This window comes from Symsagittifera roscoffensis, chromosome 9, assembly GCF_963678635.1.
Source record: "Symsagittifera roscoffensis chromosome 9, txSymRosc1.1, whole genome shotgun sequence".
NCBI lineage: Eukaryota > Metazoa > Xenacoelomorpha > Acoela > Convolutidae > Symsagittifera > Symsagittifera roscoffensis.
Genome location: NC_087070.1, coordinates 22,915,620 through 23,059,798, shown reverse-complemented (window position 1 = coordinate 23,059,798; position 144,179 = coordinate 22,915,620). Strand labels below are relative to the sequence as shown.

The 144,179-nt window shown below is 36.4% G+C and overlaps 6 protein-coding genes across 8 annotated transcripts; all 6 read right to left on the bottom strand.

Annotated features, from left to right (window-relative positions):
- Positions 1–23,837: 23,837 nt before the first annotated feature.
- On the bottom strand, positions 23,838–31,211 carry LOC134854767 (carnosine N-methyltransferase-like). The gene is made up of 10 exons (XM_063871124.1): positions 31,088–31,211; positions 30,468–30,597; positions 29,985–30,151; positions 27,643–27,867; positions 26,720–26,890; positions 26,376–26,438; positions 25,796–25,989; positions 25,286–25,393; positions 24,730–24,910; positions 23,838–24,010 (listed from the first exon to the last, which is right to left on the bottom strand). Exons 1-10 carry the CDS (start codon positions 31,209–31,211, stop codon positions 23,838–23,840), a joined length of 1,536 nt encoding a protein of 511 aa, XP_063727194.1.
- A 6,030-nt stretch (positions 31,212–37,241) lies between these two features.
- Positions 37,242–47,308, bottom strand: LOC134853864 (solute carrier family 12 member 8-like). The gene is made up of 8 exons (XM_063869812.1): positions 46,062–47,308; positions 45,678–45,845; positions 45,244–45,397; positions 42,913–43,068; positions 42,348–42,500; positions 40,037–40,168; positions 39,590–39,778; positions 37,242–39,202 (listed from the first exon to the last, which is right to left on the bottom strand). The coding sequence occupies exons 1-8, from the start codon at positions 46,587–46,589 to the stop codon at positions 38,079–38,081; spliced, it is 2,604 nt and encodes an 867-aa protein (XP_063725882.1). The 5' UTR covers positions 46,590–47,308; the 3' UTR covers positions 37,242–38,078.
- A 17,273-nt stretch (positions 47,309–64,581) lies between these two features.
- On the bottom strand, positions 64,582–99,926 carry LOC134854766 (coiled-coil domain-containing protein 22 homolog). The gene is made up of 13 exons (XM_063871123.1): positions 99,915–99,926; positions 86,507–86,693; positions 84,656–84,797; positions 83,913–84,288; positions 78,396–78,558; positions 77,749–77,906; positions 77,219–77,390; positions 76,648–76,788; positions 76,064–76,206; positions 75,590–75,646; positions 70,583–70,714; positions 69,175–69,289; positions 64,582–65,900 (listed from the first exon to the last, which is right to left on the bottom strand). The coding sequence occupies exons 2-13, from the start codon at positions 86,658–86,660 to the stop codon at positions 65,755–65,757; spliced, it is 1,899 nt and encodes a 632-aa protein (XP_063727193.1). The 5' UTR covers positions 86,661–86,693; positions 99,915–99,926; the 3' UTR covers positions 64,582–65,754.
- Positions 86,871–100,988, bottom strand: LOC134853913 (trafficking protein particle complex subunit 8-like). Its single transcript, XM_063869879.1, has 4 exons — positions 100,653–100,988; positions 89,446–91,767; positions 88,776–88,977; positions 86,871–88,537 (listed from the first exon to the last, which is right to left on the bottom strand). Exons 1-4 carry the CDS (start codon positions 100,845–100,847, stop codon positions 87,183–87,185), a joined length of 4,074 nt encoding a protein of 1,357 aa, XP_063725949.1. The 5' UTR covers positions 100,848–100,988; the 3' UTR covers positions 86,871–87,182.
- Positions 100,989–102,134: 1,146 nt separating this feature from the next.
- LOC134854182 (uncharacterized) lies at positions 102,135–104,434 on the bottom strand. Its single transcript, XM_063870331.1, has 2 exons — positions 104,155–104,434; positions 102,135–103,557 (listed from the first exon to the last, which is right to left on the bottom strand). Exons 1-2 carry the CDS (start codon positions 104,426–104,428, stop codon positions 102,155–102,157), a joined length of 1,677 nt encoding a protein of 558 aa, XP_063726401.1. The 5' UTR covers positions 104,429–104,434; the 3' UTR covers positions 102,135–102,154.
- A 6,553-nt stretch (positions 104,435–110,987) lies between these two features.
- LOC134854096 (uncharacterized) lies at positions 110,988–124,492 on the bottom strand. 3 transcript variants are annotated; one of them, XM_063870200.1, is made up of 13 exons: positions 124,423–124,492; positions 124,269–124,289; positions 123,818–124,100; positions 119,721–119,802; positions 119,538–119,638; positions 119,165–119,302; positions 118,744–118,963; positions 118,390–118,577; positions 116,115–116,238; positions 114,867–115,131; positions 113,259–113,429; positions 112,811–112,994; positions 110,988–111,333 (listed from the first exon to the last, which is right to left on the bottom strand). In XM_063870200.1, exons 1-13 carry the CDS (start codon positions 124,464–124,466, stop codon positions 111,226–111,228), a joined length of 1,929 nt encoding a protein of 642 aa, XP_063726270.1. In that variant the 5' UTR covers positions 124,467–124,492; the 3' UTR covers positions 110,988–111,225. The 3 variants fall into 3 exon arrangements, with proteins under 3 accessions (XP_063726270.1, XP_063726271.1, XP_063726272.1); XM_063870201.1 differs by lacking the exon at positions 124,269–124,289 and adding an exon at positions 124,309–124,329 and having other exon boundaries at positions 124,423–124,485; XM_063870202.1 differs by lacking the exon at positions 124,269–124,289 and having other exon boundaries at positions 124,423–124,485.
- Between the last annotated feature and the right edge of the window lie 19,687 nt (positions 124,493–144,179).

Genomic DNA, 144,179 nt, shown 5'->3' with positions numbered 1-144,179 from the left:
TCAACACAGATCCGCATAACATCATTAAAAAGGAAAATAAATTTTTTTATCAGAAAGCTAAGTGTTATCAATTCTTTAGTCCGTTTTTACAGCCAAAAAAAATCTTATAAGAAGAAATTCCAAGTAAGCAAATAAATTCCGAAGAAAAATCAGCTGTTTGAAAAAAAAAAAAAACTGAGATTGAGAAAATCAGAAGGCTAGATTTTATCATACTTCAACACAGGTCTGTTTTTCTTCAGCTGAAAGAAATCAAGCAAATTCTAAACAATATTCGGCTTCATGAAAAGGAAGATTATGATTGAGAAACTCAGAAGGCTAGATTTTATCATCGGTCAACACAGGTCTGATTTTCATCAGCTGAAACAAATCAAGTAAGAGAAGTTTGACATCGATACGATTAAATGAACTTTACAGGCCGATACAGCTTCGCTTAGCATCAATAAAAACGACAATGACAAAAAATATTTTCAGAACGCTCAGTATTATCGGGAGCAAATCACGTCTGTTTTTATCAGCAATAAGAATTCTAAGACATTAAATTCTAAGAACACAACGAAAATAATCAAAAGAAATAATCAGATGGCTAGATTTTATCATCGGTCAACACAGGTCTGTTGTTCATCAGCTGAAACAAATCAAGCAAGAGCAATTTGACATCGATACGATTAAATATATTTCCTAGGTCAACAGAGATCCGCATAGCATTAAAAATGACGAGGAAACTTTTTTATCAGAATGCTAAGTCTTATCAGTGATCAACACAGGTCTGTTTTTCATCAGCTGTAAGAAATCAAGCAAGAGTAGTTTAACATCGATACGATTAAATGAACTTTATAGTCCGATACAGCTTCGTTTAGCATCAATAAAATTGATAATGGAAAAAATATTTTCAGAAGGCTAAGTATTATCGTGAGCAAAAAAGGTCTGTTTTTATCAGCAATAAGAATTCTAGGACATTAAAGTCCAAGAATACAATAAAAAATTTCTAAAGAAACATCAGATGGCTAGAATTTATCATGGGTCAACACAGGTCTGTTGTTCATCAGCTGAAAGAAATCAAGCAAGAGCAGTTTGACATCGATACGATTGAATAAACTTCCTAGGTCAACACAGATCCGCATAGCATCATTACAAACGACGAGGAAAATTTTTTTATCAGAATGCTAAGTCTTATCAGTGATCAACACAGGTCTTGTTTTTCATCAGTTGTAAGAAATCAAGCAAGAGCAGTTTAACATTGATACGATTAAATGAACTTTATAGTCCGATACAGCTTCGCTTAGCATCAATAAAAACGACAATGACAAAAAATAATTTCAGAAGGCTAAGTATTATCGGGAGCAAATCACGTCTGTTTTCATCAGCTGAAACAAATCAAGCAAGAGCAGTTTGACATCGACATGATTAAGTTAATTTCGTAGGTAAACACAGATCCGAAATAATCAAAACAAACGATAGGAAAAAAAGACTTTCAGTAGGCTCTGTATTATCCGGAGCAAGCACATGTCTGTTTTCTTCAGCCATAAGAATTCTCAGACATTAAATTCCAAAAATACGATGAAAAATTTCTAACGAAACATGAGATGGCTAGGTTTTATCATGGGTCAACACAGGTCTGTTGTTCATCAGCTCACAGAAATCAAGCAAGAGCAGTTTGATATCGATACGATGGAATAAATTTCCTAGGTCAACACAGATCCGCATAACATCATTAAAAAGGAAAATAAATTTTTTTATCAGAAAGCTAAGTGTTATCAATTCTTTAGTCCGTTTTTACAGCCAAAAAAAATCTTATAAGAAGAAATTCCAAGTAAGCAAATAAATTCCGAAGAAAAATCAGCTGTTTGAAAAAAAAAAAAACTGAGATTGAGAAAATCAGAAGGCTAGATTTTATCATACTTCAACACAGGTCTGTTTTTCATCAGCTGAAAGAAATCAAGCAAATTCTAAACAATATTCGGCTTCATGAAAAGGAAGATTATGATTGAGAAACTCAGAAGGCTAGATTTTATCATCGGTCAACACAGGTCTGATTTTCATCAGCTGAAACAAATCAAGTAAGAGAAGTTTGACATCGATACGATTAAATGAACTTTACAGGCCGATACAGCTTCGCTTAGCATCAATAAAAACGACAATGACAAAAAATATTTTCAGAACGCTCAGTATTATCGGGAGCAAATCACGTCTGTTTTTATCAGCAATAAGAATTCTAAGACATTAAATTCTAAGAACACAACGAAAATAATCAAAAGAAATAATCAGATGGCTAGATTTTATCATCGGTCAACACAGGTCTGTTGTTCATCAGCTGAAACAAATCAAGCAAGAGCAATTTGACATCGATACGATTAAATATATTTCCTAGGTCAACAGAGATCCGCATAGCATTAAAAATGACGAGGAAACTTTTTTATCAGAATGCTAAGTCTTATCAGTGATCAACACAGGTCTGTTTTTCATCAGCTGTAAGAAATCAAGCAAGAGTAGTTTAACATCGATACGATTAAATGAACTTTATAGTCCGATACAGCTTCGTTTAGCATCAATAAAATTGATAATGGAAAAAATATTTTCAGAAGGCTAAGTATTATCGTGAGCAAAAAAGGTCTGTTTTTATCAGCAATAAGAATTCTAGGACATTAAAGTCCAAGAATACAATAAAAAATTTCTAAAGAAACATCAGATGGCTAGAATTTATCATGGGTCAACACAGGTCTGTTGTTCATCAGCTGAAAGAAATCAAGCAAGAGCAGTTTGACATCGATACGATTGAATAAACTTCCTAGGTCAACACAGATCCGCATAGCATCATTACAAACGACGAGGAAAATTTTTTTATCAGAATGCTAAGTCTTATCAGTGATCAACACAGGTCTTGTTTTTCATCAGTTGTAAGAAATCAAGCAAGAGCAGTTTAACATTGATACGATTAAATGAACTTTATAGTCCGATACAGCTTCGCTTAGCATCAATGAAAACAATAATGGAAAAACATTTTCAGAAGGTATTATCGGGAGCAAAACTGGTCTAATTAAACAGCCATAAGAATCTATGCCATTAAATTCCAAGAACACAATGAAAAATTTCTAAAGAAACATGAGATGGCTAGATTTTATCATGGGTCAACACAGGTCTGTTGTTCATCAGCTGAAAGAAATCAAGCAAGAGCAGTTTGACATCGATACGATTGAATAAATTTCCTAGGTCAACACAGATCCGCATAGCATCATTGCAAACGAGGAAATTTTTTTATCAGAATGCTAAGTCTTATCAGTGATCAACACAGGTCTGTTTTTCATCAGCTGTAAGAAAACAAGCAGGAGCAGTTTAACATCGATAAGCTTAAATGAGTTTTATAGTCCGATACAGCTTCGCTTAGCATCAATAAAATTGATAATTGAAAATTATTTTCAGAAGGCCCTGTATTATCAGGAGCAAAACATGTCTATTTTAACAGCCATCAGAGTTCTAAGACATTAAAATCCAAGAACGCAGTGAAAAATTTCCAAAGAAACATCAGAAGGCTAGGTTTTATCATACTTCAACACAGGTCTGCTTTTCATCAGCTGAAAGAAATCAAGCAAATTCTAAACAATACTCGGCTGTATGAAAATGAAGAAAATAATTGAGAAATTCAGAAGGCTGGATTTCATCTTGGGTCAACACAGGTCTGATTTTCATCAGCTGAAACAAATCAAGCAAGAGAAGTTTGACATCGATACGATTAAATGAATTTCTTAGGTCAACACAGATCCGCATAACATCATTAAAAACGAAAAGAAATTTTTTTATCAGAAGGCTCAGTGTTATCAATTCTTTAGTCCCTTTTCACAGCCAAAAAAAAACTTATCAGAAGATATTCCATGAAAGCAAATAAATTTTGAAGAAAAACCGGCTGTTTGAAAAAAAAATGATTGAGATTGAGAAAATCAGAAGGCTAGATTTTATCATACTTCAACACAGGTCTGTTTTTCATCAGCTGAAAGTAATCAAGCAAGAGAAGTTTGACATCGATACGATTAAATGGGTTTACAGGCCAATACAGCTTCGCTTAGCATCAATAAAAACGACAATGACAAAAAAATATTTTCAGAAGGCTTAGTGTTATCGGGAGCAAAACACGTCTGTTTTTATCAGCAATAGGAATTCTAAGACATTAAATTCTAAGAACACAACGAACATAATCTAACGAAACATCAGATGGCTGGATTCTATCATGGGTCAGCACAGGTCTGTTGTTCATCAGCTGAAAGAAATCAGGCAAGAGCAATTTGACATCGATACGATTGAATATATTTCCTAGGTCAACACAGATCCGCATAGCAATAAAAACGACGAGGAAATTTTTTAAATCAGAATGCTAAGTCTTATCAGTGATCAACACAGGTCTGTTTTTCATCAGCTGTAAGAAATCAGGCAAGAGAAGTTTGACATCGATACGATTAAATGAGTTTACAGGCCAATACAGCTTCGCTTAGCATCAATAAAAACGACAATGACAAAAAAAAAATTTCAGAAGGCTAAGTATTATCGGGAGCAAAACACGTCTGTTTTTATCAGCAATAAGAATTCTAAGACATTAAATTCTAAGAACACAACGAAATTATTCTAAAGAAACATCAGATGGCTAGATTTTATCATCGGTCAACACAGGTCTGTTGTTCATCAGCTGAAAGAAATCAGGCAAGAGCAATTTGACATCGATACGATTGAATATATTTCCTAGGTCAACACAGATCCGCATAGCAATAAAAACGACGAGGAAATTTTTTAAATCAGAATGCTAAGTCTTATCAGTGATCAACACAGGTCTGTTTTTCATCAGCTGTAAGAAATCAGGCAAGAGAAGTTTGACATCGATACGATTAAATGAGTTTACAGGCCAATACAGCTTCGCTTAGCATCAATAAAAACGACAATGACAAAAAAATATTTTCAGAAGGCTAAGTATTATCGGGAGCAAAACACGTCTGTTTTTATCAGCAATAAGAATTCTAAGACATTAAATTCTAAGAACACAACGAAATTATTCTAAAGAAACATCAGATGGCTAGATTTTATCATCGGTCAACACAGGTCTGTTGTTCATCAGCTGAAAGAAATCAGGCAAGAGCAATTTGACATCGATACGATTGAATATATTTCCTAGGTCAACACAGATCCGCATAGCAATAAAAACGACGAGGAAATTTTTTTTTATCAGAATGCTAAGTCTTATCGGTGATCAACACAGGTCTGTTTTTTCATCAGCTGTAAGAAATCAGGCAAGAGTAGTTTAACATCGATACGATTAAATGAACTTTATAGTCCGATACAGCTTCGCTTAGCATCAATAAAATTGATAATGGAAAAATATTCTCAGAAGGCTAAGTATTATCGTGAGCAAAATTCGGCTTTATGAAAAGGAAGATTATAATTGAGAAATTCAGAAGGCTAGATTTCATCAAGGATCAACACAGGTCTGATTTTCATCAGCTGAAACAAATCAAGTAAGAGAAGTTTGACATCGATACGATTAAATGAACTTTACAGACCGATACAGCTTCGCTTAGCATCAATAAAAACGACAATGACAAAAAATATTGTGAGAACGCAAAGTTTTATCGAGAGCAAATCACCTCTAACTTTACCAGCAATAAGAATTCAAAAACATTAAATTCTAAGAACACAACGAAAAAAATTCTAAAGAAACATCAGATGGCTAGATTTTATCATCGGTCAACACAGGTCTGTTGTTCATCAGCTGAAAGAAATCAAGCAAGAGTAGTTTGACATCATGGGTCAACACAGGTCTGATTTTCATCAGCTGAAACAAATCAAGTAAGAGAAGTTTGACATCGATACGATTAAATGAACTTTACAGGCCGATACAGCTTCGCTTAGCATCAATAAAAACGACAATGACATAAAATATTTTCAGAACGCTAAGTATTATCGGGAGCAAATCACGTCTGTTTTTATCAGCAATAAGAATTCTAGGACATTAAATTCTAAGAACACAACGAAAATATTCTAAAGAAACATCAGAAGGCTAGATTTCATCATGGGTCAACACAGGTCTGATTTTTATCAGCTGAAACAAATCAAGTAAGCGAAGTTTGACATCGATACGATTAAATGAACTTTACAGGCCGATACAGCTTCGCTTAGCATCAACAAAAACGACCATGACGAAAAATATTTTCAGAACGCTAAGTATTATCGGGAGCAAATCACGTCTGTATTTATCAGCAATAAGAATTCTAAGACATTAAATTCTAAGAACACAACGAAAACAATCTAAAGAAATAATCAGATGGCTAGATTTTATCATCGGTCAACACAGGTCTGTTGTTCATCAGCTGAAAGAAATCAAGCAAGAGCAATTTGACATCGATACGATTGAATATATTTCCTAGGTCAACACAGATCCGCATAGCATTAAAAACGACGAGGAAATTTTTTTATCAGAATGCTAAGTCTTATCAGTGATCAACACAGGTCTGTTTTTCATCAACTGTAAGAAATCAGGCAAGAGTAGTTTAACATCGATACGATTAAATGAACTTTATAGTCCGATACAGCTTCGCTTAGCATCAATAAAATTGAAAATGGAAAAATATTTTCAGAAGGCTAAGTATTATCGTGAGCAAAACAGGTATGTTTTTATCAGCAATAAGAATTCTAGGACATTAAAGTCCAAGAATACAATAAAAAATTTCTAAAGAAACATCAGATGGCTAGAATTTATCATGGGTCAACACAGGTCTGTTGTTCATCAGCTGAAAGAAATCAAGCAAGAGCAGTTTGACATCGATACGATTGAATATATTTCCTAGGTCAACACAGATCCGCATAGCATCATTAAAAACGACGAGGAAATTTTTTTTATCAGAAGGCTAAGTATTATCGGGAGCAAAACACGTCTGTTTTTATCAGCAATAAGAATTCTAAGACAATAAATTTTAAGAACACAACGAAAATATTCTAAAGAAACATCAGATGGCTAGAATTTATCATGGGTCAACACAGGTCTGTTTTTCATCAGCTGTAAGAAAACAAGCAGGAGCAGTTTAACATCGATACGCTTAAATGAGCTTTATAGTCCGATACAGCTTCGCTTAGCATCAATAAAATTGATAATTGAAAATTATTTTCAGAAGGCCCTGTATTATCAGGAGCAAAACATGTCTATTTTAACAGCCATCAGAGTTCTAAGACATTAAAATCCAAGAACGCAGTTAAAAATTTCCAAAGAAACATCAGAAGGCTAGGTTTTATCATACTTCAACACAGGTCTGCTTTTCATCAGCTGAAAGAAATCGAGCAAATTCTAAACAATACTCGGCTGTATGAAAATGAAGAAAATAATTGAGAAATTCAGAAGACTGGATTTCATCTTGGGTCAACACAGGTCTGATTTTCATCAGCTGAAACAAATCAAGCAAGAGAAGTTTGACATTGATACGATTAAATGAATTTCTTAGGTCAACACAGATCCGCATAACATCATTAAAAACGAAAAGAAATTTTTTTATCAGAAGGCTAAGTGTTATCAATTCTTTAGTCCCTTTTCACAGCCAAAAAAACTTATCAGAAGAAATTCCATGTGAACAAATAAATTCTGAAGAAAAACCGGCTGTTTGAAAAAAAAATGATTGAGATTGAGAAAATAAGAAGGCTAGATTTTATCATACTTCAACACAGGTCTGTTTTTCATCAGCTGAAAGTAATCAAGCAAGAGAAGTTTGACATCGATACGATTAAATGAGTTTACAGGCCAATACAGCTTCGCTTAGCATCAATAAAAACGACAATGAAAAATTTCTAAAGAAACATGAGATGGCTAGATTTTATCATGGGTCAACACAGGTCTGTTGTTCATCAGCTGAAAGAAATCAAGCAAGAGCAGTTTGACATCGATACGATTGAATAAATTTCCTAGGTCAACACAGATCCGCATGGCATCATTGCAAACGACGAGGAATTTTTTTTATCAGAATGCTAAGTCTTATCAGTGATCAACACAGGTCTGTTTTTCATCAGCTGTAAGAAAACAAGCATGAGCAGTTTAACATCGATACGCTTAAATGAGCTTTATAGTCCGATACAGCTTCGCTTAGCATCAATAAAAATGATAATTGAAAATTATTTTCAGAAGGCCCTGTATTATCAGGAGCAAAACATGTCTATTTTAACAGCCATCAGAGTTCTAAGACATTAAAATCCAAGAACGCAGTTAAAAATTTCCAAAGAAACATCAGAAGGCTAGGTTTTATCATACTTCAACACAGGTCTGCTTTTCATCAGCTGGAAGAAATCGATCAAATTCTAAACAATACTCGGCTGTATGAAAATGAAGAAAATAATTGAGAAATTCAGAAGACTGGATTTCATCTTGGGTCAACACAGGTCTGATTTTCATCAGCTGAAACAAATCAAGCAAGAGAAGTTTGACATTGATACGATTAAATGAATTTCTTAGGTCAACACAGATCCGCATAACATCATTAAAAACGAAAAGAAATTTTTTTATCAGAAGGCTAAGTGTTATCAATTCTTTAGTCCCTTTTCACAGCCAAAAAAACTTATCAGAAGAAATTCCATGTGAACAAATAAATTCTGAAGAAAAACCGGCTGTTTGAAAAAAAAATGATTGAGATTGAGAAAATAAGAAGGCTAGATTTTATCATACTTCAACACAGGTCTGTTTTTCATCAGCTGAAAGAAATCAAGCAAGAGAAGTTTGACATCGATACGATTAAATGAGTTTACAGGCCAATACAGCTTCGCTTAGCATCAATAAAAACGACAATGACAAAAAAAGATTTTCAGAAGGCTAAGTATTATCGGGAGCAAAACACGTCTGTTTTTATCAGCAATAGGAATTCTAAGACATTAAATTCTAAGAACACAACGAAAATATTCTAAAGAAACATCAGATGGCTAGATTCTATCATGGGTCAACACAGGTCTGTTGTTCATCAGCTGAAAGAAATCAGGCAAGAGCAGTTTGACATCGATACGATTGAATATATTTCCTAGGTCAACACAGATCCGCAAAGCATCATTACAAACGACGAGGAATTTTTTTTTATCAGAATGCTAAGTCTTATCAGTGATCAACACAGGTCTGTTTTTCATCAGCTGTAAGAAATCAAGCAAGAGTAGTTTAACATCGATACGATTAAATGAACTTTATAGTCCGATACAGCTTCGCTTATCATCAATAAAAACGACAATGGAAAAACATTTTCAGAAGGCTAAGTTTTATCGGGAGCAAAACAGGTCTGGTTTTATCAGCAATAAGAATTCTAGGACATTAAAGTCCAAGAACACAAAAAAAATTTCTAAAGACACATCAGATGGCTAGAATTTATCATGGGTCAACACAGGTCTGTTGTTCATTAGCTGAAAGAAACCAGGCAGAGCAGTTTGACATCGATACGATTATATAAATTTCCTAGGTCAAGACAGATCCGCATCACATCATTGCAAACGAACAGGAATTTTTTTTAATCAGAAGGCTAAGTCTTATCAATTTTTCAGTCCGTTTTTATCACCAAAAAAACGTAAAAGAAGAAACTCCAGGTTATAAAAAATCTGAAGAATAATCGGCTGTTTGAAAAAAATGATTGTGATTGAGAAAATCAGAAGGCTAAGTTTTATCATACTTCAACACAGGTCTGTTTTTCATCAGCTGAAAGAAATCAATCAAGAGCAGTTTGACATCGACATGATTAGATTAATTTCGTGGGTCAACACAGATCCGCATTACATCAAAACAAACGAAAAGAAAAAATATTTTCAGTGGGCTATGTATTATCCGGAGCAAACACAGGTCTGTTTTTATCAGCCATAAGAAATCAAGCGAAATCTAAACAATACTCGGCTGTATGAAAATGAAGAAAATAATTGAAAAATTCAGAAGGCTGGATTTTATCTTGGGTCAACACAGGTCTGATTTTCATCAGCTGAAACAAATCAAGCAAGAGAAGTTCGACATCGATACGATTAAATGAATTTCTTAGGTCAACACAGATCCGCATAACATCATTAAAAACGAAAAGAATTTTTTTTATCAGAAGGCTAAGTGTTATCAATTCTTTAGTCCCTTTTCACAGCCAAAAAAAACTTATCAGAAGAAATTCCATGTAAGCAAATAAATTCTGAAGAAAAACCGGCTGTTTGAAAAAAAATGATTGAGATTGAGAAAATCAGAAGGCTAGATTTTATCATACTTCAACACAGGTCTGTTTTTCATCAGCTGAAAGAAATCAAGCAAGAGAAGTTTGACATCGATACGATTAAATGAGTTTACAGGCCAATACAGCTTCGCTTAGCATCAATAAAAACGACAATGACAAAAAAATATTTTCAGAAGGCTAAGTATTATCGGGAGCAAAACCCGTCTGTTTTTATCAGCAATAGGAATTCTAAGACATTAAATTCAAAGAACACAACGAAAATATTCTAAAGAAACATCAGATGGCTAGATTCTATCATGGGTCAACACAGGTCTGTTGTTCATCAGCTGAAAGAAATCAGGCAAGAGCAGTTTGACATCGATACGATTAAATATATTTCCTAGGTCAACACAGATCCGCAAAGCATCATTACAAACGACGAGGAATTTTTTTTTATCAGAATGCTAAGTCTTATCAGTGATCAACACAGGTCTGTTTTTCATCAGCTGAAAGAAACCAGGCAGAGCAGTTTGACATCGATACGATTATATAAATTTCCTAGGTCAAGACAGATCCGCATAACATCATTGCAAACGAACAGGAACTTTTTTAATCAGAAGGCTAAGTCTTATCAATTTTTCAGTCCGTTTTTATCAGCCAAAAAAAAACGTAAAAGAAGAAACCCCAGGTTATAAAAAATCTGAAGAATAATCGGCTGTTTGAAAAAAAAGATTGTGATTGAGAAAATCAGAAGGCTAAATTTTATCATACTTCAACACAGGTCTGTTTTTCATCAGCTGAAAGAAATCAATCAAGAGCAGTTTGACATCGACATGATTAGATTAATTTCGTGGGTCAACACAGATCCGCATTACATCAAAACAAACGAAAAGAAAAAATATTTTCAGTCGGCTATGTATTATCCGGAGCAAACACAGGTCTGTTTTTATCAGCCATAAGAAATCTAAGCAATTAAATTCTAAGAACACAACGAACATAATCTAACGAAACATCAAATGGCTGGATTCTATCATGGGTCAACACAGGTCTGTTGTTCATCAGCTGAAAGGAATCAGGCAAGAGCAGTTTGACATCGATACGATTGAATATATTTCCTAGGTCAACACAGATCCGCAAATCATTAAAAACGACGAGGAAATTTTTTAAATCAGAATGCTAAGTCTTATCAGTGATCAACACAGGTCTGTTTTTCATCAGCTGTAAGAAATCAGGCAAGAGTAGTTTAACATCGATACGATTAAATGAACTTTATAGTCCGATACAGCTTCGTTTAGCATCAATAAAATTGATAATGGAAAAAATATTTTCAGAAGGCTAAGTATTATCGTGAGCAAAACAGGTCTGTTTTTATCAGCAATAAGAATTCTAGGACATTAAAGTCCAAGAACACAATAAAAAATTTCTAAAGAAACATCAGATGGCTAGATTTCATCATGGATCAACACAGGTCTGATTTTCATCAGCTGAAACAAATCAAGTAAGAGAAGTTTGACATCGATACAATTAAATGAATTTACAGGCCAATAACGCTTCGCTTAGCATCAATAAAAACGACAATGACAAAAAATATTTTCAGAAGGCTAAGTATTATCGGGAGAAAAACACGTCTGTTTTTATCAGCAATAAGAATTCTAAGACAATAAATTTTAAGAACACAACGAAAATAATCTAAAGAAACATCAGATTGCTGGATTCTATCATGGGTCAACACAGGTCTGTTGTTCATCAGCTGAAAGAAATCAAGCAAGAGCAGTTTGACATCGATACGATTGAATATATTTCCTAGGTCAACACAGATCCGCATAGCATCATTAAAAACGACGAGGAAATTTTTTTTATCAGAATGCTAAGTCTTATCAGTTATCAACACAGGTCTGTTTTTCATCAGCTGTAAAAAGTCAAGCAAGAGAAGTTTAACATCGATACGATTGAATGAACTTTATAGTCCGATACAGCTTCGCTTATCATCAATAAAAACGATAATGGAAAAATATTTTCAGAAGCTAAGTATTATCGGGAGCAAAACAGGTCTGTTTTTATCAGCCATAAGAATTCTAGGACATTAAAGTCCAAGAACACAAAAAAAATTTCTAAAGAAACATCAGATGGCTAGAATTTATCATGGGTCAACACAGGTCTGTTGTTCATCAGCTGAAAGAAAACAAGCACGAGCAGCTTGACATCGATACGATTATATAAATTTTCTAGGTCAAGACAGATCCGCATAACATCATTGCAAACGAAAAGGAATTTTTTTAATCAAAAGGCTCAGTCTTATCAATTGTTAGTCCGTTTTTATCAGCCAAAAAAAAACGTAAAAGAAGAAACTCCAGGTTAAAAAAAATCTGAAAATAATCGGCTGTTTGAAAAAAAAAATGATTGTGATTGAGAAAATCAGAAGGCTAAATTTTATCATACTTCAACACAGGTCTGTTTTTCATCAGCTGAAAGAAATCAATCAAGAGCAGTTTGACATCGATACGATTAAATGAATTTACAGGCCAATAAAGCTTCGCTTAGCATCAATAAAAACGACAATGACAAAAAATATTTTCAGAAGGCAAAGTATTATCGGGAGCAAAACACGTCTGTTTTCATCAGCAATAAGAATTCTAAGACAATAAATTTTAAGAAAACAACGAAAATATTCTAAAGAAACATCAGATGGCTGGATTCTATCATGGGTCAACACAGGTCTGTTGTTCATCAGCTGAAAGAAATCAAGCAAGAGCAGTTTGACATCGATACGATTGAATATATTTCCTAGGTCAACACAGATCCGCATAGCATCATTACAAACGACGAGGAAAATTTTTTTTATCAGAATGCTAAGTCTTATCAGTGATCAACACAGGTCTGTTTTTCATCAGCTGTAAGAAATCAAGCAAGAGCAGTTTAATATTGATACGATTAAATGAACTTTATAGTCCGACACAGCTTCGCTTAGCATCAATGAAAACAAAAATGGGAAAATATTTTCAGAAGGCTAAGTATTATCGGGAGCAAAACTGTTCTATTTAAACAGCAAAAAGAATCTATGCCATTAAATTCCAAGAACACAATGAGAAATTTCAAAAGAAACATCAGATGGCTAAATTTTATCATACTTCAACACAGGTCTGTTTTTCATCAGCTGAAAGAAATCAATCAAGAGCAGTTTGACATCGACATGATTCAATTAATTTCGTGGGTCAACACAGATCCGCATTACATCAAAACAAACGATAGGAAAAAATATTTTCAGTGGGCTATGTATTATCCGGAGCAAACACAGGTCTGTTTTTATCAGCCATAAGAAATCTAAGATATTAAATTCCAGGAACACAATGAAAAATTTCTGAAGTAACGTCAGATGGCTAGATTTCATCATGGATCAACACAGGTCTGATTTTCATCAGCTGAAACAAATCAAGTAAGAGAAGTTTGACATCGATACGATTAAATGAACTTACAGGCCAATAACGCTTCGCTTAGCATCAATAAAAACGACAATGACAAAAAATATTTTCAGAAGGCTAAGTATTATCGGGAGCAAAACACGTCTGTTTTTATCAGCAATAAGAATTCTAAGACAATAAACTTTAAGAAAACAACGAAAATATTCTAAAGAAACATCAGATGGCTGGATTCTATCATGGGTCAACACAGGTCTGTTGTTCATCAGCTGAAAGAAATCAAGCAAGAGCAGTTTGACATCGATACGATTGAATATATTTCCTAGGTCAACACAGATCCGCATAGCATCATTACAAACGACGAGGAAATTTTTTTATCAGAATGCTAAGTCTTATCAGTGATCAACACAGGTCAGTTTTCATCAGCTGTAAGAAATCAAGCAAGAGCAGTTTAATATTGATACGATTAAATGAACTTTATAGTCCGACACAGCTTCGCTTAGCATCAATGAAAACAAAAAAGGGAAAATATTTTCAGAAGGCTAAGTATTATCGGGAGCAAAACTGTTCTATTTAAACAGCAAAAAGAATCTATGCCATTAAATTCCAAGAACACAATGAGAAATTTCAAAAGAAACGTCAGATGGCTAGATTTTATCATGGGTCAACACAGGTCTGTTGTTCATCAGCTGAAAGAAACCAAGCAAGAGCAGTTTGACATCGATACGATTATATAAACTTCCTAGGTCAACATAGATCCGCATAACATCATTACAAACGAAAAGGAATTTTTTTATCAGAAGGCTAAGTCTTATCAATTCTTTAGTCCGTTTTTATCAACCGAAAAAAAACGTAAAAGAAGAAACTCCAGGTTAAAAAAAAATCTGAAGAATAATCGGCTGTTTGAAAAAAAAAATGGTTGTGATTGAGAAAATCAGAAGGCTAAATTTTATCATACTTCAATACAGGTCTGTTTTTCATCAGCTGAAAGAAATCAATCAAGAGCAGTTTGACATCCACATGATTAGATTAATTTCGTGGGTCAACACAGATCCGCATTACATCAAAACCAACGAAAGGAAAAAATATTTTCAGTGGGCTATGTATTATCCGGAGCCAACACAGGTCTGTTTTTATCAGCCATAAGAAATCTAAGCAATTAAATTCGAAGAACACAATGAAAAATTTCTAAAGAAACATCAGATGGCTAGATTTCAATATGAATCAACACAGGTCTGATTTTCATCAGCTGAAACAAATCAAGCAAGAGAAGTTTCACATCGATACGATTAAATGAATTTACCGGCCAATAACGCTTCGCTTAGCATCAGTAAAAACGACAATGACAAAAAAAATTTCAGAAGGCTAAGTATTATCGGGAGCAAAACACGTCTGTTTTTATCAGCAATAAGAATTCTAAGACTTTAAATTCTATGAACACAACGAAAATATTCTAAAGAAACATCAGATGGCTAGATTCTATCATGGGTCAACATAGGTCTGTTGTTCATCAGCTGAAAGAAATCAAGCAAGAACAGTTTGACATCGACACGATTGAATATATTTACTAGGTCAACACAGATCCGCATAGCATCATTACAAACGACGAGGAAAATTTTTTTATCAGAATGCTAATTCTTATCAGTGATCAACACAGGTCTTTTTTTCATCAGCTGTGAGAAATCAAGCAAGAGCAGTTTAACATTGATACGATTAAATGAACTTTATAGTCCGATACAGCTTCGCTTATCATCAATAAAAACGATAATGGAAAAAAATTTTCAGAAGGCTAAGTATTATCGGGAGCAAAACAGGTCTGTTTTTATCAGCAATAAGAATTCTAGGACATTAAAGTCCAAGAACACAAAAAAAATCTCTAAAGAAACATCAGATGGCTAGATTTCATCATGGATCAACACAGGTCTGTTTTTCATCAGCTGAAAGAAATCAAGCAAGACAAGTTTGACATCGATACGATTATATAAATTTCCTAGGTCAACACAGATCCGCATAGCATCATTACAAACGAAAAAAAAATTTTAATCAGAAGGCTAAGTCTTATTATCAATACTTTAGTCCGTTTTTATCAACCAAAAAAAACTTAAACGATAAAGTTCCATGTAAGCAAAAAAAATTCCTGAACAATAATCGGCAGTTTGAAAAAAAAGATTATGATTGAGAAAATCAGAAAGCTAGATTTCATCATACTTCAACACAGGTCTGTTTTTCATCAGCTGAAAGAAATCGGGCAAGAGAAGATTGACTATGATAAGATTGAGAAAAACTCATAGGTCAACACAGATGCACATATCATCTATACAAACGATAAGGAAAAATTGTTCTTCAGAAGGCTAGGTCTTATCAGTGATCAGTTTTTTTGTCCCTTCTATCATCTTTTGTCCGTTATATTTTTTGATTATTGATCAATATAAGTCTGTTTTTCACCAGCCGAAACAGCTGAGGGCTAGGATGGATTCACTAGTATTCTCCTAGTAAAGGTTTGTTTGACACCAAAAAAATGGAATGAGAAAAAGTCAATATCGAAAGCCAGTAGTTTTTATGATTTGTGAAACATAAATGAGTCAGGTGAAAAAAATAAGTATTGCTATTACTCAACACAAGCCTGCATGTCATCAGAAAAGATCGAACAATTATCAGGAGGCTAGTAGTAGCATTGGTCAGCACAACTTTTGTTATTCTCGTTTAAAAAATTCACATACTCAGACTTTAAGTGAGAAATGTTAGAAAATTCAGAGGCTCAACGGTTTTGAATATCAGCGAAATTTACAGAAAAAACAAAAAAAAAACATTCTATTGGTTAATACAGATATATATGTCTTCAGCAAAGATCGTCATAATCCAGAAAATTTATCTGTTTAGCCCTCATCCAATTAACTCACGTGTTCATGAAATTGGCCCTGTTCTTCAATCGTTTTGAGGTACTTTTCATTCGCTTCCCACTAGTGGGCATGTTGACAGCACTAGGATTTAATTTCTCGGGAGGCGACGTCAAAGCGGTATTGTCAGGCATGCTATCGTCCGTATGCCCAGCCTAAGGGCACAAATGATGAGCATCAAACATGATTGCTTACACCAGAAAAAAAGCTAGCAGAAACAAATTTTTCGAAGCTTTGGTCATGTTTGATTGCAGATATTTCCGATTTATTTCATATTACAAAACTTCAGGGTTAAAACTTCGCTACATAACTGAGACGCTCAGAAAAATAAACTTGAAAAAATTTGAGTGAAATTTATGACTTGAATTAAATCGTTACCTGGCGGTCAACTTTCGTGGGCGAAGGGGAGGATGCATCCTGGATCTCCCGACTTCTGAACACTGCCTCCATATTGGGAACCTCATTGTAGGTGTCATCACTGAACCGCCTTCTTTTGATGGCACGTGTGGGCCGCTTAATAGAATCGGACATTTTGAAAATCTGAATGAATTTTTGAAATGGCTCAGAGTTTTAGCATACCAAAGATGAAAAATTACAAATTACCTTTTGTCTTTTATTTATACATTGGAGGACAACATTTCAATAGAAATTAATTTTTTTTTGAAGGATCATTGTAAAGCAAGCCACTGGAAATACTTTTATATTCCTATTTACATACTTTATGCTTAGTTTAATACCGGTCTTCGATTGGCTAAACAAAAGCTTTCTCAATGACCCTTAAACGAACCTCAAGAGTCTGCAGAAAGAAGAATTTATTTCTCATCGTAGCAAATTACATTACTAACATATTAACAGTAAATCGAAACTCAGAGTGACAACTGACAAACCCTACAAGACCATTTGATGCTGGCCTATTATTGAAGCGCATGAATCAGTAAAATAAGTATAAGTTTTACCGAGGAAAAAAGACAAAAAGAGAGCAAAAAAACAAAACTTTCATGCCATTTTGCTTGATTTTTCATGATTTATTTTTAATTTTCTTGCCATTTCTCTTCCAAAAATGTTGCCCAGTTTACATATTTCATCATGACTGTCGTCGAGTATGCTTAAGTTGTAGTTTTTTATTCAGATCCTTCTATCACACCACACAGAAAAAACTCACTGATTTAAAAAAAAACATGTGCATTTTCTAAAACTATGGTCGGAACATTTTTTCGGGCTATCCTTGTTCATAGCAAGCGATTTTCTGACATTTCAGGTAGATCCTAGCACCAAGTAGGAATTATGGGGAGTTATTTCTCCGAGCATTGAAGATGAGGAATTTTGCATTCGGGTGCGTTTTAGTTGTTTTTCTTTTCTATTTTTTTTTGCTTTCTACGCAAAATCAGGTTACACAAAATATAATCGAACAGGGTCCAATGATATATCATATTAAACCCTTTTAGTCGTGATTTGAACATTTAAAAACTTTTTTCTCAGTGTCGACAAAAACCCGTTAGAAACTCTTGATTTTGGTCTAATTTAGAGCGGATAAGGCGAGCGAGCAGGCTTAAAATAGTTTATTTATGCTTAATTTACGCCGTGAAAACTTAGTTTTACCCAAGTAAAGTTAGTTTTTGTTAATTGTTTGCGCCATTTCGGGAATCAAAAGCTTAAAAGAAATTTTTCGAATTTCAAAAAATTCTGCTAAAAATTTTTTACGATTTTTTTTTTTCGTTTTTCGATTCAATTTTCTACAAAAACAGTTTTCCAATTTGCCTACACAAATTAAACTGTCGAATATGCCTAAATTCTAGAAACAAAACGTTATTTTGTAATCTTTAAGACTATGGTCGGAACATTCTGTGCTACTTGCACAATAACAAGCGATCCTTGTTTCTTTTCAATTGGTTGAATTAGGTTAACCAATTGAAGATAAATTTATTGCTCAGATAAATTCATTGCTACAAAAACGGTTTTGGATGTTGAAACTCTAAAAATTCGCTAGGCGTAGCGCCTACTGGCCGGTTCAAAGAAAAAAACTTGGACTTAAAGGGGAAATACCTCTACTGACTGTAAAATTTGGAGAGTGTAATTTTAGCTCCTTTTCAAATTTATCTTCGAATTTTTCAGTTAAATGAAAAAGAGTTCATGAACGCAAGTGAACAAAAAATACTGGTTTCTTTTTTCTAAAAAAATCTCAACTTTCGATAGAAAAAATTATGTCCTTAAGGCTCTTGGAATTTCTAGAACAATTTATGATTGACACTTTTTTGATAAATTAACCCAATGGATGACTGGATCAAATTAAATAGGTGACTGGATCAAATCGCTAGAAAATTGATAATTTAATTCCATTCACGAAGTTAGAGGTCGATCACATTTTTTGTGACCTGTACACTACTTTCACTGTTCGATAGTGGAGTTTTCCTTCCTTTAACAAGGGAAATATACTGAACTCAAAAAAATCAGATGCCAAACCGCGAAAATTAAATTCGAGCCTTAACAAATTTTTAAAACTTTTTCTGCAAAAAAAACAAAAAAAAACAAGGATGGCCGGTTACTGTGATGCGAAAGAAGCACAGAATGTTCACACCATAGTCTAAAAAAATTACAAAAATATTTTTAAAAATCATTCTGGTTTCTTGTTTTGGCGAGGTGTGATAAAAGCTGAACAAAACAAATTGAAGATTAGGTACATTTGACAGCCATAATACAATAGGCAAATTGAAAAACAATTTTTCTAGAAAAATTACAAGAAAAACGAAAAAAAATCAAAAAATATTGAAACGCAATTTTTTGCCTGTTTAAAAATTTTGATTCCAATAAGGCGCTAAATTATTCAAGGTAAACCAACGTTACCCAAGTAAAACTAAACTTAAACATTTTAAATTAAGCTATTGTAATCTTTTAAGCAATTAAAATAAGACTGCTCGCTCGCTTTATTCGCTCGAAATAAAACGAAAAATCAAAAATGTCAAACCACGTTTTCGCGAAACTGGTTAAACTTTATATGAGAACTTTTCAGGTGGTTCGAAACACGATTGTAAGGGCTTAAATATGATTTATCACTCAATGCAGTCCGATCATTATCTGTGGTACCTGATTTTTTGTGCAAAACATAATAAAACTATAATACCCGGATACCAAGTTCCTTCCCATTTTCAGTGGGCGGAATAACAATTACCACAGATAATGATCTATATAATAGAGCGCATTACGCTCATCGACTCTCAAACAAATCTGACAAGTTGGTAACCAAGATGCACAAAATCTGAGTGTAAGTGAATCATCAATTGAAAGATTCCAGGAGTACCGAGAAATACTGAAGCAACGCCGAATATAATTTGCAATTAGAGTTATAAAACAAAAGAAACTCAGAGCTTCCATTTTCCTCATTTTCCACCTCAAAATAAAAACAGAATCGAGACTGATCTCACCATTTGCGATAAAATCAAAAAATGCACATGTCAAATAGGGGTTAAAAAAGACCATGACTTAAGTTCTTAAAACGTTGACGAGAAATTAAACGAGTATTCATGGCAACACCTTGCTTATATAAAGGTATAAATATTAAACCTACCAAAATATGAACAAAAAAATATCGATGTGATTAAGTTTTAATATGTTGCAACCGCGAAATTACGTCAAAAATTAGCATTAAAACGCCAGATAACCGAAATACCCCTCCGCAAAGTAAACAAGCCATGACAAAAAAATTCCACGTCAAGGGGGATCGAAACTCGGTTCACTTCGACCAAAACGCAAATTAGTCATCTAAACTAATAAGTTCTATTAACTACTGTTTTTACATGCTTTGCTTGTGAATACACCGACTGTATTGTAGATTTCGAGAAAAGCTAGATTTACCAAACTTTTTAAACTTTTACTCAATTTGTCTTCCATCAAGTTCACTTTGAAAAAATCAAGCCAAACAAGACAATTGAATGTTAAATTTGGATCGAAGCAAAATTTATGGAGCGGTAACAAAGTCGAAATTTTTGAGCAGACACCCGTTGAGCCAAAACATTTGTTTTCATGAAAATAAAACTTTTCGTAATTACAAAATTATCACCTCAAAAGACTCACGCACATAGGAAACGTGTTTTGTCCTCCAACAACCCAATACGATACCACGAAGCCGATTATGTATAAAAGGAATCATTTTTAAGCCGATTAAAAAAAACGAACGAAAACTGAAACTATACCAAACCGGAGTTGGTAAATTTGAAACCAACATTAAAGAACAAAAACTGAACAAAGCGGGTATTTGAATAGAACGGGTATTTGAATAGAACGGGTATTTGAATAGAACGGATATTTGAATAGAACCGTTTTATCGCAATGCAGAACCAAGCTGAGACCCAAAAAAATGATTCGGAAAACCACGTTAAGCCGATACAAACTTAAAAATACACCTCCACCTACACTTCTATGATCATCAAAATTTTCCGCAATTACGTTCTCTATTCTGCTACAAATAGCTGCAAATCCAATATAGCCCGAAGATTTTATGCAAAACACCAAGTGAATTGATCTATATGGCTCAAAACTCCGCTTCACATCAAAAACGAAATGCAGAGGAAAGGGTAGTACTACTGCGCCATGTTTGTTAGACAAAACATAGCAACAGAAAAATTTCAATGAACAAGGAAAAAGTTATGTTTGTTAGACAAAACATGTTTGTTAGACAAAACATGTTTGTTAGACAAAACATAGCAACAGAAAAATTTCAATGAACAAGGAAATAATAAATTAATATCAACTTTCGAAAGGGAGAGAAAATTACATCACGGCAAAGCTCTGAAATTCGGATTCCGAATCATTTATGATGAACACTTTATCATGAATAAGTGCAGCGCAGCTTTGCACCCCTTGCGCTGCGAAAAAAATTGACAGTTTTATAAAATCTATAAAACAGGCATAGAAAAATTAACTTTAAAGAAACGCCACATCTAACAGTAACGATCCAGCCATTCTCTAGAACACTTATGACTCATAAAAGTTCATCGAACAAAAACAAACCAAGCTGAAGAATCAGTTGCGGAAGAAAAGGGAAACCGTTTTTTTTCAACATTAGGGACTTTTTTAAATAAATATCGCATAAAAAAATATTTCGAAAAACCACTAAAAATGATTATTCATTGCTGTTGTTATTGGATTAGAGGATCAGTCAAAATAAAAAAATAATAAAAAACCTTCCTTAAGTTGCGTATGAAAAAAACTTGAGCTAAACTTCTTGGAACCTAATTACCTGCACCATTACCGGAATTCCTCGAAAAACACTTTAATTAATCGTTAAAAATGCGTATATCAAGTTACAAAAAAATCTTGTTCTAGCAACTAAACTGGCAGAAAAAAGCAGACAAATGTTAATCTGACAATAATTTTTTCAATTTCATATCATTTGCTTATCGGAAGCGTAATTAAACGAATCCAATTATGGAAAATTGGGTCAAAATACTTCCGTAACGAATTCTAAAAAAATTTAGAATCCATTTAAAAAAACCACTCTTTCTTAAACAAAGCCAACAGACAGTTGGAAAAGAGTAAATGAACGCGAGGAAACAACAAAAAACTGACTGGTTATATGAACAATTTTCAACTTTCGAATTTCAAAGTTGAAAAAATATGAAATTAAAGCTCTTTGAATTTCAACAAAAATTTAAGACGACTTTTTTTAAGTAACTCATTTTGAGAAAACTGGATCAATAGGTAAAATCATCTGATGAAATTCGAAGTCGATCAAGTTTTCCGTGAACTCTACAATTTCGTTGGCCGATAGAATTTGCCTTCCAAACAAAAGAAGTGAACTGAATTTAAAAAAAAGAGAAGTCGAACCGCCAAAAATCAAATTTGAGCGGGAACAAAATTAAAGATTTTTCCTTAAAAAACCATCGCAGCCTTCAAAAAAGTCTCCACCGATACATATCAGAGAGCATACTTGCCTTCCTTTTAGCGTATGAATTCGAATTCATGATCAAATTTCAAGACTTTCACCTGTAAAAAGCCGCAAGAAAACCACGAGATATAAAAAACTTACACATCACCGTGTTCACTATTTAAAAAAATAAAATTTTCATGAACAAGCAGACAACAAAAAATGATTCAGAAAAGTCAAGTTTTACCGGTTCGAAATAAAATTACGAGAAAAAAACTTTAGAAAGGCCTTGGCATAACGAGCCAATTTTCATATCAATTGCGACATTTCGCTTTGCTAGCTCAAGAAGTTATCACAAACATTAAGCTCAAGTACCAGCTAGCAATGGACGCTTTTTCAAAAAGTGGATAAAACAAGATATTCTACCTTTAATTATAATTTGGTAGCACACTGATACTGAAATGGAACAATATTCTGCGAGTCAGGCTGGAAAAAAAACGAAACAAAGAAGTAAAGTGCAAAATCAACATAGCACGAAACTTCCAAATTGTACTGGATAAATAGTTGCTTCGCAGTATACAAAACCCAACGTTTCTTGTCAGCAAAAAATGTGTACTGAACTCGACTCTCTGTGAAGTTACAATGGGCTACCTGCTGATTCCCGTGGAAGAAAAAACCTCAAACACAAACTCATATGGCTTTTTTCGCACTAAAACTGCGCGAAAAATTGTCCTCGCAAAAATTTTCAACAGGAAATAATTAATTTAAATAGTAAATCCAAATCATCAGATTAAAACCTCAGCTTTTGAAAAAATCTTTGGCTGACAAAATTAGCACAAGCAAATATAAGTGTAAGTAAACATCGTGACATACCAAAGATATATTCATTATACAAATTTCAAGAAAGAAACATCAACTGAGTTCAAGTGACACAAATTGCAACATTGAGATCGAATTTGAGTTTAAGATACTTTCAGAATTACAGCGCTTCAATCCATTATGTTTCACCGTAATCTGATCCTAGGAGCACAATTATTTCATGTTCGGGGTTTCTCTTTTCGCATGACACTCACAAACTAGCTGCTATGTTTTAACTCTCGTCTATTTGTCGCTCCCTTTTAGGCTATCAGTTTCTTCCAAGTTTCAAGGGTGACCATTTAAACTCTTCACTTATCAATCTAACTATTTTAAACCTTGAAGAACCCATAGCACCATTATTTAGCTTTTTTTAACTCCCGGGTCGAGGTTCCAGTTTTTTTTCTTGTGTACCTAAATTAGATATAACTAATTACTATTTTGTTTTTCAAAATAAATATGCTTCTAAATTGCAGTGTACAGACTATGTGCAGAATTATCTTACGGCCTGAACATCTGATTTTTTTTATACAAGTGTGATAGGAAAATTCTGAGCTATTAACACACAGCAACCGGTTCTTTTTTGTTTAAATGGTCAGCACTTGTAGTTGTTGTAGTTGAGCTCGGTCTCTGATTCGTGCTATAGCTGTGGCGTGGTGCCTGGTTTGAGTGCTACTAGGAGGGGTGTCTTGTAGTTGTAAGATAGGAGGTTGTTCTGGTTGTCCAAATAGGGCGACTCCAGACTGTAGTCCACTTTCTCGATCTCAAACCCCACTTTCTTCATTACCAGCACCAACTCGTCATACGTCAGCTCTACAGTCAATATCCATTACGTAATTTGCAAGAAATTATCATGACGCAACCGTAACTAAGAATAGCGAGTACTTTACAAGGAAGGCTTTTACAACTGAAAAACGCTACCAAGAGGATTGCTGATGACTTAGAAGCAATGGATCAAAAAAGCTGGTGCTTAAAGCGTTTTTTCAATCGCGGTGATAAAAAAAATCCATCTATGAGCCGTTACACCCCATGCAAAATAGGATTCTAGGGGATAAAAAATCCCAGTGTAGTATGCGGATTCGAGTAAAATATGCGGATTCTGGAAGGGCCTACTGGCCAAAGGTAACAAATTCATTTGCGAATAGCTCATTTGATCAATAGCGAAGCAGTCACGCTTTGGTTTTGTCTATGTTAGTTACTTGGTGCGCATACTTTTACTTTATTTGCAGGCAGAGCAATTGTTGTTATAGAAACAATGATAAGTGGTTGAGATATCCGCGTCTCAGACGAAAGGTCGCCTAATCGAGGCCGAGCACGATCTGCGCTCGTTAACTGCGAGTGAGGCAACAGTTCTCGACCCAGAGAAAAAGTTACCAAACAAAAAATAGCATGTTGTTCTTAAGCAGAGGAACAACAGCAGTTCTACCTAGCGCTGAACATCAGGCATGCTTGTCCTTTTCCTCTGGAACTAATTGGTCTTAATCTCAACCTTTGAAGGCCTAGGAGCAAATACATGAACCCTGTCTTCTCACCAATGGACAGTTCTCCGGGCATGTCGGTGTAGTGGTACAAAAGGGGGCCTAGATTGATGAGACAGCCTCCTGGCTTGAGCATCTTGTACATTAGTTCCAGGTACTCTATTACATTCCTGGCAGTGTCCAGGAAGAAGCAGGAGGCCACACAGTCCCACTGGCAGCTGTGGTTGCCATACACCTAAGATAGCCACACCAATACATGCTCATGTGAAATAACAATTGATTTATTCTGCTAAGTGGAAAAAAAACGAGGAGATACCATCATGGGACACATGAAGCTGAGGTGGACTACTAGTGCCATGCTATGGATTTTCAGATCACAAATTAGCTATAAAGTACTTTTAGCCTCTCCAGAATCGAAAATTGTCCAGTAGTCCATTTCGCGGTCTTCACTTTTCCCCTTTAAATTCACTTGTGAACATACGCTGTTCAAATGTTTTGAAGCTTAACATTCCCACTGAATTTCAAACTTACTGATCAAAAAAAATTTTTAGCAATCACTGAAAAATATCTAAACGACACTATTTTGAGTAAACTTATCATAATCCCTGACCTCCAGGAAGTCGCCGGCACTCATGGAAAAGGCAGGTGTGGCCCCATTGGCCAGCTCAGACTCACGGAAGGCCAGAGCATCACGTGGATTCACGTCTGGAATCTGAACCTGCAAATGAGAACATCCAAATGTTTTTGAAAACAGAAACAAGAAAATTCTGAGCTCATTACAAAATTTGATAACACCAAGACAATACTGATAATAGTACATTTGAATAACTTGTTAACTTTAAGCAATCAATTGGATAACAATTACTACCATGAACTGTAAAAAGCCCTTATTTCATTATTTTTCCAGAAGTTTTCATCTTTAACTCCAAGTAACCAACTGACAAAGGACACTCAGAAAAAACTGCAATCACAAAAAGGAACTTAAAATTTAAGGGTGGACTTCCGTTTTAAAAGACGCCTGAGTGGGGACCAACTTGAGGCGGGACCGCCAGATTTTGGTTAAGATGATACACTCGATTTTGTCATTCCAAAATCAACTTTTATCTCCACTGCTACTCACAGCTCTGCACTGTTTCTCCTGGCTGAACTGATTACAGGGCTGTGTGGCCCAGGGGTATATGGTGTACTGTTTGGGTCTCAGAGTGTGGTTGAGGATGAAGGAGGAGGCATAGAGCATGAACACACTCCACTCGCTGCCCTGACATGTGTAGCCCAGTGTGGCCACTTCGAATGCCAGTCGACCAAGACCAGCACCTGAAAAGTCCAACAGGAGAGTTATTTTCAGCTTATCCACAGTTTGTGCAAAACCGTCTAGTTAATAAGAACGCCTGGATTTAACCCATTTTCGATATGTTATTTTTGTAATATACATTTTTAAAACCTTTTCATAATTTGCGCTTGTTTTGCGCTATATAATTTCCGATATTTTGCGCTTGGCATGTGCATCAATTGTCCAACCAAACCGTCGTACGATATTGACGGACTTTGGATTAAGTGTTTTGTTTTCACTTCACGCAAAATCAACGAGTTCGGACCATTATGTAGATCTTCCTCAACAACTCGTTCTTTGAGTTTTCTGATACGTAATGGAAAAAATACACGATCAGTTGATTTTCTCTTATGTTCAACTAGTAACTGACCTGGTACTAAGACTTCCACTGTGCGTTTGTCCTCAATTTTTCCATATCTCTTGCCAATCTCTTCTGAAAACAAAAAGAAGCAAATGCACAAAAATACAGGACATAAGGTAAACACACTCAATAAAACTAACAACTAACAGATTAAACTCATCTACAACATTTTCAGTTTTGGCGCAGGAGTTCTAAGACCGAGCTTCATCATATCATTGTCTGTCATAAAGAGCTAAGACGCCAACGAGTTAACAATAGACAAACCAGACCTAATTTCAGGCCAAACACTCCAGAGGTCCCAAAGAAGTGATGAGACAAACCAATGATGATGATGATTCTACACGATAGTTTACCGAGAATGGGTGCGTAGCTCCTCTTCCTCTCCTCCTCCCCCTCCTGGGCCCAGTCCCTCACAAACTGACGGAGGGTCGTGCGCATCTTCTCATGGTCAGTCATGCAGGGCAGGGCCTGATGCGTCGAGTGGGAGAAGAGGTACTTGAAGAACCCGTCGCCACCCGAGTCCACTGAAACACAGACATGATACACATTCATATAATTATCGAAACGTTTTTACATTCAGAAGCTCAAATATGAAAACAGAGGCGAAGCTGTGTTTCGCAAACACTAGCAAGAATTGACAAAAAGCAGCACGTAAAGTGAAATAAGAAAAGGTAGAATTAGGCTCAAATTAGAATTTAAAAAATTCGACAACGAGTCGGATTCTATCCCGCGACCTAGAACTTATCAATCTCAAGCACTAACCACTTAGCCACGGAACCATCGCAAATTACTAACACTAGCCACAAATAGAGCAGACAACAGATGCTACGAAATTTTTAATGCTACAGATTGAGATTATAGCAGAAGTGCCACCAAGTGAGCACTTTCAGTTGCGAGTTGAGTTGGAAAAAAAAAAAAGGTTCACACTAATACACAGTCCGAAACTTAATTTTGCTGCTAGTGAAAAACAACATAATGGACCCAACTGATAGGTCAGATTTGCTTTACGCTTTTGTCAGGTCAGATTTGCCTTATCGATTTCTGCGTCTGTTTTTTTTTTCTTATAACATATGAAGTTAAATTTTAACTATGATTGAGCTGGATAAGCAGATGTTGTTGTTCTTGTCTGAAACAACAAACAGGAAAAAAAACTGTTCAACCAATTTTGTTGATTTAGAAAAACACGAGTAGGGCAGCGAAGTTACTGGAGGCATGGCGTGGATACTGCCATAGAGGGTTTAGAAATTCGATGGTTGGTAGACGTCGGGTTACTCACTGTCTGTGACAGCGTCTTTGAGTGGGTTGTTGTCCTGGAACATGTGCATCACATCCCGTATCACTTCATTCAGGAACTGCTGGTTCAGTCTGATACACTCTTCTATCTTCGCATGTCTAGAGAAGAACCCGATCTCTTCTAGAATCTTCCGGTGACGTTCGTTCACGCCCTTGTCCACCTGCTGGAAGTTCGTAGACCCATTCCTCACTCCCATTTGGGATCCAGCTGTAACACGAAACGAATAACTTAAGCTTTAACAGCCCCCCCCCCCCCATCCTACGGTACCTAGTAAATAATAGTAACCCTTTTAAACAACTCACCCAATGGTTAAACAAATGCGCTATAATTCCACCTTTTGCGACCAGTGAAAAAAATAAAAAAAATACCACGAAGCAGTATTAAATTGAAAAAATGATCCAATTCTAACAATAAATTAACATTTTATTTCGTACAAATTGTTTTGCAATTACTTTTTCGACCAAGTTAATTGACACAAAACGCTCATTTCACATCCAAAATCAATCTTTAAATCATTTCAAAGCCTCAACAGAATGTCAAAAAATCTTACCTTATTGACCAATTGAACAACTTGATGTTACCGATAAAGAAAGTTTACCGACAATTTTGCTACGACACATTGAGGTCCGTTTCACTTCAAGATATAAAAGCCCTTAAAGTTTTTCAAATTTCAAGACTTTTTTATGATCGAAACATTGTTGAATAAAATTAACCATATGTGAGAAAATTTGATCAATAGTTTTTTATTCAGCTGAGAAACCCGGAAATTAAAATTCACTTTCGAAACAAGAAGACGTTCACACTTTTTGCGATCTTAACACTTAACGCTGTTCGATAGCAGAAATTTCGCCTTCTTTCTATCGAAGAAAATGAGAGCTGAATTTAAAAAATGAATAAGAAGTTGAACTTCGAAAATCTCAATTCAAGTGTGAACAAGTAAAAAACTTCATCAAAAAATAACAAAAAAAAACTTAATACTACTTATATACGTGGCTTCACTACGTTCATTGACACTTGGTTATAGAAAAAACCCAAAAATAGGCCTTAAAAATTGAAACCAGAGCCGTAATAAAACCACCCAATTTGAGCTCAATAGTCTCACATCCTGGCCTATTCACCAAGAACTCTGGATTTTATCCAAGCACTAGCTAGCCACCAATAAGGCGGATAAAGCATGCTATTAAATTGCGGTTGCTTATTCTATGCAGCAAATTTTGCCTTAAAACAGAACTTTTGTTTGCAAGTAGAATTGGAAAAAAAGTGGAGTCGTATTATAATCTAACGCTCGTAAGCTCGCAGGTGAAAATAAAAAAAAAACAGAATTCTACCTGAACTTGTTTTTATCTTTGGACAAATCAGAAATAACGATTTTTGATAGACAATATGGATATTGTAAAATATGTTTTCGATATAATGGTTCTACTCTGCACGCGTTGCTGGCGGTTTTAAGGATCTGTTTTGTAAACAAACAGCCAGATAATAAAATTGAGTCGAAAAAATTGAGCTTTACAAAGAAAATTACCTGGTCAGAAGTTTTTTTCACTCAAGTATGCTGTTTGTGCTAATAACTGGCGTGCTGTTTGTGCTAATAGCCGTACGGTAGACCTCTTTTCGGCATACTTTTAGAAAAAGTTCAAAAGTTCTAACATCAATTAGGTTTTATTGAAAAAATTCTTGAGTTAATTGAAAATTTTCGGAAAAAAAATATTTAAAACTGCCATATATCTCAAAACTTAAAAAGAGAAGTTCCAATAGAAGCCAAAATTGCAACCCCTAAGAGCACCCTGACAGCACCACAATATAGGGTTGAAAATTCAAGTTAAGTTAGTTTTTTAAACCTAGGTTCTTAGAAGTCATAAAAAACGCCATATCTCTGAGATCAAAAGGAATTGAACAGTCATATTTGGAGGCCAGATTTGCCAACCCTGAGTGTACCCTGACAGCACCACACCATATGGTTGAGAATTTAAAATTCATCAATTAAACACTAAAACGAAAAGCTTGAAAAAGTTTGCATTCCCAAAGAAGGAAAAACACTGTTGTACAGTTATACAATTCTCGCTTCAACGGATGTATGGTTGAAATCGTTGATGGTCGTGGAAATTTAAAACATTGAAATCCATGAAAAATATCAAACGTTGCAATATATTGTCATTTTATTTAAAATGTCAACATAGACTTCTTAGACACATGTGAGGTGAAGAAAAGCCAATTAAATAATAGATACATAGACAGAAGAAATAGATAGATAGATTTCTTTGCATTAACATTTAGCGTTATATATCTATGTTTATCGAAAAAATTTCTGTATAAAAAAGATGTACGATGACCTCGTGCAGTATAATTCAAAGCGATTATATCAACAACACCTGAAGTGGAGTTTGATGCGGTAGATTCTTTGCTGACGTCATTGAGTCTCTTCTCGACGAAGCGTCCGATGTGTTCCTTAGAGTAGGCCGCATACGTCCGCGCAATCTTCAAGAAATGAAGACTGAAACACATAAGATACGCCCTTGCTCAGATTGTAAAATCTGAAATTCTAAAATACTCAGACCAGTTTTTCTGGACACTGAGACAATTTATATAATTTTTTGAATCCAAATCACGGGGTTTTTGGGCAGTCAAAATTCGGTGGAAAAACACACTTTACGTCATATTTCCTTCCAACTTCGTGTAGTAATTCATTAATTCACTGACAGCATGGTTTAGAAGGCAGTTATCTTCTTAATCTTCATTAGTTTTGTTCTACTACTCATGTTATTAATAGATGAAAAGAATGATTGACTTTAAAATGAACCATGACTGACCGTTCGGCTTCTTCGTCTTCGTCCGGCTGAATTGGTCTCTTCGGGGGGTTTCCTATCGCCTGATGATTCAATTCATTTTGCACTGCCCCTCCTCCCCCATGAGAGTGTGAATTGTGTCCGCCTTGGTCCCCTTGAAAGGAATCAGTCAAGATTGCACGTTGAAAAATCAGAAGAAAAGAAACCTTTTGGAAAAAAGTCCTGATATCAAAAAATCATATTTTCGAAATATACGCGACCACGATTTCCGGGTATTCGCGAAATTGGTTTCCAATTAAATTGGCATGACTCAGAAATTAAATTCGGCTGACGAAAACAGTAGATCAATTTATTCAGCGCTAAAGATACCTTGCATAATGCAAAAATAGTTCAGTGATATCCAGTCAATTGGAAGCGTCGCTTGCTGTCATAATTTCACGAGATTGGTATTTTCTTTTTGAAATATTTTTTTGCTGTTTTTTTAAACTATTTTGTAGATTTTTATATCGAAGAGATAGAGAGAGCAGAAGTGGCGGTATGGTGGGGGTTATGAAACCCGAATTTTTTTTAATCATGAAAAAATTAATCTGAAAAAAGGTTTAAAACCTGATGCAATGAACAATTATAGCAAACGCCATGCCAACCTTGGTGTGAATGATGATTGTGTTGCTCGTATGGACGAATGAACTGTTCCGGTTCTGCATTGTGGTTCAATGAGTGGTTCATACCCTGGTTGGAATTATGAATGAACTGGTTAGGCTCGGCCATAACTTATTACAATAATAATATATAGAACTAATTATTAATAAATTATTATGTATCCTGATTGTGATGACCGATTAAGATATATAATAATTTTACTGCAGCGTTTGGCGCCTTCTTGAATTTCGCCGTGACTCAAACCGATTTTACAGATCAATCTGAAAAAAAGAATATCTAGCAGGGTTAAATTGCATTCTTCTAGAAAAGATAAAAACAAATCCAAATATACTCAAGTATACTCAAAGAAAAAACTCGACCGAAAACTAACTAGACAAGCGAATTCAACAACTTATGAAAATGGAATCCAATTTTTGCCTGACCAAAATAGAAGAAGTTTTTGCCTAATGATTACCATGTCTGTTTACTCAAACATGCCACTGAAACCATCAAAATTAAGGCGATAACATGATTTCATTAGTTCACATTTTTAGAAAAAACTTTTAAAATTGCATGTAGTTCTGAAGCAGGGGCACAACAGCTGTTCTCCGTGAAGATCTGAACAGCTCGTATGTTGGTCCTTTCCCTTGTGCATAAATCGTCTTAGAACTCACCACAATTCATGATTATGTGGGCTCTTTCCCTCACCTGGGCTCTTTCACTCAAAAACCCGTTCCATTATCTAGAGGTCATCACTCAATAATGAAAGTTCTGCAACATAGATTTAATTGACATGCTAAAATTAACTTTACAGTTAATATTTAAGATTCAAAATTATTTGTTCAATGCTTCATAAATATACAATACATTGGCTGATATTCTCTTTTTTGATAAATTAATTACACCAAATTCTATTTACGAATAACGATTTCAATTAAATTTCGACTTCGAACCGAATTTTACAAAAATATTAGCCGCAACAAGTAAAGGATAGACTTTGCTTCGAGACTGTCACACTTTTATAAATTCATGATAAAACATAGAAAAGGTTGCCATTTTATTCAAAGCCACTTCCTGTTTTCTATTCTGAACTTTTATGAACCAGCCCAATTTATAGCAAAAGGGACAGAACTCTTCAACGATAGGAGACGAATGAGATCATAATTTCGCAAACTGGTCCGGAAAATTGCAAAATGATCATTTAGCAAATTGATCACCAATTTCTCGTATTTTGTAGAATGGGTTAACTTTCTAAATGAAGATGAGCGAGTCGAAATCCCAGGAAAAAGAGCCAAAAGAGTTAAAATTTGACAAGGCGCTAAACACTTGTACGTAAAATAAACTCAGTACTATCACAGTCCCTTGAATCATCCAAAGTTTACAGAATTATGTCACTTTCTTGCTTTTGATATAGACGCAGAGTTCTAAAGAACCACGCATTTTTGACAATAACATATTTTTGCCAAAAAAGTTCAATCTAAACGACCAGCCAGTCATGTTGCTAACATTAGATAAAAACTTTCGAGTTAAAACCACATCTAGAAGTAATTATGATAGTGCATGTTCAATTTATCGAACCTGGATTTTATGAAGAACTAAATATGTATTCTACTTCAAGGTTTTGGCCTTTCTTTGTCTATAGTCGATCACCCTGAATCATGCCCAACAAATATTGAATGTGATCACCTGATAATAAAATAGAAGTCCTATTACAAATAACTGATTTTTAAGCCAATTTTCTTGATTTATTTTGAAGATTTATACAACGATGCGCTTCAAAAATTATAATTAAACCTACAAACAAAAATTGGCATCTCACCCTCAGCATACATCGAGATTTTAAAAAAAAGTTCGTTGTGATCTAGATCAAATCCAATAGCTAAAATTGGCAACATAACGCACCATCTGATTGAAAAGTAGTAGCAAAGTGAAAAAATTCCTTCCAAATGTTTCTTCCAAACCTACCAATTTAATTTGTGTGAATTTCTTTTAAAACTCTTAAGAAGTAACAGCACAAACACCATTTGAGAAGATTCCGTGCCCATTAGGTAGGCAAATTATTCAAATATTAAATCAAACAGAACACGACCTCTGTAACATTTGCAAGACAAACGTAACGGTGAAGTATTATACTTAAAATCCCTTGCATAACATTTGCCGTATATGATAAGCAGATATGTGCCCAATTTTTTTTTTACCAAACAGTAAATTTCATTAAATTATGGACCAAAAAAAACTTTAAACGAAACAACATCGACTATCTTAGTTAATAAAAACTCTTTTTCTGGTGATGTATTTAGTATTAGTTCTGGAATATAACATCCCAATTGATGTCGATGACTACGAAGCTCCCACAAATCGAATTTACATCCACCTTGACTCGATATGTTTTGTCAAACTTATGGTCCTGGTTTTCATGCCAAAAAGATCACCATCCAAAATAACATTTCCTACTATCTCAGGATTAATAATGCCTTCGAAAATCACGTTGATATCAATTACAAAACCCTTTCATCGAAAAACTTGATGAATTTTGTTTTTCCAAAAAAGTCATGGATACCTCACTTTTATTTCTCTACCAAGGTATATCTCAGTTATTTCTTAATACAAATTTCACTTATCATTACCATATTATTGCCATATTCTCACCAAGCGCCGGTTCGTAACTTAACTCAAGAATGTCAAATTTGCTATCAAGAAAAACAAAGTTAAAAAGCAGCAAAAAAGGAACCCCATCATACCCCCACTTCATCTGTATAGATTACCAGGAGTAATTACTAGCTCATTTCTCCTAATACGAATAAACCTTTGCCCTATTTGCCAGGTCCATAATTCAACCCGACCTTACTCCCATTACTCCCCTGCAGCTGATGTAATCGAATGAAAAAGTATGAACCGAGGAAACACTCCAATTCGCTTAATGACAAGTTAGCGCCCCCTGGCTGATTGCCATTCAGGTATCAAACTATGTAAAAAATGCCTCCCTTTTTCAACAGCGAATCGCCCAATACATCACATCCCTTACGGTCTTTCTGACCCTTGGGAATACTTTTTTAGTCTGAAAGAAGCAAAGCATAGGAAAAAGTTTTGAAGTTCCGAGTCGTTCTCAGAAATGAAAGTTATAAAGTAGGAAAAATGAAAATTTGGGCCTTATTGGTGCTTAATGTTCAACTAATTTTTTTTTAAAAATACACTTAAGCTATGATAAAAGTATAGACAAAAGCAGGTTTTAGGAAGCTTTAGTAACCTTACCATCTCTTTTTTGGAGTGAAATTGTAAAATAAAGTGATGAATTATGTTAATGGAGGAAAGAAAGTGATGAATTAAGTTAAAGAAGGAAAGTTAGAAAAAAATTTCAACTTAATTCATAGCTGTATTTTACAATTTCACTCCAAAGAAGAAGAAATGATCTGGTTACTAAAGCGTCATAAAACCTGCTTTTGTCTATATATTTATCTTAATTTAAGTATATTTTCAAAATTTATATAGTTGAACATAAGGCACAACAATTTCGATACACATTAAAAAAATTGTTGGAGTAATTAAGCTTGTATTGGTTAGGGTTAAAGACACTCCCTCAACAGTTTTTTCTAATCACTTCTCCCGAAAAAAAAAGATCCGTGGTAAAACTGTAGATGACCCTAGATGGACTGCTAATCAGGATAAGGTGTTAAATATTGCCCAAATTTTCATTTTTTCTACATGTTAACTTTCATTTCCAAACACTTCGGGACTTCGGGTTTTTTATAGTTGAAATGTATCCTGAAATCTAAGAACGTATCTTTAATAATGATGTTTCATACTCTGATTGTTTAAAACAGAAGAATATTATTCTTATGTAGTAAGTGGTTTGTTTCAAAATGTTAAGTACTACAACAGAGCAGTTTGAACTAGTAATCAACTTGAGAGTTGAGAATTTTACTAACAAGAGAGCAAACGAAAACTATCAAGCAAGTAAATACTCGCCCCTGAAAATAGCAAAGGAAACTACAGTTCAACCCCCGTGCCCAAAGCAGAAGCGAAGGAAAGCATTCCAGTCAGAAGAACTACTGGACATCAAAGATAGCTTGATTAAAAAGCAGCCAGATTTCCTCGCCTTAAGGAGGGAATAGAATTACAAAAAAACCGGAAATGCTGTTGAATCAACAGAATCTTAAATACTTAACAAGCCCAAAGAACTCCATGAAACCAGAGTACAACAAGTTAACACCGCGTAAAACAGTCAGCCTGACAAACAGCCATGAAAGAAAAAATCAAAATTCTCTTTAAAATGTTTGTCAGAGAAGACTGTTCGTTAGCAAACAAGGACATGTGGAACATTAAACAACGAACAAAAAAGGTACAAGATTCTTAAGACTTTCTAAGTTATTATCTTGTTACTCCCCTCCTTTTGTGACCGTAACATCTCATCTAACTTAATTTTTCCTCCATTGCCTATTGTCTTGTGATATAGCAGTTTCATTGAATTAACAGCAGCTTTGTATAGACCTCTGAAACTTGGAGCAATGTATACTACTCCATACAATGGTATAGAACTCCTTTTGATACCTAGTCTCAAAAATGATCAGGGAGGCTGTTTATCTCGTGTTTGACCTGTAAGAGTCTCTTCACTTGAATTAGCTCGTTTAGTGATCCAATGAAAATTGTTCCTTATCGGTGAAAATCTGCTTTAGGAAACCTCGTCGAGCAATGAACCTTCTGATAATCTTCAAGCATTCTTCAGCGTCCAAGGCTGTTGAAATACCCATGAGGATTACTGTAGTAGAAAAGCAAATGTAACACTTTGCTAGTTGATCGGTTTCTTTGTAGTAGATTGGTCCGGCTAAATCGATACCAACGTACGAGAATGGTGGCGATGGATTGGCTCTCTCACTAGACTTATCTAACGTTAGCTGACTCATTGATCTGCTGAAACCTGAAGCAATTATGCAGTTGCCTATCATTGCTCGCGTCATCGACTCGAAACGTATGATTCAGAACAACTGTCGAGTATGAGCAACAATGACATTCAGTTCACAGTGCAGTTGAACAAGGTGGCTATTGTGAATCATAGTTCCCGAGAAATGAGTGTTCGGCGGCAAGACCATCTAAAAAAATTTTTTCTCGCTTAGGCAATCAGCTGCTGCGAGTCGTCAACTAACTTTTAGCAAACCATCATCGTCAACTTGTTGAGTTGACGATGGACAGGTTATTTTCGAGTTTACGAATAATCCGGGCTGATATTCAGCTTGTCATAGTATTACCTCAAAAAATTCTAAACTCGTTAAAAACCAGTGATTTTTATTGCATCTACTTTACTTTTATTCCTTTTCCGTTTCTCTTTGTAAAACTAGGCGAGGAGACTTATAAACATTGACATAACATTTCCCACCAACAATAATTGGGACCACTTCATTCATGGTTTAATAACTAATCAAGTCCAGAGTAAAGAAAATGAAGACCTAGCCGAATTGATGGAAGGAAGAAACGGCCACACTCAATCCACTTTAGCAATCAATTTAGACGAACTGGGCAAAAAAAATAATTTAGACGAACTGGGCAAAAAAAGATAAAAAGAAAAATTTAGAATCTTTAATATCTCACCTAAATGGTTATTCTCTAATAAATAAATTTTGCTACCAACTATAACCTTAAAATCTTTAACAACAACTCAGATCGATAACGCTCTAAAGCATAGGCGGTGAGGTGAGACTTAGGACGTTAAAATAGATTACTTAAGAGGGGAAAATGAGCTGTAACATTGAGCTCATCTTGTTTTTTTTAGCAGAGAAAGAGAAAGTAAAGATACGGTGAGAAAATAGCACTAATTTATGCGACTTGGATGAGAAAAATATAGATTCGTGTGATAACACAATTTTTCCCGTGTAATATATTTCTACTCAAACCCATTCTAATCAAAATTAACAAGTTGTTTTAGACATCTCTTATACAAGTGTGAAATTTACTTTTTTGTTCCGACCATTGGAAATGGAGAGGAACTTTGTATCGATGTGTGTTATGGTTTTCTTAATTTATATATTTGGTTTCGTAAATATCTTTAAGTTATCTCAGATCGATGACAATCTAAAATGACATCCAGCTGATACTTATTATATTCAGATACACTACGAAATACAAGACAAGCTATACGATCGATCGAGTCGTGAAAATACTGTTCGAGATTATTATTCTTCTAAAAATCATGGCAACCTTCTTTGGAACATTCAATGTTATGACATCGTCTGAACTCAACAACTCAGATTGACATTTTCTATCAGCATGCTAGAGGATATCTAAATAAATTGAATCTATTTTCAAATTAAATAGAATTTCAAATAGAAAGCACCAAAATTCACATCTTAAATAACTGGATGAAGACTTATTCTCATTTCATCGAATTGCTAAATTTATATACAAACGGACGAGCACAGTTAGGTAGTTCACACATTCAGCAACTTTTCATGATATAATCATTTAACTAATCATTCAATGAACAAAAAGCCAAAAAGTTCCACAGCAACATTTACCCTTTATGATTGCATGGAGTTATTCCAAGAAATTTCTTCTAAGTTTAAAGTTGGTTCAAAACACTGAAAGCATCAAAATCTTGGCTATTTTGCTTTGAAAAATCTTAAATTGATGTGACCAATTTTATGGGAAGGCAAAGCATCTTTAAAAGCATGCATCAAGATTATTATAATTATTGCAAGTCATTTAATATAACCAAAATATACATTAAATCTTAATAGCAACGCTCATTTGTCCCTGATAGTGCAGAATCGGTATTGTTAGTGACGTCACTTTGTCGGATACGCAGAGCCCTCGATTCAATTATTTCGGATGCAGAAAAATAGAGAATGGCAGCTTTTATCTGATTTGTAAAGACTCACTTCTATGAATATTCTAAGTCATGCAGTTGATCTGATTTTCTAGACTCAATTCTAAAATAGTTACATCGATGTCCAAAATAACCCATCGTGCATAAACACTTTCTGCCAGTTAATCTATCGGCTAATTTCAATACTGTCCAAAAGATTCCGATGTTTCGTTTTTGATTTTGGTCGACTGGTGATACTTGCCCCTCGATGAGAAATCATCATTTTCCTCTGTCAATTGACTCGTAGCAAAATCCGGCTTCTCCATTGGCGGTGAAATGACCATCTGGTCGTATTCATCTTTGTTGCTTTTGAATCCGAAACAAGAAGCTACTACTGAATGCAGCCAGTGGAAAAAGTGGAAATTTGAGACCCCTGGATACACTCCTGGATTCGCTTGGCCGATGTACACGTAGATTAGGAGAGTGATAGTGATCATGATGAGAGCCAAAAGCCAGTTGGTTAAGAACATCAGAAATAGACAAACTCCACAGTTGAATAGAGATAGCCATCTATTGCACAGATACATGTACCACCTTTTGTGTTTCTTTCTAGGCGGCATATCTACTGTTGCTGATATATAAGTCGATTCATCGTCCAAATTACTTTTCCGGCTAATATTGCTCAGGTATTTTGCTGGCGAATCCGGACAAGAGTCGTCCTTTTTCTCCCCGTCCAAAACAGACCCGTATGCAGGTGGCGCGTCGTGAGCATTGCCCCCGTGTTGATAAGGGGGAGGGGTTTTGGACCGGATATCTGTCGGCGTCTGTGTACCACTACGTGTCGATAAGGGTGCTGTTTCTCCTGGATACTTCTCGTCTCCATCCCTGTATTTTGAGATCTTCATCATTTTGTCGTATGACATTGCGATTGAGAAATATGCGAAGTTGATATACGCATAAGTCAGCAAAAATGGTAGAGTGACTACAGTTCCTAGAAAATTTATTTGGCCAACTAGGATGAAAATAAGAGAGATCAGCCCTATGAAGAGGGTCGCGTAGAAGGGTTCCCGGTTGGGACCCCTTCCCATCGCCAGGAATGACAGAATCGGGAAGTTCTTCTCTACTGTAATACATTGGAGGATCCTAGGAGCTCCGTACAGTCCTCCGAGGGAACTCGACAGTGATGAGATGAAGAGTCCCATTACCCAAACGAAACCGATCAGTGCCACTTTTTCCTGGATGAGACTGTCGGTTCGGAGGGAGTCCCGCAAGCATGTGTAGCCGAGGATGAAAGCGTGTGTCAAGTAGAGAAAAGTGCTAACGCCTGAAAACACAAAAACATCAAGTTTTATGAAACACGGTTTATGAGGCAAAATTAACAAAAAAAAAGAAATAAGCGGTCGAAAAGAAAATTTTAAAACTTTTAACAGCATTTTTCTAGAATAGTTTTTTAATAATTCAACAAATACCGACATATTTACACCAACAAGTTGATACTCTTCGATGCAAATCAGGATACTTCATTGAGTTGAAACGCAGCAACTCACACAATTAAAACTGAGTTATTAAATTCTGAAGCTTTGTGTTGAATTTTGAAAAAGCAATACATCGCTCACTGAGAAAGCTTATAAACAATAGATCCGGGATCAACTCCGCCAAGACCCATGAGAAATGTTTAGCCAATCAAAAGGGTCATTGAATCATTCCTAACCTATAGCCGAGAAGGTTCCGTCGGGAATATTCTCGCTCGGGTTTCTCAGATCGCCCGACATGTTAATGCCCGCCATCACTCCCGTCACAGTGGAGAAGAACACTCCAAATACTGTGAAGAACCCGTAGTCCTCATCGAAAGCTGGCTTGAAGTTCTCCCCCAGCAACCCCACGTGATATCCCACAACTCCTAAAATGATTGTTTCTTACTTGCAGAGCGCCCAAAAAATAATAACACCAGAAAAACTCATTGATAATTTGCGATGTTTTATTACTAAAGTTGTAAAAGCTAAAGCTCCCCGAGTTGTGAAAAAAACTTACGATACCCTAAAAAACGATGCATATTATCTTAAGCAACTAGAATGGTTTGAAAACGGTTATGTCAGTTGTTTCGTAATTATGTTTAAAAATGTAGAAAACGATTCCGTGTATATCGGGTGATATTGACCTTCATCTTCATCTGTGGATAGAAATGAGCCGACGATGAAATCCATGGCGGACACTGCGAGGATGAGGAGAAGGAGCAACTGCACCTTCACCACCCACTTCACTCCTGCCACGTTGATTGCAATTAGAATGACTGAAAAACAATAAAGATGGTAATAATAGTTGACATTGCAACCACTATTTCCATAGTCAGTGCTGCCCACTTGAACGTTTCTTCAAGCAGATCTCTTTCATATAACTTTTTTAAAATTAAGTTTTTAAAAACCAATAGTTCCAAAAATTCTTTCAGAAATTATCAATCTGGTTCTAATCAACCGAACTCTCATTCAAAGGATGACACCTATAGTTGATATCATTTATTGCTCGTGGCTTTCATTTTCCACGGCGCATTTAACCATTCAAGTTTACTTTTTCAAATAAGTCCATAATCGTATTCTTTGAATATGTTGACCATGCATCAGAAACACTTGTCTAATCCAAGTACTCGAAGCCTTTGCTTGATAACACTAAGCACTATTCAGACTCCCTTCCAAATTCGGAGGATAGAATTTTCACTATCTCTGAAACTTAAGCTTACACAGAAGCTAAACTGCACTTCGCAAACACCAGTGAGAACACGACAAAAAGCAGCTCTATAAAGTGCAATAGGAAAAAGTAGAAAAGCTTCGAATTAGTAAAAGTTCGGCTGTGTCTCGGGTTCGATCTACGACCGAGAGAATACGAGTCTCACGCACTTACAACGCAGTCACTGAGCTTTACAAATTGCAAACACTAGCCACAAATAGAGCAGAGATACAGAGGTCAAGCAGCACCTCGAAAATTTGCGAGAACACGACCAAAAAGCAGCTCTATCGTGTGAAATAAAAAAAAGTAGAAACAAGCCTCAAATTGGCAAAAAAAACTCGGCCTGGGCCACGTGTAGGATCCGAATCTGCGACCTACTGCAATGAAGACATTTTGAGTCTCACGCACTATCCACTCAGTCAAACAAGCTTAACAACCGACAAACACTAGTCACGAATGAAGCAGGTACATATACTAAAAACGTGTCAATTTGATTCAGCAGATGTGGCACCAAATACAAATAGATTCAATTTAGCATATAAATATTTGGAATATAACAAACTGAAGACATCCACACTAACTTTCACACAGAGGCGAACTTGCACTTCGCATACACAAGCAAAATTATGGTCGATAAAGCTACTGGGAAAAACTGAACGAGTAAAACTTTGAGTCTACAAATTTTCTTAAGTGACGAACGCCAATTATCAGTCACATAATTGCTAAGGCATGCAAGCTAATTATGACGCATAAGCAGTACATGTCAATTTGAAGAAAAGAAATTTGCCAACTAACAAGCCTCAATTTATAGAGCGGACGCATTTTAGTTAGTATACGAAAAAGTTCACTAAAATCTCCCCCTAAATGACCAACCGTAGAACTTCCCACCAAGCCGCGTATTAAATTTGAAAATTAATTCTGTATAATATATGCATTTCGAAAAAACACGCACATAAAATTAGTTGTCACAATTTTTTGATGTGGGATTGCATTTGAATGCTGTTAATAACCTAAACAAACATAATTTTAATCAATTTTCTCTAAATAAACATAATTTTCTATAAATCTAAGGTATACTCAAAAGTTATTTCCTGAAAAATCCATATTCCCCCCCCCCCCCCTAAATCAATTTGGGATGGGAAGGGCGGAAATTGTACTGATCCATCAGTGTTAATATCCTAAGTATTGGCTGTACTGAACTTTCAAACTGATCAAACTAAACTTTCAAAATGAACACATTTTGTCGCAACATTTGCGTCGCAACAATATTTGCAACTTAGGTTGGAAAAAAAGAAAAGATACTTATATACAAGCTTTGTCATAAACATTAAACACAAGCTTTAAGAAGTCATACTTAAAAATGCATCAACTGCGTTAACTTAGTACTATTCGAATGTCGAAGCACATGCTATGAAAAAGCTGTAAAGGTGCCCCATAAGTGGCACCAATATTTGCGACAATATTTCGCAAGTGTAAAGCCAACAAAATGTCAAAGAATCATCTTGTTCTAGCTATTTCTTCTTTCAAAACCGATGATATCGGACTTCATGAACATCACCCCAAACTAACGAAGTGAACTATCATCCCTCTAAAATTAAATAGCAAAATTAAACAATAAATCAACAAGCGAAATGCTTGAGATCCGAATGAATGAAAAAGAATGTGTTCAACCAACTGAACAACATCTCCCTGAGTTTGTTTACGAAGAAGATCGTTCACTCGGGTCATTATATGGCATATCTGTTTACCTAGAGTGACGATTGCGATTAGTTTCATCAGCCACTGGTTCGTGATGACCAGAAAGAGGGCGATGGACTCTGCGAAGCCAGTGCAGTAGAGAGCCACGCCCACTGCCTGTGCGAATGCATACACTATACCAATAGTCGAACCCAGTTTGGCACCTGCAACACATCAACTCAAATTTTGAAACGGGCAAAGAAGAAAGAGATCACGTTTTTTTAACAGATAAATTCATTTTGCTATTTCTCCCGACACAACTAAATATCACACAACTAAATATCACACATTTTCTAAGCTGCAAATCTATTTTCGGTCAAATTCAGTAATAGTTTGACAAAGGCCTTGCGTTTTTTAAGCTCATGCATATCTATGGTTCGGTATTTATTGGATTTTTAAGAACATCTATATTGTATATTGTTTGGTCTAAAATGGCTACCAGAAAACAGCACCAAATAAGGACGCTTTGAATGAAGAGAGAGTTAACTCAAACAGGATGTTGGTCAGAATAACTCAAATGCAATGTAGTGTATTTTGTGTTTGTAGTACAGTGTAGTGTAGTGTAGTGTAGTGTACCTAGGATGTGAGATAGTAGGAAGTAGATGCCGCCTGCGTCTAGATGGAGTCTCTCACACACTCCCACGGCGGAGAGGAGGGTGATGGTGGCCACACTCACAGCTATCAGGATGATCAGAAACGACAGACCCACGCCCGCATTCGCCACCATCCAACCTACAATACACAAAAAATTACAAATAACGCTAGGTAAAATCAAGTTTGTGTGCTTTTAAGAGTCAATTTCAATTTTTACTAAAAAGATTGGATAGAAGCATCTAAACGGAAAACGTTAAAAGTTTTTCAGACTTTTTCGCCCATTTTTTTCCCACATGCTATGTTAAAAAATCTTTCTCGACTAGAAACGCATTGATCCGACCACTTAACTTGCCTCAACTCAACTTTGAATGATTTCAGAGCCAGGTTAATTCAACTAGTACGCGTTATCCGAACGAAATGTACTAAGCTCCATCATCTAATTATGCAATTTTCAAAACCCATTAATTAAAAAAAAAACTATTGCATATATGTTTAACTTTTTTGACTAAATAGAAAATTTGACTGTGCATCTATAAAACTAACCCAATTAGAAAAAAAACTTGGTCAGCTGGTAAACTTTTTCATTCGTCTGGGAAAACTTAAATTTAGAACAATTTCGAAACTAAAATTCATTCAAAATTTTTCGTGCAATTTGCAAATTCGTTTTTGAAGAAAGTAATTTGCATTCCTTAAAAATTACTATTGATTATCCTTATCGCTGGGGTTAAACTAAATGGGATAAGTAATCGCGCAAAACCAATGACAACCAAACACTGTTTGCCTCTCTTAAGAATTAACTTGGTATATTTATTTAAAAACTATAAAAACAATATTTCTTTATTTTTTTTCTATATTAATTTTGTTTGTTATCATTATGTATTCGGGTAGACTCTCGGCAGTGTGTTCGTTTAGACTCATTATGTGCTCGGGTAGACTCTCACTCTTTAGTCTATCCTCTTCATTCTGGTATTTTGTACAATAGTTTATTTAAAAATCCTTAAAAAAATTTAAAAATAACTGTTGTATCTGTACTTATATGATTATGGAGACATAAATTCTTTCTTTCTTGAGCTGAATTTGAGAATGGATCAAAATTCAAACCTCGAAAAATCTAATTTGAGCCTGAAAAACAAACATTTCTCGGAAAAGAGCGAAAACGACCACTAAATAAGTCTGCATTTCGTTCAGTGACCCTTGATAGCCTATATTAACATCCTCAGCGTCCATTGCACTTCAGCGCTAGGTTATATGCATAGACTGAAATACCAGTGAACACAGAAGTTGATTCTAAAACAATAGCCAAAAGACAGTTGGAAAATAGTCAATGAACGCAAGAGACAGAAAAATACGAAAACTTTGAAAAATATGATCTTTTTGAAAATATTTCAACTTTTGAATTTCAAAGAAAAAAATTGCTTTAAAAATGCATGACATTTTAGAACAATTTATGATTGACATTTCTGTGATAAAATTAACCCAATTTGAAAAAACTGGATCAATAGATAAAATTTTCATTTGACTGGGAAATTCGATAATCAAATCGATTACTAGAAATTGATTACGTTTTTGTGCACTTTACCTCTCACTGTTTGATAGTGAGCACACTAAGAGCAAGTAAACAGAAACAAAAACCGAGTTGAAAAATCGCAACTTTCGAAATTTAAACTAAAATATATATGGCCTTAACCCTCTTTGAATTTCAAGACGAATGTATGATTGACACTGTAGTAATAAATTCAACTAAATTTGGGAATACTGGATCAATATGATAAAATTTATTTCGCTGGGAAACTCGATAGCTAGTTTCCACTTTCGAAACTAGAAGTCGATCACGTTTTTTTGGTGACCTTTTCAACTTTCGCAGTTAGATAGTGAGTTTGCCTTCTTTTTATCAAAGGAAATGAACTTTAAAAAAATCAGAAGTCAAACCGCGAAAAATCAAATTTGAGCCTGAACATATTTTAAGACTTTTTCTTAAAAGAAAAAACTAAAAGAAAACAATTATCGCGACCTATATAAGAGCCTCAACTACGTTCATCGACTCTTAAAAATGTGGGACTTAGGTGGGAAAAACCGATTTCGTAGTATATCATACTCGTTTCACATGCTTTATTCCGTGCGTATAAATGCTAACAAATCAAACAGAAGCTATCATTTTTCAAGAATGGACCTCACGGTAAGGCATGATTAATTTTCAGAATTATTTAGGATTTTATGTTCTATGGTTCGCTTTTTTTATGCTGCAAAAATTCGAGTATCCCTTTAAAGACAAAACGAACAGATGAGAAAAACTGAGAACAAATTTCTTCTCACCTGTTCTGAGAAAGACGATCACTCCGAATATGTTCATCATAGTGGACGTGAACACTCCATCCCACGTTCCGAATAGCACAGGCTCCGTGATGAAGAAGTTAGCTTTCCACCAGGGCTTGCTGTACGTCTGGTCATCCTGCTCGTGGAACAACTCCTAGGAAACAACTAACTTATTAAATGAGAATTCAGTTATCAAATGACCAAATATAGCCAACAGACAGTTGGAAAAGATAGTTGAGTTTTCCTTATTTAATCAAAGGAAATGAACTGAAATTTAAAAATAAAAGGTCAAAACGCGAAAATGTAAATTTGAGCTTGAACAAATTTAAAGCCTTTTTCTAATACAAAGCGAATAAAAAAAAGATTATCACAACCTATATCAGAGTGTGCACTACGTTCATCGACTCTTAAGAAAAATAACCGAAAAAAATTACTTTAACATTAGATGTTCCTGAGCTGACGTTGGGACTACTTTCATCTGGTGCCGTTGTCGAGGGCGACTTGTTTCCGCCTAGGAGTCTCTGAGATGATGGCGTGCTGGTTTTCTCACCCAGGCCAAACTTTGACCACTCTAAGTTTTGTTTACGGGAAGATCCATTGGGCTAAAACCGTAAGTAGTAAAACCTGAAAACTAAGTAAATTCTCGGTTAAATTCATTTGATGAAATATTATCGCGGCTAAAATTTGTTTATTTGATGGATGAGTATGAATTCTTAAGCAACAAATGAAAACCCATCAAATTATTGTGATTGTACGGGATATTAAGCTAACAATAGCTTAATTGGGAACAACTCAGACGAATTTAAACAGCTGCTAACCGTTGATTTGGAATCCATCATCGAAGGAGATGAATTTTCCGACATTTTAGATTTACTATGTTTGCCTCTTCTATCCGAAGATACTAGACGTTTCCAGGTACCTCCAGTCGCGGTCAGAAACTTCGATGTCTCGCCACGATTCCAAGGAGGTACAAACTGATCTGAACTACTTGTGTTCCCTGAACCATTCAATTGCGAAGATTCTAAATTTTTGGCACCTATACGATTCCCGCTATCCGATACCCTGTTGGCACCTTGACTTGGACTACCAGGGTTTGGAATCTGGTCGTCACCACGTGGGAACCGAAAGAAATCGGCAAAGCTAGCCGACACGCTACCGGTGTAACTTCTCCGCCTCGGTTCGTTCACAACTCCGTTATGTTGACCTTGATTTGAAATTAAAGGTTGAGAATCGTCAGATTTATTGAAATCGACGGAGCTATGATATGAGGTTGATTTATTGCTAGACTTCTGATCGTCGACCAGTAATAATTTCACGTCCTCCAAATTATCATCGTCCCATTTCATCTGTTGAGACTCATTGAATCGCAAAAATATAAGTAGATAAAATGGAATCAAGCTTTTCGGTTATTGCATCGATGTCACGGGTTAAACTTGAAGAATGAAATAATAACGAGACTATTAAGGAACACGTGGGATGCTCTTGGGATCCATTGCATAACCTGAAAAAAAATGTATAGACTGAGTTACAATTGTGACCATATTTCATCTAATAGGGATAATAAGGATCCTTTTGAGAATGGTTTTTAATTTTTTTAAAAAACAAAAGAAAGAATATACTTTCAATTTCATCTAATCTAATTCACAAATAGTCTATTTGAGAATATAAATTAAAAGGAAATGATATGAAAAGCACGACACGATAAGTTTTCTGAACACCTCAAAAATGGTGATAAAACTATGTAAAAGTTGAGTTAACAAGTAAAATACATCGAAGTAGTTTCATCATATTTGACGCTAACTGAGAACCGGACGAAAAAGCGAAGTAAATGTAAATAGAGCAACAAATGTTTTCATTCCCAGTACAGTTCGCATGGGAGAATACTAATTTTTATAGCTGAACCGTTAGGCTATTGGAAGGCATCTATAGTGGTGGTATAGTAACGTCATACATCTCCAAGCAAGCAAAAATAGCCTTTTCACATTGAAAACTGAGACTTCCAAATCAAATGGAATAAATGAAGTACTCTCAAGATGTACTCTATTTTCAGTTATGACCGGAAGCAGATCTGATTAACAAAAATAATTTTAAAAAATAGGAAAAAAGTAGCAAAAACTCAAGAAATAAGCTAAATATATACCTTGCTAAGATTAACTAGGTATATTTTTAGCTTATTTCTCTAGTAAGCGCTATAAAATTCATGGTTTGGCCAAAAAATAGAAACACTGTTTTAGTAATTCAATGATATTTTTTGTTCAAAGACAGACGTCACAGCGGCCCAGGAAATTAAGAACAAACACTTCCTTTTGTGAATTAAAATGTTTCACTCTGTTTGACATTTTAATTTGATGTTGCGGCACTAAATTCTATAGTAATTCTTTTAAACCAACGCTTATAAAATGAGTTACCGTAATTTTGTCGTCTTCAAAATGTAAAAAAAGATAGGTACCTTCAGGAGGAGACTGCGTTTGTAATATATTCCATGTTATATGAAAGATTTGCGTTTGTAATATATTCCATGTTATATGAAAGATTTTACTAAGATCCGCCCACCAGGTCTGTGATTTTAGCGACAACTGGCAGAAAAAAAATTGAATTGAATGGTTTAGTTGGACAATTTCAGTAGTAAGCTAGCATGCAGATTTCTGAAACATATTAACTTCGAAAGACTGAAGTGTTTTCCATCACAAGGGCAAAAATCGATTTTTTTTCGAAGGGCGATCTAAAAAACCATAGCAAAAATTGCTTTGCAAAAAAAGGTTCTCTTAAGTAAACTCATCAAGCGATGAAACTTGGGACAATTTCTAGTAATTTCATAGAGTGAATCGATTTGCAAAATTTTCCAATATATTTATAGAGCGGTTTGCAAAAAATCGAGCTATTCGAAAAGTTTTTAAGCCCGCTCATCAATGGATGGAAAATTGATGAGATTTTTGACAGCCGAATCAGTTTTCAAAAAAAAATCGAAGTTTTGTTCAGCATGCTCATCAAACGATCGAGCATTAAAATGAAAATTAAAGTTTTGAGCTTTTTAAGCAATCTCATCTAACCATGAAAGTTGAGCTACTTTTAATAGCTCAAATTGCTGCGCACAAATTGGAGTTTTAATCAATTTCACAATACGATCTATCTTCTTCTTCAACATTTTTCTTCGAAAATACGAAACAAAGCAAACAGACAAATGGAAAGTGACAAAGAACATTGACACAAAAAAAAGGATTAAAAATTTTTGAACAGTTTCAAATTTTGTTGAGTGTATCAAGCTGAAGATTTTGATTTTCAAATACTGTTTATGATTGGACTTTGCTCGTTTTGTGTCCCCATTCAGAGGAAACTGGATCAACAGTCAACGTTGTATTCCATTGGGAATTTAGAAAACTGGAATTGTGATGGCGCTATTTTTAATATATTTCCTAGGAATATTGGACAATGCTTTACTATAAAATTCAAACTTTCGATGGCGAGCTTTTACTTTACTTCGCAGCAGGGCCGACAGTATCTGATCTCACTCTTAGATAGTAAAAGTAGTTAGTTATTTTAATACTGAATTTCGTCTTACTGTTCGTCAGGTTTCAATCTCATCGCGCTCAGTGTTATAATTTTCACACTGGTTCTATTCAATAGTTCAAATATAATCATATCTACTTGCGCCGGCACGCGCCAGATGAAAGACAATAACAAAATTAGCGGCACTTAATAAGGCAATAGTTTAGAGTATTTTATACGGCAAGTTATAACCGGAGCAGGATGGAGTAATTATGTTCTCAGATAGGGAAACAGATAGATACTTTTTCCGGTTTATGAGTGGTTTTAGCAAATACAAGAATTGTTTGTGGTGCTTCGTGTTTGAGCAAGTGATTTTACATTCTTATGATGGTATACAAGTTCAAGCTCCATATATGGTAATAAGGAAATATGGATGATTATAGCACTCTTAATATAACGGACTTTTCTAGGACGTTACACAACCGTTCTTTGATAAAATTTATGTATTTAAATTTAAATGTGGTTACTAGTTTTTTTTGTAGGTTTTGATAAGGTGCCACCCTTAAGTTGTCGATTGTGTTGTCGCGTTGTTCACCGGTGATTGTTGTTGCTGGAGAGTCTGAACTGGGAATGTTTGAGGAGACCGAAAGTAGATTGGGTTTTGGTCTGTTTGTTGTGTTTCGTGCGGGATTTCACGGGCATGTACTGAATGCCGTGACTGCGATTGGAGACTTCTGCGGGATGAACTGAGGGATTGGGTTTGTATAGCGTCTCTTTGGTTTTCCTCTTGTATCAGATGCTTGTGGTTTTCATCCACAAGGTTCTCGATTTTGTTTTATCGAAGGAGTATGTCTTGTATTAATTCTTCATCCGTTGTAGATTCATTAATGAAAGTTATCTTCCTTTTGAGCTTATGATCCATCCATTGTACCAGTGGGAATTGGTCCTTAGTTACTGACATGACTTGTTTTACTGGAATTTTTGTATCGGTTGATTTCATAAATTTTGGCGTTAAGTTTCGAATGAACTTGAATTTATGATAAAGGTACATGACTAGGATGTGTAAAAGAAGATTTCCGATAAAAACAAAGATTGTGAGGGATAGAGAGACTTTTATAGGGACGTAGGAATCGAGTTTATCAATTAATGTTGGTTTCAAAAGTTGCATTTTGTGGGCTAAGGGTTTAGCAATTTTGTCATAATCGTTTTGTTGAAGATTATCTACTGACATCATTGTCAATTCTAGTTTCATTTGCTGAAATAGGGCAATATTTGCGTCCGCTTTAGACTTGTAATAGGGTAATTGGTCTAGCTCGGGGACCGTTGAAATAAGCTTCTGAAGAGGGTCGTCTAATTTGACGTCAATTTGTACTGCTGGAATTTTTGCGCAGCTTGACAGGTCTGACCGTATTTTAATATGCTTGCTTATAAGTTGCTCTCCACAATTAAGAGTTATAAGGCAAATTTTACATCCATCCTTATTCACGTTTGATGTTGTTTCTTGTCCACTTACTATGTGTTGTCTCCATTTAAATTGTCTTGCGCTCGTTATTAACCAAATTCCAAATCCGAGGTTGGTCGCTTTTTCCGGGATGGGTAGTAGGATTTTTCTGGTTTCACAGACAGCTAAGGCAACTATCGGTTCCTGATAGTAAAGTGTCGCAAGACATGAGGATTGTGCTAAGTGTGTTTCCATTGTTTCATCGCAAATTCTGTATGTTGATGATCCAATGCAGTTGTCCAATTGTTTTTGTGTAAGAGCTGTCGTTTCCATTGAATCCTGTGAAATTGCTAGGTATGGGCTTTCGATGACCCATTCTAAAGCTTCAGAGGGGTTGTGTTGTGGCATTGGTACTAAATGTGCACTGTAAACTGTAAAGGTTGTGTTTCTTGATGATAGAGGTATCGCCAATGTCAGAAGTAATCCTTGTTTTACTGTTGAAATTTCTGTTAGTAATTTCGCATCGTAATAGGACATTAGATCTTGCATTGGAATTGCCAATGACAGTTTATCCGTGGAGTATTTTTGTGCATCATGTACTGAGTCGAGTACAGCATTTAAAGATTCTCGTGGAACTAGGGACATTGGAAGTCTTTCTTTTTCTAGTAGAATTGGGATTGAGTTGAGCAAATTTATGCTATAGGCGTATAAAGCTGAACGGTAACTTTTGACGTCTGCATACCAAACGTTCAACAATGAAGCGGCTGTTTCGAAATTGAAATTTAGCTGTTGGTGCGAAAACAGCATTTGAGTACAATCTCGTAAAACATGAAAGTTGTTTTGAAAGTTTTCAAATTGCTGCTGTACAATTTTCCAATTTTTGTTCTGGTTTTCTTGCAATTCCTTTTGGATTTTCGCTATTTCGTTGGAAATCAAGAAGAATTTCTCGTTGCTGGCTTGTTCAATTTCTAAAACGTACTCTGTAAGTTGGCTAGCGTATTGGCTTAGTCGGTCGATGTTCTCTGCATTTTTCTTTCCTGTGTTTTGGCATTTACCGAAAACTCCAAGAAATCCACAGTCACTTGATCCTCCCATTGATATTCCAAGGGATCCGAACAGCGCTATTCCTGCTACAGCAGCGGCTGCTACTACAGGTGCACCGCGTTTTTCACGATTTAGGATTCCTTGTGAATTTTGTTGTTTGTTTTGATTTTCTTCCTCGTTTTCATCGTTCGATAGAAATTTTGCTGTTACGTTGCGCATGTGTTCAACTTCCTGCTGTGCTGCATTTGTTTCGTTTTGTATTTTGGCCAGCATCCAATTCAAATGAAAGGGTTTGTGCGAGGAATTGAAAGGTTGCGAAAAATCTAGTGGACATTCGGCCGAAGGCTGACTCCACATTTCGGCTAATTTTGCTAACATTGTTTCTTCTTGTTTCTGCATCGTGAAATTGTATTTCGGGAATGGCACAAGAAATTGAACGTTAACAAATTTTTCCGCAAGTAATATTTGGGACTCTTTGTGGAATAAAATTCCTCTTGTAAGCGCTTCATATTCTGAAGGAAATGTATCGCAATTTCCACTTAAGACGAAAGTAAGGAGTAAAATAATTCTTGGCCTCATTTTTGGGCTGGACTTTATAAACTGATTCAATGAAAGAGTAAGAGTGAGAATAACCGATTGAGTTAATTTTCTCGAATATAAATATTCGTATGTTTGTCAGAGGATGTTTTTCTGTTGGTTTATTGTCGTCTTTACTTATTTGGAAATGTTTATTTACTATAGTTTCGGTGGTTCGGATTTTTGTTGGATCTAATTGATGATGAAGTAAAAATGGATGTTTATATATGGTAAAAATCGTTTTGTTCAAGGAAAATGGAGAAACGTGTAGTAAAGGGTTGTTGAGTGTTTCAGAAGCGAAATGTGTTGGAATGTGACATTCTTTAACTCCATTATTACATGCTGTAAGAATGGATCATTCATCGTGGGTCAGAACATTTGGTCAGTTCGAAGGTCACGTATTTGTGATCAAGGCCAAGCCAATAATTCGTTTCATGGTCCTTCAATTGCGGGCATTGCTGATGACGGGGGTCACGATGAGTCGTACTTTGCTATGCTCATTGTTACTTTTATCCTTCTCGCTTGCTGTGTGTGGGTGGCAGTTGTGTATACCTCGCGAAGATATCGTTAGGACATGTATTTAGAGGACAGCCGGTCAGACAGTTTTTAGAGGGGATTAGCAGGTCTTGTCTGTTTAGAGTCGTGTGCTTTCGTTTTGTATAGCTTGTAGTGTGGAAACAATTTTTGAAGATGCAAATTTTCATTTCAGATTTTGTTTGAAGTTAAATGCAAGTCCCCCTTCCTTTTCATGTTTGTTTAGAGCGTATTTAATCGACCGTAGCCTGTTCTCAATGTGCGCCTTTTGTGTTCTTGTAGTGCATGTTTGCACATTTTTCAGCATGTATGATTTGAGGTTGATTTGTGTTTTCAGCATGAGCTTTTTCAGATTATTATGAGTTCGAAAGTTACTAAAACACTTTCTTTCGTTCAGCCTGCTGACATTATTCAAATGGCACGTGAGAAAAAACTCGAAAAGTTTGGTTTTGCGCCATTTCCTCAACAGACCGAGTGTGTTTTCGGTGAAAGTTTTCCGACAGAAAGTTTCTTCTTACCTGGAGCTGCGGCGAAAGTTGTTTACCAATGGAGACCGGAATTGATGGAATTCTATAACGATGGTGACTGCCTAGTCGAAGATTTGATAAAGAAGTACAACTGCGGAGGTCTCATGACAAACGATGGGAATGACTTTGATTTACCGGGCTCGCGTACTTTATCTTTCGAGTTTCCCGCCGGATCCAGTAATGTTATTTTTCCCAAACATCCGAATTTGGCTATTACGAGTGTGGCGAGCATAGCGAAGCTTGGAGAGTGGTGTACTGTTGGACACATCGAATGGGGGGGTGGGGTGTCCATCGCGAAGGTGATTGGTGGCACTCAAATGTGGATCATTTGCAACAACATCGAGGCCGGCGTGGACCTGTTCAAGCAGGAAACCTTTTCGAAGCTGCGGGATTTTGTTGTCAATGGCTTCAGTAGTAATCCGCCTGGCTCGAGTGGTTTGAAGAGAAAACCAAAGGTGCACTACTTTTATCATATCGCGGAGCCGGAGGATGTAATCGTTCAGCCCAGCTGTGCGGTTCATGCTGTCTTGACTGAGCCGAGATACAACCGTAAAGGCGAGCTGTTGTGGTCGCTTGTCACCGGATATGAGGCATTGGGGACTGTTTTTGCTCCAGAGTTAGGAAGGCATGTCGTTAACAAGTAATCAACTGGAATCGAGAAAGGATTGGTAATTAAAGAGATCCAATTGCATGGTTGACCGTACTTTCTGCGGCTTCTTCTTGTCCGTGATTATCGAAAGTCCGTTAAAGACTGCCCTAACGGGTTCCCCGTCACTGTCAGAGAGGCCAACATTACGACTCACGTCAAAACATTCCACACATGCGGTTATGACTTGGCACAAAGTTTAAGTTCTGCGAAAAGGCCCCTTTCTCGGAAGGAGAAAATGCAGTTAAAACCTGCAGTATTGCGAATTTTCCGACTTCCGTTTGACCATTAATGGTTATTGGGTGCTCCGTAATGTTAAGTGCGGAGATAAACAAAACATTATTTTTATCAATTGTACTCAGGGAGGATGTTAGGGCTATTTCGGTGGCTTTTTCCAAGATTTCGTTAGGAATGACTAGTCCACTTTGGTTTTCACAATTCTGGGCGTCTTTGAGAAGGGAGAATTCCAAAATAATTGTTTGTTGGTAGGGCTGGACTGTCTGCTTTTTATTTGTAAGATCGAAATTTTCTTGTGGCGAAAAGTTCGGCGTTTTTCATCTACTGGCTTTATTTCATTTATTTGGACTGTAAGGTCGGGAAATTGAATTGTTCCTCGATTGGGACTGACCGTAATGTCGTGTTTTATGAAGAAAGCGTTCCCCAAAATGACTGGGTTGGTTGAGGTTAGCACTAGGAAACTTTCGGTGAATTTCCTGTGGGCTAGTTGAAATGTTATTTTGGCTTGTTTTTCAACTTTAACGAGCTGACCGCTAGCCATTTTTACTAAATCCCATTTGGGTTTTTCGAATTCGATTGGCTCAGGGGATTTTTGGCTAATCTCTTCGAAGAGTTTCTTGTTGATGACGTTTGAACATGCGCCTGTGTCGATAAGCGCTCGTCTACAGAGATTGTTTTCAAATTTAATCTTGACTTATTGCAAAACTGTTGGTTTCGGCTCGTTGGTGATGGAATTCAGTTGAAGGATTTTTGGTTTTAGGGTTGTTTTTTGAATTTTGTGACTTAAGGGTGGCTTTATTAGTTTTTTGGAAACCGTGTGAACGGAAATTGTGTTCCTCTGTTATTCGGGCGTCCTCGTTGCTGAGAGCACTGGCTGGATTTGTGGTTTGGGTACCCACAAGTGTAGCAGAAGGTTCCACTAGCTCGGGTAACTGGCATGTATGGTCCTCTTGGCATTCTGGGTTGATATCCACCTCTTGGATAGAATGGTTGCGGGCTTGGGTTAGTGAATGTTGGTCTCTTGTTAGAGCTTCCTCGGTTTGCATAAAATCGGCCTCGGGTGTTCTGGTTGGTTCTCCAAGTAGCTTCTAACCTTTCGGTATTCGTTGAAATTAGGTGGTGCATGGAAAGCTGAAGCGAATTTTTCTTGTTCATGTGCAAGATGTTGATGGTCTGGAACTCCAGTTAGTTCGGCTCTTGAGTATGTGTGACTCGTTGTTTGTGTGTCTTTTGGGGCGGCTTCAGCTGTGTTTATTTTGTTATCCAAGCTTTCTAGTTTTTTTTCAAGTGCGTCCTGGTTTTGGTTGATCTTACTTAACGCATTGATCAGATTTTCAGAGATCGTGTCGTTAATTTCGTTGAAGCCATCTTCGGGATAATCATCCTTTCTACACATGTCTCGAATTGTCATTTGTCTCCTTGCTAACGTGCAGAGATCTTCGACCGGTGTAGCAGGCGGTTGTGCCATAATTTTCGACCTTAACCAACCAGGCATAGCTTTAATAAAAATGCGTTTCACTTGTTCGTTTTTGTTGTCTTCGGCCGCTTGAAGTCGCGTTGCTCGTGCAGCTGTTTCTCCATCAAATCGAGTTTGTTCAGCGGCATCGCCTGCTCCTCCGTCTCCTGGTAATGCTAGGGTGGCGACTGGTGGTAAATCTGGCGTTGGGTACGCTCGTTGCGCTTTTGTTTGCAGGTTAACAAGAAAATTTTCCGGTGTGTCAGTCTTGTTATCGAATCGCAATTGTTCGAGTTTTAATACGTGAACTTAATGTAAATCTTGATGGCAGAAATGATCTCACAATGCAGTTAAGCTGAGATTAACGTCAGCTCTAGTCCCTGCTGGTAACGTTTGAAAAAATCGCAACGCAGCATCTCGAAGATGTAGTTGCAAGAAATTTGCTTGTTGATTCGGGGCGATTCCTGCGACTCCGATAAAACCACGGAAGAGTTGTTCGAATTGGCGGAAGCTCTCCTTTTCTGCTCCGCTGTATGGTTTGACTGTGATTTGTGCGTTAGCGGCCATGTTAGTAGTTATGGATTGTGAAATTTGCGAAAATTGAGTCGAGTAGTTTATGTATAGTTTATTTGTTCAACCTACTTGTTTTTTTTTGCTCACTTTCTGTGATGATCACTGTCTTCATTCTCTGCCCGTTGTGTTGAGTTTGTTAATGGTGAACTTGATCTCGAGCTCGAATTCTGAATCCGTAGCCAAGCAATAAATCGTGATTAACACGAGAGAAAAAAGTAAATAAAAATGATCGCACAAGTAATGTCAAAGGAAATATCATACTTGCTATGTGCCATTGAAAATGAAATTTATTGAGATAATTATGAGAAGGTTGAAAGATCATTTATTAAAATGAATTGAATTGTTTATCCGTGAAGAACGAAAACAACGTTGCCTACTAAATTAATGTATGCATTGTTTTCTATTTTCTGCTGCTCACTGAAAACTCATGTGGTCCATACTGTGCGATAACGAAAGCTCGGGAATTATCATGCAATCTACCAAAAACAAATATCGTGCATAACGTGTCGTAATAATAGATTATCTCGGGGTTTATTGATGTCCCATGCCAAAAACGACAATATCAGGTTCATTAGGTAACTATAAAAAAGGCCTGAATCCTGGCAGTTATCATAAATTGCGTTATAATGACTTGGGTTGGCAGTAAGATAAGGCATAACTAAGTGAGAGCATATTAAAAAAACAAACGATATCACTGAGAAAATTTAAGATAATATCAAAGCTATAGGTATGAACGTGTAATGAATTTTGGAAACGAAACAAAAGGGTGAGTTACTGTCTTCACTCTTGTCACCATGTGATGGCGCTATTTTTAATATATTTCCTAGGAATATTGGACAATGCTTTACTATAAAATTCAAACTTTCGATGGCGAGCTTTTACTTTACTTCGGAGCAGGGCAGACAGTATCTGATCTCACTCTTAGATAATAAAAGTAGTTAGTTATTTTAATACTGAATTTCGTCTTACTGTTCGTCAGGTTTCAATCTCATCGCGCTCAGTGTTATAATTTTCACACTGGTTCTATTCAATAGTTCAAAAATAATCATATCTACTTGCGCCGGCACGCGCCAAATGAAAGACAATAACAAAATTAGCGGCACTTAATAAGGCAAGAGTTTACAGTTTTTTATACGGCAAGTTATAACCGGAGCAGGATGGAGTAATTATGTTCTCAGATAGGGAAACAGATAGATACTTTTTCCGGTTTATGAGTGGTTTTAGCAAATACAAGAATTGTTTGTGGTGTTTCGTGTTTGAGCAAGTGATTTTACATTCTTATGATGGTATACAAGTTCAAGCTCCATATATGGTAATAAGGAAATATGGATGATTATAGCACTCTTATTATAACAGACTTTTCTAGGACGTTACAGGAATCTATTTTTGAAGCTAGAAGTCAAGTCACGTAATTTTGACCTTTTCATTTTTGCTGCTTGATAGTAGAGTTTGAGTTCTTTCAACAAAGGAAATGCAGTTTATATTAAAAAAAATCAGAAGAGAAACAGCGAAAAATCAAAATTGAGCGTCAACATTGGTTGAAAAAAGATCATGGATATATTTACGCAATTTTTGTAATATTTGTTGATCCGACGATATTTTCGAAAACACGTTGGGTTGAAATGAAGGTTTCACTTCAGTTTCACATTTGCTGTTTGGTAGTAGAGTTTGACTTCCTTTCAACAAAAGAAATGCAGTAAATATTTTTTAAAAATCAGAAGTCAAACCAAGAAACATCAAAATTGAGCGTCAACATTGTTTAAAGAAAAAAATCATGAAGAACTAATGTTGCAGCGCAAATGTAAATATTAGTTCAGCGCGCTATTTCTGTATATAAGAACTAATGGCCATGCGGCCAAGAGAATAGTCCCTCACGCCGGTCAACCGGGTTCGAGTCCCCCATACCCAGACCGTAATAAATGTAAACTCGAGGGGCTATATTCGCATTTGACCGCTTTCAACAGTTTTTTCGCTCTAATTTGGTTCAGAGCAATTTAACTCAAGGACAATCACCGGTTGTTTTGGCTAGCTTGCGCCACTTTGACATTCAAAACTTGAACCGAAAAAGTTTATGTTATGAATACGATTTATAGCAGATTTTTTTTATAGATTATGACACGAATCGTTTGTATTACCGAAAATGCAAATAAAATGTTTTAGTCCGAATCAATTTAACTCGATTAAGGGAGATTGAGCGCACATTTGTGCGCCCAACATGGGACATGATTTTTGTGAAAGAGCACCACTGCCCCTTCTCACACCGATTTTAAGACAATGGATCTCTATTGGGATCCTCGGTCTCATTGCAAAATAGTCTTTTTTTAGGTAAAAATTCAGGATCGCGAAAATTACCTTTTCGCACTTATCGATTGTAACTATTTTATCAATCAATGGTGAAATTGGATCATTCGGTAACATCGGATCATTCGCAGTTCACGGTGACATATTGGATCATTCGCTGAAGACCAACTAACGATTGAGACCAATTTACTAACATTTTGAGATCCCAAGTCAATAAAAAAAAGTGGAACTGTCGTACTGCTACCCTTTAGAAGGGAAGGTTTGTGCACGACCGAACGTCTCTCCTAAGCATAATTATGCTAAAAAAATTACGTACGATATTTTGTATGTCAGTTTTGTTGACGCAACCTGGCTCCCGGGAATTTTTCTCGCAACTCAAAACTTTTGGATAGTTCTGTTGAACTGAAAATCATTAAAATCGGTACCTAGACAAACAACCAGACATTTTTTCTCGACACTAAAAATTTTTAGGGGCATAGGTTTTTAGGACTTGTTATTCCGTTTTTTCGGGGCATAGACAACAGGTATTGCACCAGTTTTTTTTGGATTGGTGTATGACTTGAGCTCACTGACCAAATTTTACAAAAAATTTGTGAAAAATTGTCAAAATATCCTCAAAAATTTTTCAGAACCTTGCGAAACTGTGCTTAGAGATGAAACCCACCTAAAGTTAAGTGGTCTGGTAGTAAAAAAAATCAGGCAAGTTAAGTAATGTTTTTTCAGTGTTGCTGGAATTTAACCAATTTGCCAGATCACCCACACTTCGGTAAAATTGGAAGCGTTTCAAGTGTATCATAGCCGTTTTCGTCCGTCCGAATTTTGACTTCGCTGCATGACAGTAATGTTAAGTGGTCAAGTACGGTGTTATTAAGTAGGTTAAGTTGAACTTTTTCAACCTCAGGTTTCTTCCCGTGTGTTGTGTGGAGTTCAACAGATCGACTGAATTTCAATCCCTATAGGTAAATTAGAGTCAATCTTTCAACCCGTATACGTTCCGTAGGCGTATGGTGTTCATACTAGGAGGTAGTTCTTTACATCACGCACTTCGCAAACTTCCTGCTCCGTCGCAACAGCGCGTTGACGAGACTTGTTTCACTCAACCAGGATTGAGTTTAAACTTTAACGCTGGGGACCCATAAAAAACAATTCAAAACTACCTGCATCACCTGCGCCAACCTCAATACCTTGAAAACCAGTAAAAAGCGTAACCGTTTATCTCCGAAAACCACAGTCATAAAAAATGGGCTAATAGCTGAAGCTTTAAGGCGACAAGTGAATCCCTCTTGTAAACTACTGTCATATTAATGATGATTTGATTATCCATTATTAAAAGTTTTCCCTTTTTGTTTTGTTTCAAATTTTGTATTATTCTCCAATGATTATCCATTAATAAAGGTTTTCCTTTTTTGTTTTGTTTCAGATTTTGTAATATTTAGTGAATCATATAAGCATGGCTGAAACGTTTCAAAAGAAGACTGCCAAGTTGTTTGAGAAACGTATTAAGCTCAAAAATGAGCTTTATAAATGTCATGATGTTATCTTAGAGTACGTTGAAAGCCAGAGTCAATTCTCAAAAATTGACACTTATATTGCAAAATGTCAGAGCTTCACAGAGGAAGCGGTTGAGATGATTCAGGAACTGATAACTGTAGCCGGTAAAAGTAAAAACTCTTAAGTTAATACCTGGACACGATATGTGGCTCCATGAGTTGATTCAGACCGACGATAAGATTTTGTAGGAAGCTACATCTTACAAAGCAAGCGTCAATGTCGCACCCGAGAAGCATGAGATAGATAACGCCTCTAGGACTTCGCACCAGCCAAAAAACACTGAAAAAACCGAGTCACCTGTATCACACAGCCAATCGAAGTTGTCAGAGCAGAGCAGTCGACATGAAAAATAAGGGTCGTATATATCTGTTCGCTATACGGACGCTCCATCAAAAACCTCATGTGACAAAAAACGGGAGTTGCTAATTATAAAGAAAAGGCAGGAAGAACTTGCGTGGCAGGCCAAAGTTTCAATAAGATTGAAAGAACAGCAGAAGAGAACGAAGATTGACTACTTAGAACAGCAGAGTAATCTAGAGTCAAAGGAGGTGGCTGAAGAACATAGAAAGAAGAGGCCAGACATTAAGTTGGAAGGCTTTGAGTTCGAGGAAGAGCTGTCGATATGAGTGAGAAAACTGACAAGAGTAGTTTAACGCAAGTCAGTCCGCAACTTGTTGTCAAAGATAAACACAGTATCCGGAACTGGGTTGATTTTGTTGTTGAAACTAAATCGGATCCTCCTGCCGTTTCGAGTCAGCGCCGGAAGTAAATCTGGTCCCAGATCAAAATCAATCTGCAAATACCTATTCTTTCATAGCAACGAATTTTCCGAATTGTGTGAATACTGGCCACACTGCGGCCAGTGACAGGGAATGTTTTTTGGTGGACCCGCTGAGTTAGGTCCTCTAAATCTAAGCACAGTCATTCAAGTTTTCCCAGGTAGTTACTCAACACCAATAACATCCGTCAACTTGCACAAGCCAGTGTTATCTATCATGGTTTTTCATCTAGTTACCCAGCAACCAATCCTGACATATTTTCTGGCGCGTCATTTGAGCGTCTACCATCGGCAAGAGAATTCACAGAAGTACTTATGCAAAGCCGTAAGGATCATATTTACTTCTCTTCGCTGGCACAATTTAAGTCGTTAGAAAGAAAATAAACAAAGATGCACTCAGTGAAAAATATGCAGAAAACACTAGAGATGATATTCAAAAGAGATATGTCATTAGTTTTCGCCAACATGATCCCAGTTCACGAACCGACCGCGAATGGTATATCCCGCATCAACCGGTGTTGAACCCGAACAAACCCAGCAAGGTGCGCCGCGTCCTAAATGGGGCATAAAAGTTCAATAGAACTTCATGAAAAAAAACCTCTCATGGTTGGCCCGGATCTTCTGCAAAATCTCATTTTTGTACTTTTACGTTTCCGAAAATATAAATATGCCGTTTCAGCCGACATTGAAGGGATGTTCTTATAAGTTGGAGTTCTTGAGCGAGATCAACATTGTCTCCGTTTTTATGGCGGGAGGACCCCACATCAAATGTGGTTATTTACCAAAACACACATCAAATTTTTGGCGCTCATGATTCGCCAACATATACGATTATGCATTGCAGAAGACTGCGTCTGACTTTCAAGATGCATACCCCGAAGCTGCTTTAGCTGTCTTTCGCAATTTCTACATGGATGACTACCTAGACTCTTCCCAAAACATTGAACAAGCACTGAAAATAAGCAGGGATTAAGTATCACTATTTAAACTAGGTGGTTTTAATTTGACAAAATTTATCAATCAGCAATGACCTCTCAATAGCAAGTTGATTACTTCGGCCCGTTCTTAGTTCCGATACGCAAAAGTACTGAGAAAAGATGGCGTTTTTTATTCATTTGCCTCACGACTAGAGCGGTACATATCGAAGTGGTCCCATCTCTCGACACAAGCTCCTGCGTTACGGGCGTCGATTGATTCATTGCAAGGCGCGGCACTCCCTTAACTGTTCTTTCCAACACGGCAAAAATTTCGTGGGTGCTCAGAAAGAACTTGTTGCTACCATCGAAAATTGGAACATTTTGCTCCAGCAATTTTTGCCCATAAAAAAAAATTAATCCACCGTGCGCCGTTCCACGGCGGGGTTTAGCAGCGGTTAGTGAGAAATGTGAAGCGGGTACTCAATGATATTCTAGGCAACAGAATAGTGACCAAACTTTGGAGAGGTTTTAGGAACCACACTTTGCCTGGTCAAGAAAACATTGAACGCGAGACCAATCACAGCCGTTAGCACTTTGAGGCTTTGACACCCAATCACTTCAGACTTAACCAACACACAGCTTGAAGAAAACTTTGACCAAAAGGAGCGTTATGCTAAGGCACAATCATACGCTAACGCCATTTGGTCACGCTGGTTGCACGAACATGTACATTCCCTCAATAAAAGATCAAAGTAGCAGAACAATTCGGACGTCACGTTGAAAACAGGGAACTTGGTTTGGTTCGTTGAGCCCAACATTCCACGTGGGCACTACCCACTCGCCCATGTTATCAAAGTGCACTATGGCAAGGAGAGCTGCGCTCGATCCGCCGACATAAAGACCTTTACGAGCTACCTGACCCGCCCGACAGTAAAGCTCGCTCCTGTTCTTCCGCAAATGCAGATAATAACTTAGCGTGCTATTTCTAAATACCAAAACACACATCAAATTTTTGGCGCTCATGATTCGCCAACATATACGATTATGCATGGCAGAAGACTGCATCTGACTTTCAAGACGCATACCCCGAAGCTGCTTTAGCTGTCTTTCGCAATTTCTACATGGATGACTACCTAGACTCTTCCGAAAACAATGAACAAGCACTGAAAATAAGCAGGGATTAAGTATCACTATATAAACTAGGTGGTTTTAATTTGACAAAAATTATCAATCAGCAATGACCTCTCAATAGCAACCCTCCTCAACCCGGACACCCGCGAGTCAAACTCATCGGTGAAATATATTTGCTTGAGTCCAGAACAGTCATCGCATGTCGTCGGTCTCAAGTGGGATCATAGTGAAGATACTTTAGTAGTCAGTGGAGATGTTGATCGACCATAGACAAAGCAATAACCTAGCAAACTGTAGTTAGTTTTGTAACCTCGGTTATCGAACCCATTGGAATAGTAGCCCCACATACCGTGCTGGCTGGTCAGCTATCAAAAGACTTATGGTGAATCAACGGCCAAGAATAGGACGATGATCTCCAGAGAATATGAAACAGCAGCTCCTTGAGTAGCACTCAGGCTTTCCATTGTTAGGCACTCGGATAATAAAATGTAATTATTTCACAGAGCGTTTCGACCATATCTAACTCCACATGTTCGGTGATTAATGTGTTCTGCGCCGTCTCCTTTCTTCGTGCTCGATTTATGAGTTCGCATAAGGACGAATTAACCTTCGTGTTTGGCAAAGCCCGCGTAGCATTTATGAAAGCGCTTTTGATCTGCTATGAAAGCCTAACTCGTGCAAAAAACTACCTGTGTTTGTTGGCAATCGCACTGGTGAGATTCTGGAGTCTACCGCAATAGATCAATGGCATCATATACTAAGTGGTGATAACACAGCTGATGTAGGTCCACGAGGGACTTCTTCGGAAGCCCTCAAGGAAAGCAGTTGGGTTAATGACCCGAGTATAATAAGAACTACTGATTGGCCTTTCAAACCGGACACAAGAGTTATCAGTAAAATCCGACTGGAAGGTCCCACATGTAACATTGACACCTTTCTTGAGCGTGCATCTACTTTCGGTATCGAATTTGACAATTGGGACAAATTAAACTCAATTGTGAAACACAAACGTGCAGTGGCGTTTTTGTTGCGTCTGCTGCCCTCGCACAGACACTTTTGCTGAAACACTATCAAAATAATAGATCCCGCTGAGATCGATTTAGCGGAACAAAAACTGATCTATCTTGCACAGTCTGAGTCGTTCCCCATCGAAATGAGATTGCTTAATAGTGGTAAAACCATTACAAAAAAACAGCAGAATTGCCAAATATTCAGCAATCATTCGCTCAACTGGGCGCATCAGTCGTTTGATTGATACCGAAAATGATAGTAAGCATCCAATAATAATAGATGCATGCCACCCTTTGGTTCGGTTGATGATGAGACAATTGCATCTTAAGCATTTCCATCAGGGTTTGGACTATATGCGTGCGATAGTAAATTTGAAATTCACAGTTCTGAAGCTTCGTTGGTTGCTCTGAAACATTGAAACATGCCGATAGCGAAAAGCCAAAACCGTCTGCCCGATTATGTCTGATCTGCCAGTTGAAACGTTGGGTTACAATCAAGCCCCTTTCTGTAATACGGGCGTTGATTACTTCGGTCCGTTCTTAGTTCCGATACGCAAAAGCACTGAGAAAAGATGGCGTTTTTTATTCATTTGCCTCACGACTAGAGCGGTACATATCGAAGTGGTCCCATCTCTCAACACAAGCTCCTGCGTTACGGGCGTCGATTGATTCATTGCAAGGCGCGGCACTCCCTTAACTGTTCTTTCCAACACGGCAAAAAATTCGTGGGTGCTCAAAAGAACTTCTTGCTACCATCGAAAATTGGAACATTTTGCTCCAGCAATTTTTGCCCATAAAAAAATTTAATCCACCGTGCGCCGTTCCACGGCGGGGTTTAGGAGCGGTTAATGAGAAGTGTCAAGCGGGTACTCAATGATATTCTAGGCAACAGAATAGTGACCAAACTTTGGAGAGGTTTTAGGAACCACACTTTGCCTGGTCAAGAAAACATTGAACGCGAGACCAATCACAGCCGTTAGCACTTTGAGGCTTTGACACCCAATCACTTCATACTTAGCCAACACACAGCTTGAAGAAAACTTTGACCAAAAGGAGCGTTATGCTAAGGCACAATCATACGCTAACGCCATTTGGTCACGCTGGTTGCACGAACATGTACATTCCCTCAATAAAAGATCAAAGTAGCAGAACAATTCGGACGTCACGTTGAAAACAGGGGACTTGGTTTGGTTCGTTGAGCCCAACATTCCACGTGGGCACTACCCACTCGCCCATGTTATCAAAGTGCACTATGGCAAGGACAGCTGCGCTCGATCCGCCGACATAAAGACCTTTACGAGCGACCTGACCCGCCCGACAGTAAAGCTGGCTCCTGTTCTTCCGCAAATGCAAATAATAATTTAGCGTGCTATTTCTAATTATAAGAACTAATGGTCGTGCGGCCAAGAGACTTGTCTCTCACGCCGGTCAACCGGGTTCGAATCCCCCATACCCAGACCGTAATATATGTAAACTCGAGGGGCTAGATTCGCATTTGACCGCTTTCAACAGTTTTTTCGCTCTAATTTGGTTTAGAGCAATTTGTCTCAAGGACAATCACCGGTTTTTTTGGCTAATTTGCGCCAATTCATCATTCAAAATTTGTACCGAAAAAGTTAATGTTATGAATGCGATTTATAGCAGATTTTTTTACGGATTACGACACGAATGGTTTGTATAGCCGAAAATGCTAATAAAATGTTATGGCCCGAATCATTTTAACTCGATTAAAGAAGATTGACCGCACAACTATTTACTCAATTTTTGTAACATTTGAAATATTCGATGATCCGACGGTGTTCTCGAGAACACCTTGAGTTGAAATGAACGTTTCACTTTAGTTTCAGTTAAATTTCTAAGTTATGCGTGTTTATAACTCAATCTGTCATTAAATTTATTTTGACATTAGTTTGGCAATCTGTCATTAAAACGAGTTGAGGCTATAGTTGATACGTGACATATTTAGATAAAACAAAAAACAACCCACAAATACAACACAAGTTAACGCCTGCTGGGCCCAACCTTACTATCTTCGTCGCGCTACAAAAAACATAATATGAAGAATTTTAAGGTGTGAAAAGACTTCTAATTTCTGCTCCGTTTCTAATTTCAAGATCATTTCACTGTTAAGGTTTTCAGGAAATTTATAAATTATGACGAACCTCTAATTGGCTTTCCCAATTTCAAGACACAAACATTATTTTGCTAGACTAACGGTCGTATCTTTTAACATTATATCAAACAAACTCGAAGAACATAAAAACAAATTTAGCACCAAATATAGATTGAGATTTGTTTTTCAATCAGGAAAGAGCATCAAGAGGATGAACAAAGCGGGGTGCAGCTACAGGTTCGTGTTGTATATGGGGCTCAGTCTCATTGTCGTTTTCTGTGTTGGCATGTAGTGGTTCTTTGGACCCCCTATCGTCACCTGCTTTTCCAACACCACCTAAACAAACAGCTATTATATAAACTTTGACACTGATTTACTCTGCGCATCGAGTTGTCAACCCCTCCCACTCAAGTACCAAGACGATGAAACAAACAGAGCATATAAAGGTGAACAGGGCTCAACCACCAACAGTTCAAAGAGAACAAAAATTTCTCAGTGCAAGCTATTAACATTGAGAACTATTTTTAACAGGGAAACACTTTCTCGAGTTTAGTGGCACCAAATAACATTCAAAAAATCGAAAACACGTGCGGGCGAATATTCACGCAGGGGCACCGGAACAGGAACTTCACGGGAAAAGGGGCAACCACTTGAAACAGAACACGAGCAGCCTCCTGAATGCCAGCGGAGTGGAAAGGGCCCAGCCGACCCTAAACCTCCTTCAAAAACCGAAGGCAATGGCCTCCCCAAGCCAGGGAAAAAAGTGCAAAGCATTTGCTGTATGGCAAAACTAACAACTAGAATCATTATCAAAATGTCGTGGAAAGAAAGAGAAAACTCTCCTGTACTGGTGGAAACTAATGAGAGAAGCAGAGATCGACAGGCTGACACAAGACACGAAACGATGGAGGCGAAAGGTCAAGGAGCGAATGGAACACCTGTAGGAATGGGAAAAAAGAAGCAAAAAGTTCTAGAGACGATAGCATAGAAAGAAATACCTACGACCCAAATGTAATAACCGACCCTTCTGAATTAAGCAGGAAACTATGTCAATACCAAGAAGGCCTTCGAATCCACATAAAACGGATGTATAAAAGGCCCGAGTGATATTCGCAATGTGAAACTTAAAATTCACACAAAAGACATTCAAAAAATTTGCAGACGGAGAGAGCGTACGTTAGTGATGGTGAGTGGCTACGGCGACGACGACTCGTCTGAGTTAATAGCCTTCACTAGTTTGTTCAGAAGTGGCGAGTAAATTAACTTATAAAAAACTGGAGACTTCTCATAAAAACGTCTATTAAGTCCACGAGAGTCAATAAAAGCGAGTACACAAAAAAAATTAACCCAATTTGTTAAGGCTTACATATGTGTATGGCATCCAATCAGTGCAAATGGGAACGCACGGGTGCGAGCAGAGCGGCCAAACATACACAAGGACCGTTGCAAAAGGAATGCTTGTTCCATGGAAATATCTCGGACACAACCTCGCAACAGTCGACGGAGCGGCAAAGGACCATATAACCCAAGCACCTCCTCAAAACAAATCAGAGACCAAAACCTCCCCAATGTCAATCAGGCGAAACAATGTCCATGCGGATTTTTGTCCGGCGGATCAGGTAAACCAGCTTACTTGATCCGCCTAATACTGAAAGCTGGAGACAGAGTTGAACCCGTGTTCCACCACTCCGGGGTATGCAAAAAGAGAGAAATTTCAAACAGTATACAAAGCACTTGGTGCCTTAGGTGGATTCCCCAGAAATGCAGTAGGCTCCAAAAGAAAAACTACGGGACCTCTGCAAAGCAACTAGATTTGCTTTCGAGTGCAAAAATGTCAACCAGCTGTCAGTGCTCACCTCGCACGGGAGTATCAAGCGGTGACTACTCATGGGGAACAAAACCAGTTCCACGCCGCCTGGATACCAAGCGATACAACGGCAAACGAACAGGAGAGAACGGATCTCCCACCCGTGTCAGCCTCGCACATGAGCAAAAGGAAGTGTCAACGAGGGGAACACTACCCCTGATCAACCCCGCCCGGAAACTTCCTTCTGCTAGGGCCGCAAACCGAAGAGCATTTTATGCCTTCCGTGAAAGCTTACCACGGAGACCTCACATCATGAATCTGAGGGAACGAAATGCTTGTGTCGAACCTACACAAGGTCCTGAATATTAAAAGTCAAAAAGCGAAGAGGAAAAATCAGAAGGCCTGACGAGATTCACAAGGAAAATCGCAGGCAACGACGAACGGAAATCGCAAAGCAAAGCAACACATCAACTAAAACAGGATAAAATACACATCACAACGTGGAACCTAAAAGAGGTAACTGTAAGAGAAAGAAACAGCAAGACTGAGAAAGACCGCGACAAGGATGCTGAAAATATCCTAGAATGTGGTTCTAGTCTCTGAAATGAGGGCTGACTGCCAGCATCATATGGCGATGAGAGGGAAAGAAAGAAAAAGCTTTTATACACTTCCAAAAATGTGGCATTATTTGAGGACAACCTTGTTGCTCATCAAAACGTCTACGAAGTCCATGGGAGTCAATGAAAACAAGTAAACAAAAATATACTGACTTCAGTTTTTTTGAAAAAAATTGCCGCAGTTTTCGATTTTCAACGAAACAAATGATGTGATGCTCTTAAAAATCCTCAATTTTTGCAAACAATTTATCAATACTATTTTTTTTGACAGAGGCGAAGCTGCGCTTCGAAAACACTTGCGAGAGCACGACCAAAAACCAGCTCTATCAAGTCAAATAAGAAAAATTAGAAATAAGCCTCAAATTAGCAAAAATTCGGCTACGTGTCGGATTCGAATCATCGACCTATCAAATTTGAGTCTCACGCACTAACCACTCAGCCACGGATGCTTAAAATCCTCAAAAACTAGCCACCAATAACGCAGCTACATATGCTAATAAATTGCCAATTCGATGCAGCAAAAGTAGCACCAAATACAAAAAGACACAATTTTGCATGTAATAAAATGGAAAAAAGCCAAATTATGCATAAATTATGCATTTCAAAAACAAATTCGAGATACAAAGAATTGGAAAATTTCTAAAATTGAGCTTTTTGTTCATTGTACTGCTGTTTGAAACTAATAGTTTTTTTCGGTTCATTTGATGAATTAAAAACGCATCAACTATGTTAACTTATTACTGTCAAACCAATGTTAACTTAATACTGCCAAACGATTTATAACGAATATCAAAGCACATACTATGAAAAAGATGTAAAGGTGCCCCAAAAGTAGCACCAAATTTGTGACTTAGGTTGGAAAAAAAGGTTCGTACTAATACACTCGCTTCGCAAGTGTAATGAAAGCTCCAATGCTACACATCGTGATAACACCAAACGTTCCACCAAATAGGTGAACACTCTCCACCTTCAATGAACACTTTTATTTGCGAGTTATGTCAGCGAAAAAGAAGGTTTGTACTAAAACACTTCTTTGATAGATTCACTATTTCAACTCAACTTGAAAAAGGCTAACACGACTTGAAAATTTCAATCAAATCATGACGTATTTTTTGGCTGTTTTGTACCTTTCGACCAATTTAGCTCAGCACAAATTAAACCAATTTTCCACACTCGATAGTAATACCTGAAGATGAACTGCGACCGTTCTCGTTCTCTTCCCTCTGACTACCCGTGGACATGTATGCGTTTCTCTGCATCTGTCTTTGTTTCTCCAACTTATCTTTCTTCTCCTGCCTCACCTGCACAACAAAAACAAATGTTTACAAATTAAACAAATCAGCTTTAAATCAACTTCAGAATACCCCTGGATGCATTAGAAAACAGTTCTTTTCCTATCTGAAATATGAGTTCAAAATGTTTCTACAGTTGAGTAATAAGTAAGCAAGCTAATTTTTTAATGTAATGGGGACGCTCAGTTTTCATTTAAAAAGTAGATCTCATTTCAAGTATATTAGTATCATTATTGCGACAACTGAAAATGGAGAGGAACTTTGTAATCGGGTGTATTTTAGTTTTTTTTATTCTTTTTCCTTATAAAAAACCAGGTACCACAAATAATCAACGGAATGGGTTGCTAGGTATATCATAGTAAAGTCCTCTCAGTCTAGATTCGAACAACATTTGAAACACTTTAAAAAGCTGTTCCAGTGTGAGAAAAACTGGTAGGAAATTTTTGAGATGTGGTCTAATTTCGAGCAAGTAACGCGATCTAGTAAAGTTCGTTATATAAAATTAATAGCAAATGACCAAATAAGCTAAAAACTTGATTTTAAAAAGGATGAAAATTATAGAAGCCTCATTTAGCGCTACTGTTGCTATAAAAAATTTCTAAAATATTCAAAACATTGTGAAAAAAAAAATTAAAACTTCTAGAATTTTTTTGATGTTTTTGTTGTTTTTCATTTTTTGAAGATAACTGTTAACAATTATGCCTAATTCGCTAACTTTACAGGCATTTGTATAGTTCTCTCGTCACAACACCCACAAAAACGACACTAAATTGAAGAAATAGAAAAACTTCAACTTTTTATGACAGCTTTTTTATGGACACATTTATATGTGTTCGGAACATTCTGTGCTACATGCACAGCAACCGGCTATCCTTGCTTATATTCGTTGTTTATTTTATCTCGTTTGCTTTGATACTGTAGGATATCTTAAAAAATAATCCATTTTTCTGCCATCTCTCAGTACCATTAACTTGAACTTGAAGCTCGCCAAACATTAAAACTTCGAGGACTACAAAGTTCGCTAATTTTTATTTTTTCATGGACAAAATTTCATTCTGAAGGAGACCATAATACTCAACAGAATATTTTACTTGAACTTCAAGATTTTCCTTCCACTTTTTCTTAAGTTCTTCCCGAAAGTAATTATGTCAGTAAATCATAATTCAATCTTCAAATATTCAAAAAAGCGCTTGAAAGTTTAGTGAAATTTGAATTTTAGAGACTTTTCGCTTTTCGCATCTGTCTGTCATTCTGTTATGACGATGTACCCTTTCTTCCTTCAACCTCCCTCTCGCGTTTTACCTGTTCCAAGTCCTGTTTCATCTTCTCCAGGTTCTTTACAGTCTTCTTCTTGCTCTCCAGGTCTATCTGGTCCTCCAGTTCCCTGACCTCTCTATTCAGAGAGGCTGTCTCATCAATACCCGACAGCAGAGCCTTAACACATTTAAAAGCTGAAATCAATCCCTACAAACAAGTAGGATAAAAGAAGTAGTGTTTATCAAGGACCAGTATCGTCGGCAAAATTACTAAGACAACACTATTGATTCATTTCAGTTTTTTGGCATCGGACTCGTAGAGAACTGGCGGCAAACTATAAAGGTCAAAACTACTCCTTCAAAACAAAAAAGAAACATTCAAGTTCAAAGAAAAATGGATATGACTTTATAAAAGCTTTTCGAATTTAAAGAATCACACAGTAGCGAAGCTGAGCTTTGCAACACTTTAAATAAAAATGAAACTCGCATCACTGGAAAAAATGGAACATGTATTGATCATATAATAGCATGCAATATTCGCAATCCATCTATAAGAACCCTAGAAAATGAATGCTTTTCGGATCATTGCCCAATCGTCCTTCAATTTAGTTTGACAGAAAATGAATTATTATCTTCAACGTATCGTGACATGTCCTTTTTAAAAAAGGAGAAATCCCTGAATGACTTTATAATTCTTATAAAAGAAATGCTAGAACAATCTCATGTAGTCAATGAACCCGACATAAATGTTGCTTATGATGCATTTAGTGAATGTTTGCTTTCAAGCATTAATATATTTACACCGATAAGAAATTCAAAAGTCAAACGTACAAATGTTAACGCGCCGTGGTTTTGTAAAGAATTGAAAAATGCAATTTTAAAAAGAAACAAACTACACAAAATTTGGAAACTTGATGTTAGCAATATTGAAAATGAAAACAATTTCCACAATAAAAGGAAAAACGTTGAATTAATGATAAGAAAACTAAAAAAAGAGTATTACTTTAAAAGATTTAACAATTGTATCGGAGACTCGAGACAGGTATTTAAGTTGTTAAATGAAATAAACGGTAAACAAAAAGGAAGTTCAAAGGTACCCACCATACAGTTAGAAGGGACTAATGTTTCTGATCCGCACACCATATCCAATGCTTTCAACGACTACTTTGCTACAATTGGATTAAAGCTTGCCAAAAACAAAATTGCCTGTGGCAATAAAGTCGTCCCAACTGAAAGTGTGACTCATTCTATGTACCTTTTTGAATGCTCGTTTGTCGAGATTTTAAACACTATTAATAGCCTGAAACCGACAAATTCTTGTGGCATGGATGAAATAAGTAACATGTTCCTCATTAAAACCTGTTTTGTTCTAGCTCCCTACTTAACTTATCTAATTAACTTATCATTTAGAAGTGGCACCTTTCCTCAGGCGCTGAAATATGCCAAAGTTATGCCTCTGCATAAATCTGAAAGCAAATTGGATATTAGCAATTACCGTCCAATAGCACTCTTAAATAGCTGTGGCAAAATCTTCGAGAAAATCATGCACTCTAGGTTGTATAATTACCTTGAAAAATTTAATATTATTTACGAAGGACAATTTGGTTTCCGGCAAAAGTTTGCAACCATTGATGCGTTAGCTGAATTAACTGAAAGATTAAGAATGTGTAAAGACAAGAAAATTAAATGCAGCCTATTTGTTGACTTGAAGAAAGCATTTGACACTCTGGATATGAAAATTCTTTCGAGTAAATTGGAAAATTATGGTATCCGGGGTAATTGTCTCGCTTGGTTTAACAGTTACTTAAACAACAGATTTCAATGTGTTCAAATAAATGACTATTCGTCGGATTGGTTGCCAGTGACCACCGGTGTTCCCCAGGGATCTGTTTTAGGTCCCCTTCTCTTTTTGGTGTATATAAATGGTTTGCACCTTGCTGCATCTAGCTCAAAAGTTTTTCTGTTTGCGGATGATACCAACATAGCCAGTAATAGCGCAAGGTTTGAATGTTTCCAAGAGGATGTCACAAAGATATCAGAATGGATGAATTTAAATAAACTAACAATTAATTCAGATAAAACCACCTTAATTAGTTTTGATAATGGAAGTGCTTCTAACCTTAAAATTGAAATTGATAATATTGCGTATAATCCTCAGTCAGCATGTAAGTATTTAGGAGTAATAGTTGATTGTAAGTTAACATTCACTCAGCACATTGAAAAATTGAAAATTAAACTAGGTAGACATTGTGGTGTTGTTTCAAAAATGAGGTATTTGGTTCCAAAATTTGTTTTGTTGAAATATTATAATGCTAACATTAAACCAATTATACAATATGGCTTGCTCGTATATGGCGGAACTAGCTTTGCAGCGCTCAATCAAATTCATTTGTTTCAAAGAAAAATCATAAGAATGATTTTTTTCAAAAGAAAATATGACAGCATTACCAGTACTTTTTATGATAATAAAATATTAACAGTACATGAACTGTATATTTATGATCTACTGAAGTTCTGTTTGAGATCTGCTCATAATAGAAATCCAAATCCATATCTTAATTCGTTGTTTACACTGAAAAACTTTGCATACAATACTAGAAAATCGAGTTCTATTACCTTTTGTCCTCCTTTTTGCAAGAATAAAACTAAATTACAGTCATTAACATACAGAGGTTCAAAACTCTTAAATATTTTGGGTGAGAATAGCTTGTTGCCGAAGAACTTCGGCCTTATGGAAAGAAATGGTGAAATTCTATTTGTTCATAAGTTTAGAGATAACTACATTCTTGGTAATTATGAATTAGTACAAAATGTGTTTAAATAATTTCCCGTTTCTGTTTAATGCTAAATATTTAACCCTTGAGTTGGGTGCTATCAGAAACCCTTTTAAGCTTCGGATTCTAATGCGATAATAAGAGCATCTAAAACTTGCTAGTTTTCGAGATATCGACATTTTTATAAAAATTTATATTTTCTCATGTACTTAGACGGATTTGAGAGAGAATTTTTTATTTTTTTTCTCATTACGTCTGTCACTGGATGCTGTCAGAACCTCATATGAGGCTCTGAATACTGGCTGAAAAGATGATGAGCTTCTAAGACTTTAGAAATTTCGAGATACCAGGGTTTTTGAAGAACATAACAAAGGCACAATTGTAACACCATAACACAAAAGGTAACACTTAAATTTAGGCTCTTCTAATTTTATTTCTTCAGTTCTTGTTTGTTATTATACTCAGGGTAGACACCCAGTGGTCATATCTTTGACCTTTGTCTATCCTCTTCAGATGATTAATTGATGCTTTGTAGAGTTTGTTCGCATGTTTGATTGTTAAATGTTTTTGTATGCATCATATCTGAAGAAATAAATTCTTTCTTTCTTTCTTTCTTTCTTTACTTCCGATGCAAAGTAAAAAGCCAAAGATCAGAACATAAATAAGTCTACTGAATAAATCGTAGGATATAAGATCAAGGACAATTTTATATGAATTCTTACAGAAATCAATAACCCCAAAAATAATGAGTATGCGAGCTACTCAAACATCAGTTATTTCTTTCTATGACGAAACTAATCGATCGTATGACTAAACTAATACCCAAACTAATAGATCGTTGGGATAAGATATAATAGAAACTAAGAAACAATTTTCTATCCAAAAATCGATATTCAAAAAATTCGAACATGCACCCAAAAACTTTGCTATAAATCTTTCAATCAAACAATCTGCTATAAAACATCAAAATAAAAAAATTAACAAATGAAATTTAAATAACTTAAATACAAAATTCCACAAAAAATAACTTGCAGAAAACCTACAAACTCTGGAAACCTACAAAAATAACCCAATTGCATCAAATTTATCAAATCTGAAGTTAATAGGCAACCATAAGAGAGCTGGCTCGCAACAAAAATAGATTACGATGAAAAAAGGCGCCCATCAAGAAAAACGAAAATGCTCAAACCTAAATCACACCTAAGTAATTACAACAAAAACTGATTTCAGGTACTTCAGAACAAAAATAAATAAAAATTATGCATAAAAAAAACTAAAAATTTCTCTTCCAACAGAAAAGTTAAGCATATATCAAAAAACCCCGTGAACTGTATTTATTCGCTTGAAACTGTAGAAAAGAAAATTGGAAAAAAAATCAAAAATCTTACTTACTTACTTATCGAGTAAAAAAAGCCGACAAAAAATTGGTTCCTACAACTCTCAACAAAACTGACAAAAAAAATCAGCAACGCTGACAAAAGAAATCAGTAAAGCTGGCAAAACAAAATCAGTTTATATCTAAAAGGTATTTCAGCTGAACCATGTTTTTAACAAAATAAAATTAAAAAGCATCAAAACGTTATATCTCGGCTCTTAAAAGGTTTTAAGCAATCACAATTAGAGGCCATATGTGCAATCCCAGAGTGTACCCTGAAAGCACACCTCCATTGTGTTGAGAGTTCCAAGTTCTGTTAATTTTTTAATCTAAGTTCTTCGGGAAAAAATCATAAAAAACCGCTTTATCTCGAAACCCAGAAGGAATGAACAGTAATATTTGGAGGCCAGCTTTGTAACTCCAAGTAGGTCAAACGCCAGTTAAACACAGATGCGAAGCTGCGTTTCACAAACACTATCGAGAACACGACAAAAGGCAACTTTATAAAATGAAATACGAAAAAGTAGAAATAAGCATCGAATTACTTAAAATTTGCTGTGTATCGGATTCGAACCTTGGACATATGCTTATAGATTGCCGATGCGATGCAGCAAAAGCGACCCCAAATACTAATAGACACAATTTAGCGTGTAATAATTTGGAATACAACAAACTGAAGGCATCCACGCATGTAATAAATTCGGAAGCACAATGCCAAACTAATCCAATGATAAAGCACATGCTATCAAAAAAGCTGCAAAGAGGCCCAAAAGTCGCATCAACATTTGCGACTGAGGTTAGAAGAAAAAAATCAGTCGTACTATTACCCTCTCTAAATTTAGATAGTGTAATAATGTTTAAACAGATTGCCGGGAAAAGCAAGTCAGAGGTTTCTGTTTATTACCTGGCAGTTCTCATGCAATGTTGCCAATAGCTTGTAGCATTTCTTCGCTGTCTCGTCCTAAAATTGAAGAAACTTGTAGTTACCATGTAGTTAGCGTCAACCTTCACCGTGAATCTTTTGAAATCACTTTGTAAACTGATAGCAGAATAAAAAACTAATATTCCTGAATTTCACTCTAAAATCATAAAATTAACCTTAAATGAATGGGCAGATGATCTGACATTTCATCGGATCTTCAAAACAAATTCAATAACGATATAATAACAGGGTTCGTATGTTCACGGGTTCCAATTAGGACGGGTTTCGGTAGGGCAACTAAATACCTATTTACCGAAACAATTTAGGTATTGTTGATAGAGGGCTAGTAAAAGAAAAAATCTCGATAAAAATCAACAAAGCCGAACCAAGTCTGAAATAGATTTTCCTCACTCGGTCTGTGATTTTTAAATTTTACTCACTAGACACACAACTCACCCTCGTTGCGTCGTTGAATATGATTTCATCTGTGACGTGGAATGCTCTGTCTAGTTTCCCATTGAGGGACACCACATCTCTCATCAGGTCATAGTTCTCCACTTTGATCTTGTCAATCTCCAACTTCTGCTTGTGAATCTGACCTGCAAAAAAATAACACATATATCCATTACAAAAATTAAACTTACAAAATTAGGACAAAAATCATATTGCTTGAAAACAATTCAAATGGGGATGTTCTCATGACAGAAGGACCAAACCAACCACTCAAAAGCCTTAACATTATCCAAAAAAAAAACTAAATTGAATAGATTTGAATCAGATTGGGTATCTCAATATTCTACCATTCGGCCATAAAGAATTTGCCCGATGAAATAAGCCCGCTGAGCAATAAGTTTTCAAAACAAGGAGTTTTATGTTTATATAAATGCTCGAAAAGGTAACATATAATAGCAAAACTCCTATACCATAATTAGCAACTATGAGCATATCAAATAACCATTCAATAAAATGACTCAACAGGGGACTACCTATAATGACGGTCCAAACCGATATTCGGAATTTTCAGCTCATAAATTACTTGCCGATGATGTCGAATATCTTGTCGGTGAAGACCTGTCTGGATCTCGTCTGATCGACGCTCTTCGTCTCCGAGGACAACATCCGAATGGCCTCTTCTTTCTCCTTATTCACACTGGACAATTGCTGTAACTTAGCCTCTAATTCTGAAACATATTAAGCATAATCAATTCAAGTTTCAAGAATCCCAATTAACTCGAATCAAATCAACACTTCGTACTTTTCTTATTGTTCCGACTTACACCATACAGACAGCAAAGGAACTCTCGGCTACTGTTTTTTTTTTCTGAAAATCAGGTACCCCAACGAAAGTTCCGATAACGTCGGATGCTGTTCATACTCAATTCCTTCATTCAAGATTATAATGCAATTTTAGAGGGAGCCACTAATTTCAGCTTATTTAGAGAGAGCCGCTAATTGATGATTTAGAGAAAATTTATTCTTAATTACGAACTAAAAATCGAGCTTACAATAATTTGGTACAATAAGAAAAAACGGAAAGAAGCTTCGGGAATTCGAAGTTATGTCTCCTTAAAAACCCATTGCCCAATTGCTACAACACAAAACTCAACTGACCATTGACCTCTCTCTGCATCTTCTGCGCAGGTGTGACTTCCTTCTCCAGCTGCTGCTTCAACTGGTCTCTCTCTTTCTGTAGTGGCAAGTAGTGTGCTTCGAACTGACTCTGCAGACTAGTCATCCTCTCCTCTGCCGACTGCAGAAACGACTCAAGTCTCTCGATGCTCTCCTAAATCAGAGATGAATCAGATCTCATACGAAGAGATTCGTTATGTAGTTCTAACAACAATAACAAATAAGCCACAATGAAGTCACAATTTGAAAAAAAAAACAAATAAGACACAATGAAGTCACAATGCGCATTGAATCTGAAAAACTGTTTTCAGATTCAATGCGAACGCTCCTCGTTTCAATATATCAAGGGGACTCATTTAATGGTGATTGTAGTACTAATGAGCTATTCATTACTTAAAAACAAAACTGTAGCGAGTAAGAAGGAATAACCAAATTAACAGCAATAAGTTTCCGCTTCAAGCTTATTTACAGACGCACTTGCAAACGTGTTAGCAAGAATGCTTATTGCTCACCTGAGCAGTGGGTAGGAGGTCGAATGTCTTCTTCATGGACTTGTACATGGCTTCCTTGCTTTTCAGGTCTCCACTCAGCTCTTCTATTCGGTCAACTGCCGCCTTGGTCTTAGCGATACAGGACTCTATTTTGCGCAACGCCTCTCCGTACTTGTCAGCTGAAAAAAACGCATATTATAAAAAAGGTAAAATAATTAATTCACCAAGCAAACTCTTCAAAATACAACTATAAATTTATAAATTATAACTTTCCCCAGAGGAACTGGCAATGTCTATTAAACTGCCAATGCTTGGAAAAATTCCAAAAATGCCACCAAATGTCCCTTTTTATTTGCTAGTTGGGTCGGAAAAAAATTATTTGTCAAATAACACTGCTAGCTAGTTTTCTTGCGTAAATGGTATAGATTTTCCAAATTCAAAGTTGCCTTTCGCTCTTCATTATTGCAATATGCCGACAACATTTTCTTGTAAGAAGAACTTAAGCATTCACAGAACATATTTTGCTTTCTTTTCCAAATATAGATATCTAATGATGGCATTAACTTTTTGCCATGATTTTTTGATAAATCAGTTCCTATATCTTGTCATGATCCATTTATTTGTTTAATTTTCAAGGTTATTTGAGCAGGGTCAGTATTATCTCTTACTGAGTTGGGTGGATTGCGTCTGCAGTTCATTCAACTCAGTCTGTCTCTCCATCTCTCCCTCTGCTGTCTCATCCACTCCTCTGGGTGTCTTCAGGAGACCATCCTCATTCATCGACTGAATTCTACTCATCGCACTCAACAACTTCTCCTGCTCCCTCTCTTTCTACAAAACAACAATGACAAAGGAGCCAAAACTTTTTCAGCAATCAATTAAAAGAGTTTCTGGAGGCCGACGGCAATTTTCCATCAATCAAATAAGTTTATAGCCTAATTGTTGTGATAAACTTATTAAATAGAGAGTGATGAAACACTAGTTGCCATTCTTTGGGCACTGACTACTAACTTCAGCATATTATCCTTGACACCAACAGCACCATTATTCCTGGCATTTTCCTGGCTTCACACAATGTCAACACCAATGCTTCTGATGCTGCCCGACGACTTCACGAAACTCAATCCCGAACAAAAAGATAAGTACTACGTTCAAATATATAACCTTGTCAATGTACTAGCAACATCCAGTAATCCTCCAAACAGTAATCAAAACGCAAAAGGACTCAGAGCACCTATTGATTTTGCTGCCAAAGTAATCCCCACTGATACTCAAAACTTGATTATTGGTTCGAGTTTTTTAGCGGAGTTTGACACGAAGGAGCTGCCCAAAGACGTGGCCGTTCATTCTTACCGCGGGTCATTTTGCAGCGAGAAACAATCAGTTGTGAAAAAGTACGACGATACTGAGCTGAAATCAGTAACCTTCCAGGACGGCACCAATTCACTCACAAGGGAACTACACAAACCTGTAGATGATATATTTGAAACTTTTTGCGCCACCATTAGTGAAATTGAGACAAAGTTTTCACCTACAATAATCAATATATGCCAAGTCCCGCCTGTGAAATCGGGACCCGATTCTGTAAGTGGTAAACGTATAACTGAATTCAACAGCCTTATTGCTCATAAATTTAAGAAAAAAAAGTATCAAATTGTTCCTATCTACGATAAAATTGTCAGCATAAACGACTATCAGTCAATCTTCTTTGATGAAGTACATTTGATGCGTTCTGTTAGTACTTTAAAAAATGCAATCATGGAAAAGGTGCTACCATTATCCAGCTTATCACCTCGAGTTGTTTCTCCGAATACTTCCAACTCTAGGGGCCCAGCGCACCCTCAGAGGAATCGTATGAAACCTGGTTCAAGCCAAGTCTCGTGGGGCCCCGAGCACCCAAAGAGTCTTGCGAGCCATGGTTTCAGCAACAATCAAACCTACAATTATATGAATACCAATCGTAGTAATTATGACTTACGCCATAATAGATACTATCCATACTAATGCTGTTTTAGTAGTCTATTACCCAATGATCTGGATCTATCAAATTTATGTTTAGCCAATGGCTTTTAAAGACTCTCCTTATTTTCTCCCTTTTAACTAGCATTCCCATTAAGTACAATGAACCCAACAGCACCGCACTACTCAAAACTAGAAACATGACGTCTAACCGCCACTTTAGATTCACAGCTGGCATCTATTGCGCAGTTGTGATACTAACCTTTCAGATTGGAATATTGGAAATCCTGCTTCTTCAATGTGGGGACATCGAAGTCAATCCAGGTCCCGCACTTTCATATGGAATCCTGGCAAACAAAGCAAAGGAACACCACAACTTCCTCAAATATATAACTCTAAATTGTAGAAGTATAAAGAACAAACACATGGAAATGCGTTTCTTGTCAGAAATAGTTGACTCAAACACAATTATCGGTCTTACGGAAACCTGGCTTGACGAAACATGCGATCATCAAACTTATTCATTCTGCAGAACAACCCATGAAATTTTTAGATGCGACCGTAACAAAAAATGCACTGGTCAACACGCAGGTGGTGGTACTCTTCTTCTTATTCCAAAAAAATTTAACCTTAAGATTCGAGAAGATTTAAATTATCTACGTCCCTCCCATTTTGAAGGACTCTGGGTGGAATATAGCCCAATCATCTCAAAAAAATCAAAAAGACAGATAATTGCTATTGCCTACAACCCACACAAACAATTCAAGGAAATTTTTATAGAAGATACACTAAAGGTATCGATTACGCTGCCTCCGAAGCGCGAGATGTTACGATTTTGGGAGATTTCAATATTAACTACTTGAATAAACATGAAGCTAAATTTCTCAGCGATTCTATTAAACCATACAATTTGTCAATAACCAATAAGTCGATACCGACATACAACTCTAAAAACAGCCAATCCATTTTAGATAACATTAAAGCAACCAAATCTCTTTGAAAAGAAACTATTGTAGCAGAACCACCTATAAACACGGACCATTTAATAACAATGTGTATTAGCAAACTAAAACGATTCGAAAAAGCCATTCCAATTCGAACTTTTCGCTTCAACAAAACCAATTATTGTAAAAATAGGTTCTGCGAGGAACTTAAACAGAGTCCATGGTTTCTCGTCTACCAAGAAAACGATATCTCTAAAATGTTAATAAAATTTGAAGATATTTTCTCGCATGCCCTAAACGCTCACGCACCACTAGAGCAGAAGTATATCCGAAATAAACCGCAGCTACAGCTGTCTGGTAAAGTACTTAACTCAGTCAATAGACCTTTAAAACAGGAAAAAGAAAATCTTCTAAAGGCATATCAATTATCAAGAACAGATGCCAATTTTGAAAACTATAAACGAATAAGAAATAAATACAACAATCATCTAAAACATTTATACAAGAAAGAGAAAACAGCTCAATTCAAAATGCTTGACTGTCCAAAAAAACAATGGAATTTCATAAACTCTATCAGGAACACCATGAAACAGTCAACGCAAATAGGTGATCTACGGAATTCGTTTGGCGACACTATAATTGAAAATAAGAAGAAAGCAAATTTCCTTAACTACAGGTTCTCAACATTAGGAGAATACAAAAACGCAGATCCTCCCATAGATGTACCAACTGAGTACAGTGTACACAGCAAAACAAATAGGCACTTTCAATTCAAGTTCATAACTCACAAAGAAATGAAAGATGCAATTTTATTACTTCCCTTAAACAAGCCATTAGGACCAAGCAAAATCCCTGCTTGGGCTCTAAAAGACAGCATTAATACTGTAAACCCAATTCTTACGATGATTATCAATGAATGCATCTCGAAATCCGTATTCCCATATACCTTAAAAAAGGCACACGTTTTTCCCATATTCAAAAAAGGCGACTCGACAGATCCAGTAAATTATCGTCCAATTTCTATTACACCCACTCTATCGAAGTTGTTTGAAAAAATTTTTTCATCCCAAATTCACGAATTCTTAGCAAATTCCAATATTCTAAATCCAAAACAATTTGGCTTTCGTCCAGGTTATTCAACTAATGATGCTCTTTTATACACAACAGAAAAAATCAGATTCCATCTCGATAAAAATAACATAGCAGCGGCTGCATTTCTTGATTTATCTAAAGCATTTGATTCACTCTCTCATTCAGTCCTTGAAAGGAAACTAAGTCACATTGGCTTTGAACAGTCAGCAACAACTCTTATTAAGTCATTTCTAGAAAACAGACAGCAATTGACAATAGTAAACGGCGAACACTCAGATTGGCTTAAATTAGAGCAAGGTGTTCCCCAAGGTACTGTACTAGGACCACTGCTGTTCAACTTGTATGTAAATGACTTACCACAAACAATAGACAAATCATGTACGCTAGTACAATATGCCGACGACACGACTCTGCTTAGTTTTCATTCAGATCCCGAAACAGCAACAAAGAGCATTGAAAACAATTTCAATAAAATTCTCTTGTATATTCACTTAAATCGATTAATGATTAATGTAGACAAAACTCAGTTCATTGTATTTTCTGCACCGTCGAAAAAGAAACTAACTGAAAATCTTTCATTGAAAGTTGGAAACTATCAAGTTAATTTAACAGAGACAGTTAAATTTCTCGGCGTCAATATTGACATAAGCTTAACATTCGACAAAGAAATTAACAAAATTTTACAAAAAATGGCTACAGCAATCCAAACGATAAAATGCATCCGTGACGAAATCCCTCTGCGTACTAGAATTCTCCTGTTAAATACTCTTGTACTGAGCCATTTGCACTATCCATGCATGCTCTTAAACGGATGTACGCAAGATAATATTGAGAAACTCGAAAAACAAATAAAATGGGGAATCAGGATAATAATGAATATAAGCAAACGAGATTCCGTTACACTTCTAAGGAAACAGCACAAAATTCCTACTGCTCGGAATATTATCGAGTACCGATCAGCACACTACCTTCACAGGTTATGCCGAAACGATGCCCCAGCTTTCACGCATATAAGATTCCCAAATTCTGAATTCCGCTATAACCATCGAACTGGAACATTACTGTTCCCTTTAACATGTAAAACTGATTTCCTTCGTAAGTCTTTCTTATTTACATCAATCAGGAACCTTAACACAATAATCCGAACCTTGTTTAATCGAAAACTGCCGTACACATTAACAAAAACTCTGATTAAAAATTTCATCATAGGAAAAAATGACACCCTGTTACCCAATAAGGAGAGTCTTTCCGTATCCAAGGACATTTATTTTGTTAAATCAATTATTTGATTCAACCTCGTAGTAATTTATGTTTTTTCTTGTTATGTTATATAACCATTGCGTAATATTGTACACTAGATTCTTATACAATCAGTTCTGCAACTGCATAAGTATATTGAAACAATAAAGTGTCCCCTCTCTCTCTCTCTCTCTCTCTCTCAAAAAAAAAACGCAAAACTTTCAAAGTATAAATGAGTTTTAAAAAACGAATTCAAAACTGAAGTTAATACGCGCTAGAATTAATTCCATCAAGATAAGGACATACACAACACAGTAGCGAAGCTGCGCTTCGCACCTACTAGCAAAAAAGACACAAAAAGCATCTCTATAAATTGAAGTAAAAAAAAATTAGAAATAAATCACAAATTAGTAAAACTTCTGGCTCTTTTCCAGTTCCCCTTATTTTTTTCTGAAAATCAATATATGACAGTCTACTTAAAATGACTTTCCATGTTATAAACTGCAATAAAACGTTTCAGCGTGAACAGGCGAACAAAGTTTTACAACATTTGTCACATAGAAAATGCCGTATGAACACACTTTTTGAACAGCTTTATTTTGTTATTTTACGAGGGGTGGCAAACTGGAAAAGATCCGAAGTTCTGATACACAGCGGATTTGATCTCGCTATCTCGAGATTAAGAATATTACGTCCTTTCCACTTGGCCAAGGAGGCTTAGCAACCGCCAAACTCTAGCCACAACACAAACAGAAAAAATGCTATGAGATTACCAATGCTACAGATCGTGATTATAGCAAAAGTAACACCCACTTTGCGAGTTAGATTGGGAAAAAGTAGCTTCATAATAATACGCTATGACGTCAAGGTTAAACAGACACCAAAAATTTCAAAATTTTAAGGGCCAATTTCTAAATAGACAAGATGTGATGCAGCAGTTATCAAAATTACCATTTCATTCTCTAACTCTTCAATCTTTGCTCGCATGGCGTCAGAATCCACTTTAGTCACACTTCTTCTACCTTCTCTCTCACTCCACACACTATTGAGCTCCACTAACTCAGGCACCAACCCCTTTTTAGAAACATCTCCTATTTCCAGCTCCTCCTTGGAACACATGTCACAATGGGTTCTGAACACTCGCTGCGCTTGTTTGTTCTTGGGGCCTAAGTAGTGGGGTTTCCAGGGTTCCTGTATTTGCTTCTGGAGTACAGAGGCCAGTTGCAGTTTGAGTCGTGTCGTAGGGTCCAGAAATTCTGAAGCAGAGGTAGCCGAAGTATCCAGTTGGTCACGTGGAAGGTTCTCAACCAGGAACATGAACAGACGCCTAGAAAGAACTGTTCAAATTAATAATTCATTATATTTCAAATAAAATTTGAAGATATTATATGAAGATTTATCTCATCCAAGTTGGTTGGAACAGAAATAACACTTTCTAGAAAGAATAAGAAATAAAGAAAATCGTTTCTCCAAATCATTTCAAAGTAAGATGAGAAACTAGAACCAACGTGCTGAAGAAGAAAAACTAAGAAAACTTATTCTCGTCAGCCCTTTTTGCTTGGTTTCGTTCATTTTTTGAGAATTATTCGGATCAAGTATTCCGCGCCAGAGACAACGTCGTTTAGTTAGTGATTTTAGTTATTTACATTAGTTAGTTATAAAGCATATTTCTTTAAAACCCCCAGCCAACTCACCTGAGCTCTGTTTCGTTTGGATATAGAAGGGTCTGATAACCTATGTCCGACTTGTACCCGAGATGTTTGATCTTCTCAGCTATCTCCGAACACATCCTGAATCGCAGCGACATACTCTCGGGTAATCTAGTCGGGTACTTGCCTAAATAAAGTTGTTAAGTTGCAGCTTCGCACCATTTACCATACAAAAGATATGTTTAAAAGCAAATAAAATTAAATAGAAACCCTATCTTTCATATCAAACACTTGAAACCTGAGACAAGTGAATCATTCGTAATACTTTATCTAGCAAAAAAAAACTTTATATAAGAAACTAGTAAGGCCACAAAACAAAAATTGAAGATATATATATTTTTTTGGTTCAAGGGATTAGAGTTGCTGATTTTAAAAGCTTTCATCCATGGCTAGGCTAACTGAAAACTGAAGCAGGTAAAAACTAGAAAAATTTGGAAAGAGGCGATTACCAAGAATTGCATTATTCGTTTATTTCTATTTTTTCTAAAAATTACTGCGATCAGAATTGCTGTGCTACTTTTACTCCAACCGGAAATTCTTCATAAAAACCATTTACGTGATGATATGCCACATAAAGAATATTTTCAACCCACACCTTTAAATTGCAAATAAAAAACAAGGATGGCCGGTTACTGTGCAAATAGCCCAGAATGTTACGACCATACTCAAAAAAATTAAGAAAAGGTTTTTCAAATTAATACTTTTTTCTACGTGATGTGATAAAAGGATCTGAACGAAAAATTACAATTTGAGCAATTTCGTCAGTCATAGTAGATCAGGCTAATTGGGCGACAGTTTTGCTAGAAAAATTATTAGAAAAAAAAATCGTTAAAATAAAAAAAATCGACAAATTTTTTCAATTGTTTTGCAGCATTTTTTGAAATTTTTGATTCACAAAAAAAAATTCAAATAATACTTTTACTCGACTAAAACTAAGTTTTTGCGGCTTAAATTAAGCATAAATAAGCTATTTTAAGCCTGCTAGCTTGCCTTTATTCGATAGAAATAAGACCAAAAATCAAAATTTCAAACCGGTGTTTCTCGACACTAGAAAAAATGTTGGGAATTGTTACATATGGTTTGAATCACGATTGAAAAAGCTTCAATATGATATATCACTCAATCCAGTCCGATGATTATTTTTGGCACCTGCTGTTGCGTTGAAAACGAGAAAAAAAAACTAAAACACACCCGAATATCAAGTTCCTCCACATTTTCAATGGTCGGGAAAACAAGGATAGCCGGTTGCTGTGCACAGTAGCACAGAATAGAATGTTCGGACCACTTTCTCGGAACTTTTTTTTTCAAAATAGTGTTTTTTTCTTCAAGGTCGTGTGATGGAGCTATACAAACTAGTATAAATTCAGTGAATTAAGCATGAACGACTATAATTGTCTTCAAAAAAACTAAATAAACAAAAAAAATTTAATTTTTTTTCCAATTTTTTGCACTAAAAATTTCAAAATATTTTCAAAAGAATTTACTTTGCCAAAGAAGCGCAATAAAAGGCATCCAAAACTAGATTTTCTTTTAGTATAATGATCAATTTTTAGCCTAAATTGGTAATTTTTATACATGAAGAACGTTACTCGATCGCTTTACTCCTCGAAAATGGACGAAAAATCTCAAACCGATTTTTCTCGACAGAAAAAAATTCTGGAATTGTTACAGAAGGTTCAAATCACGACTGAAATGGCTTTAATATGATGTATTACTCAACCCAGTCCGATGACTATTTGTGGCTCAATGAAGCTATCAGCATCGTATTTTAGTTTACCTTAATTGGCCTGACGGTATTAGCTGTAAATTTTCATATTTAGCAGCTGAAATACTTGCCCTCGCATTCGGGGTCAATTGCGTTCACACACATGACCACTGCGTGCACTATCGTGTCCGAGTCCAGTTGCTGGATCTTGCTGACTGAGTCGTCTGCAAATGGCACCCCTAGGCGACGCAGAGACATCAGAATTATCTCGTCCACTTGATCCATTTTAGGATACTACTACACTGCTTCAAAGAATATCTGAAAAAAATCATTCCTGAAGAATATTCACCAGCTTCGATACTCAAGTTTAGGAAGCATTACAGAAACAACCACAAATCCGTTCGTTCAAATTTAGTAACTTATGTTGTCCAGTTCCGTTGTTTTTTCGATTGGATTTGTTTGCTAATTCCCTTAATTTGGTTTCAAAAGAGGAAATGAAAAAATATTCTCCCAATTTATATAAGTATCGTATGTATCACATGTCAAATCATTATACTCAATTTTAATTAACTACTCAATTTACAATTTAAACAAAGAATAATCATCCTTCGAGCCAAATGGACTAAAATTGAAATCTATCCAAAGAAATTAGGCAAAGCTACATAATATAAGTGAACACATGTTACCATGAATTGTTTTGTGGCAAAAGGAAAAAGAATTTGAAAAAATTAACACAATTAAATTACATATATTGAATGTATTCCAGGAACCCAATCTGTCAAACTCATTTGAGCAATTTTTGTTATTTCACGGCAGTTCGGGATTCAAACTCGGTTTTATTGTGATAAACGTCGCCGACATGCAATCTTGTTCCACAAATTTGTAAACCGTCGAGTTAAATGAGGCTAACACTGACACGTTATTCAGATTATACGTTCCTGGTTTGAAAAAACAAGCCTTCAGTTTGATTTCTTTTCGCCCCAAGGCGGGCAATGAGAGCACCCAAGTTGACTTACAGACCCACCAAAACGAAAAACTCTCTCTCAAACCCAATTTATCCAGACTGAAAACCGAGGAGGGTGTTGGGCTTTCGGGCAAAAACAATTTGACCTCGACCAGTTGCTCGCTGCAGTTGTAAAACTGAACTGAAACGTCAACTTTCGCAAACGATTTTTCGATTCGGTATTCCAAATTTGAGTCGTATTTCATTTCGTATCTCACAAGGTAGGGCAAATTTGCATTTTGCGACAAAGCAACATCAGGTATAGGCGAATCCGATTTCTCATAGTCAATTTCATCCAAAGTGTAATAATGCATACCTGAAGTTTGCACTTTCTTCTCTGGAGTTTCGATATTGACTTTCCATTCAAAAATGAAGGTGACATCAACGCTTGCTTTAATTGCTGTTTTCACCGAGCTTCCAGCGTAGCTTAACGGATGGACTTTAGATTCTCCACTTTTCTTCGGACTTTGAATCGTCGTTTTGATCTCTGGAAACATTACCGAGTTTCGGACAAGGAATTCATTAAACGGAATTAGTTTCACTTCGCTCGGAGTTTCACTCGAGATTATCGATATGACGTTATCTTCCTCGCCGACAATTCTGTCTAATCTGACCTCAAAATTCAGCTGCTCTTGTTCGTTGATCTTACTTGTATCGACCACAATGCCATTTTGTGACCTATTAATTATCCACTTTTTACTCACACATATTAAGGTAGCTAGAGTAAACGAAGATAAACATTGACTGTTTAAGTTTTGTAAGAGATTATGCAGGGAGAAAACAAGTTGAAAGGACTGGTCGAAATTTCTGTTTTTGATGCAGTTGGCCGATAGCGATTGTCGCGCTTCAATCTCAAAAGACTTCTTCACAATTCTATGCGGCATAGCTGAGTCTGAGGTTTTGTTCTTGTACAGAAACAACAACGATATAGAATATCGACCAGCATTAGTCATTCCTCGGATCCAAAAGGACATGGTGATTCCCTGACCAGGTAGTAAAACTCCCTCCGGTAAGGTAAGTTCGAAAACTTCTGCCACTGAGTTTGGTGAGAACTGAGCACCGTTTTGAACACTACCTAACATGTTTGGGTCCGCGTGTCCGAAGGCAAAGTAACCGACATCTTTGGAAGAGACGACGAGGGAATTTATAGGGATCTGACCTGAAAGCAGAACTTAGTTCTCAAAAACAGCTATTTCAAGATTTGCAATATAATTCAAATCAATTGCAAAAAAGCACATGAAATAAATTCAAATCCCTAGCCCTGAAAGTGAGAAAGACTTCGAACGATGGCAAGGACATGAAGTTCCAAAATCTAAGCTGATATCGTAGAAAATCACCCGCAGACGGACTTGTTCACCTTCAGAGCCAACTTTAACTCATTTTGTTGGTTATTTTACCTCGATTGTGGAATGTCACCCTAGCAGTGTGTAGCTCTCCGCACAGTATTTCAGAGGGGAGGGGTGAGAATTGGACTTCCAGGAGTGGCTGGGGGGACACTACTGTGAATTGCAGCCTGAAGTCTGGACCCCTGGCATTGGCTAGCCTGTCATCCCGAGTCGAGTTCAGTTTGGGACCTACTACATTCAGATTCTGTTTCACCTACAAACAGACATGGTCTGTGACATCACTCGGGCAAAAAAACTACGTTCAGACCAGTTTTTCTCGAAACTGAGACATTTATTGCATTCGAATCACGACTAACAGCGTTTTAAAATCATACCTCACCTGATAATCTGTGAACTTTCGTGGCGGTACCTAAAATGTAGTCGCAAAAACTAAAATATCTGCATCTATAACTCAAACGCAAAAATTGACCGTGTGGAACCTCATCAATGTATTAAATCCAAATCTTAGTTTAGGGTAACGTATATGAACAAAGAAACCAACGCCGATTCATGCCTCGAACACCAACGAAAATCTGAACCGATGTACAAAGAGGATATGATAATGATGATGATCAAGAAAGAGTGGGATAAATGAAACAGTTTAGGAAATAGCACCGAATCTCTTCTCACTTAGTCCCAGCGACTCTTAAAAACCCGAAGAGCGAATTCAACTTAAACTCACCCTGACAGTTTTCCGGTTGAAAGTCGTATCTGCAGCACCAGAACAGAGATTGTAAGCCACGCCCACAATATTAACATCGCCCTCGACACACGGAATAATGCCCAAACTCACACTTTTGATCTCCAAGTTATCAAAAGACAACTCGTTTATAACCTCCGTCTTAATGTATTTATTCCCCTCTAATATATCACTTTCGTTTTCTATCAAATCTTCACAATCTGTTCGTTTTAGATTCCAAAGAAGGTGAATTTTCTCCAGATAAAGATGAAACTTCATCGTATTTTCAAGTTGTAACTTAATTTTAACCGGTTCGTTTCTGGCTGTTCTTGGCTTGATATTATTCACTGTCGTCTGGCTTAGTACCTGGATGGAAGGTTTCCAAGTAATCGGAATAGTTTTGGCTTTCGTTACAAACAAGGTCGCAGCTTTTTCTAAACTGACCCAATGTGAACTTTGTATGAAATGTGCTTCGAAATTTGAATCCCGCTGCAAGGCTCCGTAAGTTACCACCACAGCCTGAGAATTAATATAAGGCAACATTACTTCAGACAATTTTGCCGAACTCGAATCTCGCTTAAACTCTATGTACTCTTTAAAGCAAGTTATGAAATCCTGGAAAAAATTTGCCTGTTGGTTAGATTTGTCCATTGAATTTTTTGTCAGCAGGTGCAAATAAGACTGTGTTGCTATATCTAACTTTCCGACAATATGCGAGTGCTTAGCAATAGTCAAATTAATATTGTCTTCCGCATGCGACCAAGTTGAATTTTTGAAAACTTGCTGAGCCAACTCATAAGTTCTCAAAAGATGATGTTTCTGATCCGCTTTGTTGTATCTGTAACCCGCTAATATCATGTAAAACGCAAACTTTCTAGGCTTCGGGAACCCTCTTGCATTGATATAGCAAAATGCAACTTGCTCCAACAACAGAGCGCTTTTTAAATCCGATTCTTCACTAGTGAGTTTCAGAAAATTTGTGCTGGCTTCTAGAAAAACTGACTTGCAGAGCAAAATTTCACTACAAAGCAAACAGCATCTCAACGCATAGTTGTAATTTCTACATTGGTAAAGATAAGCTGAAACTGCAGTGTCAATATAACTTGTCGTCAATGATTTCCCAAGCATGAACTGACAAAAAACTGTCATTTCTAAACTTCCGGCATAAAATAGATGTGCGCCGTCGCTTGAGAAATCGCCCTTACACTGATAATAGATGTTATAGGCAATGTCGTACATTTGGAATAGAAACGCTAAGTCTCCCAGTTTCCGAAGCTGCACCTCCGAAGCTTCTGGAGGGTAGAAGTTCGAGCTCTCCGCGGATCCGAAATGCATCGGGTAGTTCGCCGTTCTGCCACTTGCAAACCACTTTTTGGTAGCAGAGAAAAACGATTTCGAGATCGCCTTCTTCGCCACAAGTTGATCATACAAACTTCTGATCTGCTTTTCGTAGTGAGGCAAAAGTGCACGTCTTATAAACTCATCAACAAAGGATCTTATTACCTCCTGGTCGGCTGATGTCAAATACAAACCGTGATATGAATTTTCTCCGGTAATCGGTGCGAAACTATCAGGCGAAGAGTCTGGGTCTGAAACTCCGTTTGGACTTTGAGGCATATCAAGTGGATGTCTAATCTGTGAAGATTCTGTACTGCCATTCGACGCATCCAGATTCGATCCCCGGTCAGCACTTTTACTTTTGATCGCTTTTTGAGTAGGTTGTTTGAGGTTATCGAATAGAAAGCGTTTCCACGGATCCACCATTTTGGGCCCGTATTTGTTATTGCTTTTTACTATTTCTTGTACTTCAAATACCCTGCGACTGTTTATAGAAAGCAGGTAGCTTAAATGAGGTCCACGGCCGATTTCATTTTTAAGTTCCTGAATTAACTCCGAGGCCGCTTTCTCGTCTCCTTCCGCAACGTCGTGAATCAAAACACGGCAGCACAAAATATCCGATGTAAACCAACGCTGCGATCCAAATTCGGCTAGATTTTCTCTGAATTGCTTTTCTAGGTTAGCAAACTGAGTTTTTGGATCGGGTTCTGATGAGGAGACGACTAGAAGACATGCCACGAAATGCCTTGTGAACTCGTGTTGGGATACTGGCAACGTACGCATAAAATGGTTTCGGAATGATTCGAACCAGGGCGCTGATGAATGCATGTTTAAGTTGTAGGAACCATATTTGGAGTTAACCTTGGCTCCATTGATCTTTGAGAGGGAATCTGAAACTACGGCGTTGAGAAGCTGGGTGACAGTTGAAGAGTCTGGCACGAGGTCGTTGCTCTCCATCAGTTCAAATTTTAACTTCAGGTTTCTGACCTAGAAAAAACTATCCTTGATATGTGATGTTACATTTCAAACCAACATTTAATGATTATCGACAAGAAGCTCCTACTTAACTTCAGTTAGAATCATCGATCTTTGCGTTTGTCTTTCCAAAAATATAAATCAGAAAAAGTCAAGCTGAGGAATTAGCTCCTTTAAAATTCAGAGAAATTAACTCCGAGGAATTATTGTTCTGACTTTCGATACGAAAGTAACGGAATATTTGTGCTCGGGGTGGGTTTTTTTTTTCTTCAGACAAATTTAGACTTTTTAACTAGCCACTTTTGATGAAATTTTTAAATATCGATCGAAAGGTATTGGTGTCTTGAGCTCAAATTTGAAAAAATATATATATTTCACCTGTGATCATTTTTTGTAAAGTTATGGGGGTTTAAAGATTGCCATTTTTGGCCAATTTGGGACAAGTAACGCGCGATATATTTCGCGCTATTAACGCGTAAGCGGAGAGTTAATCCGTCTTAGAAATCGTTCCAAATTGGTTGAAAGAAGCTTTTTGCCATAATTGATTTGTTACAAGGAGCGAAGTTTGTAGCGAAGTTACAAGGAGCGAAGTTTGAAATCGTTCCAAATTGGTTGAAAGAAGCTTTTTGCCATAATTGATTTGTTACAAGATGTTCATTTTGTTTTATTACATTTGATTTTTTAATGTTATTACTGCCCCATAAACCTTAAAAGGCAGCCGGAGCATTCAGGGCTTCGCCCTGATACGAGCAGTCTTGTCTTTCGTACAAATAACTCCTGTCTCAATTTTTTTTACAGTCACGAGACTTAGAAGTGCAACTTTTCGAATTCAACGAGCAGATAATCGATTTTTCCCCACAAATTTTGTCGTTTTGTCTGCAATTATTTAAGAACATAGCCAACTAACAGTTGGAAAAGAGTAATGAACGCAAGCAAACTAAAAAAAACTGACTTGTTTTTTCAAGAGACTTAGATTTTTGAACTTCGAAGAAAAAAATAGATGGCCTTAACGCTCTATGAATCATAAATTGTTCTATATTATGTTCTTAAATATAGAACAATTTATGATGCGTTTTAAAGATAGCCTTGCAGTGGAAACATCCTTGCAAAAAAAGGATTTCGAACGTTTGGGCTGATATGAGTTTGATATAGTTTGATGTATTTATATAGCGGAAAAACGACAGATAAAAATTGAAAGACTTTCTTGGTCCGGCCGGCACAAAACAAACGGTCATAACTGTTTAGATGATTGACATTAAAATGTCTTGGGCGCGCATACCAAAAAAAATTGGACGAATTTTTTCGAAAAATTTGCTGAAACGGTTTTTTTTTTGCTTTTTTTACTCATCAGCGCGAAATTACATATAATATGGCCGTTTTTTGACGGCCGATCAAGTAACTCTTTCAATTTTTTGTCTGTGGTTTTTCCGCTGCATAAAGAGTAAGTCAAACTTGTCAGCTTTCCAAAGTAATGATTTGACCCCAAACCAAATTTCTTGGGTTGCTTGCGAGGATATTTTCACAGCAAGAATTCTCTGCAAAAAATTACGATATAATGGCTAATTTACGCCTTCGAAACAACATTTCTCAAATTTTGATCGAACTAGCTCCTGAAAAATAGTTTCATCTAGCAGTTGTCGGAAGTTTAAACCTGTATCCTAAATTAGCAGCAGAGAAAACTGCAAGAACGTTAATAAAGTTCGTCCAATTGCTTACTGAATTTTTTTTTTCATGACTGTTTATTTGCCTTGGCGATCTTAGAAGCCAGAATTTAAAGCAGTCTTCCCTTTGTTCATTAGCCCAAGGCCTGTACTTTTTTCAGCTCTGACCACGCAAATGAAATAAACTAAAATGAACTATGGCGTAAAGTCCGCTTTTTTCCCGTGAGGCCGGTTTCTTCTACACAGGCGAAGCTATGCTTCGCAAACACTGGCGAGAACATGAGAAAAAAGCAGCTGTATGAATAGAAATGAGAAGTAGAAATAAGCCTCGATTTAGTAAAACTTTGCTACGTATCGGATTCGAATCTGCTACCTTTATATTTTGAGACTAACGCAATGCACTCACGGCCACGGACGCTTAACTGTCGGCAAACACTAGTCACAAAGAAAGCAGCTACATCCGCTTACAAACTGCCAATGCCATGCAGCGAAAGTGGCACCAAATTCAAATAGAAACAACTATTGTTGTAATAGGGTTGAGAATTTCAAATTCGGTTACTATATTTTATATCTAATTTTAAAAAAAACAAAAATTATTGAAAAACTCATAAAAAACGACTTATCTCAAAAACCAAAAGGATTTGAACCGTCAAACTTAGTCACCAGATAAAAAACCCCTGAGTGTACCTTGACAGCCCCCCACTATAGGGTTGAGCAACTTCGGTTACTTTATTTTATATTTAAATTTTGTTTTGAAAAAAAAATTGAAAAAATAATAAAAAACTCCATATCTCGATAACCAAAAAGATTTAAGCCGTTATACTTGGACGCCAGATATGAAAACCCTGGGTGTACCCAGACAGCACCCACTATGAGGTTTAGAAGTTAATTTAAAGTTCAATATTTGGTGATACAAAAATTGGTAATTTTACGTTGCGAATATAGAAAAAACGTGGAGTTGAAGCGTTCGCCCTACAACAGATTTTATAAGGTCGACTTGAGTAAAGATTTCAATTCTTTCAAAAATTTGTCCATAGAACAGACCAACATAGCAACTTCTTAAAAATGTGCCAAGTGAAATTTCTTAAGCAATACAATGTACGAAATGGCTTAAGCGTGCAAAAATCTTTCGTTAAACATGCAAAAAATATTACGTTCAAAAAGGTTAAATATTTTAACAAAGAGACTTCTTAAATATGCCCTACATAGGTAATTCTTAAAGATGTCTCAAGTGAAAGACCAATTAAATAACGTATGGACAACAAAATGAAGGCATCCCACACTTTGCAGGTAATAAATTGGAAAGCATAAAGCCAATTTATGCATTTTAAAAAAGTTGCGAGATATAGTGTGGGAAAATGTCTCAAATTGAGATTTTACAGAGGTGAAGCTGCGCATTGCACACACTAGCGAGAACACGACCAAAAAGCAGCTCTATCAAGTTAAATAAGAGAAAATAGAAATAAGCCTCGAATTAGCAAAAGCTCAGCTAAGTAAAGGATTCGAATCTGCGACCTACTGCAATCAAGAGAACTGAAAACCACTAGTCACGAATACCGCAGCTACATATGTTAACAAAATGCTAATGCAATTCAGCACCAAATAAAAATAGTCCCAAATTTGCAATTAATTATCTGTAATATAACAAACTGAAGTCATCCACACTAACCTTGCATGTAACAAATCGCAAAGCCTTAAACCACATTATGAAAAAATTATGCATTTCAAAAAAATGCGAGATCTATTGAGTTAGAAAATTTCTGAAATCGAGTTTTTATTAGTGTAATGTTGTTTAAAAAATCACTTTTTTCGGTTCATTTGATTAATTAAAAATGCATCCAATGTGTTAATTTATTGTCAAAGCACATGCTTTCAAAAAGCTGTAAAGGTGTCCTACTATTATTGGGGTGCCTCACCAATATTTGCGACTTAGGTTGGAAAAAAAGAAGGTTCGCTATAATACATCAGTTTCGCAAGTGTAACACAGAGGCGAAGTTGGACTTCGCATACACAAACAATAATATGACCGATAATGCTACTGGGAAAAACTGATTGAGTAAAACTTCGATTCTAAAAAATTTCTCAAGTGACGCACGCCAATTTTGAGTCTACATAGTTGCTAAGTGACTCAAGCCAACTATGACGCATTAGAAGTACCAGTCAATAAAAAAAAACCTACCAACTAACATGCCTCAACTTATAGAGCGGACGCATTTTAACTAATATACGAAAAAATTCATTAAAAACATCCGACCCTGCCCAGGTTCGAACCCTCTTATTTTGTTGCTGGTCTCCTTCCCTACCTCTACGCTACATATCCATGATATTATTATTATTATTATGAATTTACAGTAAAACAATACTGAAGGGTGTATAAGACCCCGAAACGAAAATCAAACGCTAAAAGTTAGTTTGGCGACAATTTGCACAAAGGCAAAGAACGCGCCAAGTACAAGAAGAAGAAGAGTTGTAGACATCATTGAAATAGCACCAGTAAGTTTTCAACAGTCTTGCTTTGAGGCCGTTAGAATTGAGGAAATCTATTCTGTTGTTCAATAGGTTTGCGAGTCTCTGTGTGCGATACCAAAAATTTCCTTTCAGCTGTTCTTTGCTGACGTAAGGCAGGTCAAAAAGGTTGTTTCTCCGGGAAGAAAAGTTCACAAAGGGATGCCAGTTGAAGTCGAAACGATTGTTTATGACTTTGGATAACGTCAAAATGTCGTTCAGCTCGATGTACAAAGAAAGAGGCAAGAGATTCAACGTAGACAATCTGTCAGTATAGCAATTCTCCGAATAGTTTGTTGCCCAGTTCGCAGCTTTCTTCTGAATGTTTTCGAGTTTTGTGAGGTCCGTTTTCGAAGAATACCAAACTGAGCTCCCGTAGCATATGATAGGTAAAACCATCGACTTGTAGAGATTAACTTTTGTTGATGCTTGAAGTTGCTTCGCCGAGGATCGCTTTAAAAGGAATAGGACTTTGATCGCTTTGGCAGATGCGAACTTTATGTGTTCGCTCCACTTTAGAGAACTTGAAACCTTCACTCCGAGATCTTTTTCACAACTTGATGTTTTCAATTCGTTGCACCCAAGGTAGAAAGGTCCACAGTTTTTAGTTTTGAAGTGCATAACGCAACACTTATCTATGTTGAAAGACATTTGATGTGAGGTACACCAATTCCATAGGCGGTCGAGGTCGAACTGTAGATCGCAGGGCTCATTGTGCTTGTGTAGTGATAGGAGTTTAGAATCGTCGGCAAAGCTGAAAACCTCTGATGATAGATCGTTGGGAAGATCAATCAAATATATTAGAAAAAGCAGCGGTCCCAGAATTGATCCCTGGGGGACGCCACTTGAGACCGATAGGTATTCTGAGGCGCGTCCTTCGATGTCCACAAATTGTTGCCTGTTTTTCAGATAACTTTGCAGAACTTTGAGCATGTTTCCTCGGACACCAATTTTGGAGTTTTGACAGGAGAATATTGTGGTCAATTTTGTCGAAGGCTTTCGAGAAGTCTAAGTACACTGCGTCTACTACTTGTTCACTGATATCAACGTTGGAGTAGATTTCGCCTAAATACACAAGAAGTTGGGTTATTGTAGACTTTTTCTTTTGGAAACCGAATTGAGTTGTAGGAATAAGATTTGCAACATGTTCGTAAAGTGGGTCGAAAATGCACTTCTCGTAGACTTTAGAAATTATACTCAACAGCGTGATTGGTCGATAGTTCTCTACGTTTGCTTTGTTGTCTTTCTTGTGCAGTGGTTTCACCATTCCAACTTTCCAGTCAGATGGAAAAATTGATGTGTGTTTGATTGACTTGAAAAGACTTGCGATAGACTTGTTCAACGCTTTGCAGTTCCTAAACAAAGCCGCTGGGAGTCTGTCGGGCCCAGTTGATTTGCTTACGTCAAGAGACGAAGTCACTTTGGTTATTTTGGAAAGTGAAACATCGTAGTCGCTTATCTGAATCTGAGTATCGGATGGTTGGAAAATAGATGATGGAGTCGTGAATACCGACCGAAAGAATCTGTTGAATAACGTCGCTTTATCGAGATTTGATGTCGCTCGAGAGTGTTTCCAAAATACAGATGGAGGAAGAACTTGGGGATTTTTGATTGACTTGTAGTATTTGAACAGAGCGCGTGTGTCACGAGCATTCGCAAGTAAAGATTCGTAGTTTGATTGGTCTACTTCGAGCTCATGCTCACATATCCGCAGTTGTGCGTTCACTTTGTCTTCCATTGCGGGACTTGTTTTCTGGTTCCTCAGAGTGTTCAGACGCTTGAGCTTGTCTGAGGTAGCAGACGAAACCCACGGGGCGAGACTGCTTCTGTGTTTTGTGCGAACGGGAACAGCGCTTGACAGAATATCCAATAGCCAGCTGTGCCATTGGCTCAGAAGTGCGTTTGGGTTTGTCCAGCAAATTCCTTTGAATGGTTTGTTCAGAATGATACTGTTCAGTTGATCGTAGTCTGCACGGCAGAAGCTCAAACGTTTAACAGGTTTGGGTTGAGTTTTCGTGTACTGTAGTGGAATGTTAATCTTGAATGCTTTATGGTTGGAGGCTGCACGATTCGAGAGCCAGTAGTGCTCGTTCAGCTCACGGTCTAAATTAATGGATATGATAAAATCAGAGTTGCACAGGGCAACATCGAGTGTACCACTAGCGCATGTGTCAAAAGTGACGAACTGACTCAAGTTTAATTTCTCGAAAAGGAACAAAACTTCGCTTTCGTATTCGTTTGTTGAGGAAAGGAGTTGCCAGTCGGTGTTTATAAAATTGATATCGCCCATGATGATGAGATGTGCGCTTCTGAAGGTGCTCCATTCCATTAGAATATCGGACCATTTGTTCAAGGACCATCTGTAGGGACTGCCTTCAGGAGGATTGTATAAGCAAACTAGGAGAATAGTTTCCAAATTACTCCCCAGTAGACAAGCTACAGCGTCCTCATGCCCTTTGAAAAGTTCGATTGGAGTATGAGGAACATCACTTCTGATTGCAATCAATACACCGCCGTGCTTGCGGTGTGTGTCTTTGTTTTGCGCTCTGATCTGTATAACAAAAAGTTGCTAAATCCATTTTCGCCGTCGTGTATATCGCTTGTTAGCCATGTCTCTGTTAAGGCAAAAACTGATGAAGTTGAGAGAATTGAGGCTTTTATGAACGCATTTCTTCTTGTTTTGGTTAAAATACTGCACACGTTTAGACAACTGATTTCTAGAGTTTTCATTCTAAGTAGTCATTCGTTGTTGGTAGTATTAATTTCGATTAGGTTTTCTTCGTGATAAAGTTTCAAAGAACGTATACGAAGTTTGAATGCTTCTATTCCTGAAATGATCATCTCACGCCGCTTCTTGAGCAGCTCATTCTCAATGATGAGTTCTTAGGTTGACAAAGATTTTGAGATATATATCTTGTGGTCCAAGTCTTTTAAACTTTTGGCACGAGATAAAATCAACCGCACATCCCATGCTTGTTGCAATGTAACTAGAAGTGTTCTTGGTCGTTTGGTTTCCTTGCGGAATTTTCCAATTCTTTCAATATTCGATATGGTTGGATTTACTTTCAAATGTTTCAGGATGTCAATTACTTTCGAATTTTCTTCTTCTGTGTTTTCGGCTCTTGTTTTCTCGGTGTCTTCAAATATTCCATCAATACGGATTTGCATATCTCTGTTGTTCGGTTTGTGAACGGAATTTGAAACCTGCTTAGTGGAAGCATGAGTCTTGGTTGGATCATGTTCGAGTTTAGCGACCGCAGTGTTGATCGCAGCAACTCCGGAGTGCAGTGGTTTGATATCTTCAATGACATTTGTAAGTGTTTCTTTGATAGACATTTCAATTTTGGGCAGAACTGCAGCATTGAAGTCTGTAAAAGCAGCGGTGAGAGTAGAAAAACTTTCCTTCATTGAGTGGTTGTTGTTTGCAGAAACCTTAAGTTGAGATAGGCTCTCTCGCAAAAGACACTGCAGGCTTGACTTCGATAGATGAGATATTAATTTGTTGACATCGTCATCACATGCCCAAACAAGCTCTGATATCGTTGGATAATAGTCTTTGCTCCGTGATGCGCTTGAGCTGCGCTGATCATCGGTAGACATCGCACTTGTGACACCGGGAGAAAAGAAAAGTAGCGAAGGGGGGAATCAAACCGTAGACCTCAGGAATAGAAACAAGAGCACTAGACCACTCGGCCAATAAACTTTTTTTTGTTGCCCACAATCGCCTAGAACTCCCGTTGTCACGATCGCCTCGCCCAGATCGTCTCGCCCAGATTGACAACACGACCAGTAAACCAGTCGACCTGTGTATCGGTGTAGTCGAATTGGTGCGGTAACCCACTCCGGGCTACTCGTTGTACACAGGCAGGTTGGATTAAGGTACACGCAGCTAAGCTTTTTACCCAGAGCCGCAAACGCTGGATAGGTGACTCTGCTTAGTTGAGGTGGTAGTCCGTGATGAAACATAACATCTTAAACTATTTAATAAGTTACCTATTTAATAAGATACCTTGAAGCTATAGTGCTATTTGTAATAAAATAGTGTAATAATATCCTTAGCATTGGCTATACTTAATAGCTGGATCAAATGAACACTTTCAAAACGAACATTTTGTCGCAACAATTGCATCGCAACAATGTTTACGACTTAGGTTGGAAAAAAAAGAAAGTTCATACAAAAACACAAGCTATGCTGCTTGTGTAATTATTGTTCTGTTGTTTGAAACAGATACTTTTTCGGTTCATTTGATGAATTAAAGAGGCATCAACTGAATTTATTTTTTACTAATCGAATTTCAGAGCATATTCTATCAAAAAGCCGTAAAAGTGCCATGAACAGTGGAACCAATATTTGCGATTTAGGTTCGAAAAAACGTCGTTCTATTACACTAGACTCGCATTTATAAATATAATTTAAACGTTATTTCAAGTATAGGAACCGCTCCTTTTCGTCTTTTCACCAAAATCAATACATATTCTTAGAAAAAATAACCGGAAATAAGACGAAAAAAAATGCAAAAAATGTCTTTATTTTTGAATTTTTTTTCTTAAATCAGTTTAGTCGGAGCATTCTGTGCTACTTTCCCACAAACCGAATATCCATGTTTCTTTATATTCAAACGTTCAGTCGATTCCTCCATCAGCTATTTTGCGTTGGTAGCAACTATTTATGTGACCAGCTCATTTGCATCTACATCCTAATTTAATAAAACCAGCTAAAACAAGCCATACCTCATGGACAGTGTTGTTGTATGGATCTCTAAGAGCCGCTTCAGTTCTCATCTGAGCAAAAGGTCTCAACAGTTGCACCAGAGATAAATTATTCTTCTGGGCCAGTTTTTCCGCCCCAGTCGAAGACAAGAGCGCCACTCTTGGACTGAACACTTGAGTGATCAAATCAACGCCACGCACTTCGTTCACCGACATCTCACTTCGGAAATGTTAGCACTGTTCACCTCTGGAGCATGTGGATAAGTTATCAGTACTTCTATTCGTATAACTGGAGCAGATGATTTACTTCAGGTATCAGGTATTGAATTTGGATGATCACCGCTTTTTCATTTTTGCAATTCTGAAAGTAAAAAACATCGGGTGATTAACGAATTCTTTAGACTCAGACTTGATCTAGAGCTATTTAATCATACCTGCAGTTTATGATTGCTTTCCGAAACCGTGACAAGCACGAATATTACAGACACAATTTTTCAACTCCACAATAAAAAAATAAGTACAGAATGGTATTATTCAGTGGGTTTTACTGAAAAGGTTTACAGAAAAGTTTTACCCGCCATTCCAGACACCATCGCGAGCATAACTATTTCATGGTACCATTTGGTACTATTTTACAGCAGTCTCTTGGGACCAGCCGATCGTATTTTTTACAGTAGATTGACCACGTATCATCGTCAACAGTCCATTTAAAACGGTAATTGGAAAATACAGACTTATTTTGAGAGGCAGCGCACCATAAAAACCACTTTTTGATAGAACGCCTCCAAAGCATTTTAGAAAAGCTATTTTGGTTTTAAAAATCTAACTGCGCAAAACTTTACACAAATGCGATTTCGAGCTGTCTTTAACTTCAGAAATTTAAACTCAATAATGTTTCCAAGGCTTCAAAAACGATTAAAACAACATCTCATTCCGCGCGAAACCTAATAATACTTGATTAGTGTTATGAGAGGTAATGATTTTAAAACTTGTTAAGTGCATTAAGGCTATTTGCACGCAGTAACATACACGATCAGCGCAGTTTCATGTGCACATAAACCACTGAAGCCGTGGCATACGACTCTCGAGTTTCAGAACCAAAACGAGTTTGTTAGTGCAATTTTAAGCAAAATTGATAATTGTTACTTTTTCCAAGTTATATGATCAGTTTCATGGTTACATACCGACTACTGCTACCTTTGGTGGTATTAAGAGACTTTCCTTCGGAATAGTCTAAAAAAAATGAGATAAGCGTAAAAAAAATTGAATCAGTTTAAGTTTCTATTCGCCATCTGCTTTGGTTTTTCTTCAAAAAAATGAATCTATTTGTAATACCCAGACATTAAGGTCAGCGTCGTGAGGGCGAGTCAATGTGGCTGACCCTAGGCAGAGTTGCTAGCTTCATATGAACCTATTTTTACTATTTTTATAGCCAAACTTGTAGAGGCTTGTGATTCTGCTGGAATTCAATTTATTTATTTATTTACAAAAAAAAACAAGGAGGAAGTATAGTTTAATTAACGTTATTGTGTTTTCTCTTTAGAAGTTATCAAGTTTTTGATCAATTGATTGGAATAAAACAATTTCAGAAGCATCAAAAAAGACCCAATTAATCCAATTGAACATGTCAAACTAGTCATCATGAGAGGAGCAAATTTTGAATCAATAAAAACTTTGGTCCATACGTCGACATAAATAAACAAAGGGATAAACAATGAAATGTAAACAACAACAAACACGGAACAAACACTTTTGTACCATGACTTGATGGGCGAATACAATAGAGGAAGAAAAACTTGTAAATACAAAACGAGAGTGAAAAATTTTATCGGTATTTCGAAATAATTTTCAAGTAACGGAAACAATGAGAAGATACCTGCAATTAGACAGACCATATACGATAAATTTAGCTCTCTCAACATTGAAAAGCTTTTTAATTTGCTGCTAGTTTTATCGTACCAAACCGGGTTGCAGTTAACTATGTATACCAAGATTGTAAATGGGACCAACACTAGCAGAATTGCTTTCTCATGAACATGCCATCCAAATAAAAAAGAGCAAAATGCTATTAATGTTGTGAAACAAATGAAAATAGAATGGTTTACTTCATGGATTTTACCAGCATCTTTGGATGCTTCTTTTTCTGCTTCCGGATTATCGGTCGTTATTCTAAATAATAATCTATTCCAAGCTAGCCAGCAAATAAGAAAAGCTGACAATCCGGATAGAAATAAAGTAATTCCAGGTGTTATTTGAGGCAGAATTAGATGTTTGTGATCATCTACAAGTCCTGACGTAAAGCCACTCTTCTCTTTAATGCCCGTTAATTTTGCCAAGACAACATCAATTGCATTGTAAATAGCCCAAATATTGGGCGCCCAATAAGCATGTGTAAGTCCACGTTTGAAAGGAAATAAACGAGATAACACTTGAGGTAAGTGATAAATAAATGGCGCAAAGCAAACCACAAAAACTGTTACAACTGATATTCCCAATTTTACGAAATTTTGAAAATGAAATCTGACTTCCTTAGTTTCGAAACTTTTTGAGAAGCAGTAAATTTTCAGCAAGAAAATGAAATAAACAGGTGATATATAGAGGTATATATGTTTCAAATTGAGCAGTATTGCGAACGTTATGCCACTTTTGATATAATTCTCTTTCACGATGAAGTATATAGACAAAATCTGAAAGGCGAATAGGAATGCATTGTATTGGAAGTGAATATTATCAATTAAAATGAGACCAGGAAAAGTGAAAATAGCAGCGAATAAAGATACTATTTGGGTTTTGTTACCATAGAACAGCTGTGTTGAGAGAAGGTAAGAGAATATGGCTAAGAATAGGTCACAAAGAACGACTGAAGTTCGCTGGAAGACGATTGTATTCCAGGAATCGTAATCCAAGTTGTTGATGTTCAGCATTTCTAAACAGGGAAGAAAATAATCTAAGCATCTAGCAATTAAAAGTGAGACTCAAACTGCTCCAACTGTTAAACTGTAAGTATTAGACGGCACAAGTATGCAGGGGCGGATCTAGGATTTTCTCGAGGGGGGGGGGGCGGATTTTCAAAAAATTTTCCAAAATTTTGACGACCTTTTTTTTTTTTAGGTCGACCAAATTGATTTTTCGAGCTCTACCCAAAGCACTGTTTTGCCCCTATATTGGCTAAACTTTGTGCGCCGCAGGCAAATTTTTGGGTACTTTTTGAACAATTTTGACAAAAAAATCGCTTTTTTTTGGCGCGCGATCCCCCTCAAAGTTAGTATATATTGGCGCCGAAGGCGCCTTTAGAAAAATTTTAGGGTCGGCCGGCCAAAAATTGATTTCTGAAAAAGTATCAAAGGGGGGACCCTTTGGGTCGGCAGGGGGTCGAATCATTTCAGGCCCATAAAAATTTCCTCAGGGACCGATCTATATTTTTCGGAACCATTTTTTATAGAACCCATCTATCATACTTGCTCCGACTTCGATGTGTGCATTGTTTAATTTAGGATTCATGATCGGAACTTAATAAACTCACCGGGGTCGGCAAATTTGGCAAATCTTGCCAGGACCCACTCGAAATATGCAAAGGCAGGCGGGTAGTCAAGAGTCCATTGCGACACATTACTATAGTACCACATCTGCGGCTCATAAGAATACGTGTACGTTATTGCCAGCCAGTTTCTGTGCACTTCAAAATCAGTTGATTTGTAACACTGGAACAGAAGTACTTTGAGAAGTGATGTCAGCACTGTAATTACGAAACACGTGAATGATGCGCCGTGGTGATCAATAACACTGCCAAGCATCATAATAAACTGACTGAAAAAAAAACATTAAGTTTTTCGAGAAAATATCTACGTTTGTTAATAAATATGCCTAAATTGATCAATCAAAATTAGCAGAACTCAGGGATTTGAAAAAATCTGGAAAACAAACCCAGACAGCAGTAAAAACCCAGCGGAGCTTCGCCATACTTGCGATGCAATTAAAACATTGCATTTAAAGACATTGAAAAGAAAAAAGTGAAAAAATAACAAGAAAAAGTAAAAAAAAAACTACATCAACAAAAATTTCATACATTTGTCACAATGATCATAAACAGGATGATGTCATAGTTATGGATAATACTCATGAACAGCTTTAACAAACATTGAGAATCAAAGACGGAGCTGCTACTAAGGCGGCAAAAACTGGGTCGACCCCAGTTAAATCGAAAATAAAACTAGCCGTAAGAAATTTTCAAGCAATAAAACTTTCAAGCTCAATTTTTTTACGGCCGATCCCTCCTGAAACACACAAAAGCATAACTGCCCTTGAAAGTACGCAATATAAAATCACTAAGCCGATATAGCATTATCTGAACCCGTTTAACCGGAAAAAAAATCAAAAAAGAATTGGTAAAGAGAACAGCTACAGAACAACTTTCAATTATCGTAATAGCTGTTTTAATCAAAAAATAAAAACCCAAGATTTGTTTAAAACTGATTGAAAAACATACTAGATAATATTAATTGTTTTTGAAAAAATGGAAATCAGCCGACAGAAAACCACAGCCGACAGAAAAGAAACCAACATTTTCTCAAAAAATATAATTGAAAAAACTAGTTACCACAAAAAATGGTTTAAGAGGCAGTTGAATTTTGAGGAAATTGAGCACATCAGCCAGAACGTGTGAAAGCAACTGCACTTATTTTTTTGTGTTTTAAGAAAGCTCTGATATCAATTTCTTTCTTTCGTTCTTTCTTTCTTGCTTTTTTCTTTCTTCTCAATTCGGTTGCCCTAGAATACTTTCCATATCCTGTAAACTCTAGAACTTTTCCTGTTGATGGCAAATCAGCGACAATTTTGTTCATTCTTGAATCTCTAATTATCTTGTCTGTAGTCAAAACATCACAAATGTAAACTGTTCAATTAAAACCTTTTGTAAAAAAGCTAGCGAAAACCAAAATATCTACACAGAGGTGAAGCTGAGCTTCGCATCACTTGCGATGCAAATGAAGGAAGCCGCTAAGCAGGAAAAAATCGGTAAAACTAGTTCGATCGAAATAAATAAGGCTAGTTTTGAAACAAAAAGATGAACATAAATTAATCAAATAGTTACAAAGCCGAAAATTCATCAGCAAAACCCTTTAATTAGAAAAAACCAACAAGATTTAAGAAGGAAAATTTTTTTAAAAAAATAGGGAAAAAGCTGGAAAAAAATTTTGCCATAAAAAAAATTGAACTATATATTCTATTGAGACTTTTAACATTTTGTGCAATCCAGAAAAGAGCATCAAAATAATATTTCCCTTAATATATAAGCCGAAATTATTTAGGGCAGAATAAAGTTTTTCAGCAAAAAAAGACAAAAAAATACGAAGTCAAGGATAGTAAAAATACTAATATCAGAAATAAATCAGAACACTTAAAGCAACTTCAATGTTAATAGCGAACAGCAAGAAAATTTTACGATACCCAACTAAGCCGGCAAAACTGGTTCTGAATCTGCTTCTCTTTGTCTTTGATCAGTTTCGGTTGACATTAGCTACAAGCAAACATTTAGCTTTTAATAACTTTCAAGCCAGATAATTTTAGATATGAATTGGTTCAGAAATTATACGTTTACAAAATGGCTAGACCTGAGACCAAGAAGGCGTCAATCTGTGGCATGGCATCTCCATTTTTGAGCAATCCGTGCATAATTTGTTTGAAAAATTTATTTTGAACACCAAACAACCAACTTATTACGAAAAACTGCTGTTGAGGTCTGGACGAAAATCTACTGTATCTTATACATGAACCAGGTTTGTAATCAGTCGATAATTTGTTTTTGCAACGGAATTTTTCCTATTAACAGACCCTCTTAGATTCGAACCGAGGACCTGCGACGTCCCAGGCGTATTGGTTAACTTCAAGCTAAGTGCGCCGGGAATGCTAAGAAATTTGATAAACATTATGAAATAAACTTCAATTTACCAATTCTTATTTTGAACATTCTGTGCACAAAGTTATTTACGGGAAAAAATCTAGTACCCGATTGAAAAACCCTTGCTTATCGCAAGGGGCTCTTTTTCCTTTCCCCCACCTTCAAATGATTACTAGTGAAATTTTGTTCCCGTTATCTGAATGTTACAAAAATTGGCATGGGAACTAATTATGCAATGACAAACATATTTGGTCTTCATCTTTAACCTTCTAAAACCCCTCGATACATCAGAAAATTGATGCTTGTGAGGTGGTGGGGGGGGGGAGAGGCTCGCAAGGATAACTCAGAGGCGATGCTTCGCTTCGCAAACACTTGCAAGAACGCAACAAAAAGCAGCTCTATAAAAGGGAATAAGAAAAATTTTGAAATATTTCAGTTTGAATAACGCTTGCTTATCGCAAGTGTAATAAGCCTCGAATCAATAAAAAACCATTTAGGTCTCAGATTCGAAACTGCGACCTGAAGATTAAGAGTCTCACACACTAACCACTCATTGACCGACGCTTAATAGGCACTAAAAACAAGCCACAAAAAGCAGAGAACAGATGTTATGTAATTGTCAACGCTTCAGTGAAATTTTCAAACAATTGAACGCTTTTAATGAACATTTATATTTGCGAGTTACATTAGAAAGAAAGAAGGTTCAAAATAGTGCTGACGCAAGTGTAATTATGCTACTGTTTTTCTAAACAATAAAATCAATTTTGATGGATTTTATTCAATTATAATCGAAAAATTGCATGAAAGTAAAATTGTATAATCAAGTAAAAAAAATTGTATGACTTATAATCCATTTTAAAATGACTATTCATTATTATCCAAACTTTTCATCGTTTTGCTTATCATGATTTTGAGTTTTTGCGCGTTTCAGTTAGCAATTTTATTTAACACCACTTCGATGACTTTTTATTTCTTTTTCACACAATTTTTTGAAGAAACCACCTTGACACAGTGCGATATCAGAAAAATTGAAAGAACTTCAAGAAATGTCCCAAAATACCCTGAGCATGACAATTTCAGTTACTCTCGAGGTATTTTCAGTCAACGTCTCGTTTCACCCACTCTATATTCGCGTACGGACGGACGCCTCTAGTACCTTAGACCAAAAAAATAAGTTCAGGTCATAAAATGAAAATATAATTTTACACAGTATACTTTGCCCAAAACCTTAGTTGTTCATGTACTAAAATAAGTGGGAGTAAAAAATTTGAGATAATCAATTTTCCCAAAGCGACTTCATTTCTCTTACAAAAATTTAAGGAACCGCCGCTTCTGCAGGAACAATTAACGCAACCAGTTCTTTCACTAAACTTTTCATCTCAGATTTGATTGTGCAAATTTCAAACTTCAAAAGTTTCTAAACAACGGCTAAAAGATTTTTCAAAATCCATAACTTTTTTCTGCAAAAAGCAGGTTGTGGCCTGGTTTCAACGGTAACAATTCTGGCTGCTCGGTGGATAAATCAATTACGAGGAGAGCATATATCGATTTTTCAAAAAATTGAAGTTCCAGCAATCGTTGATAAAGCCCACGCCAAAAAAAACTATGACCGGATGCCTCAATTCTTAGGAAGTAAACTACATGTTCTAATTGTTGAAGAAAACAGTGTATCTTAGTTTTGCCATGATTGAAAAAACTGTCTTTTGGCGGTGCTTTTTTGTTGATGAAGGGTGACTGCATGCAGCTTCCAACTTATCAGGTGACGCCGGTATCAATCGTGCACTGCTATACGTTTTCCGTTTTTGCTCATCTTGTTCGGATGGAAGATGCCAAGGCCGACATACTACTTCATCTTCTGCAGCAGAGGCTCTTTCTCGAGCGTAACATAGAAAAAGGGATCAAAATGTTTTCAAACCATTGCAAATTTTTTGAATCCTCGAAAAAATTTTATGACTCACGAAAGTATTTTGCAAAAAGTGGCAGACAGTTAGGAAGCAATTAGATTTGTCCTGAAGACTTGAAACTCCACGAGGAAAGTTTAAAAGTCATTTGTAAAGTTACGTTTGCAATTGCAATTGAGATCTTAGGAAAATTGCTTCAACGCCTTTTATGTGTGCTCATTTTAGTGTACCACAGACATCAGGTGGCTTTGTTGCAGTTTTGGTTTTCATGAAAAATCGATACTCGAGAATCCTTTTTTATGGGAGAAACAATTTTGAAGATTTTTATCTCAGCTGAAGCCGTCTGCAGTGGAAGCTCTCAATTGTAGTGGACAGTAGAAAGTCATATTTGGAATTTTGAGTCCCAACAAAACTCTTCCTTGCGAGAGCCAAAAAACAAGAGCATCAGTTCGCTGCAACCTGTGAGAAGACGCAGACTGTACGAATGAATCGTCGAGTTTTGCCATCAACTGTGTATATGCGTGGAAAACGTCGAGAGCTCTCTATAATACCACACTGCCCGGCAGTCTAGTCTTCACCACTACTCACCATAACTGTCTATTGAAAACGGATGAAAACTACTTCGCAAACAAATGTGCCTTTTCGGGTGGTCGAAAACGTCACTGAACTCTTCTTTGTCCCCAATACTGCATTCCAATCGAAAACCATGGTTAATCTTTTTTGCCCTATATGATGATTCGAGTACTGGCCAGGAGCTTTTGGCATTGATCGCATTGAAACTTTTACGTTTTCGAGGTATTGGTAAGTTTTACGACCAAGTCTCCGGTGAAAATCTGCAGTTTTGACATTTCAACCCTGATTATTGCTAGGATTACGTATTGTCAGCAGGATTGGTTTAACAGTTTGTAGTATTGCAAAAATCACACTTCCAAAATCTACATAAAAAGATTATGTCTCAAAAGTTTGCGCAAGATGGTGCCACATACCCTTTTTTATGCATTTTTTTGGCATTCGCAAGATCTTTATCGCCAACTGTTGCATTTATGCTTGCTTATTTGTGTAAACTGTTGTATATTAATTGATTTCAAAGAAATTAGTATTTTCAGGATGCAGTGAAAAAATTAAGTCTATTTCAAGATAAAATTTAAGAAAAATTGGAGGTGCAACTTGAAGACATTTCGGCAAACCAATTTATTTGAGTTGAAATAATCAGTACAATAATATGTACTACTATTATGATAGAGCGGTCTCAAGAAAATAACCAGTTCCCATGACAATAAGACACCTACGTCTCTGAAATCGTTTAACAATTATGATTTCGCAATTCCGAAAGATTTCGCAGTATATTTTCAAACAAATTTCATATTTCTTTTCTCCTAAAACCTCCCCCTCAACATTTTAAAAAATTCAAAAAATCGCCAAAATTGCGTTTTGATGACAAATAAACCGTCTGAATTATGCTTGTTAAACCGTAAAAAAATTTGAAGCGAGCATGTTCCTTGATATAAACAATAAAGTAATTACAATTTTTAATCTGAATGGTTTCTGACTCAACATAATACGCCAGATTTTTTTATACTACAATAAAGCTAATCTCCTTCAAATCGAACCACATATTGTTCAGTAGGTGCACAACTTGTTGAGACGGTGCCACATACCCTTTTTTATGCATTTTTTTTTGGCATTTGCAAGATCTTTATCGCCAACTGTTGCATTTATGCTTGCTTATTTGTGTATACTGTTGTATCTAAATTGATTTCAAACAAATTCAGGGCAGCACTTGGCAACCCTTATGGATCCGTTAGCCGTTCGCTCTTTGTTACTGATGTATTTAGAGTTATTTCATCTGATAAAAAAATAAGTAACATCGAGAAATTAATTCTTCTTCTATAATGAATAATTTATACATAAATTAATTTTCAAAATTAGAACCTGTCTATCAGGGACCTGTCTATCATAGTTGCTTTTTGGGACCACTCTATCATAGGGACCTGTCTATCATAGTTGCTTTTTTGTTGGTCCATTCTATCATAGTAGTACACAATAAAGCAATAAACACAGTCAAAATTGGAGAGTACATAAAAAATTTAACGTTTTCAAGTTTATAGCTAATAATGCTCTAACGAAAAAACTTGATAAATTTATCGACAGATCTCTGTCATGTACAAGGAAGCCACGTCCATAAAATCCATACGTCCAAAGAATCTTTTGATTAAAAAATAAAAGATATTTCTATCTTATAACAAATCTTTCAACTGAGTTTCTACCTATTGCTTTGCTCACACATTGAACGTTTCTCATCACAGCTATCATTTCTCCGGTTTACAGACACTCAATAAATATATTCTATTGAGAATCTTGAATGGAATTTCCTCGGTTTCAAAAACAAATTTCATCAGTGTCTTTTGAGGTTTTTTTTCCACATTTTAGTAGGCTGGATTTATACTACCAAAATACCCGACTCTGTGGGTACTAAGCACATATGCACAAATAAATGCGGATAAAAATACACGTAATAACGTAATTATCAAATGACAAACTTTTCCAAATTTTAAATATCAAGATTAGCAATCAACGCGCTGCGTGAACAAGCATGATTATGAAAATTTAAGCTAAATACATAGGCATCAGAAAAGAAAATAAATATCAATCTACTTGGCGAATAAAGGAAGAATCACATCTTCGATTTCCAGGCAATTCTGAAATGATCATCCCTTCTTTTGTTGACAATAATTCCAGGAAAAAAAACAGCTTGATATGTATCTGAACCCATTTTATCCATAAGTATAATCCTTAGTTAATTTGCTCCACCGTCCGCGCGAATTTGTTCCAGAAGCGCATTCAAGCGAGAAATATCTGATTGATTCGAGAACCGAGAAAAAGCTTGATCCAACGACTGCTGAATCTGAAAACAAAAACATGAGGCTAATGAACAAAGGTTTGTTTACAGTGCTCATTAAAACGATCTGGACAAAACTAACAAAATCTGAATCTTTAAACGCATTTTTCTCAATTTGGGTTAACATTAGACAAAAAGTGAGGTGAATAAAAGTTGCTCAGAACTTCACCAGAATTAATATGGTGCAATTTATCTTTGGGACATTTTGGCTTCTCTTAGTCAAACATAACCAATCGAAGATTGGAAAAGGGTCATGAACGCAAGTAAACATGAAAAAAAAAACACTGACTTTGTTGAAAAAAATCTCAAATTTCGAATTTCAAAGAAAAAATAGATCCTTTAAGCTCTTTGAATTTCTAGAACGATTTATGACTAGTGCTTTTTTGATAACCTTAAACCAACTTGAGAAAACTGGATCAACAGGTAAAGTTTTTATTCAGCTGGAAATCTTTAAATTATATTCCGCTTTCGAAACTAGAAATCGTTCACGTTTTTTTCCCGCCATTTCCACGTTCGTATTTGGAGAGTGCTATTTATGTGACTTTCAGCAGATGAATTTCAATTGAACTCAAAAAGTGCTTATATACCCAAATGCATCAAATTGTATGAATGCAAATCTGTAGTTATTAGAGCCTTTTAAAACTTTTTCCTAAAAAAATCACCAAGACCTATTTCTTCAAAAATCTGTTTGATTAAACAAAGTTTTGCTTGATAGCCAAAAAATGCCATTTTTACTATACCAAACACAAAATCTTTTCTTGTTCTAAAATCAACCAAATTTGAGAAAAACGCGTTTAAAGTTTCCCATTTTGTTCGTTTTGTCCGGATAAATTAAATCAGCACTGTATCAGAACAATTGATGCTTGTCAGTTTTAAAAAAATTGCAATCATAATATTTCCTTGAGCTGATTTGAGGAAAGTGGATAAATCAGTAAAATTTTATTCGGCTTGTAAATCTAGAAAGTTAAACAATCGGTTGAAATTAGGATTCAATTACTTTTTTTCGTGCAGCGTAAACTTTTGTTATTGGAAAGAGAGTTAGCTAAAAAAAACAACTAGCGTAAGAAATCAAAAATCAACAAGGAAAAATCACGATCTGATGTCACTTTTTCCTCAAAAAAAACAATCACGACCTTTATAAGAGTTTTCGCTACGTTCATCGATTTTTAATCACAACTAAATAATTATCACCTTAAGTTGAGACTATATCAACAAAAATAGCACCAATAATTCATTAAAACTGTTAATTAATTTCAAATTTCGTGATACTGAAACTGAGTATGACACCACTTTTTACGGTCACCACATCTTAGTCAAATTTGTTAAATTTTGTTGAAGGAAAAAAGTTTGATTTCTGATTACAAACCACTTGCAATCACAACCCAGAACAATTTCGACGGTTTATGTTAGTTGCGAAAATGCTTCACTGTTTTACATTAGTAGCTGTTCAAAATATTACGTCATTATTAACACAAACACTAACATTGTTAAGAAGTTGATTATTGGTCTGCACGATCTGAGCAAACTGATCATAATTAGCTTGATTGATTGCACATGATTGACTCATCATCAATTGCACTTTTTCCCTCATGTCCAGACTAGCAAACTCATCTTCCACAGGAGCCGATTGAGCGTCAAGATGTTCCAAATCCATTCCAGAAAGAAATCTAAGGCAGTATCAGACCAGAGTTAAGATGCAACTTTGATCTTGTACTTTAACTAATGTAACACTCATTGCGCATAAAATGCTCTGAGAGACATGAAACTTCAAAGTTTGGCAGTAATCATTAACTTGTCTTATTATTTACGGGACCACAAAAAGAGTTCAGCGCTACATTTTAAGCCCTTAAAAAGATTTTCTTATTTTCTTGCTTGAATCAGAAATCGACATTTACAAATGAAGTTCTATTTTAGCGGACAACAGCTGGTACCTAGAGACACTTTCGTCCAGGGCACTTCTTCTTAGGTGTACCAGGTACAGATTGTGTGTGAAGTAGGCAGAGACAGTGGTCAAGAAGAGGAGCAACATCACCAAAAGGTATATAAGGGGGTCCAGAGATGCCGAACCAATATTACTACTGCTATTTTTGCTGTTGTTGGCACTGAAACAGAAGAATTGTTAATTTTTTTTCAAGAGATGCAGTTTTCTTGAAAGCCTAACAAGACTGCTCGTATATCAGGGCAAAGCCCTGAATGTTCCGACTGCCCCTTACTCCATATCGAATAGTTTTTGGGTTAAAAAATACTGAACCACCATAAACCAGCACAATATCAAAGATCAACATAGAAAATTTAATTCGTACGAATTCAATACGACCGATTAGCTAGCCTCAATTCATTTGGAACGATTTTGTTGAGCGAGATAATTCGCCACGCATAAATAATTCGCGGTCTTAAATATTCCTTTATCTTCGAAACTCTAAACAGCAAGACTGCTCGTATACCAGGGCAAAGCCCTGAACGTTCCGACTGACCCTTACCCCATATCGAATAGTTTTTGATAAGAAAATATTGAAAAAACATAAAATTTGGACAATATCAAAGATCAACAATGAAAATTTGATTCGTATGAACACAATACGACCGATTAGCTAGCCTCAATTCAATTTGGAACGACTTTGTTGAGCGGGATAATTCGCCAGGCGTAAATAATTCGCGTTCTTAAATATTCCTTTTCTTCGAATGTCTGAATAACAAGCCCTAAATATTCCGACTGCTCTTTGAAGTCTATGGAGTAGTGTTCACTTTAGAGAAAATTGAAACGTTTTTTTTTTCAGGTTTTTTTGCCAAAATTATCACTCCGCACGTTATGTTAAGTAAAACGTAATACATTTCGCATTTAGCTAAGTATTAAATAGATTAAACAGTATGCCTCAACTTAATTTGGAACGATTTCTAAGACAGATTAAAACTCCACTTACGCGTTAATAACACAAAATATATCGCGCCTTATTTATCCCAAATTGGCAATCTTTAAACCCGAAAAATAATCATAGATGAAATGTCTTTTTCAAATTGGAGCTCAAAGCAATTATAATTTTCGACTTTAAAAAAATATATCTCGAAAATGGCTAGTTAAAAAGTCGAAATTTGTCTGGAGGAAAAAAAAACTGATTTGTTTTTCTCAACTGCCGAAATTCCACGAGAAAAATAGATAGCCTTAAAGCTCTTTCAGGTTTTAGAACAATTTTAGGAAAAAAACCCAATTTGAGAAAACTGGATGAATACGTAAAACTATTTCGCTAAGAAATCTAATAATTAATTTTCGAAATTAGAAGTCGATGACGTTTTTCGTAACCTTTACACTTTCGCTGTTCGATAGTGAAGTTTGCCTTCCTTTTAACTTTTGAATTCTAGTTGATTCTAGTATTGTTGGCAATATCCTTTTCGGTCAAGGCCTCATTAAAACCTCACTAAAATTGCTCAATGCGGTTTCAGTTTTCAGATTAATACTTATTTAATACTGTAAAAACGGTGTTCAAAAACACTATTTAAGCTAAAACGCTCTCGGCATTATCTATAAAAGCAACTCCACCTACTTCTCGCAGTTTTGGCACTTGTAAACCGTTACAACTCGCACACCGCCCTCCACTGTTCCCGTTGTCTCGCTCTCTTTCGTCACTGCCCTGACCCCCTTCCTTGCCTTTCTAGGAGAATATCTGTTATTCATTACCACTTCGGTAGAATTCAGTCTGCTGTGTCGATTCGCGGTGCTTTTGTAATCGTCTTGCAACGTCGGGTGGTGGTTTGAGTTTTGGTTTATTATTGAACTATTCCGCCTCACTAAATCTACCTCACGATTCCCTGAAAAAAAAAACTAACGCTATTCCTTTTCGACAAACCATAGCTCCGAGACATTTTTAGAGACCTTGACCTCAACATTTTTAAAACATTATTTATAAACAACCATAAATCCGTGCTAGTCGCTTTACACAAAACAACACTGATTCAGAAAAAGAGAACAAAACTTGTAATTTAGCACAAATCAGAGGCACAACAGCGGTTCAAGATTAACATCTCATCAACCCACCTGTTGATGCTATCTTGTGCATCAAATGTCTGAACTTGATTTCAGTAAGGTTGAAGGATTAAAAGAAACCAAAAGAGAGTAAACTCAACAAGAGAGTCAAGGAGCGGATTTTCGATTATTTTGTCATCTTTTTTAAGGTCGAGCAAATTGAATTTTCGAGGCAATATGTATAAGTAAAAATTTGGCCCAAACTTTATATGCTCGACCTTTAAATCCGCCTCTGAGATTGAGCGGAGCTTCTGAAAAAAAAACTGAACTTGTAGTATAAACATAGCCAACTGAGAGTTGGAAAATACTAATGAACGCAAGGAAACTGAAAAAAAAAAGACTTTTAAATTTCGAAGAAAAATAGATGGCCTTAAAGCCCTTTAAATTTGTAGATCAATTTATGATGCACACTTTTTTGTTAAAATGAACCAAATTTGAGAAAACTGGATCAATAGGTAAAACTTTTATTTCGTGGGGAAATCTGATAATTAATTTCCATTTTCGAAATTATAAGTTGATCACGTTTTTCGTGACCTTTACAATTTTGCTGTTCGATAGTGGAGTTTGCCTTCCTTTTAACGATGGAAATGCGCTGAACTTAAAAAGAAATCACCAGTCAAACCACGAAAAATCAAAATTGAGCGTGAACAAATTATAAGACTTTTTCCTGAAAAAAAAAAAGAAAATCAGCAAGACCTATATAAAAGTACTGACTACGTTTATTCTTAATAAGCGTTTGCTCGGTTCATCACGACAGATATCACTTTACCTAAATCGGGAGCGATCAGTTGATCGGGTTCAGTGGCTGATTTGGCAGAATTCGGTCTGTACCTCACTGTTGCAGTCAGGTGGTACGATGACCCACTCATCCTGCCATCATCAAGAAGAGATGACTGAAAATGAAAGTTCAATTTACACAGCGGCGAAGCGGAGCTTTGCACCACTTGCGATACAACACAAAAAACTAGGTGAACCAAAATGTTCGTATGTGTAGATTAAAAACAACTAGGGGTCCAGCTGAAGCTGGAGATATGTGTTTGATATTGAATGAATTTGCTATACTGATGCGGCACAAAAAAGTGATTTCAAAATTTACACCTTGCCCAAAACCATAGTTGTTTCTATCAAAATAAGTGAGAGGAGTAAAAAAAAAATTGAGAATATCAATTTTCCCAAGGAGATAACATTTTTCTTAGAAAAAAAATAAGGAGCCGCTGCTTCTACAGAAACCACTATCGCAATCGGTTCTTTCTTTCGAACTTTTCATCTCAGATTTTTTCGTGTAAAATTTAAGAAAAATCAAAAACTTTCCAAAAACGGTCAAAAGTTCTAAAAAACGGTCAAAAGAATTTCCAAAATCCAGGTTTTTTTCCTGCAAAGAGCAGGTTGAGGCCGGTTAAAAAGAGAAAACTCCCAAAACCGGGTTTATCGATTGAAGAATACCGGAGAATTGGCAAAGTTTGCAAAAAACTGTCTAATAAAGTTTGCAAAAAACTCAGTGTTTCAAAACTTCGATTTGCTTGCACGCAATAACGTTTTTGTTATACAAACTGGACATAGCCATTTATAAGGGTAGGCTTTCAACAACATGTTTGTGCGATTTCACCTATGATATCAGATTTGACAGGGTAGTTAGCGAGAAAAGTCCAAAAAACGGTCCAAATCAAAAATTTGACTTTTCCGAGAATCATAGCTTTATGCATAAAAAAGAGGACGCAGCTGCTTATGCAGAATGGTATCACTCAACCTGTACTTTCCGTTAAACTCGAAATATTTAATTTGGGAGGGTATTTCGCGAGAATATTCAAAAAGTTTTAAGAAACGGTCAAAAATCAAGAATCTGATTATTCCGAGGGCCATAACTTTATGTGTAAAAAAACTTGGACATTGACACTAATGCAGGGAGCGTTTCGGAAACATTCTACTTATTGAAAACAAAAACTCAGATTTTGAGCAAACTGAAAAGAAATCAAAAGTATGGGTGAGATATTCCCCCACGGAGGTAGGCGGCCTTTCTATTTATTGAAAACAAACACTCAGATTTTGAGCAAACTAAAAAAAAATAAAAAGTATAGGTGAAATATTCCCCCACGGAGGTAGACGGCCTTTTAATTGATACCCTTTTTTGAAAATCAGAAGTTTCTGAGAAAAACCCAAATTTTTTTACAATAACCAAAATCAAAAAAAGAAAATTCAACACAACGATTGGTAAACAAAACCAATTTGAAAAATGCGGAAGGAAAAGTTAAAATTTTGTTTCCCTTGAAACGACTCAAAACTAAGTCATTAAGCGGATAAAAAACAAAAACAGAAAAATTTAAGAAGTCAAGGCTGGTAAAATAAACAATTGGAGGATGTTTCAAAATACTAAAAGCAACATTGAAAATTACGTACAACAAAATCAATTCCACAGGTGTGACAACTAAGCCGACAAAACAAAAGCTGACAAACTATAGGCCAATATCTTTTAATAAAAGATATTACCAGTGTGAAAAAAGTTGCCCAAATTAAAACCCATGACCTTAGGCGTCCCAAGCGTATTCTTCACCTCCAAGTGTCTGACACTCATAGAAGTTTGAATTCATTATGAACCAAGATACAAATGATTCTGTTGAACAAGTTGTTAACCCAAAAAAAAGTATATATTCCAGTTTGATTTTGCTTGCTAATCGCAAGCGTCAACACATGGAAAAACTTGTCAACATCGTCGTCTGAAGAAGGCCAAGAAAAATATTCTATACTCTTCTAAAAATTGTTTCGGCATGAATTTCTTGACTTTATTTTCCAAAGCTCCATTCTGGTAGGTTAGAAGTTACAACACACATTTCGAATTATCGTTAGCTCAATATTCGTGCAGTGAAACATCTATTCTCAGTACGAATCTTGAAACAAAACGGTTGTAAATTTTCCGAATGGGCGAAAACTTCGTTTCTTATCGCCGCTTTCAAATTACGCGTTTTTGATTCGCACTTTTTATATAGTGTCATGATACTCCGATTATTCGAACGATTGATCAAACAGTGTAACAAGTCAAAATAACTCACTTTAGCAGCATAATTTGCACCATTTAAAGCTGATTGCTGTCCTTCGTCATCCGTGCTCGCGCTAAAAAAGAGCTTGCTACCCTCGCTCACTTTTGTTCCGTCTGCATATAAAGACTCCGCTTCGCCACATTTTACAATTCCAGAGCCCTTCGATGCTCCCGGTTGACTCAGATTATTATTCTTGTCATCTAAAAATCAAAATCAAAGATAAACAAAACAATGTTTTCCATGACATCATTTGTTGAACATCTATAGGTTTTTCAAAAAAACTTGATTTATTACAAAAACTAATTTCTTGGTAGTACTTTGGGATAAAAGTCGAATTTGGGATAAGAGTTGAATTTCTAATTTTACCTGTTCCGCAAAGCTCGTCCTCTAAGAACGAAGAATCCGCATTACTGCCTGTCGTAGCTTGACTCAAGTCATTGTCGTGTGGTCTGCTTTCATTGTCATTTTGTGATTGATTGGACATGTCGTTGTTGCTGTGCTCGTTGGCCAATGAGCACAGAGATAATTGGTCACAGTCAATCGATACTTTCTGAGAAGTGTTTCGACCCCACAGAATTGTCAGAATCTAAAACGAAAGAATTATTTGTTTAAATTCTCAGAAATGATTCAAGCTCGCGATTTTTTTGAAATTGTTTAGCTATACTACTTCAGTTCCAAAAAAGGTGAAAAGGTTTCCAGCTTTTCTCATTTTTGCGCGTTTCTAAATTTTTCGAAACTGACACTATATTTATGATTCTGATTCCTATAACAATTTTCAATCGCGTACCTTGAACGTGGTGTGGCGACGGAATAGCGATCCGAAGGTGAATTTTTGGACTTGAGTAACCACTTTGATTGCGTTCGGAACCACAAAAGCAGATCTCTCCTTCGTCACTGAGAGAACTTCGGACAATCTGATTGCGTACTAATGAAAACAGTTATAACATCTTCCCCGGTTTGAAGCACAGTAGAAGAATTAACACAATTCATTTTAGAAAGTTTATTAGTTGAATTTTATTACTGCTTTTTTCATGTGATTTTTGAAACAAACTTTGATGCAAACAATATTTGAATAGTCTGCAAATCTGGCAAATCAACGAATCGTCTGCGAATCTACAGAAAAATGCTACTTATTTTTTGCAAAATTTGAGCTTGCTAACTTTTTTCTTGAATAATTTGGACACGAAGCAAACGTATGAAGGCGTGAGAAACATTCTTCCGTGCATTGGAACTGTATCTTTTACCAGCGAACACGCAAAATCTGAACAAACAGTACAGCGGTCAGTCTCTATTATGAAGTGAGTTTTATGGCAATTATTGTTAGTGATGCAGTTCTGACTTACTTGCATGCAAAATTGGCAGCTCGTATAAAGAAGGGAACATCTTGAAGAATGAACGCCCAGCCTTGCTATCTTCAGTTACCGTCTAAGCAAATGCATTAACTTTTATCAAGTTTCTATCCAGTATTTCGTAAATTGATTTGTGCACTGGCGTGCTCATGAGTTTCTGGGGTGGTGATTATTGACCTTTTATGAGGTCGACTACATTTATCTCCCGAATTCACCCAAAGAACCCAATTTTGCAAAAAACTTAACGCGGCAAAAACATTTTGAGAAAATGTGCCACAAATGATGCTTATGGGGGCATTTTTGAAAAGTTTCTGACTATTTCATACACAATAATATGGGTTGGTTGGTCGGCCAAAAGAGTTTTTAGTTAAGTTAAATTTTCGTTTTCACTAAACAATACATTAAAAACAGTAGTCAAATACTCAGAAGATGGAATACACATCAATCAAACATTACTTCAAGTCGAAGAGAGCCCAAACCGAACTTTCCACTTTTGAGAACCAATAACATTGCCAACAGACAATTGAACAAGAATCAATAAATTCAAGAAAACCGAAAAAACTGATTTAATTTAATAACAAAAATGGAACAAAAAATCGTTTTTATGTATTCCGCTGGGAATTCTGAAAATTAAATCCCAATTTCTACAAGTCATTCACGTTTTTTTTTCGCCATCAGCACATTTTAATTGGATTTTCTTTACTGTGAGTAAATAATTTTTGATTCGATCTCTAATGGAAATCAACATTCAAACCATCACGACCTTTATAAGAGTCTTCACTTTGTTCGTCGCCTCTCAAAAACCGTTCGCAGCCTGCTTTTTCCAGCAGCACGCCTCCCGGTTTTGCAATAAGTTAAAACAAAACAATTCAAAGATATTTGTTGTCTAGCCTGTATTCGAACCGGTAATCCATGGTCGCATTTTTAATCTAATCGACAGCTCCAGAACAAATCTATGTGCAGTGCATCTTCTTGATATAGCCAGTTTTGCGTCTCGATATGATTGTAGCTCCTGTACCTGATTGTATACTCGCCTCAAGGTTAATTTTAGTAGTTATTCAGTGTCTTTTAATGAAAACTGACTATTTCAAAGACGCCAGTTGCTTATCAACCCCTAATTTTGAAGAATCAATCAGTTTTTTGTTAAATTTCGTTGCACCCACTGAATTAACTTTTAACGGGATTTCATTGCTTGTGGAACGGTTTGTGCGATTGTTCAGTAACTCTGCATACAAAAATTTGTTGTCTCAGTTATGGTTATATTCCAGGGTACGGCTGTTTATTATGCCGTTTCGTCTAAGTATCACACTGCGGCCCCTGTTATTAAATTAAATCACACTGATTTAATTTAATAACAAAAATGGAACAAAAAATCGTTTTTATGTATTCCGCTGGGAATTCTGAAAATTAAATCCCAATTTCTACAAGTCATTCACGTTTTTTTTTCGCCATCAGCACATTTTAATTGGATTTTCTTTACTGTGAGTAAATAATTTTTGATTCGATCTCTAATGGAAATCAACATTCAAACCATCACGACCTTTATAAGAGTCTTCACTTTGTTCGTCGCCTCTCAAAAACCGTTCGCAGCCTGCTTTTTCCAGCAGCACGCCTCCCGGTTTTGCAATAAGTTAAAACAAAACAATTCAAAGATATTTGTTGTCTAGCCTGTATTCGAACCGGTAATCCATGGTCGCATTTTTAATCTAATCGACAGCTCCAGAACAAATCTATGTGCAGTGCATCTTCTTGATATAGCCAGTTTTGCGTCTCGATATGATTGTAGCTCCTGTACCTGATTGTATACTCGCCTCAAGGTTAATTTTAGTAGTTATTCAGTGTCTTTTAATGAAAACTGACTATTTCAAAGACGCCAGTTGCTTATCAACCCCTAATTTTGAAGAATCAATCAGTTTTTTGTTAAATTTCGTTGCACCCACTGAATTAACTTTTAACGGGATTTCATTGCTTGTGGAACGGTTTGTGCGATTGTTCAGTAACTCTGCATACAAAAATTTGTTGTCTCAGTTATGGTTATATTCCAGGGTACGGCTGTTTATTATGCCGTCTCGTCTAAGTATCACACTGCGGCCCCTACCCAAGTGCCTCTGGGTAGAGGTAGGACCCCGATTCCAGCAACTGACGTCCGGTGACTCTAGTTGCGGCACATGTTTCGGTGAAACGCCCAAGCCGTCAAACAGGCAAATATATATAGCTAGCTATGATGGTGGTGTCTTTCTTGTCTATACCGTATCTGCGCAACAGATAGCGGAACAGTTTTGGTTCTAAAGCCTGAACTATGAGCTAGTGTTGAGTCGACACTGGTCATCAGGAACGAGCTCAACTAATTTGCTTGAGGATTGGTCCAACCTGGGGCAGGCAGAAGCTTCGATTGGATTGGACCAGAGTGAAATTTAAGAAAGTGTGATGTGTTTTAGGCACAACTGAAGAGCTGGTTGGAGTCGTGAGGGCCGTTGAAGCACTCGAGAGTGAAAGTGTAGTGAGTTTGGTGCGGTTTTTGAAGCCATTTGAAGAGGTTGGTGGTGTCGTGAGGGGTGTAGAAATGAGGGTTCATTGGGGATGGTTCAATCTAATCTACTGACGTAGGAGTTGAGTAAAGGTGAAGAGCTGTCAAAGGGGAGTAACTTTGGTACAGGGACGGTTTCAAGGAAATTGCCTGGCCTACTGTTATATTTTTACTTTTCTTCGATTGATGAAATTGATTTGGGATACATGCAGAAAGAATTTAAGAAGACTTTCACCTATCTGGTTCTCACTGTTAGCAACACTGACATGAGGTCACTATAATATACCGCTCAACTTAACATTAAGATAAATTTGACACGTTCAGCTTCATTTTTCATTTCGATGCCCAAAAGTTTATCAATCATTTAAGGAAAACGTGATAGCAGATTCAACAAACGTAGCTGACTGTTGTAGCTGGCATTTACTGTGCAGTTTATCCGTCAAACGGATTCTTTGAAATATTTCCAAACTGATATTGTACCTTGACAAATCGACACAGTAAAATAACAGCAAACCACATGCGTTAACAACAGAAAACTTTGCAGGATGCGTTCAATTTCCTTTGAGACGTAGAAAACTTGGATGCTTTTCTCAACCTGTTCAACTTGAAACGTGAAGGTTTTGCTTACTTATAATTATCGTATTACCCTTGATTTCTACCAAATATGACCTTTCCATCGAAGTTCATACCTGTAATGAGAAAACAAGCCAACACAGTAAAGACGAACACGTAGTCAACAATAACAGACCTAACAAAACCGATGAAAATTTTTCATAAACAAAAATATTATACAACATTGTCATCAAGCACTACAAAAAGTACAGACATCAACTTGATAAAAAATCGTTAAGCCAACTTTACTGCGTTTACTTTGCCAGCAAATTCGCAAAAACTAGCGAGAACACGACAAAATGCTGCTCTAGTTTTTAAAATAAGAAAAATACAAATAAGCCTCGAATTAGTAAAATCGGCAACATCTCGGACTCACGCACTAACCACTCAGCCACTGACGCTTATTTCAGCACAAACTCTGGCCACAAATAAAGCCGAGTACAGATGCTATGAAATTTCCAATGCTACTTATGGTGATTATAGAAGAAAGGCACAGAAGTGAACACTTTTAACGAAAGCTTTTATTTGCAAGTAAGGTTAGAAACAAAAAGAGGGTTCGTTTTCCACCGTAACGTTGTTAATATATAAGTAATGGGACTCGCAAACTCTTGGGAGAAAATCTTCCTAAAATCCTCAACTACTAATACTACTCTCAGGTCTTCGATGACAAAAGATGCTTCGAGCGAAAACCCTTGCAAATAAAATAGAGACGCGATTCCGCTAAATGTTACCAATATCAACGCATTTGTATCACTAGCCTCATTTATGATCACTAACACAAACTTTAGTGGAGACAAGGATACAAAGTATCGTTGGCGTGATGTCACGTACCCAAACGTATAAATATCACCATCGTTCCAATGTGTAAAAAAAATTGCATGAAAAATCTTCTTGGATGCAATTTATTGTACCCTGAAGAAATTCTGTACCGTGTTGAGCATAACGGACAAACCTCAAACGTCGAGTTTTCATCGCATTCGAATTCGGCTGCACTCTCAATTCCATTTGCTGAATCCCATGAATGCTTCACTTTATGGCTTCCTTTGATTGAATTCTTCCTGTTGCTTGAACAGCTCTCCCCGCCACTGCTATAGTTACTGCCGACTCTAATATGCCCATTCAATGGCGGCAAATTTTCAGGCACCTCGGAACACTGTGGAACCTGCATGTTCATTCTGGCAGAAGCCATAACAGCCGACACATTGTCCAACGCATTTTCAGGCAGCGAAGATGACCTGGGAATGAAAAAGATGAAATTTATGGTGTAGTTAAATTATGCAAACGCAACCGTTAGTAAGAAAGGATCTCACAGAAGGGTTTGAATATGGTTATTCAGTCCATTGGCAATGATTGATGTTAGTTACTCAAATACTTTAAAAATAACCAATGGTTTTTTGATCTACCTTCGATGCTGCGTTTCCGATCTAAAATGAAAATACTCACAATTTAATGCTGCGCAGGGCGCTGTTAATTATACAATTTCCAGAGAAACTGAGAAAAACAATCAAACTCAATATAAAAATGTCAAAAATGAAACAAAAGAGGACACCTACTTACTTTGCCAGGTGTTTGAACTGCTTCGATTCACTCGGCTTCTTCATTGCTCAAGCCATTGAATCTGAAAAAAAACAATCCAACCTTTTCTACTTTTTTTTCTTTTTTTCTTCTGTTTTTTCTTTTATTTTTTGTCCTCTTTTTAGGGTATTTAGAAAGTCAAAAGTATCATAGTAACCGAGGTTACAGTCAGGAGTCCCTTCATCACGTATTCCTGTCAAAATCCTTAAAATTTTCTAGATATGGAAGTGATAATGATCAAAGAAGATGACAAGTGTTGGTGTCCTTACAATTAAAATCGATACGGGTGAAGTTTCTTCAATAAGAACACGCAACTCGACAAGAGAAAATATAATATACAAGTGTTACAAATAAAAAAAATGTCGAAAATTATTTCGTCATTTATTGTTCCGAGTACGCAAGCGTCGTTCGCAATCTGTATTGCCAGGGGGATTCGTTGTTTTAAAAAGCTGCCTGCTCTGGGTTCTTCAGTGCATATCCTTAGGTTCTTACAAAGCTTGCTCAAAAAAATTTCAGTGCTGAGGCCGGCCACGCCCTGAAACTCAAAAGCTAGCGGTTGAAAAAGATACCGATCATCTACTCGATCTTTATACTTGTCACTTTTTCGTTCTTCCTTTTCAGCGGCAGCCGTACCAGGGTTACAAACACACCCGGCATTAATCCTACAAGGAGCTAAGGAGTCTACTACTGTTACATCCCACAAGAGCTGCTTAGCAACAGCCCATGGAACGAGCGTCAAACCGTCTGGTGGCTTCTGCCCGGTCATGCAGAGGTGTCGTGGTTCTAAAACAGACGGAATGTGAGTAGAAGATAAATTCTGCTCTGTAAGGGCATTCAGGATCGAATGACTAGAGACTCACCCTGCACTTTTGAGGCAAGATAGACCATGCCAACCCTTTTCGGTAAGGTCTTTTCCGCATACGCATTCATGCCGTTTGCATATTTTTGAGCCTAATAGTAGTCCTATTGCAATTCTGATTTGTTGGTTCGACAGTTTCGACCCTAAATTTTTGCACGGGATGACGTTCAACCATTGGGAGCCAAATCTGACTTGGAACGCATTGAATCTTTTTACGTCCGTTGGTTCGAGTCGTAAAATCAAGTCTGCAATTTCGCTGTCAAAAATTGGTTCTGTCCAATTTTTTTGGATTTCGTTTTCCGGAGCCATTTCAATTTTCCCAAGTTCAAACCACCGCTTAAGCGCATCATCATAGGTTCCATCCACCTGCTCCAAGCCGAAGAATTCGCCCAAGGCATTTTTGCTCCTACAGCTGAGGCTATGAAAGCGGGTAAAGCGAGTAGACGAGCGGAAGAAACGCCGTAGCCACCTTTGGCTATCGGGAGAACTGCTTGTGAAAACTGGTTATCATCCCTTTTCACATCAGTGAAGTTGCATAACGAAGTTCTTAGAAAACTGTCGTAGCGTTGCAAAGAGTTTTGGCATGCTAAAGCAATTTTTCAGCTGGTAAAAACCAAAATGGGCGCCTAGTTTGTCAGTGACATCCGAGATTTTTTCAAGCTCCTCAATTTTTTCGTCGAGCAATTTTTTTCGGCAAAATTTGCCGATTGGATATCCTAAAAAGAGGAGTTCTTCTTTTGTTTTTATTTTTATTTTGGGGCATATTTTTCAAAATTGTGTTAAAATTGAATTATACTGTATACTCTAGTCGGTCCCAAAAAAAAACAAAGTTCGCACTTCTCAGTGTTCAAGCTGAGGCCGTAAATTTGTAAATTTGAATAAACATGACTCAGCATTCTATTTCTATTTAGAGAGTTAAAGGCATTTTTAAAATCTAGTTTTAAAAGAACAATGCTTTTTGAATTGTCGTCGTGTTCAATTAGGTTTCGAAATGAGTGTGCAGCTATTTCTGCTTCTCAATTGGTACCGCATCCTACCTGTACATTTCCGAAAAAATTTTGTCGCTCGGAGAGTGCTTTGCTTCCATTTAGCGCGTTCCATTTAGCGAGTACAATTCCGGCTCAGCGTGTTGCCTATGGCAATCGGTCTCATCCCTCTGTCTATCTTTATGAGGGCGATAAGCTCTGCGCCAAAAAAGAAAGGTCTTAGGGGTTCGGGTATTTTGCCATCTCCAATGAGGTTTATCAGCTTACTAAGCGATTTCAGAAAAATAATTCATGCACTGCCATTCGACTTACAAACAAAATCTTTAAAAAATTTGAGGAACTACTTTACCAGGATCTGCTGCTGATCCGTTCGGGAAGGACATTATGCTTTGTACAGGTCGAATTCTGCTGAGACCTGCTCCTACTGCTGAGGCTATGAAAGCGGGTAAAGCGAGTAGACGAGCGGAAGAAACGCCGTAGCCACCTTTGGCTATCGGGAGAACTGCTTGTGAAAACTGGTTATCATCCCTTTTCACATTAGTGACGTTGCATAACGAAATTTTTAGAAAACTATCGTAGCGTTCCAAAGAGTTTTGGCGTGCTAAAGCAATTTTTCAGGTCGTAAAAACCAAAATTGGCGTCTAGTTTGTCAGTGACATCCGAGATTTTTTCAAGCTCCTCAATTTTTTCGTCGAGCAATTTTTTTCGGCAAAATTCGCCGATTGGAGATCCTAAAATGAGGAGTTCTTCTTTTGTTTTTATTTTTATTTTGGGGCATATTTTTCGAAATTGTGTTAAAATTGAATTATACTGTGTACTCTAGTCGGTCCCAAAAAAAAACAAAGTTCGCACTTCTCAGTGTTCAAGCTGAGGCCGTAAATTTGTTCGGGTTTCAGAATGTTTTTAAGTTCCTGGAGTACTACCTTATAGTCGTCAGCTTAATTTCCAGCATCTAAATACCAGATGATAATTTTCGACTCCAACTGTTTGACTAGTCGGTTACGAAAAAACTATCTTAAGTTTTTGGATTTGGAGCTGCAAGTTTGGCTCGATGAGGGTGCTTAGACAACATTTTTGATAGTTATCAGTTCAAAAGGAGCAGTTTTTTCATCCAAAGCAGCAAGCCTTATCCCTCCTTTTACATTTCCTTCATCGAGCTTAGTACTTATTAGCTTTTTTCTCTGCTCGAGGTCACTCAGAGGCGGGCTTGAAACTTGTGGATGGGGTTTTGGAAGTGACACGTCATTTGCTCGAATTTTTGTATTTATCAAAAAGCTCATGCTTGTGGTCTATTTGCGTCCACTTCTTTTGGGTTGCTCCAAAAAAAACAAGAATGACATTTAAAAAATAAGCCATTTTGTAACATCTTCTACATTGCAGAAGATGTCTTTTATTTTGTCCGACAGACTTTCCGCCAAGGGAACAGGAGAATCTTTTGGTACTCTCTTGAGAACTCCGATACTTGAGATGACTGTATTAAAACAATTGTCTAGCACTAAATCATTACCTATTGTTGTTTTGTTAACAGATTGTACATCAACGCATAAAGGACACTGAATCCATTGGATTTTCTTAGAGTCGCTATGAAAAGTATTTACACAACAGATATGATACCAACTAGAACAACACTCATATCCAATCCAATCTATCACTCCTGAAGGTTTTAAGCAATTTTTGCTTGTCCATTCTTTGTTGTTTTTCCTCATTTTGACGCAGCATAAAGGTAAAAGAAAAGGGTTTTGACTGGACTTTAGGGGACTGAACTTACCCATGACAAGCGGTTAATGGGAGTTTTATAAATCAGCAAACGAAAACAAAATAAAAGACAATTACATTAATTTAAATTATAAAATCGAATTAAAAAAATCAACACAGTAAAATAACCGCAAACTACATGTGTTAACAAGAGAAAACTTTGCAGGATGCATTCAATTTCCTTTGAGACATAGGAAACTTGGATGCTTTTCTCAACCTGTTCGACTTGAAACGTGAAGGTTTTGCTTACATATAATTATCGTATTAACCTTGGTTTCTACCAAATATGACCTTTCCATCGAAGTTCATACCTGTGTTGAGCAAACTAGCCAACACAGTAAAGGCGAACATGTAGTCAACAATAACAGACCTAAAAAACCGATGAAAATTTTTCATAAACAAAAATATTATACAACATTGTCATCAAGCACTACAAAAAGTACACACATTAACGTGATAAAAAATTGTTATGCCTACTCATCTGCGTTTGTTTGTCAACTAATTTGCAAAAACCAGGGAGAACACGACAAAATGCTGCTATATTTTTTGAAATAAGAAGAATACAAATAAGCCTCGAATTAGTAAAAATCGGCAACATCTAGGACTCACGCACTAACCATTCAGTCACTGACGCTTATAACAGCACAAAGACTGCCCACAAATAAAGCCGAGAACAGATGCAACGAAATTTCCAAGGCTACTTATGGTGATTATAGAAGAAAGGCACAGAAGTGAATACTTTTAATGAAAGATTTTATTTGCAAGTAGGGTTAGAAACAAAAAGAAGGTTCGTTTTCCACCGTAACGATCTTAATAAGACTCGCAAACTCTTGGGAACAATTTTCCTAAAAGCCTCAACTTCTAATACTACTCTCAGGTCTTCGATGACAATATATGCTTTGATCGAAATCCCTTGCAAATAAAATAGAGACGCGATTCCGCTAAATGTTACCAATCTCAACGCATTTGTATCACTAGCCTCATTTATGATCACTAACACAGACTTCACAGACACTAACACAAAGTATCGTTGGCTTGATGTCACGTACCAAAACGTATAAATATCACCATCGTTCCAATGTGTAAAAAAATTGCATGAAAAATCTTCTTGGATGCAATTTATTGTACCCTGAAGAAATTTTGTACCGTGTTGAGCATAAAAGACAAACCTCAAACGTCGAGTTTTCAGCGCATTCTAACTTGGCTGCACTCTCAATTCCATTTGCTGAATCCCATGAATGCTTCACTTCATGGCTTCCTTTGATTGAATTCTTCCTGTTGCTTTAACAGCTCGCGCCGCCACTACTATAGTTACTACCGACTCTAATATGCCCATTCAATGGCGACAAATTTTCTGGACCCTCGGAAAACTGTGGAACCTGCATGTGAGTTCTGGCAGAAGCCATAACAGCCGACACATTGTCCAACGCATTTTCAGGCAGCGAAGATGACCTGAGAATGAAAAAGATGAAATTTATGGTAAGTTAAATTATGCAAACGCAACCGTTAGTAAGAAAGGATCTCACAGAAGGGTTTGAATATGGTTACTCAGTCCATTGCCAATGATTGATGTTGGTTGCCCAAATACTTTAAAAATAACCAATGGTTTTTTGATCTATCTTCGATGCTGCGTTTCCGATCTAAAATGAAAATACTAACAATTTAAGGCTGTGCAGGGCGCTGTTAATTATACAATTTCCAGAGAAACTGAGAAAAACATTCAAACTCAATATAAAAATGTCAAAAACGAAATTATAGAGGACACCTTTTTACTTTGCCAGGTGTTTGAACTGCTTTGATTCACTCGGCTTCTTCATTGCTCAAGCCATTGAATCTGAAAAAAAAACAATCCAACCTTTTCTTCTTTTTTTTTCTTTTTTTTTCTTCTATTTTTTCTTTTGTTTTTGTCCTCTTTTTAGGGTAATGAGAAACTCAAAAGTGTCATAGGAACCGAGGTTACAGAGTTTTTTTATCACGTATTCCTGTCAAAATTCGTGGAATGTTCTAGATATGGAAGTGATAATGATCAAAGCAGATGACAAGTGTTGGTGTCCTTACAATTAAAATCGATACGGTTTACGTTTCTTCAGTAAGAACACGCAACTCGACATGGGATATTATCATATACAAGTGTTACAAATAAGCATGTAGTGGAAAATTATTTCGCCATTCTTTGTTCCGAGTACGCAAGGGGCGTTCGCAATCTGTATTGGCAGGTATATTCTCTGTTTTAAAAAGCAGCCTACTCTGGGTCCCTCACGGCATATACTTAGGTTCTTACAAAGCTTGCTTAAAAAAATTTCAGTGCTGAGGCCGGCCATAGCCTGAATCTCAAAAGCTAGCGGTTGAAAAATATGACCATCATCTACTAGATATTTATACTTGTCATTTTTTCGCTATTCCTCTTCAGCGGCAGCCGTACCAGCGTTACAAACAGACCCGGCAATAATCCTACAAGGAGCTAAGGACCCTACTACAGTTACATCCCACAAGAGCTGCTTACCGACAGCCCATGGAACGAGCGTCAAACCGTCTGGTCGCTTCTGATCGGTCCTGTAGAGGTGTCGTGGTTCTAAAACAGACGGAATGTGAGTAGAAGATAAACTCTGCTTTGTAAGGGCATTCAATTTCAAATGCCTAGAGAATTTCCATGCACTTTTGGGGCAAGAAAGACTATACCAACCATCTTCGGTAACGTCTTTTCCGCACACGCATTTATGCCGTTTGCATATTTTTGATCCTAATAGAAGTCCTATTGAAATTCTGATTTGTTCGTTCGACAGTTTTAACCTTATATTTTTGCACAAGATGACGTTCAACCATTGGGAGCCAAATCTGTCTTAGGACGCGTTGAATCTTTTTCGAGTCGTAAAATCAAGTCTGCTATTTCGCTGTCAAAATTTATATCTGTCCATGTTTTTGGGTTTCGTTTTCAGGAGCCATTTCAATTTTTCCAGTTCAAACCACCGCGTAAGCGCATCATCATAGGTTCCATCCACATGCTCCAAGCCAAAAAGTTCCTCCAAGACATTTTTGATCCTACTGCTGAGGCTGAGAAAGCGGGTAAAGCGAGTAGACGAGCGGAAGAAATGCAGTAGCCACCTTTGGCTGCCGGGAGAACTGCTTGTGAAAACTGGTTATCATCCTTTTTCACATTAGTGACGTTGCATAACAAAATTCTTAGAAATGTTTCGTAGCGTTCCAAAGAGTTTTGGCATACTTAAGCAATTTATCAGGAGGTAAAAACCAAAATGGGCGTCTAGTTTGTTAGTGACATCCGAGATTTTTTTTCAAGCTCCTCAAATTTTTCGTCGAGCAAATTTTTTCGGCAAAATTCTCCGATTGGATTTCCTTAAATGAGGAGTTCTTTTTTTGTTTTTTATTTTCATTTTGGGGCATATTTTTCGAAATTGTGTTAAAATTGAATTATACTGTGTACTCTAGTCGGTCTCAAAAAAAAACAAAGTTCGCACTTCTCAGTGTTCAAGCTGAGGCCGTAAATTTGTTCGGTTTTCAGAATGTTTTTAAGGTCCTGGAGTACTACTTGATAGTCGTCAGCTTAATTTCCATCATCTAAATACCAGATGTTAATTTTCGACTCCAACTGTTTGACTAGTGTCTGAATTGTTTCCGCAAAAATTGGTGGGGCTTCAGGATCAGCTTGCTGAGTTCCGTCTTCTGACATTATGACAGAGCTTCCGTAAAAAAAGTAACTAGGTTTACCATACCTGCAATGGGTGTAGTTATACCATTCGGGGCAATTCAGCATGATTCAGCATTGTTCTTCTATTTAGGGAGTTAAAGGCATTCTTAAAATCTAGTTTTGAAATAACAATGCTTTTTGAACAATGCTTTTTGAAAAAGAACAATGCTTTTTAGCTGTCGTGTTCAATTAGGTTTCGAAACAAGTGTGCAGCTATTTCTGCTTCTCATTTATACGTCTCAGCGTGTTGCCTATCGCAATCGGTCTCAACTCACGGTCTATCTTTATGAGGGCGATAAGCTTTGCGCCAAAAAAGAAAGGTCGTAGGGGTTCGGGTATTTTACCATCTCCAATGAGGTGTTTCAGCTTAGTAAGCGATTTCAAAAAATTAAGTCCTGCACTGCCATTCGACTTACTAACAAGATCTTTAAAAATTTGAGGAACTACTTTATCAGGATCTGATGCTGGCCCGTTCGGAAAGGAAATTATGCTTTGTACAGGTCAAATTCAATTACGAAAAAACTATCTAAATTTTTTGGACTCAGAGTTGCAAATTGGGCTCGCTGAGGGTGCTTTTACAACATTTTTTGATAGTTATCAGTTCAAAAAGGAGCAATTTTTTCATCCGAAGCAGCAAGCCCTACCCCTCCCTTTACATTTCCATCATCGAGCTTAGTACTTATTACTTTATTCTCTGCTCGAGGTCACTCAGGGGCGGGCTTGAAACTCTGGGATGGGGTTTTGGAAGTGACACGTCATTTGCTCGAATTTTTGTAATTATCAAAAAGCTCATGCTTGTGGTCTATTTGCGTCCACTTCTTTTAGGTTGCTCCAAAAAAAACAAGAAGGACGTTTAAAAAAAAAGCCATTTTGTAACATCTTCTACATTGTAGAAGATGTCATTTATTTTGTCCGACAGACTTTCAGCCAAGGGAACACGCGAATCTTTTGGTACTCTCTTGAGCACTCCGATATTTGAGATGGCTGTATTAAAACAGTTATCTAGCACTAAATTATTACCTATTGTTGCTTTATTAACAGATTTTACATCAACACATAAAGGACACTGAAACCATTGGTTTTTTTAGAGTCGCTAAGAAAGTTATTTACACAACAGATATGATACCAACTAAAACAACACTCTTATCCAATCCAATTTATCAGTCTTGAAGGTTTTAAGCAATTTTTGCTTGACCACTCTTTGTTTTTTTTTTCTCATTTTGATGCAACATAAAGGTTAAAAAAAGGATTTTGAGTGGATTTTAGGGAAGTGAACTAACCAATGACAAGCGGTGAATGGGAGTTTTATAAATCAGCAAATGAAAAAAAAAATAAAAGACAATTACATTAAATTAAATTTCAAAATCGAATTAGAAAAAATCAAAAACAAGGAACAATATCACCCGAGCTCAGTAGGTCCAGCGGTGCACCACCAGACTCTTCAAGCTAGTTTCAGTTTCTCATCTCCCCACAGAAAGCCATTTAACAGACCTGTCTCTAAAATCCCTCAGAGGGCGCTCCACAAACAGGCACAAACATCAAAAAACAAATCTATTTAATAAATTTAACACAACAATGTGTACAAACTCTTTCACTAGACGATAAGAATTCGTACACAAAAGTTCCCGTATCGGAAGCAATTGAGATTGCCTTATGTAAGTTGTATACAGCTACTTACGCACCAGATATTGAGGAATCAACTCTTTCAATTGCTCTATCGGAAGCAATTGAGATGCCTTATGTAAGTTGTATACAGCTACTTACGCGCCAGATATCGAGGAATCAACTCTTAAAATGCTTCTTAAGTTAGCCGTGACGAATGTTTATTTCAAAAGCAATGAAAAATGGTAATTTCAGATGGATGCGTTAGCCATGGGTGCATTCCTGAAGCTATTAGAATTTACAAAATCCAACTTTTACATAAAGTCGAAACTGAGTATTACAAACTAGCAAAAAAAATTCTAAATTCAAGAATGTCTCAAGGCCCAGAGACAATTTGTCTCGTGATTTTCTAGCTCAATCTGCCGGAGCCAATCCGTGGCTCAATTAGTCATGGAAGTCAAGATCTTTACGGTTTAAGGGCCGTTGCCAAAATATTCCATTTTAGAAATTAAGTAGAACGCCCCTATGGCCGTTTTATGATATCGAAATTAATGAAATTTCCATAGCAATTGAACTATAACTGATTTTGTCGTGTCTGCCACAATTTCGAATTCGGCTGTTTTCTTTTTCGATTTCCTATTTTCGGTTGTCGCGAGAAAATTGGGGATGTTTTTTTCAGTTTAAATATGTAACAGTAGTATGAGGTTAAGAAAAATAGGCCCTATAACCATTGGTTCAAGGGTCAATGACACTATCTCTAGTATTTTTGCACCTCATTCTGTCGGAGCCAATTCGTTTCGCTTACGACATGGAATTACAAAATCGTGTTACAGCTTAAAAGCCACTTCCAAATTACCGCCCCACTCTAGAAATAAGAACGCCCCCATGGCCAGGTCTTTGAAAACAAGGTTGATAGCTCGTTATCATTACTTTTTTTTCGACAGTTTGAGTTCGCTCCATTTTAGATGGATTAACCTAAAACTCACCTGTAATTAATAAATCAGAAGGTCAAAAGTACCACAAAATATTCATTATCGTATGTACATATATCCACTATCGTATGCTGTCTTTACTGCCCGCCTAAACAAGCCCACATAGACCAGCAGCCATTTTATTTGTAGCATTTTTGAGCAGCTAATTAACATTGCAAGAGACTTGAAATGTAAAAAAGTTATAATCATTATTTAGAAAATGCTCGAAATTTATTGCAAAGCAAAACGACCAGATGATGCTGATGAAAAATTAATTCTTGAGACCCTAATTGATAACAATTAGAACACATCTGATCACCTAGAAAATCTAAAAAAAATTAGACATCTTTTTGTCAACAACCCTCTACAAACAACTTCAGAAATGAAACCATTTATAAGATGTATTCAATCCATGACAAAGAGCTGAGATCATTTGGCACACATAACTGACGATCGTAGGTCGCTTGAGAGAAACTCGAGAAATTAATGCTCGATGAAAATGAACGAAATGTTTTACTAGACAATAAGAGTTTGTACACCAATGTTCCCGTATCGGAAGCAATTGAGATTGTCTTATGTAAGTTGTATATAACTGATTACGCGTCAGATATTGAGGGTTCAACTCTTAAAATGCTTCTTAAGTTAGCCGTGACGAAAGTTTTTTTCAAAAGCAATGCAAATTGGTATTTTCAGATGGTTGGGTTAGCCATGGTTGCATCCCTGGCAGAAGTTTTGGCCAATATTTGGATGAAATCGTTAGAAGGAGTAATTAAAGATGAAACCGATGGCATAAAGCAAATTACAAAAAAATTATCTGAAAAATGTCCAAAAACAGCAGCAAATTTGTTTGGAAAAATAAAGCTCTTGATTGTGAAAAATGTGAAACTTGGTTTCCTTTTAAGTGTCAAAACATCAGTAACGACAATTACCAAAAAATTGTTGATATAAAATGGTACTGTGAAGTCTGTCGTTTTATTTGTAGCATTTTACCAAACTTCTAGCGTAATTTACCAAACTTTTCAAACTGTAATAATGAAAGAAAACTGTTCGAGAGATATGTAGACGAAATTTTTTGTGCATCAAAAGGGGACACGAACACGTTATTTAATAGGTTAAGCTCGTTGCATAAGAACTTACAGTTTACCATGGGAAAAGAAAACGAGAAAGGAAAACTACCTTTTTTGGTCAAGAAAACTGTAGACAGTTAACAATGGGAGATCACATGCAAATATTTTGCAAAATCAACTGTTACTGAAACTATAATAAACTTTTATAGCTGCGCACCTCTCCAGCTCAGAAAAAAAACATTGTGGAAGGAACAAAACATAGGTTGTTTTGATGTACCAGTAACTGGAACAATATTGACGAAGCGCCGAAACCCACTAAGAAGTTTGGAAAAAAGATCAGTACCCAGAATTCTTTACATCAAAAACTGTAAACAGTACAATGGAAAAAGTCATTAACGTAAAATCAAAAAATTCACAGAAAGCAGAGAGCTGAAAGCAGTCGCAAGAAAATTGACAAATCGATAATTTTTCTATAATATCGAGGAAACTTAAGTTTGAAATTGAAAAAAAATTTCAAAGATCAGGCCCGGTAAAAGTCATTTTCACAACGCTAAAGGAAAACTAGCCTTTCGTCGCTCAAATCCATTTTTGATTGCAACCTGAAGTCTCATGTGAATTTTGAATTGAAATATAGTTAATTTAATTCCATCTATGTTGGGTAAACGTGCCATTATCTAACGACACGAATAACAGAGCATCAAAAATTGATTCGCCAGTAAGACGGCATGTCACAGAATGCTGTGGACAATCTAAGGCATTTGAATGGCGATTAAATGACAAAAATACAATGACGTTGAAAAACTATTAACATTGAAGGCCCTCCATAAAAATAAGTGCAAGCCGCCACTGAACACGCGCGACCATAACACGCGCGATGTCAGCTTGATTCGAAAAATTATTATTATTTAAATTTAAATCATACGAAACGAGTTATATATGAAAGGAAATTTAATAGTATAACCCCTAGAAATAATTTCAATAAGGTGAGAAAATTGGGGAGAAAATCGAATATGCATTGGAGAACGACATATCTCCAAAAACAAAACTTTCAAAAAATCGTTCTAACAATTATGTGATAATCTTAGAAACTCATAAACTTCATTATTCATCATTTTGATTGTAATTTTTTTTAACTTTAAATACTTTGACTTTCAGTTGTTGACTTACCTGATGATGGTAGTTATAGCGAAAACATTTGTATTTTAATTAAAATTTTATTGACATCTAACTGTTTTAAGCACACAATAAAAATAACTCAAGCAAAGCTCTCATTGAACAAAAGGCGATAAAAAATCAGTATATTTTCAGAAAGAGCAGGTTGGAATGCATTTAATTTGTCAAAATGTCAATAATTCATTCACATCGCTCTGCTACAGCAACTGTGAAACTCTAATCAATCAATGGTATGCTTGGCTATGGAAATATATGGAAGAAAACATACCTAGACAAAAAAAACATAGAGCCACACTTCCCCCGTGGATCACACCACAACTTCGCACCTTATTAAACGCAGTGAAACATTACTTGGAAAACAGAATTTACTTTCGAAACCACAAGTTGTCTCATGAGATACAAAATCAAAGCGAAATCCTTTTTGCTGATAAAGATCTAAAAAAAAAGAAGCTTGACATTTTGACATCACGTAAAATTACTACAAAAGAAAAAGGTTTAAGAAGCATTAGAAGAGCACCGAAGCTGCTATCAAAAAAAACTCGATGGAAAACTACTAGAGATAAATAAAGAAAAATGCCATCTTTTTGATTCAATTTTGTGTAGCGAGTTCTTAAAAACGGAACAAACAACAGAAAGTTTTCATTTTAAAAAATTCTACTACAACCGCATGAAGCTGAATAAAGATTATCTTGAAAACATTATGGTTGAGTCAAATATCATTGAAGCATTAGGGCCAGATAATTTGACAATTTTTATATACAAAAAATTAACAAAAGCAGTAAAAAAAATTGGTCCTGCAATTTTTCAAACAAAAAGAAATAAAGAATCGTCACTGATGACTGGAAGTTGAGTGAAGATGTTTACAAACCATACATAGCATAAACAGACCGATTGGTTTATTATGCTGCATTTCAAAAAATCTTATAACCAAAAGAAAAGTTAGCATTAGAATTCATATATGAAAGAATTTGGCACCGCCTTCATAGTTAACAATATGGTTTCCGTAAAAACGTTCAAGATTCACTCAAATTCTTGCATACTCAAATTTAAAATTCTTATGCTATAACAAACCAACTAACCAAAACATAACTGCGTTTTCTCTCGACATCGAAAAAAGTTTTCAATTGTGTCCCACATCTTTTTTTTACTGATTAAATTTCAAAAATTTATTTTTGATTGTAAACTATTGTACTCTTTTTTGTATATAACTCTGCGAAAACAGTGCGTTCAAGGTAAAAAGATAAAATTTAAAATTTGTTATGACACAAGTGGAATCCCTCAAGCTGCTCTTTTGGGACCACTTCTATTCATACTATACATCAAGGACCTGCCAGAAAATGCAATCTTACAGAATTCTTTATGGTTATTGCTGCATGCAAAAAGGAATTAGATAATGCTAGTGCGTAATTCAAAAATAAAAGTAATAAAATTTTAATGCATCTCAATGCTGGAAAATGCACTGTGGTCAAATTCGAAAACAAGTAAGAAGGCCAAACCAATGGAAACTTGTGTAAAATTGAAACTGAACAAAAAGAGTTAGGAATAACTGTTACCCCAACTTTTTCATGGATTGTTAATGTATCTAAGGGGTGTGAAAGGTCATTTTTGGTCATATACTCATTGAAAACTAATTTGTCAAAAAGTTCTCCCATAACGTCAAAGCTCAATGACTACACAGGTTATGTTGTACCGATAGTAGTTTATGGCTCATCAGTGACACTCTACTCCAAATCTAACCTTAAAATATTCCAAAAAGTCCAGATGACAGCGTCGAAATGGATGCTTAACTAATATAATCTATTTGAGGAAAAACTGCAGAAACATAGACTTCTCCCCTGTCTTTATACATCGAAATGCTTTTCATATCTATTATTCGAAAAAAAAACAAGGAAACTGACATCAACGAATACGCCACATGCATCCAAACCTTAACCAGACGAAATGATAGTAATGAGTTTTAAGTGACAAAAACTCGTAAAAGAAGACCCAGGCTGACTTCGTTGTTAGATGCCCATCGCCATTATTCTAGATACACCAGATATTGTGGAATCAACTCCTAAAATGCTTCTTAAGTTAGCCGTGACGAACGTTTATTTCGAAAGCAATGGAAAATGGTAATTTCAGATGGTTGCGTTAGCCATGGGTGCATCCCTGGCAGCTATTAAAGTTTACAAAATCCAACCTTTACAAAAATTCGAAACTGAGTATTACAAACTAGCAAAAAATTTCTAAATTCAAGAATGTCTCAAGGCCCAGAGACAATTTGTCTCGTGATTTTCTAGCTCAATCTGCCGGAGCCAATCCGTGGCTCAATTAGTCATGGAAGTCAAGATCGTTACGGTTTAAGGGCCGTTGCCAAAATATTCCATTTTAGAAATTAAGTAGAACGCCCCTATGGCCGTTTTATGATATCGAAATTAATGAAATTTCCATAGCAATTGAACTATAACTGATTTTGTCGTGTCTGCCACAATTTCGAATTCGGCTGTTTTCTTTTTCGATTTCCTATTTTCGGTTGTCGCGAGAAAATTGGGGATGTTTTTTCAGTTTAAATATGTAACAGTCGTATGAGGTTAAGAAAAATAGGCCCTATAACCATTGGTTCAGGGGTCAATGACACTATCTCTAGTATTTTTGCACCTCATTCTGTCGGAGCCTATTCGTTTCGCTTACGACATGGAATTACAAAATCGTGTTACAGCTTAAAGGCCACTTCCAAATTACCGCCCCACTCTAGAAATAAGAACGCCCCCATGGCCAGGTCTTTGAAAACAAGGTTGATAGCTCGTTATCATTACTTTTTTTTCGACAGTTTGAGTTCGCTCCATTTTAGATGGATTAACCTAAAACTCACCTGTAATTAATAAATCAGAAGGTCAAAAGTACCACAAAATATTCATTATCGTATGCAAATATATCCACTATCGTATGCTGTCTTTATTGCCCGCCTAAACAGAGCCCACATAGACCAGCAGCCATTTTATTTGTAGCGTTTTTGAGCAGCTTATTAGCATTGCAAAAGACTTGAAATGTGAAAACGTTATAATCATATTATAGAAAGTGCTCGAAAATTATTGCAAGCAAAACGACCAGGTGATGCCGATGAAAAAATAATTCTTGAAACCCTAATTGATAACAATTAGAACACATCTGATCACCTGGAAAATCTAAAAAAAATTAGACGTCTTTCTTATCAACAACCCTCCACAAACAACTTCAGAAATGAAACCATTTATAAGATGTATTCAATCCATGACAAAGAGCTGAGATCATTTGGCACACATAACTGACGATCGTAAGTCGCTTGAGAGAAACTCGAGAAACTAATGCTCGATGAAAATGAACGAATTGTTTTACTAGACAATAAGAGTTTGTACACAATTGTTCCCGTATCGGAAGCAATTGAGATTGTCTTATGTAAGTTGTATATAACTGATTACGCGCCAGATATTGAGGGTTCAACTCTTAAAATGCTTCTTAAGTTAGCCGTGACGAAAGTTTTTTTCAAAAGCAATGTAAATTGGTAATTTCAGATGGTTGGGTTAGCCATGGTTGCATACCTGGCAGAATTTTTGGCCAATATTTGGATGAAATCGTTAGAAGGAGTAATTAAAGATGAACTACGTGATTACTGAAGAAAATTTCAAAGATCAGATCCGGTAAAAGTCATTTCCACAACGCGCAAAAGGAAAACTAGCCTTTCGTCGCTCAAAACCATTTTTGATTGCAACCTGAAGTCTCCTCATGTGGTTTTTGAAATGAAATATAGTGAATTTAAATCCACCTAGGTTGGGTAAACGTGCCGTTATCTAACCACACGAATAACAGAGCATCAAAAATTGATTCGCCAGTAAGATAGCATGTCGCAGAATGCTGTGGACAATCTAAGGCATTTGAATTGCGATTAATTGACAAAAAAATAATGACGTTGAGAAACTATTAACATTGAAAGCCCTCCATAAAAGTAAGTGCAAGCCGCCAATGAACACGCGCGACCATAACACGCGCGATGTCAGCTTGATTCGAAAAATTATTATTATTTAAATTTAAATCATACGAAACGAGTTATATATGAAAGGAAATTTATTAGTGTAACCCCTAGAAATAGTTTCAATAAGGTGAGAAAATTGGGGAAAAAATCGAATATGCACTGGAGAACGACAAATCTCCAAAAACAAAACTTTCAAAAAATTGTTTTAACAATTATGTAATAATCTTAGAAACTCATAAACTTCATTATTCATCATTTTGATTGTAATTTTTTTAAATGTAAATAATTTGACTTTCAATTGTATATACCTGATGATGCTAGTTATAGCGAAAACATTTGTATTATAATTAAAATTTTATTGACCTTTAACTGTTTTAAGAACACAATAGAAATAACTCAAGCAAAACTCTCATTGAAAAAAAAAGCGATAAAAAATCAGTATATTTTCAAAAAAGCAGGTTGGACTGCAATGAATTTGTCAAAATGTCAATAATCGATTCACATCGCTCTGCTACAGCAACTGTGAAAGTCTAATCAATCAATGGTATGCTTGGCTATGGAAATATCTGGAAGAAAACATACCTAGACAAACAGATCATAGAGCCACACTTCCCCCGTGGATCACACCACAATTTCGCAACTTATTAAACGCAGTGAAACATTTCTTGGAAAACAGAAATTACTTTCAAAACCACAAGTTGTCTCAAGAGCTACAAAATTAAAGCGAAATCACTTTTGCTGATAAAGATCTAAAAAACAATGAGCTGGACTTTTTGACATCACGTAAAATTACTACAATAGAAAACGATTTAAGAAGCATTAGAAGAGCACCGAAGCTGCTATCAAAAAAAACTCGATGGAAAACTACGAGAAAAAAATTAAGAAAATTGCCAAGCTTTTGATTCAATTTTCTGTAGCGAGTTCACAAAAACAGAACAAATAACAGAAAGTTTTCATTTTAAAAAACTATACTACAACCGCATCAAGTTGAATAAAGATTTTCTTGAAAACATTATGGACGAGTCAAATATCATTGAAGCATTAGGGATAGATAATTTGACAATTTTTAAATACAAAAAATTAACAAAAGCAGTAAAAAATTGGTCCTGCATTTTTTCAAACAATAAGAAATAAAGAATCGTCACTGATGACTGGAAGTTGAGTGAAGATGTGGACAAACCATACATAGAAGAAACAGACCGATTGGTTTATTATGCTGCATTTCCAAAAATATTTTTACCAAAAGAAATTTTAGCATTAGAATTCATATATGAAAGAATTTGGCACCTCCTTTATAGTTAACAATATGATTTCCGAAAAAGGTTCAGGAATCACTCAAGTTCTTGATTACTCACATTAAAAATACTTATGCTATAACAAACCAACCAACCAAAACATAACTGCGTTTTCTCTCGACATCGAAAAAAGTTTTCAATTGTGTCCCACATCAACTTTTACTGAATAAATTTCAAAAATTTGTTTTTGGTTGTAAACTATTGTACTCATTGTTTCGTATTTAACTCTGCGAAAACAGTGCGTTCAAGGTAAAAAAGATAAAGTTTACAACTTGTTATGACACAAGTGGAGTCCCTCAAGCTGCTCTTTTGGGACCAATTCTACTCATACTATACATCAATGACCTGCCAGAAAATGCAAACTTACAGATTTCTTTCGGATATGCTGACGACTTTATGGTTATTGCTGCATGCAAAAGGGAATTAGATAATGCTAGTGCGTAATTCAAAAATAAATTTTATAATATTTTACTGCATCTCAATGCTGGAAAATGCACTGTGGTCAATTTCTAAAACAAGAAAGAAGGCCAAACCAATGGAAACATGTGTAAAATTGAAACTGAACAAAAAAAGTTAGGAATAATTGTAACCCCAATTTTTTCATGGATTGTTAATGCATCTAAGGGTTGTCAAAGGTCATTTTTGGTCATATACTCATTGAAAACTAATTTGTCAAAAATTTTCCCATAGCGTCAAAGCTCAATGCCTACACAGGTTATGCTGTACCGATAGCAGTTTATGGCGCATCAGTGACACTCTACTCCAAATCTAACCTTAAAAAATTCTAAAAAGTCCAGATGACAGCGACGAAATGGATGCTTAACTAATATAATCTATTTGAGGAAAAACTGCAGAAACATAGACTTCTCCCCCTGCCTTTATACATCGAAATGCACGATCTTCTGCTTTTCATATCTATTATTCGAAAAAAATAAGGAAACTGACATCAACGAATACGCCACATGCATCCAAACCTTAACCAGACGAAATGATAGTAATGAGTTTTAAGTGACAAAAACTCGTAAAAGAAGACCCATGCTGACTTTGTTGTTAGATGCCCATCGCTATTATTCTAGATACACCAAAATAGCTATCAGACTTGAAAAAATCTGACATAGCAGAAATTTATTGGAACGTTTTGCAAAATATTTAGAAATGGAACTGTAACCCAAATGAAACTGTAACCCAATGATGAACTAGAAATTGAGTGTAGGCTCAAGGGATAACAACACTAATTATTATACTACTGTTACTACTTTTACTACGAGATCTTTATGATAATTTGGACACCAATTAGTAAATACAGAGCCAACTTGCATCCGACCAGTGAATAGTGATGCTAAGTTGCAATTTCTGTAGTAATCTACTACCTGGCTCCTAGATTTATATCCATAGTCCGCATGCCAGATTGCCTTTTTCGTGCAAAAATGAGTACATTTCTTATTTGTTACCTTTTTTTACTGAATTGATCCCCCGAGTTTTCACCGGTCTACTAAATTTCTTCGTACTCAGACCACGTCAGCTGCAGCAGTGGTCCTGACCATACATAGTAACCAGGGCGACATACAGGAGTCCCTTCATTACATATTCCAGTCAAAATCCTGAGAAGTTAAGTGAATAGAAATAAAGAGAGTCAGATGGTTGAGAGTACAGCCAACCAGATTGAGAAAACTAACTCCTGCACAGAATAAACCGGAGTTGAAACAAAATCATAAAAATTGAACTGATATGAGGCTACGGGTCTATCAGATACCTATACTGAGCTTCGCGTTTGTTCACATGGCTTTAAAAACAAAAATTCGCTTCGAAAGTAGTTTTCATATTATTTGTACCGAAAACAAGGGCAGCGTTCGAAGCCTGTATTGCGAGAGAGATTCTCTGCTTGAGAAAACTACCTCCATTGGTTCTTCGGTACACGTGATTAATTTCTTACAGAGTTGAATCACAAAAACCTTAGTGCCAGGGCTGGCGACAACCCGAACTTCAAAAACTATTTGTTACAAAATCCATCTTTGATTAAATCTCTTTATTCGTCAATTTGGCTATCTTCCGCTTCGGCCCCCGCCATTCTGGGGTTACAGACCGAGCCCGTTCTTGTTCACCCAGGGGCTAGGTAGTCAATTACTGCTACATTCCATAGGAGCTGCCTAACAAGAGCCCATGGTACGAGCGTCAAGCCGTCTAGTCGCGTCTGATTTGCCTGTGGAGGTGTCAGGGCTTGAAAAAAGAATGCGAAGCTTTGTTTTATAAAACATTCAAAATTGAATGCCTAGAGAATGTCTTTGTATTTTTCAGAGAACATAGGCCATGGCAATAATCTCCGGTTACACCTTTTCC

Coding starts and splice junctions, on each gene's coding strand:
- LOC134854766 (XM_063871123.1), bottom strand. CDS start 86,660: ATGGATCAAGTGGACGAGATAATTCTGATGTCTCTGCGTCGCCTAGGG. Junction 77,907..78,395: donor GACGCAATCCACCCAACTCA/GTAAGAGATAAT, acceptor CGTTTTTTTCAG/CTGACAAGTACGGAGAGGCG. Junction 65,901..69,174: donor CGGTCGCAGTTCATCTTCAG/GTATTACTATCG, acceptor CTGTTTGTTTAG/GTGGTGTTGGAAAAGCAGGT.
- LOC134854096 (XM_063870200.1), bottom strand. CDS start 124,466: ATGAAGAAGCCGAGTGAATCGAAGCAGTTCAAACACCTGGCAAA. Junction 124,290..124,422: donor CAGTTCAAACACCTGGCAAA/GTAAGTAGGTGT, acceptor TTTTCATTTTAG/ATCGGAAACGCAGCATCGAA. Junction 112,995..113,258: donor CTGGACGAAAGTGTCTCTAG/GTACCAGCTGTT, acceptor ATACTGCCTTAG/ATTTCTTTCTGGAATGGATT.
- LOC134854182 (XM_063870331.1), bottom strand. CDS start 104,428: ATGATGCTTGGCAGTGTTATTGATCACCACGGCGCATCATTCACGTGT. Junction 103,558..104,154: donor TGCCAAATTTGCCGACCCCG/GTGAGTTTATTA, acceptor TTCCCTGTTTAG/AAATGCTGAACATCAACAAC.
- LOC134853864 (XM_063869812.1), bottom strand. CDS start 46,589: ATGAAATGGGACGATGATAATTTGGAGGACGTGAAATTATTACTGGTC. Junction 45,398..45,677: donor CAGGAACATCTAATGTTAAA/GTAATTTTTTTC, acceptor GTTGTTTCCTAG/GAGTTGTTCCACGAGCAGGA. Junction 39,779..40,036: donor ATCCACAGATGAAGATGAAG/GTCAATATCACC, acceptor CAATCATTTTAG/GAGTTGTGGGATATCACGTG.
- LOC134853913 (XM_063869879.1), bottom strand. CDS start 100,847: ATGTCGGTGAACGAAGTGCGTGGCGTTGATTTGATCACTCAAGTGTTC. Junction 91,768..100,652: donor ACAACAACACTGTCCATGAG/GTATGGCTTGTT, acceptor AGTTTTTTCTAG/GTCAGAAACCTGAAGTTAAA. Junction 88,978..89,445: donor TCAACCGGAAAACTGTCAGG/GTGAGTTTAAGT, acceptor GTCTGTTTGTAG/GTGAAACAGAATCTGAATGT.
- LOC134854767 (XM_063871124.1), bottom strand. CDS start 31,211: ATGGCCGAGCCTAACCAGTTCATTCATAATTCCAACCAGGGTATGAAC. Junction 25,990..26,375: donor AGTGGAAGTCTTAGTACCAG/GTCAGTTACTAG, acceptor TGGACTTTTCAG/GTGCTGGTCTTGGTCGACTG. Junction 24,011..24,729: donor GCCCGGAGAACTGTCCATTG/GTGAGAAGACAG, acceptor TATTGACTGTAG/AGCTGACGTATGACGAGTTG.